Genomic DNA, 144,179 nt, shown 5'->3' with positions numbered 1-144,179 from the left:
AGTGAAGGAAGCTTCTAGCACCCCCTACTGGCCGGCCCATTTGGAGTTATGAAAACCAGTCAGCAAAGGCTCTAGGGTTTTCAATACCAAATCAATGCCAAAGACAATAAACTAAGAAAATAAAGAAAGGCCATTGGAAAGGGGGACCCATTGAAAATTATTTTGAAGACAGATCCAAACCCTAGAACTTCTGAGGAGAATATAAATTTATAAATTGGTCTCCAAACCAGGAATAAGTTTAAAAAATCAATTGGAAATACTGGGAAAAATAATAGAAAATTAACACCTTGCAAGAGAAAATTAAAATCTCAAAACCAAAAAAAAAAAAAAAAAACCAACCAAATCCTTGGAAAATACTAAAGGAAAATAATTCTCTCAAGTCCTCAAATGGACAAATACAAAAAGAAAATATTTCTCTCAAAATTACATTTGGGCAAATGGAAAACTCCTTCAAAAATGGAATTTACCAATTGGAAAAGTCATTGCAAAAGGTAAATGAAGAAAATTCTTCTTTATAATAAGAATGTAGTCTGTGGAAAATAATGACTTCATGAGACAACAAGAATCTGTTAAACAAAACTAAAAAATAAAAAAAATAGAAGAAAATGTAAAAAATCTCAATGGCAAAATCACTGATCTCACAAACAGAACCAGTAGAGACAACTTAAGAATCACTTAGTTTCCTGAAAACATTGAAAGGGAAATAACTTGGACTTAATATTACAAGATTTAGTGGTGGAAAATTGACCTGATATCATGGAAGCAGAGGACAAAATAGTTATTGAAAGGATACCTCAATTCTCATTGGAAAGGGATCCTAAAAGGAAAACACCAAGGAATATCCAAATTCCAGAATTATCAGATAAAAGAGAAAATCCTGCAATATATAATTTAGATACCAATAATATAACTTAGATACCAAGGAACCACAGTAAGCATTACACAGGACCTGACTGCATCAATATTAAGGGATCAAAGGGTCTGGAATGAGATATTCCAAAGAGTAAGAGATCTTAGAATGCAGTCAAGAATCCACCATCCAGAAAAACTGAGCCTTCTCTTCCTGGGGTAAAGAAGGATATTTATCAAAATAGGAGAATTACAAATCTTCCTGATGAAAGGACCAAAGTTAAATAGAAAATTTAGAAATCAAGCAGGAAACTCATGAGACACATGAGAAGGGAAAAAAAGGTAAAGAAAAAACTGCTATACAATAAAATGAAACTGGCTATATCCCCAACTGGGAGAAAAATTTTCATAACTCTCAAGAATTGTGACTCCAATGAACAGAATATATTTAACCAGAAGGGATGGACACTTATGACTTATCCATGGCTCTGATAGAATGATTTAAAAACAATATCTCCTTAAAAAGGAGGGACACTGGGGGCAATTAGGTGGCATAGTGGATAGTATACAAGCCCTGGAGTCAGGGGGGATCTGAGTTCAAATCCAGCCTCAGACACTTAAATCTAATCATAAAATAAAGAAGGAAGACAAAGAAGGTAAATAGAAAGTTGGAAAAACTAGACATGAAAGAATTTTGGAGAAAGTTGAATGGGGATACAAAAGAATATACTTTTCTGTTGTAGATAGCATTTACACAGAAATTGACCATGTACCAATGCATAAAAACCTAATGATCAAATGCATAAAGACAGAAATAGTGAATACATCCATCTCAGATCATAATGCAATAAAAATTACATGTAATAATGGGCTACTGAGAGATAGACCTAAAACTAATTAGAAAGCAAATAACCTTATTTTAATGAATGAGTGGATCAAACATCAAATTATAGAAATGATTACTTATTTCATTCCAGATAATAACAATGATGAGACAACATACCAAAAAACTATGGGATATATCCAAGGCAATTATCAGGAGATGTATTAATCTTAAAATGCTTACATAAATAAGTTGGAGAAAGAAGAAATCAATGTACTAAATGTGCAACTAAAAATATTAGGGGAAAGAGGAGTGGCTAGGCGGCATAATGGATAGAGCACCAGACCTTGAGTCAGGAGTACCTGAGTTCAAATCTGGCCTCAGACACATATTTATTACCTGGCTATGTGGCCTTGGACATGCCACTTAAGCCCATTTGCCTTTCAAAAAAAAACTAAAAAAATTAGAGAAAGAAAAATTTAATAACTCCCAATTATATACAAAATTTGAATTCTAAAAATTAAAATAGAAATTAATCAAATCAAAAGGTACTAATAAATAAAAGCAAGAGTTGGTTTATGAAAAAATAAAATTGGTTAGCCACTGGTTAATTTAATTTAAAAAAGAAAGTAGAAAACCAAATTATAAGTATCAAAAACGAAAAAGGTGAATTTACCACCAATGAGGAGGGAATTAAAGTAATAAAGCAGAATTATTTTGCCCAGTTTTATGCTAATAATCTTCATAATCTAAATGAAATGGATGATTATTTACAAAAGTACAAGTGGTCTAGGTCAAATGAAGAGGAAATTAATACTTAAAAACCCTTATCTCAGAAAAACAAATTCAACCAGCCATTATTAAACTCCATAAGACAAAAGTCTCCAGGGCCATACAGATTAAATAGTGAATTAAGGAACAATTGGTTCCAATTCTATGTAAACTCTATGACAAAAATAGATGAAAATGGAACTCTGCCTAATTCTTTCTACTACACCAATATTTTGCTAAACCAGGAAGAGTCAAAACAGAGAGAGAAAATTATAGACCTTAACTCCTTAATTAATATACATGCAAAAATCTTAAATAAAATCTGTGCAAAGTGATTACAGCAAATAATCACTAGGATAATGTACTATGACCCACCAACATTTATCCCAGGAATGCAGGGTTAATTCAAAATTAGGAAAAAATTTAGTTTAATTAACTCTATCAATAATAAACCTATCAGAAATCATATGATTATATCAGAAGATTCTGAAAAGTTTTTGACAAAATATGCACCCATTCCAACTAAAAACTCTAGAAAGTATAGAAATAAATGGATTGTTCCTTAGAATGATAAACAGTATCTATCTGAAATCATCAAGAAGAATTAAATGCAATGGGGATAAACTAGAGGCATTCCCAATAAGATTGGGTTGAAACAAGGATGCCTATTATCACCACTACTGTTCAATATTGTGTCAGAAATGTTGGATTCAGCAATAAGAGAAGAAAAAAGAAACTGAACGAATATAAATTGGGAAGGAAGAAACAAAACTCTCATTATTTGCAGATGATATGATGGTATACCTAGAGAATCCTAAAAAATCATCTAAAAACGTACTAGAAAAAATTAGCAACTTTAGCATACTCGTAGGAAATAAAATAAATCTTCAAAAATCCTCAGAATTTCTTATAATACTAGCAAGATACAGCAACAAGAATGAGGAAGAGAAATCCCATTCAAAATAACTTCAGACAATATAAAATACTTCAGAGTCTACCTGCCAAGGCAGACTCAAAAACTCTATGAAAACAACTACAAAAAATTTGTCTTACAAATAAAATAAGATTTGAAAAGGTGGGCAAATATCAACTCTTCATAGACAGACTGAGCTAATATAATAAAAATAACAATTTTAACTAAATTAAACTACTTATTTGGTGCTCTACCAATCAAAATTCCAAAAAAAAATTACTTTGATGAGTTAGAAAAAAATTCCAAGTAAATTCATATGGAGTAATAAAAAGTCAAGAATTTCCAGGGATTTAATTTTAAAAAGTGCAAAAGAAGGTGTCTTAGCCCTACCTGATCTAAAATTAAATTATAAAGCATAAATCATCAAAAACTGTCTGGTGTTCGCTAAAAAAATAGAGTGGTGTATCAGTGGAATAAACTAGGTGCAAAAGAGATAGCTGGAATTAATTATAGTAATCTGCTGTTTGATAAACCCAAAGAGTCCCGCAATTGGGATAAAAACTCTCTCTGATAAAAATTGTTGGAAAAATTGGAAGTTATTATGTCAGGAAGTTGTATTAAAACAATACCTTACACCCTACACCAAGATAAGATCAAAATGGATACAGGTTGCAGACATAAAAGACAACATTATAAACACCTCATACCTCTCAGATTGGCCAATATGACCAGAAAGGACAATGATCAATGTTGCAAGGGACTTGGAAAATCTGCATCATTAATAGGTTGTTGGTGGAGCCATGAATTGATCCAACCTTTTTAGAGAGCAATTTGGAATTGTGCCCAAAGGGCAATAAAACTGTGCATACCCTTTGATCCAGCAATCCCACTACTGGGTCTATACCCTGAGGAGATTATGAAAAAGGATAAAAATATCACTTGTACAAAACTATTCATAGCAGCTCTGTTTGTGGTGTGAACAAATTGGAAATTGAGTGAATGCTCATTAATTGGGAACAGCTGAATAAATTATAGTATATGTATGCTATGGAACACTACTGTTCTATAAGAAGCCAGAAGGGATGAGAATTCAGATAAGCCTGAAGAGATTTGCATGAACTGATGCTGAACTAGATGCACAGAAACAGAAAAAACACTGTACACCATGACAGCAACATGGGGCTGATGATCAGTGCTGATGGACTTGCTCATTCCATTAATGCAACAATCAGAGATAATTTTAGGATAAAAGACCAAAGATTATTATCATAAATGTTTTAAAAAATTGTCTTATTATGTAATTTTCCTATCTCTTAGATTTTATTTTCTTTCCCTAATGACATGATTCCTCTCTCAACATATTCAATTTAGATCAAAAGATAGCAGGAAAACAATGTAAAGACTAACAGGCTATCTTCTGTGGAGGGTGGGGGAGATTAGAGAAAAATTGTAAAATTCAAAAATAAATAAATAATTTATAAAAAAGGAAATCACTTAAAAAAGAAAACAATAAAAATAAATTTAAAAGTTGTTTTATGTTTTATGTCATTTTTTTCTCCCTACTATTTTCTTTCTTCCATTTGGATCTGATTCTTCTCTCACATCTTGATTAATATGGATCTATGTTTATTGTGATTTTGAGTTTGGTCTACATCAGACTGTGTTCTGTCAGAGGAAGGCAGGAGGGAAGGGAGGGAAGGAGAAAAATTGTAAAACTCAAAACCTTGAAAAACATGGTAAAACCTACCACTGAATGTAGTTGGTAAAACAAATAATTAAAACACTAAAAAACATATGTAATGCTTCTTATAGATCACAGTGATCCACAGATATCATCTCATCTTTACTCTCTTTCTATTCATTTTATTTCTTTTCTTTTTTCCAGTATTCTTGCACTGAGTTTCATGTAAGAACAAAAAAAAACCTGGGCAATCATATCATATTTATTGGTCCCATGCAATATGTAATTTGAAAATTTATGAAACTCTTCAAATGTACCTGAGAAAATTACAATAAAGTATATTAGAGAAATATTTTTAGCTCTTGAGGTTGACACATATTGTCAGAACTAAATAAATTTTAATGATTGATAGGAGGTTAACAGAGAGTTCTTGCCAGGGGCTAAAGCAACATGTAAACATGTTATGTCTAAGTCAATGCTGTACTAAAAGGGCTAAAAAGGACATCTTTTCTATAGCACATTTCCTCTGCTGAAATTAGAGAAAAACAAGCATCAAATACTGTAGGTTTAGGAGACGTTTGCAGTGCATGCCAAAAATTAACATATAGACTATGCATTCATTATCATGAAGAAAATTAATATTATACTATTATATTAATAACATTTAATTTGCAATTCATTCTTTTTTCCTTTTGTTTTGTTAAGGCTGCACTTCTGAAAAGAACAGTCAAGGTATATACTCCTTAATTAGTATGCCTTGGCTCCGATCCAAATGAGACTTTAGTGTCTTCTTCCTCTATAACTAGGGCAGCTAGGTAGCACAGTATATAGAGCACAGGCCTTGGATTCAGGGGGACAGGATTTTGAATTTGAAATCAAACACTTGACAACAACTGTGTGACCTTGAACAAGTCACTTAGCCCTGATTTCCCTGCATCGAGGGCCTTCAGCAGTAGTCCTGATTCATATCTGGCCACTGCACCCAGAAGACTATAGAAGAGAAAGTCAGACTGGTGAATGAGCACACCCCTAATTCAAATCCAATTCTTGTGTTTGTGATGCATCTCCTCCCTAATGTCGTGGTTCCCTTCAAAAAGTAATGGACACACAATAAATACTGGACAAATTGAATTGGTCAGTGATCCCGAAAGAGATTCCTTTGTCCTCATTCCCTTCATTAGAGTTTACAGAGCCTTAGCTCATAAAGGAGATACAAAAGCAGAGAAAGGCCTATCAGATGCCCAGATCAATCTCTTCTCATTTAATAATTGAAGAATTACAGTTAAAAAAAAGCAGATAATCAAGGTCACCAAGTAATGGAAAAGTCTGGAGTCTTTATCTCAGAACAATTTTCCCCCTAAATTATGCTAATTTGTGGGGTAATATAGTGCCAGAAATACAGATCAGTGATTGATGTATGCATATACATATATGTATATATATAATCTGATGCATATACATATATATAAGTATATATGTTTATTTATATATATATATATATATATATATATATATATATATATGTACACACACACACACCTTAAATTAAAAAAAAACTTATTTCTGAAAGTTAGGGTGTTGGATTGTGGGCAGCTACCCAACATTTGCCTTCAAAACAACTTTAAAAGTAACTCAATATGGAAATGACTCAATTTTAAAAATAGCTCACATGAAAATTTAGAGTGGTAGAGTCGATGTAAAGTCAGGGTGAGATATTTTTTTCTAATCTAAGAAAACTTAAGATATATAGGCAGGAGAAGCCAGCATTACCAGAATGGAGAAGTGTTGTAGGTCTGTCTGGAGATATTATCTAGATATTATCTATCTATATCTATATATCTATATCTATCTATATCTATATCTATCTATATATCTATCTATCTATCTATATATATATATATATATATATATGTCAATGGCAATTTCTGAGATAGAGAAACAGCAATCATAGCAATTGTAGCAGCAGCAAATGTGAGATCTCATAGCCCAGAGACATAACAGGGTTGGATAATCCTTTGTTTTACTTATCAATAAATGTATCAAGAATTTATTTAGTGAGGGATGTTAAAAGATAAAAAATAGTTCCTGCCCTAAAGAAGCGTATGTTCTTTTAACATGATTGCTTAAGTATAATATATACATATATGCTCATTTTCAAAATTTATTTATTTTCATCCATTTGCACATGGATACTTCCAAGTTACAAAATTTCCTTCCAGTCTCCCTTTCCATTCCTCTCCCCTCCATTGGGAACAGTCTGGTTAGCACTTTATATACATATTTTGTAAAACATATTTGAAAATTAGTAATTTTTGGCATGAGGAAATGGGATTAAGAGAAAGATACATAAGAGATAATTTTTTATAAAGTGTTCATAAGATTCCATATGTGTTTTTTTCTGTGTGTTTTGTTTTATTTTGCTTTCTTCCCATTGATTGGGCATAATATAGTTCATAATCGGTCAAAAATGGTTGTCCTAGCTCTCTGTACTGCTGAGAGGGGTTGCTTCCATCAAGGTTGTTCATCTCATAATGTTGATGCTTAAATTGTTCTCTTGGCTCTACAACCTTCGCAGATCCCATAAGTCATTCCATACTTCTCTAGAATCCAATAATGTATTGTTTCTTAAGAAACAAGCATATTCCCTCTTGTTTATATACCATAGCTTGCTTAGACATTCCCCAATTGATAGGCATCCCCTCAATTTCCAATTCTTTGCCATTACAATAAGGGCTGGTATGAATATTATGGAACATGTAGAACTTTTTTCCATTTTTTAAAATTTCTTCTGGATGTAGTCCTAGAATCAGAATTGCTGGGTCAAAGGGTATGAAGAGTTTTATTGCTCTTTGGGCAGAGTTCCATATTGCTCTCCAGAAAGGTTAGATCCATTCACAACTCCACCAGCAATACATTAATGTCCCAATCCTCCCACAACCTCTCCAACATTGATCATCTTCCCATTAATCTAATAGGTGTAAGATGATAACTCATTGTTTTAATTTGCAATTCTCCGATTAATAATGATTAGGAGTATTTTCTCATATGCTTATATATATATATATACTTTTACTTTCTTCATCTCAAAACTCTCTGTTCATATCCTTTGACCATTTATCAATTGGGGAATGACTTGTGACCTTATAAATCTGATACAATTACCTATATATTTTAGAAATGAGACCTTTATCAGAACTCCTAGTTATGAAGATTGTTTCTGAGATTTCTGCTTTTCTTCTAATTTTGGCAACATTGATATTATTAGTGTAAAAATCTTAGTTTAATATAGTCAAAATCATTTATTTTTCTGTTTGTAATGTGCTCTAATTCTTGTTTGGTCATAAATTTATCCCTTTCCCATAGATCAGAAAGATAGAATTTTTTTGGTCTAATAATTTATCTATGGTATTGCTCTTTTTGTCTAAATCCTGAACCCATTTTGAACTTATTTTGGTAAATGGTGTGAAATGTGTACCTATGCCATACTTTTTTCCCAGTTTTCCCAGAAATTTTTGTTAGTGAGTTCTTATCCCAGAGGCTGATTTCTTTGTTTTGTCAAATAATAGATTGCTATAGTCATTTACTCCCTTTTCTGTTGAACCTATACAAATCCACTGATCTATTACTCTATTTTTTAACCAGTACCAGGCAGCTTTAATGACTTCTGCCTTATAGCATAGTTTTAGATCTGGTAGAGCCTAGGCCACCTTTTTTTACAGCTTTTTTTTCATTGGTTCCCTTACTTTTCTTGCCATTTTGTTACTTCAGATGAATTTTGTTACTATTTTTTTCCTAGCTTGGTAAAGTATTTATTTGGTAGTTTGATTGGTATGACACTGAATAAGTAATTTAATTTGGATAGAATTGTCATTTTTATTATATTAGCTCAACCTAACCATGAGCATTTGACATTTTTCCAATTATTTAGATCTGACTTTATTTGGGTGAGAAGAGCTTTATAATTGTATTCATACAATTTCTGGGTTTATCTTGGGAGATAGATTCCCAAGTATCTAATGCTATCTACAGTTATTTTAAATGGATTTCCTCTTTCTATAACATGTTCTTGGGCTTTGTTGTTCATATATAGAAAGGCTGATGATTTATGTGGGGTTTTTATATGCTGTTACTTTGCTGAATTTGTGAATTGTTTCAAGGAGTCTTTTTAGATGATTTTCTCGGCTTGTTTAGGTATACCATTATATCATCTGCAAAGATGTTTTGCTTCTTCATTGCCTATTCTGATTCCTTCAATTTCTTTTTCTTCTCTTATTGTTACTGCTAGCCTTTCTAATGCTATAATGAATAGTAATGGTGATAGTGAACATCCTTCTTTCACCCATAAATTAATATTTGTTGATGGCTTTAGATAGATACTATTTTTTATTTAAAGGAAAACTCAATTTATTCCTATGCTTTCCTAGTGTTTTTAATAGGAATGGATGTTGCATTTTGTCAAAGACTTTTTCAGCATCTATTGAGATATTCTTAGGGTGTCTGTTGTTTTTACTCTTGATATGTTTAATTATGTTGAGTGTTTTCATTATGTTGAATCATCCCTGCCTGTTTGGTATAAATCCTACCTGATCATGATATATTCACCTAGTAATAACTTGCTGTAATCTCATTGTTTAAATTTTATGTAATATTTTTGCATCAACATTCATTAGGGAGATGGGTCAAAAATTGTCTTTGTCTGTTTTGGTTCTTCCTGATTAAGGTATCAGCATCATGTTGGTATCCTAAAAGTAGTTTGGAAGAACAACTTCTCTGATTTTTTAAAATAGTTTATATAGAATAGGAATTAACAGTTCTTTAAATGTTTGGTAGAATTCACTTGTAAATCCATCTGGACCTGGAGACTTTTTCTTAGGGAAATTTTATTGATGGTTTCTTTGATTTCTTTTTCTGAAATAGGGTTACTTAAATAATTTATTTCCTCTTCTGTTAATCTGGTCTGTTTGTATTTTTGTAAATATTCATCCATTTCACTCAAGTTGTCGAATTTATTGGCATACAGTAAGGCAAAGTAGTTCCAAATTCTCTCTTTAATTCCCTCCTCATTGGTAATTAGTTCACCCTTTTCATTTTTGATACTAGTTATTTGGTTATCTTCTCTCTTTTTTTAATTAGCTTTTTTATTATTTTATTTTTATTAACCTTTTCATAAAACCAACTCTTAGATTTATTTATGAGTTCAATGTGATTTTTTTGCTTTCTATTTTAATTTGTGCCTGATTTTCAAAATTTCTAGCTTGGTATTTAATTAGGGTTGTTAATTTGTTCTCTTTCTAGCTTTTTAGTTACATGCCCAATTCATTGATCTTCTCTTTCATTATTTTATTCATACAGGCAGTTATAGATACAAAATTTCTGTTTGCCCTCCAAACTACCTTGGTTGCATCCCCAAAATTATGGTATTATGTCTCAATATTATCATTTTCTTGGATATCATTATTTATTATTTCTGTTATTTTCTGTTTGATCCACCCATTTTTTAAGATAAAGTTATTTAATTTCCAATTTGTTCTTGGTTTATCATTCCCTGGCCCTTTATTACATGTACTTTTTATCGCATTATGATCTACAAAGAGTGTATTTATTATTTCTGCCTTTCTGCATTTGATTTTAAGCTTTTTTGTGCCTTATTACATGGTCAATTTTGGGGAAGGTGTCATGTACTGCTGAGAAAAAGGTAAATTCTTTTCTTTTTGCATTAAGTTTTCAAGATTTCATTTACCTTCTTAACTCACTGAATGAAGTAATTATTTAAAATTAGATTTGAGCAAGTGGAAGCTAATGACTCTAGGAGACAACAAAAAAACAATAAATAAAGTCAAAATGATTTAAAAACAGAATAAATTGTGAACTATCTTACAAGTAAAAATAATTGATTTGGAAAATAAATTGAAGAGCAATAATTTAAATGTTATTGTATTACCTGAAAACCATTATGAAATAAAGATCATAGACATATTATTTCAAGAAATTATAAAGTGAAATTACCTTAAAACATTTCAAATAAAAAAGAAAAAATTGAAATTGATGACAAACACTGATTACTTTCTTTAGAAGATCTCAAATTGAAAATGCCATGAAATTAAAGTAAAATTCCATCGCTCCCATATCAAAGACAAAAATGAATTAAGCAGCTAGAAATAAACAATTTAAATATTATTGAGCCAAAGCCAGGATCATATAAGTTTTAGAGACTTCCAGGCTGAAAATGCAGAAGCCTTAATATTTTTTAAAAGAAGGCAAAAGAGTTAGTAATTCAACCAAGAATTACATTCAAAATATAGTTAAATTAATAATGAAAACCAGTAAAAACTATTCCTTAATTGAAAAATGAACAAAGGATATAAACAGGAAATTTTTAAGGGAAAATAAAAGCTCTCTCTAGCTATATGAAAATATACTCTGACACTATTAGAAAAATTCAAATTAAAACAACTGTGAGCTATGACCTCATACTTATGAAAAATGAGAAATGCTTTTAGATGATGAAGCAAAACTAAGGAGAGAATAAAATGTTGGTGTAGTGAATGTGTCATACTTTCCTGAAAAATAAAAATTGGAACTCTGCCAAAAATCTACTGTGTGTAACCTTTGAACAAGCAATATCACTATGAGATCTGCATGTCAAAAATATCAAAAGGAAAGAGAAAAGGCCTTTATGTACAAAAACATTCATAGCAGTTCTTTTTATGATAGCAATGAAGGGGAAAACAAGGGGATATTCATCAATTGTAGTATGGGTAAATAGTTTTGTCATATGACTGTTATGGAATACTATTGAAATATAGAAAATAATTAGAAGGGTGGTTTCAGAAAAAAAAATTACAAAATCTGTATGAAGTAAAGCAAAGTGAAGTGAAAAGAACTGAAAGATCATTGTAAACAGTGATAGTAATGTTACAATAGTGATCAAATGTGGAAAATTTGAATACCCTGATCAATACAACAATCCCAAATTATTCCAAGGGACTCAGTGTGGAAAAAGCTGTCTATCTCCAGAGAGAGAGAGAGAGAGAGAGAGAGAGAGAGAATTAATGATCTCAGAGTGGAAATTGAATATAATATTTTCACTTCCCCCTCCCCCAACACAAGATCTCAGGAAAATGAAGAAAGGTCAGTGAAAAGAGGGGTCCATAGAAAATTACAATGAAGGAAAAGACCATAACTCATAGAGACCTAGATACTAAGAGATAATATGATTTGGTCTCCAATCCAGAAAGACTTTGTTGGAGAAATAAGGAAGGAGTTTAAAAATAAATTTGAAAATTTGGGAGAGAAAATTAACATATTGCAATAAGAAAACAAATCCTTGGGAAAAAACAATTGGACAAATGCAACAAAAAAGAAAATAATTCTCTCAAAACCTCAATTGGTCAAATGGAAACTCTTTTAAAAATAGAATTGACCAATTGGAAAAGGAGTTGCAAAAGGTAAATAAAGACAATTATTTTCTAAAAAATAAAGAATGGAGTCTGTGGAAAGTAATGACTTCAAGAGAACAAGACTCTGTAAAACAAAACCAAAAGTTCAAAAAATAGAAGTAAATGTAAAATACCTCATTGGCAAAGCCAATGAGAAAAGACAATTTAAGAATCACTAGGCTTCCTCAAATATTGAAGAGAAAAAAATCCTGGAAAAATATTACAATATTTAATGATGTAAAATTGCCCTGTCATCATGAAACCAGAGGGCAATATAGTTTTTGAAAGAATATATTTATCCCCTCCAGAAAGGTATCAGAAAATTAAAATGATAAAGAATATTGTGAGCAAATTCCAGAACTGTCAGATAAAAGAAAAAATCCTTCAAGCAGCCAGAAAGAAACAATTTAGATAACAAGGAGTCATAGTAGTGAATACTGGACCTGGATACATCAACATTAAGGAATCAAAGGTCCAGGAATGCAATATTCCAAAAAGCAAGGGAGGTTGGAATATAGCCAAGAATTGACTATCCAGCAAAAATGAACCTTCTCTTCCCGGGGAAAAGATGGACATTTAATGTTCAACTTTTCCTGATGAAAAAATCAGAGTTTAACCAAAAATTTGATGTCAAACATGAAACCTAAGAGACACATGAAAATGTAAATAAAATGTAAAGAAAAAAATTGCTTTCCAATAAGATGAAAATGGCTATATCCCTACATGGGAGAAAGACTCTAATAACTCTCGAAAATAGTAACGCTAGTAGAGAGTATATACTTAGGTAGAAATGATGACACTCATGACTTTTCTGTGACTCACATAGAATGATTTAAAAACAATACTTCCTTAAAAGGGAGGCAGTAAAGAGACAGGAGGATGGAAGTGATTGAATGGGGTAAATCTCATTACAATAAGAGGTCCAAAAGATATATTGCAACAGAGGCAAAGAAGGAGGAGGTGACAACTGCCTGAATCTTACTCTAATCAGATATGGCTTAAAGTTAACATACTTGCACTCAATTGAGTTAAAAACTTTATCTTGGCTTTAAAGTATTAAAAGGGGAAAAGGGGGAACTTAGAGAATGAAGGGAAAGGAAGAAGGGGAAAAGGGATGGGAGAAAGAAAGGGGAGGGGGTAGAATATAAGAGGGCAAACAAACTGACGGTGGTGTTATTCAGAAACAAAATACTGAGGAATACCTATAAAATGAAAAAGTGGGGAAGTACAAATGGAGGAATGAGCATGGGCAGCAGTAAAGAGTTAGTGATTATAACTTTGCATATGAATGGGGTGAACACTCCCTTAAAATGTAAATGAATAGCAGACTGGATTAAAAACCAGAATCCTCCAATATGCTGCATACAAGAAAATCATTTGACTCAGATAGATACATAAAGAGTAAAGGTAAAAGGTTGGAGCAAAATATATTTTGCTTTGGATGAAGAGAATAAAGCAGGGGTAGCAATGCTTATCTCAGACAAAGCAGCTGTAAAATTAGATAGCATTAAAAGAGATAAGGAAGGATGCTATATCCTCCTAAAAGGTACAATAGAGAACAAAGTAATTTCAAATATGTATGCACCAAATGATATTAGATCCAAATTCTTAGAGGAAAAGTTGAAGTAGTTGGAGAAAGACATAGACAGCAAAACTCTATGCATGGGAGACTTCAAACTCCCACTCTTAGATTTAGATAAACATAACCATAAAATAAACAAAAAGGAAGTTAAGGAAGTAAATAGCTTGTAAGAAAACCTAGATATGATAGACTTATGGAGGAAAATGAATGAGGATAGAAAGGAATATACTATTTTTTCTGCAGTACATGGCACTTACACAAAAACTGACCATGTAGTAGGGCATAAAAACCTAATGGTCAATTGTAGAAAGGTAGAAATAGTGAATATATCTTTCTCATGTCATAATGAAATAAAAGCCATATGCAATATTGGGCCAGAGAGTTATAGACCCAAAAATAATTGTAAACTAATTCACCTCATTTTAAAGCATGAGTGGATCAAACAACAAATTGTAGAAAGAATTAATTATTTTTATTCCTGATAATGATAATAATGAAACTAAAACAAACCATATGGGATACAGCCAAGACAGCTGTCAAGGGACACATTATATGTTTAAATGTTTACATGAATAAATTAGAGAAAGAGGAAATCGATGAACCGAACATGTAACTAAAAAATTTAGAGAAAGAACAAATCAAACACCCCCAATTAAATACAAAATAAGAATTTCTAAAAATCAAAAGAGAAATTAATAAAATCAAAAGCAAGAAACCTATTGAACAAATAAATAAAACCAATAGTTGGTTTTATGAAAAAAATAAAATTGATAAACCTCTAGCTAACTTGATTAAAAAAAAAGAAAGACAAAAAACCAAAGTGCTAGCATCATAAATGAAAAAGGTGAACTCACCACCAATAAGGAGGAAATTAAAGTAATAATTAAGAATTATTTTACCCAACAGTATGCCAATAAATTTGATAATCTAAGTGAAATGGACTAATATTTACAAAAATATAAGATGTCCACTTTAAATGAACAGGAAATTAAATAACTGAATAACCCAATCTCAGAAAACTAAATTCAACAAGCCATTTTTGAACTCCCTAAGAAAAAATCTCAATGGATAGATGGATTCACAAGTGAATTCTATGAACATTTAAGGAACAACTGGCTGCAATTCTATATAAACTTTTTGGAACAATAGGTCAAGACAGAACTCTGTCTAACTCTTTCTATGACACCAATACGGTGCTGATACATATAAACAAGGAAGAGTGAAAACAGAAAAAAATTATAGACCTATGTCCCTGATGAATAGAGAGATACAAAAATCTTTCATAAAATCTTAGTAAAATTATCACAGCAAGTTATCACCAGTGTAATGCACTGACCAAGTAATATTTATCCCAGGAATGCAAGGTTGGTTCAACATTAGGAAAATTAATTAGTATAATTAGTATATATATAATTAGTATAATTAATGGAAAACATATCAGAAATCATATCTATCAATAGATATTGAAAAAAGCTTTTGACAAAATACAGCACCCATTATTACTAAAAATAATAAATTAATTGTTCCTTAGAATAGTAAGTAATGTCTAACTGAAACCACCAACAAGCATTATATGCAATGAGTATAGGCTAGAGACATTCCCAGTGAGATCGGGGCGAAACAAGGATGACCATTTTCACCATTCTTATTCAATGTAGTTTTATAAATGTTATCTTTAGAAGAGAAAAAAAGACATGGAAGGAATCATAATTGGTAATGAGGAACCAAAATTTTCATTCTTTGCAGATGATATTATGGTATTACTTAGAGAACTCAGGAAACAATCTAAAAAACTCTTTGAAACAATAATCTAAATTAAATTAAATTTTCAATGCCATTCCAATCAAACTATCAAATAATTATTGGACTGAGCAAGAAAAAAACAGTAACAAAATTCATCTGGAGCAACAAGGTAACTGATTAAAAAAAATATAAAGGAAGGTGGCCTAGCTCAACTAGATCTAAAACTATACTATAAAATAGTGGTCATCAAAACTGATTGGTACTGGTTAAGAAGTAAAGGTAATGGATCAGTGAAATGGGATAGGTTCAAAAGAACCAGAAATTCTTTTGTAATGACTACATTGGTATACTATTTGACAAAGACAAAAATATTAGTTTGTTGAATAAGAACTGACTATTTGACAAAATTTGTTGGAAAAACTAAAAGATAGTTTGGCAAAATCTAGGCATGGACCTACATCTCATACCCTATACCAAAATAAAGTCAAAATAGTATAGCATTTGTACAAAAGGGTGGCACTATGGATAAATTAATAGGCTAAGAAGTACTCTGTGTATCAGATCTATGGAAAGGGAAGAAATTTATGATCATGAAAGAAATACTTCATAAAGTACTAAATGAATGATATTGACTACCTTATTTTAAGAAGTTTATGTACTAATAAAATCAAAGTTGTCAAAATTAAAATTAAAGCAGAAAGCTGGGAAACAATCTTCACAGCTAGGGGTTCTAATAAAGGTATAATTTCTAAACTATATAGAGAATTGTATCAAATTTATAAGTCATTTCCAATTGATGGATCAGACAGTTTCCAAATGGAGAAATTAAAGCTATATATAATCAAATGAAAAATTGCTCCAAATTATTAAAGATTAGAGAAATGCAAATTAGAACAGCTATAAAGCATCATCTCACATCTATCAAAATGGGTAAGATGACAAAAATGGAAATTGATCAGTGTTGGAGAGATTGTGGGAGGACTGAGACCTTGAAACATTGCTGGTAGAGCTGTGAAATGATTAAAAAAATGGAGAGTAAAAGGAACTATGCCCAAAGAGCAATAAAATTGTCCATATCCTTTGACCAAACAATTACATTTTAGGTCTATATCCAGAAGAATCTATAAAAAAATGGCCAATCTGAGAGATGGGAGGTGATACTTCATTTTTGTTATAATTTGCATTTCTCTAATCAATAATTATTTAGAGCATTTTTTCATATAACTATAGAAAGCTTTGCTTTCCTCATCTGAGATTTGCCTTTAAATATCCTTTGGCCATTTGTAATTTCAGAAATGACTTGTTTATTTCATAAATTTGACTCAGTTTTCTATAAATTTTAGAAATGAGTCTTTTGTGAAAAACACTAGTTGTAAAAAAAAGTTTCACAATTTACTGTACTCCTTTTAATCTTAATCTGATTATAATGCTTTTGTTTGTGCAAAAAACTTTTTAATGGAATTTAATCAGAATTATCCTGTTTGTTTTTTATATCCAGTTTTCTCTATATCTTCCTTGGTCAAAAACTGCTCCCCTTTCCCTAGATCTGACAGGTAAACTCATAACTTTATCTTTTATGTCTAAATCCTGTACCCATTTTGAACTTATTTTGGTATTGTGTGTGATATTGTTCCTTTCTTCCAGTTCTCCTAGCAGTTTTTATTGAACAGTGAGTTCTCATAAATAAATTGGACTCTTCATTTTTATCAAACAGTAGGTTACTATAAACATTTATTGCTATCTCTTTTGCAATTAATCTATTCCACTCATCCACCACTCTTTCTTAGTCAATACTAGACAGTTTTGATAACTGATGCTTTATAATACAATGTTAGATTTGGAATAGCTAGACTGTCTTTTTTGCATTTTTTTAAATTCCCTTGATATTTTTGACTTTTTTTCTCTATTGAATTTAGTTACTACTTTTTAGTATTATATTTTCTACTAGTTTTTATTATTCTATATTCCATATTATTCTAATATAATTCTATTTTAATAAATTTCTAATATAATATATTAGAATTTTATATTGTTCTACTCTATTCTAGCATTAGTATTATATTACTATTTTTTATATTTTAGTTCACTAAAGTAATTTTTTGGAAGTTTGGTAGTTTAATTTAGGTAGAATTGTCATTTTTATTATATTAGTTCAGCCAATTCATTAATAGTGAATATTTGCCCAGCTATTTCAATCTGGTTCTACTTATTTGAAAAGTGTTTTATAATTATTTTCACAGTTTCTCAGTCTGCCTTGGTAGGTAGACAGCCAAGCATTTTATTTTATCTGAAGTTATTTAAAATGGAATTTATCTATCTCTTGCTGCTGAAATTAGTTCTATAAAGAAATACTGAGATTTATGTGAGTTTATTTTATATCCTATGACTCTGCTAAAGTTATGAATTGTTGCCAGTAGTTTTTCTTTTCTTTTTTATTTTTTTTTGTTTTTGCAAATCAATGAGGTTAAGTGATTTGCCCAAGATCACAGTTAGGTAATTATTAAATGTCTGAGACTAGATTTAAATTCAGAGCTTCCTGTCTCCAGGGCTGATAGTCTATCCACTGCTCATCATTTTAAGGAACAATCAATATATTCCTGTTTTCTAGTGTTTTTTTAGTAGAAATAGGTGCTGTATTTTGTCATAAGCCTTTTCCATATCTATTGAGAGAATCATGATTTCTGTTAGTTTTTTTATTGATTTGGTCAATTATGCTGACAGTTACTAATATTTAACCACTTGTCCATTCCTGTCTGGTATAAATCCCCCTTGGTCATAGTATTTTATTCTACTGACAACATGCCATAATCATATTGCTAACATTTTATATAAATTTTTGCATCCATATTCATTAGGAAAATTGGTCTATGATTTTCTTTCTCTGTTTTGACACTTCTTGGTTTAGGTATCAGCACCATAATAGCATCATACAAGGAATTAGGCAGAGTTCCATCTTCACCTGTTTTTACCAATAGTTTAGATAGAATTAAACTAATTATTCCCTGAATGTTTAATAGAATTTACTTGTGAATTCATCTTACCCTGAAGATTTCTGACAGCTTATTGAATTTCTTTTTATGAGTTTTGGTTGTATAAGTATTGAATTTCTTCATCTTTTCATCTGATCAACTTATATTTTTGCAAGTATTAATCCATTTCTCTTAAATTTTTCAAATTTATTGTCATACTTTTGGGCAATATAGTTGTGAATTATTACTTTACTTACATCCTCAATAGTGGTAAATTCACCTTTTTTCATTTTTAATACTAGTAATTTGGCTTTCTTCTTTCTTTTTCTTAATCAAATTAACCAAAGGTTTATCTATTTTACATTTTTTCCATAAAAATCAACTCTTGGTTTTTTTATTATTTCAATAGTTTCCTTGCTTTCAATTTTATTAATTTCACTTTTAATTTTCAGAACTTCTTACTTTTTTATTTGGGAATTTTTAATTTGTTATTTCTCTAACAATTTGCATGCTTAGTTCTTTGATTTTTTCTTTCTCTACTTTGTTCATGTGAGTATTTAGATTCATAGTATGTCCCCTAATAACTTCTTTGAATATTCCATAACTTTTACAATATTGTCTTATTGATGTCATTGTCTTGAATGAAATCATTAATATTTTCTATGCTTTGTTACTTGATCTACTCATTTTTTAAAATTATGTTATTTAGTTTCCAATTAGTTCTAGATCTATCTCTATATTGCATTTTATTGCAAATAATTTTTATTGCACCATGGTCAGAAAAGGATATATTTGCTATTTCTGCCTGTCTGCATTTGATTATGAGGTTTTTATGCCCTAATACATATTCAATTTTTCTGTAGGTGCCCTATACTGTATAAAAAAGGGAAATTCCTTCTTATCCCTCTACGTTTTTCCAGAACTTTATCATATCACAGTTTTCTAACATTTATTCATCTCCTTAACTTCCTTCTTAGTTTTCATGGAGGCTTTGAATTCAGAAAATTTCACCTTGTCATCGTCTAAGTGTATATTTTGATCCTTCATGGGACCTCCATGGGATTCTTTATTAATTTCTATTGTCAGGTTCTTCTGATTTCATTTTAATGTACTTCCAAAGCTTTGGGGTTTTGGGGGGCACCCTTCCCTCCCAGAGACCTTAATTCCTACAAGTGCCTTATAAGAGATCTGACTGCTCTTCTGACCCATGCTTTTGTCTGTGGATGACCACAAACACTACCCTCTGCCCTGAAGCTTTAAGTAGGTTCCCTGATCCTCTATGGTAATATGGGGGCGCAGACTGTAACTTGGATCTATGTATGGGCAAAGCAGCAGAGCCCTGCTCCAGGGATAGCAGGGAGAGCTCTACAGTCTCTACCCGCTTCCTGTCATTTGTGGGCTGAGTGCTCTTAAAGCAGTTCTTGGGTGACTCCACAGTTTCCCAGAGTAGTGTTGTCCCAAAGCCCGCACTGGCTGGAGCTTCAGACACACTATTGTGCAGCAGAATTGTCCCTCAGACCTTCCAAGCAATTCCTGGTGAATCTTGGACCGAGGGGTTGGGAAACTACCCCACTGCCATGGACTCAGGTGCCCCAGGGACCCAGGCACCTCAAGGAGCTTGTTTGCTCTTGCATGGCATGGTTGGGGCTCAGACTGCACTGTGGCTTTTTCCAAACCCTGGTCCATGTGAAACAGTGAAACATCATTCAGTCTTTCTGTGCATTCTGCCCCCTCTAGATTTTGGTTTGGAGCCTTGATTTTATTGTTTTTGAAAGCTTTGGAGGGAAGAGCTAGAAATTCCTGCCTTCACACCACTATCTTGGTCCTTCCTTGATATTCTTGCCCTTTTCATTACTGAATTTTTTTACTATTTCATCTAGCTTTGTAAAATAATTGTTTGGTAGTTTAATTGGGATGATCATGAATAAGTAATTTAATTTGAGTGGAACTGTCAGTTTTATAATATTAGTTCAGCCTAAACATAAGCAAATAATTTAATTTGTGTGAAAATTGCATTGAAATTGTGTTCATAAATTTCTGGGTTTGCCTTGAGTAGATTCTCTAGTATTTGATGTTATCTGTAGTTACATTAAATTGATCTAATCACTTCAGTTTGTCTGGAAGACCAGGACCACAAGGTCCCATGTTTTCAGGGAAGTCCACATGTTTTCAACCAAGTCCCATTCCCCACTCCCATTTCTACAGGAGAAAGTGACTTCCCAGAATAAAACAGGGTAGTAGTCCCCCCACCTACTCCTCCACCCCCCCCAAGCACCCAGGCTCAGGTGTGGGCTACAAATCTTCTCCAGGTTTGATTGAGGATTAAATAGATTGACTATATAATATGAAGGCCCAGCTCACATTGTTCAAAGATAACTGGATCCTGCTGAGCCCTCTCTCTCCAAATCACCCAGAACTAGGAAGTGGGCGACTAATGAAGGTCACAGACACACTAGAGAAAGCCTCTGGTATTCTCAATTTACTGACCTTCTTGATATTACTAAGTCCATTGAGCAAAACCTCTAGGTACCTCAACACCAAAGATCTGTGAACCAGCCCTTCCTCCAACACAAGGTGAAGACAATCCAGCAGAAAGGGGGGTGGGGTGGTCGTTGAAAGTTACCTTGAAGAAAAGGATCTTGACTCAAAGAGAATTAGAACTTCAGAGGAGAATATGAATTGTCTATAGCTCAGAAAGACATCCTAGGAGAGATCAAGAAAGAGTTTTAAAATAAATTTGAAAAACTGGGGAAAGAAACAGAAGAGAAAATTAAGGCTTTGAAAGAGAAAATTACCATCTCCCAACAAGCAAACAAAAATACAATTGGACAAGATCAGGAAGAAAATAATTCTCTCAAAGCTATAATTGGGCATATAGAAAACTCACTGAAAAATAGAACTGATCAATTGCAAAAGTTGAATGAAGAAAATACTTCTCTAACAAAAAAAAAGATTGGACTCTGTGGAAACGCATGACTTGATGAGACAAAAAAGAATCAGTTAAACAAAACCAAAAAAATGAAAAAAAGAAGAAAATGTAAAATACCTCATCATCAAAACTGACTGTAGGAATAGATCTAAGAAAGACAGCTTAGGAATCATTGGGCTTCCTGAAAATATTGAGAAGAGGAAAAGCTTGGGCTCCATACTTCAGGTTACAGTGAAGGAAAATTGTTCTGATATCATGCAATTAGAGGGTAAAATAGTTTATTGAAAGAATATATCAATCCCCTCCTGAAATGGATACCAAAATGAAAACATCAAAGAATATTGTGGTCAAATTCCAAAGCTATCAGATAAAGGAGAAAATCCTACAAGCTGCCAGAAAGAAATAATTAAATACCAAGAAGCCCAAGTAAGGATTACACAGGACCTGGCTATATTAATGTTAAGTAATCAATGGGCCTGGAATTTGATATTCTGAAGAGCAAGGGAATTTGAAATGCAACCAAGAATTCACTATCCAGCCAAACTGAGCCTTCTCTTCCAGGAAGAAAAGATGGACATTTAACAAAATAAGAGATTTCCAAATTTTCCTAATGAAAATACCAGAGCTTAAAAGAAAATTTTGTCTTCAAATGAAAGAATCAAGAGATAGATGAAAAGATTAAAAAAGGAAAAGAAAAAAAAACTGTTACCCAATTATTTGAAACTAGCTATAACCTAACCTGGGAGAAAGATTCTCCTATCTCTTGAGAATTGTAACTCTAAAAGAAAGAGATTATATTTATCCAGAAGTAATAGACACTAATGACTTGTTTATTACTCTGATGGAAATATTTAAAAATAATATTGCTTTAAAGGGGAGGGGATTAAAAAATAAAATAAATAAAAATGGGGTGACATTAAAGAGACAAGAGGATGGAGGAGATTGAATGGGATAAATTGTATCACATGAAGAGGCACAAAGTACCTATTGAAACAAAGGGGAAGAAATATAGAGTTGAGAACTGCCTGAATCTTACTCTCATCAGATTTGAGTCAAAGAAAGATTAACATACAAAAACTTATTTAAGTTTAGACACTTTACCTTTCAAGTATTAAGAGAGAAAAGGGGAGGGGGAGGAAAAGAAAGGGAAGAGGGTTGATATAAGGGGGCAAATACACTGAAGGACGTAGTATTCAGAAACAAAATAATGGGGAATATGGATAAGGTGAAAAGGCGGGAAATAACATGGGAGGGAACATAGGATGGAGGGCAATAAATAGCAATGAGAAATTTGAATTTGAATTGAATGAACTTTCCCATAAAATGTGAGAGAATAGCATAGTGAATTAAAAACCAGAATCCTTTAATATGCTGCTTACAATAAATTCATTTCAACAGATACACACACACACACACACACACACACAGTAAAGGTTAAAGTTGGAGGTTAAAGTTGGGAGAAGAATATATTATGCTTCCGCTGAACCAAAAGAGGCAAGGGTGGCAATCCTTATCTCAAACAAAACAGCTGCAAAATTAGATATTATTAAAAGAGCTAAGGAAGGAAACTGTATCCTCCTAAAAAATACCATAGACAATGAAGAAATTATGTATGCACCAAGTGGTATAGCATCCAAATTTTTTGAAGAGAAGCTGAATGAGTTACAGGAAGACATTGACAGCAAAACTCTACTGGTTGGAGACCTCAACCTCTCTCTCTCAGAATTAGATAAAACTAAAAATCAAATAAAGAAGAAGGAATTGAAGAAGGTAAATAAAATTTTAGAAATCCTAGATATGATTGATCTTTGGAGAAAATTGAATGGGGATAGAAAGGAATATAATTTTTTTTCCCTGCAGTACATGGAACCTACACAAAAATTTACTTTGTACTAGGGCATAAAATCCTCAAAATTAAATGCAGAAAGACAGAAATAGTGAATACTTCCTTCTCAGTTCATAATGCAATAAAAATCACAGGCAATGATGGGCCATGGAGAAATAGACCAAAAACTAACTGGATAGTAAATAACTTCATTGTAAAGAATGAGTGGATCTAAGGAAAAATTATATATAGTTTTAATGATTTCATCCTAGACCATGACAAAAATGAGACAACATACCAAAACATATGGGATACAGCCAAAGCAGTTATTATTGTATATGTTATATCTCTGTATGCATGCATAAATGAAATAAAGCATTAATCAAATAATTAAATTCATACAACTGAAGACATTAGAGAAAGAAAAAATTAGTTACCCTAGTGAAATACCAAATTAGAAATTCTAAAAGTAAAGGTGAAATTAATAAAACATAAAGCAAAAAAATTATTGAAAGAAAGAAATAAATAAAGTCAAGTTGGTTTTATAAAAAAGCAGATAAAATGGAAAAACCTTTGGCTAATTTGATTTAGAAAAGAAAGAAGAAAACCAAATTACTAATATCATAAATGAAAAAGTTGGACTTACCACCAGTGTGAAGAAACTAGTAGCAATATTGCCCAACTGTATGTGAAAAAATTTAATAATCTAAGTGAAATGGATGAATATTTACAAAATTATAAGTTGTTCAGGTGAAATGAAGAGTAAACTAAATGTATAAATAAATATATCTCAGAAAAATAAATTCAAAAAAACTATCAATGAACTCCCTAAGAAAAAATCTCCAAGGCCAGATGGAATCACAAATGAATTCTACCTAAATATTTAAAGAACAATTGGTTTCATTCCTGTACAAACACTTTGGAAAATAGGTGCATATGTAATTCTGCCTAACTCCTTCTATGACAATATGGTGCTGTTACCTAAACCAGGAAAAACCAAGACAGCTAAAGAAAATCATAGACCCATTTCCCTAAATAATGAATATGGTTGCAAAAATCTAAATAAAACCTTAGCAATGAGATCATAGGAAGTTGGATTTATTCCAGGAATGCAGGGTTGGTTCAATATTAGGAAAACTGACAATGTAATTGACTATATCACAAACAAACCTAACAAAATCATATTATTGTTATAATATCAATAGATGCTGAAAAAGCCCTTCACAAAATAAAGAACATATTGCTACTAAAAACACTTTTGTAAGAATAGATTGTTCATTAGAATGATAAGCAGTGTCTATCTAAAACCATCAATAAACACTATATGCAATGGGGATAAGCTAGACAGATTCCCAATAATATCAGGGGTGAAACAAGGTTGCCCATTATCACTACTATTATTCAGTATTGTATTGGAAATATTAACTTTATATGACTATGAATTGCTTTGATTTCCTCATCTGTAAATAGTATTTACATATTCTTTGTCCTTTTGCCAATTGGGGAATGGATTTTTTTTAAAATTTGACTGAGTTTTCTGTATATTTTAGAAATTAGTCCTTTATCAGAAATACTGTAGTCATATGAAAAATTGCCCTAAAGCATTACTTATTAGAGAAATGCAAATTAAAGCTTATCTGAGATACCACCTCACACTTCTGACTGGCCAATATGACCAGAAAGGACAATGATCAATGTTGGAAGGGATGTGGGAAATTTGGGACACTAATACATTTTTGATGGAGATGTGAACTCATCCAAACTTTCTGGAGATAAAATTGGAATTATGCCCAAAGGGCAGCAAAAAATGTGCATACCCGTTAATTCAGCAATACTACTCCTGGGTCTCTACCCTGAAGAGATTATGAAAAAGGGTAAAAACAGAACTTGTTCAAAAATATTCATTGCAATGCTGTTTGTGGTGGCAAAGAATTGGAAATTAAGTAAGTGTCCTTCATTTGGGGAATGGCTTAACAAACTGTGGTATATGTATGTCATGGAACACTATTGTTCTATTAGAAACCAGGGGGATAGAAATTCAAGGACGCCTGGAAGGAATTTCATGAACTGATGCCGAGCAAGATGAACAGAACCAGAACTCAGTGTACACCCTAACAGCAATGTGGGGCTGATGACCAACCTTGATGGACTTACTCATTCCATCAGTGCAACAACTGGGTCAGTTTTGGAGTGTCTGCGATAGAGAATACCATCTGTATCCAGAGAAAGAACCATGAAGTTTGAACAAAGACTATTCTTTTTAATTTAGGAAAAAAAACTTATCTTACTATGTAATCCTGCTATGTCTTATACTTTTGTTTTTCTTCTTTAAGGATATGATTTCCCTCTCATCGCATTCAACTTAGATCAATGTATACCATTGAAACATTGTAAAGACTAACAGATTGCCTTCTGTGGGGGGAAATGGAAGGAAGATTAGGGGAGAAATTGCAAAGTGAAATAAATAAAGTCTTAAAGATTAAAAATTATTAGCTTCAGCATTAAGAGAAGAAAATGAAATTGAAGGAATTAGAATTGGGAAGGAAGAGACAAAACTCTCATTCTTTGCCTATGACATGATGGTAAACCTAGAGAACCGTAAAAACCGTAAAAACATCTAAAAACATCATAAAAACTACTAGAAATAATTAGCAGCTTTAGCAGTCACAGGATTTAAAATAAACACACATAAATCCTTAGCATTTCTATACAATTCTAGGAAAATACAGAAGCAAGAGCTAGAAAGAGAAATCCCATTTAAGATATCTTCAGACATTATGAAATACTTGGGTGTACACCTGCCAAGGCACATTCAGAAACTCTAAGAAAATAACTATAAAATACTTTTCACATAAATATAATCAGATTTAAATAAGTAGGGAAGTATCAATTGCTCATAGTTAGACCAATTTAATATAATAAAAATGGCAATTGTACAAAATTATGAGTTGCCCAGGTTAAATAACCCTATCTCAGAAAAAGAAATTCAATAAACCAAATAAATCAAACTACTTATTTAGTGCCACCCCAATCAAACTTCGAAAAAATTACCTCATTGAAATACAAAAAAAAATGTAACTAAATGAATATGGATAAACAAAGGCAATAATATCAAGGGATTTAATGGAAAAAGTGCAAAAGAAAGTGGCTTAGGGTTATCAGATATAAAATTATATTATAAAGTGTCTGGTACTGGCTAAAAACTACAGTGGTGAATCAGTGGAATAGACTAAGTGCAAAAATGACAGCAACAAATGATTATGGTAATTTCCTGTTTGCTAAGCTCAGAGTCCATCTTCTGGGATAAGAATTCACTCTTTTATAAAAAACATTTGGGAAAATTGGAATATTGTAAGGCAAAAACTTGGATTAGACCAACATCTCACACCCTATACCAAGATAAGATCATAATGGGTGCAGGATTTAGACAGAAAATAAAATATTTTAAGCAATCTAAGACAACAAGGAATACTTTACCTGTCAGATCTAAGGAAAAGGAAACATTTTGTGATCAAAGAAGCGATAGAGAATATCATAAAAAACAAACTAGATAATTTTGATTACGTTAAATTAAAAAAAAACTTTTGCACAAATAATGCCACTATAATCAAGATCAAATGAAATATAGTTAATTGGGAAATATTTTTACAACCAGTGTTTTTGACAAAGGATTCAATTCTCATATATCTAGAGAACTAAGTAAAATTTATAAAAAATAACCCATTCTCCAATTAACAAATGGTCAAAGGATATACAAAGCGAATTAGCAGATGAAGAAATCAAAGCTATCCATAATCATATGAAAAACTGCTCTTAATCATTACTGATTAGAGAAAGGCAAATTAAAGTTTCTCTGAGGTAACAGTTCACACTTTTCAAATAGGCCAATATTACTGGAAAGGACAATGGTCAGTATTGGAAGGGATGTGAGAAACATAGGACAGTAATGCTTTGTTAGTGAAGTAGTAAACCTTTCTAGAGATCAATTTGGAATTATGCCCAAAGCTCTGTTTGTGATGCAGCTCTGTTTGTGATGTCAAAGAATTGGAAATTGAGGGGATGTCCATCAGTTGGGGATTGGCTAAAGAAATTGGGGTAAATGCATATTATGGAACACTACTGTTCTATTAGAAACCAGGAGGGATGGCATTTCAGAGAAGCTTGGAAAATCTTGCTGAATTGATGGTGAGTGAGATGAGCAGAACCAGAGAACAATTTACTGGCAGCATCATGAGGGTGATGATCAACTTTAATGGACCTGCTCATTTCATCAGTAGACTAATCAGTGGCATTTTTAAGGTATTTGCATTGGAGAATACCATCAGTATCCAGAGAAAAATTGTAGAGTTTAAAAAAAGATCAACACTTTTTACCTTCAATTTTTTAAAAGTCTTATATATTATGAAATTTTTTTTTATTTCTAATATTTTGTTTACTCCTTAAGGATATTTTTTTTCCTCTCTATACATTCAATTTTGATCAGTGCATAGCATGGAAACAATATAAAGATTATCAGATTGCCTTCTGTGCGGGGGAAGGAGGAGGAAAGGGAAGGTGGGGAAAACTGTAAAATTTAAAGCCTTATCAAACAATATATGTAGAAACTTACTATTATATATAATTGGAAAACAAATAAAATGTTTAGATTTATATAACTAAAAAAGATAAATTTAATTTATTCCTATACAGTCAAGTTATTTTAATGAATGTTGTATTTCATTCAAGTCTTTTTTGCCCCAGTATTCTTTGTTTTCTTTTTGCCTCTTATAATGACAAATAGGGGTGTAGCAATGTTAAAAATAAAGAAAAATGCATATTTTAATGTGACAAGTACTAATGATATAGCTTTGAACCCTTAAGATATTTGTTACATAGGTTTTACCTTCTTTTTTAGGTTTTTGCAAGGCAAATGGGGTTAAATGGCTTGCCCAAAGACACACAGCTAGGTAATTATTAAGTGCCTGAGGTCAGATTTGAACTCAGGTTCTCCTGACTCCAGGGCTGGTGCTCTATCCACTGAGTCACCTAACTACCCTGTTACATAGGTGTTTGATTGATGAATTACACTTGTAAATGTTCAAACAGTAGCAATTTTCATTTTGTTTTCCTTTTCATATGGAAAGAGTAACTTTATCAATGATAATCAGAACTAATTCAAAAATTTTCCTTTTAGATATTCTGTTTAGACTGTTATACTAGTATGAAATCTGAATAAATTATTATACATTATATAAATTTTAAAGTCACATGCCTTTGTTTATTAATCAAGTAGATTAGTCTCCTGAGGTGTGATGATTCTTGTTGAGTGAACTTGCTTGAATTTAGAATGCTTTAAATGTATCAAAATATAGTTTCTATGCTTTCATCTTAACAAAAATGCTTTTAATTAATTTGGAGAAAGTACTATCATAAAATCCCAGATTTTGTCATTTTTATTTCATTGCATTTTAGTCATTATCACATTTAACTTTTTTAAAGCACAGTTGTCAAAAAGGAAGAAAATTGGGGCAGCTAGGTAGCCAAATGTATAGAGCACCAGCCCTGGAGTGAGGAGAACCTGAGTTCAAATCCAGTCTCAGACACTTAATAATTACCTAGCTGTGGGAGTTTGGGCAATTAACCCATTGCCTTGCCAAAAAAGGAGAAAATTCCTCAAACTTTTTTTTTCATATATTTCAGTATAATATTCTGAAGCTAAAAGCATTATTAAAGATTTTTGTTTAATTGAAAAAACTCAAGGACAAACTCAAAAATTTCTCATATGAACAGGGCAATCTTTGAAGTGACCAAAATTGTTTCTGAAGTTTCCAAGGTTTCTTCAATCAAACTCTAGTCTTTTCATGTCAATTCCTTGCATTTGAATAGAGAAAATAATAGGACATAATATCAGAGTCCTAAAGTCTAAAGTAATGTAAGATATCATGTACTCTAAAAGTGTCATTTTGCAGAAAAGGAATCTAATGCCTCTGTCCTCTTTGTATATTCTGCTCTGTATTGAGTAAGTTTCTCTGAACATGATGCCTATCCAAGACAAACTCATCCCTTTTAAATTCACCTTTGTGTTGTTAACTTTTTCCAATTGCCACCAAAGCCTCAGTCTTCTCTTTCAACTGGAGAGCAAAGTTCAACACTACTCTCAATGTCTTCCTATATAGATGTAAGAATCTGGTTTCTCCATTCACTGAACTTAACATTTACTGATCTGTCTGGTTTCAGCTATATGGAGCAAGATACTTTCTTTTCCCTATCTTAGATTTCTTTTTGTATGGTGTCATCTCATTAGACTTCAACTTGAGATCAAAGTCTATCTTTCTTTTTAAAATGTATCCTAAACACTTTGCACAGTGGTTGGGATATAGCTCATGCTTAAGAAATGTGGATTGTATGGAATTGAGATAGATGGAATTTGAATTAAAACATTCAATTTATTCAAAATTAGTCACTTAAAAATTTGTAGATCTAAAATCTGTTCTATGATTCCCAAACCATTGATTATTTTACTTCATGAAATATCATCACTTTGAATTTGACATAAAACTATTATCATCATAGTGTGGCAAAACAAAAAGAATTTTGGATTTAAAATCAATGAATCTAGGATTTAAATTTTGACTTTATTACTGACTTACTAATCTAACTTGAAGAAGTCTCTGAACTTTCCTTGATCTCAGTACTGTCTTCTATAAAAACTGAATGTATCCAGACAATAATTGTCAAAAACAGAACTTAAAGGCAACTACTACATTCCTGTCCTAACTAGATTAAAATGTAGTTAGGTAACATGTAACAAAATATTTTAAATAGGAAAAAAGATAATGTTGATGTGTGGTTGCTTAAATCAACACATATCTGACAAAGATACTATCATATTGTTTGGTGAACCCCAATTACATTGAAGTTTGTCACCACTGGTCAAGATGATCTTGAAATTTCTTTCTATTGCCCCGAATCTAAACTTTCTGTCACTGAATATGAATAGTTTTTTTCAGCAAGTCCCAGAGAGGTTGCTTCCTTTGCCATTTTAGCAGCAATGGTGATTATTGTTAGATCTTGAATTAATTAATGGATATTGAATGAAATCTATCTAGGTTTAAGAACTGTTTCATGGTTTACCTTTACATCCAAATGTCTACAAGCACCATTGAGAGATTGATGATACAACTGATAGAATATTAGACCTAACGTTAGGAAAATGTGAATTGAAATACAATTAATTCATAGATTCATTTGATTAATATCAGTTTTAGTTTTTGGAACTGGCCTTTTTAACGTTGTACATAAATCTTATTGTCATTTTTATTCTCAAGAAAATTGTAGAGATTTCTACTTCCAGACAGTAAAAGTCCCGGTTTTTTATTAAGCAAATTTTTCTGAGCCAGTCTCTAATAGAGAAGGCCAGAGACAGAGTGCCAGCAATTGGGTAGCATTTTAATTAATTATTTTCATTGAAAAGAACCAATCTGAAAATCATGAAATTTCTCCTTTTTAGGAACTCCATCTTCTTTTTGTGAAGGAAGATAATATATATACAAGATCATGAGGGGCAAGGGAGGGAGAATCATAACACAATCAGTTTTGGAGCTTGGATGACCTTCCCAAGACAAGCCATACTTGCACGACAATACAATATTTACAACAGTTGTTACCATCCAAGTAGATCAACACAAGTGTCCTCAAGTCATGTGGGAAAGGATAAGTTGGATGAATAATCTTGGGGTTATATATTATATATTATTTTTTTGCTTTGATACAGTACAATTTAAACCAGTTCATTTCACTTAGCTAAGGTAAAAGAATGCAGGAATTATTAGTATAAAAAGAAATTACTCTGACTGCTTTGTTTTCAGTTTCCAGTGTGTAAAGGTTCTCTAGAAACTAAAATATTATTATTATTATTATTAGATTTATTATAAGAACCTGCCTATGAAAAGGCTCTCCAGGAAATAAATTATTATTATTAAATCTATTACACATCTAATATCAATCAATATAAAAATCATAATTCCCTTGACAATCTTTTAAAAATATTATGATAATTTCCCTACTCTGCGAGTTAATTGAGAATAACTGAATGCATAGTTTCCATTCACTTAAATAATGTGTAACACTAACAAAAGAACTAAACTCAGAAAAGTTCTCAACCAGCTTTTTTTCTTGTTCCTTTAACACTTGATCCTTCCTCTCATAATAAAAAGTATTTCAAGAAGAAACATAAATTAACTTGGTCACCTGATTAGTGGCTGAAATGCATAATACCCTTCTAGCAACTGACTCCTTGAGAACTCTGATAGAAGTGTTTCAACTCCTGATGCAAGGCACATAATATTAAAACTGAAATTTTCCCCTACCCTTAAACTGTGAGTTTGGAGGGAATTTTATTAATTTCCCCAACAATGTTTCATGTCATGTGTGCATGGGAAGAAAAAATATTCAGATGACATTATTGTTCTGTTTATTTACTTTCTTAATTATTTTCAAATTAATTTAAATTATAGTCACTGAATGTCAGTTGGATATTAAGAATAAGGTAGGCACTACATAAAGGCTCAAATAATATTGTTTATTCCATCTCCCTTTACACTCCCCAATATAAACAATGCATGATTATAGAGTTAAAAGGAAACTTATTATGGAATAATTTATATATTTAAATATTCATATTGGATTCAAAAATATTTGGTGATGTTTTCAGATAATCTTCTAGTACCTACTTTCTAGAATTGAATAAAACTAGACAATCTTATAATTGGTTACCAAATTCAGTGAACATCTCAGTCACTCTACTTTCTATATGTTCCAGGATGCGAATATCTCTCATAAATTTCAGCGTCCAGAACTAAATAAAAGAGTTGTTGTTCAATTCAAATAAGCAACTGATTTACACAAATTATTAGAGTTTGTCTTCTGGATAGGAAACAGAGTAGTGAAGTGGATGGGCATATAGTTCCATATCAGGAATTAGTTATTTCAAATCTTGCTTCAGATACTTACTAGCTGTGTGATGCTGGGCACTATTTATCTCATTTTTCCTTATCCCTAAAATAAGCTGAAGGGAAATGATGGATTACTCCAGGATCTTTGCCAAGAAAACTGCAGTGGTCTCATAGAGAGTCAGACATGTCCAAAATACCCTAGAAACAACAATTTTCTGAATGGCAAAAAATTTCAAGTAGCTTAGCCTCAATAATAAATTTTACTATTTTTAGCCAGAAAGAATGAACTTTCTTGATACCACATCTTATTGTGTATTCTTATGAAACTTTCAGGGCAAAATCCACCTTTTAAAATATCTAAAAAGGCAAATATTCACTCTTCATGTATATATGAAGTTGGATTTATTTATCCAAGTAGAGTAGTGTTGATAAATTCAAGATTAAAGAATCCTTGCAGGGTATATTTTGAGAGGGAAAACTACAAAGTAATCTTTCAACAACATTTTATCTTTTTTGTTAAGCATTCCTTAATTACATTTAATCATGTTAGAGTAGCAGACTTTATGTGGATATTTATTGTACTACATTAGTCATATTCATTGTTGCAACCTGAAGAAATTGTTTTGCATTTTTCTTTCATCTGTTATAGAATTGCTTCTCTTTTGCATTTAATGAAAACTTTATAAACTTATCTTCACATCATTTAATTATTGATGAAAAAAGCAGAAGAGAACAGGACTGATGAAAGAGTACTGTCAAAAAATGTTAGAGAATCTTCTTAAAATAGATATCAAGGTAATATATATTCTACTTTTATAGGAACAAAAATAAATTTTATGATTCTGACATTGACCTCACAATATAAAATGTCTCCCCAGTACATAAAAATAAAAGATTTTGATAAATGAGAGGTGATAAACTATGCAAAATAATTCATATCTTATTCTTTTCCACTTAAAATATGGAATATTATAATTCTGTCATGACTTTTCTAATTTAACACACAGAGGCTTTTAATCTTTACCTTTAGCTGATATTGGATTAAATTTTAGAGTAATGATATAATGAGTTCACACAGAAGTTTTAAAACTGATAAATGATTTTTACACTAGTCAAGTACCCATCACTGTTTAATACCTACTAATGAATTATTCTTTATGTCATTTAAAATTTAGTGTTCAAAGATGAGAAATTACCATCAAAATAAACATCTTTGGAACTGATTCTAGGCTTCCAGGTAGTATAATTTTATACTTAGGGAATACCTTTAAGGACTACAGTTGGAGAAATTTTATATTTTACAGCTAATGAAAATGATACTTAGAAAAGTAAAATAATTCAGATGCTATTTTTTGGACTGCAATTCCATTCCTACCACACGGACTCCAGTTCTGTACTCCAATAAATAATTTCAAGTCTCAATGACCTTTAAGACTTGAGACAATCAACTTAAGAACTGATTCTATAGGACCGAAGAATGCCTGCGCTGTTCACACAAAAGCCTGTTGTGGAATCTGCCTCAGTTTCCACATCTATAAAGCAAATAGGAGAAGAACATCATAAACTACTTCATATCTGTGCCCAGAAAATATCAAATGAGGATCACTAAAGCACATCCAAATGAAAAAGGGTTTACATTTCTCTGTTCCATGATTTTGCTCTCTATAAGAAGTAGTTCATGAGTTTTCATAGCTCTTTGAATCTGAGAATTTATATCTCATATAATCAAAAGGAAATATATAGTAAACAGTAATTTTTTACTTCTATGGTGATGAAACTGATATTTGTTTGAAATGATTAAATAAAGTGAAAGAAGAAAGTTAATATATATTTCCTGTTTAATATCACAAATTTTTTTGTCTATACCATATCAAATAATTTGATATATGGAAAATATTCATTTTTTTTAAATGGTTTTAGTTTGATTCAAAATGGCCTCATGAAGGTAAACATTGAATTGGGTCTTACCATACTGAGATTAGATTTAATATGCATGTAAATCTTTCAGGATTTTCCCCCTTGAAAACTAGTAATTCAATGATTCATTCAGCAAATAATTATTAAAAAACTAACTCTATGGAACGCACACAGACTAAACAAAATATCTGTATTTCTCATGGAGATTGTGCTCTACTGAATAAATGGCAAGGAAATAAGTTTATATAAATCATACATATGTATAGAAAAAAAATTAAACAAAAAATCTATAACAGTCTTTATTACATATTACTCTGGTTAATGTATCATTTAAGTTTGACCCAAGGATTCAATTTGCTAAGGAGAAAGACATAGCGTCATTGTACCTGTTGCAGTCAGGTACCTCAAAAAATAGATCTCAGTCCTTGGTTTTGCTTTGGCTCTTCTTCATTCTAAATAAATAAAGTTTCAGCTCTTGTAAGTTTTCAATTGTCAGGGATTTCAGGGCAGAGACAAGATGGCAGTTGAAGCTAACAGGCTTCAGAGCCATTTTCTACCAAAGATAAATGAAGCCTCTGCACTGGCAGTCAACTCTTTGTCATACCAAGACAAAGAGAAGATTTAAAGAAGTTTTGAATGGTAGACATTGTTGAGGATCTTCAGTGAAGGTCTGTCTCTTTGGGGGAAATGGGGAAGTAAAGGCCAGTAGGTGGGAAAATGGTAAGGCCAGGGGCAGTCTTTTAGCTACAATGCAGTCCAGGTCCTGTTAGCCTGTCAGCAGCAGAGGTCCTGGAAGCTACATAGCAAGTGTTAGGGAGGGTCCCAACCCCCAAAAATGTCTGATACCTGGGAAGCCTAGGCCAAAAGACAGGACTGAGGTAGGAACAAACCATAGTTAAGTCAGAACCTGTACATAAAGGAAGAACCAAACTTCTGAAAAGTCAACATCTTGGCCAATATCAAGTCAGGGATCAGACTGCAGCACCAGCATAAAAAACATGAATCTATACTTCCTATAACATAGGCATAAAACTAAAAAAATAAAGATGAGCAAAAAAAAAAAGCTAAAAGTACAATCACTATTGAAAGCTACTTTACAGAGATGATAACAATGCCATGTCAAGAGAAGCAAACAGTGAAAAATCACTCACATAGTCTCAGAAAAAGACTATAAATTGGATTTAAATCCAAAAGACCATAAAAGAACTTAAAAAAGAATTTAAAACCAAAAGAAGAGAGAAGAAAAATGAAAAAAATGAGTCATGCAGAAAAATTATGAAAAATTGACCAGAGAATTCAACAACTTTAGAAAGGAAAGACAAGGCAATTTAAGAAAATAAATTAGTATTGAAAAAAATAGAAACAAATGAATATAACAGACTAGAAGATTCCATCAAACAAAATAAAATGGCTGAAAAATTGAAGAAAACACAAAGTACCTTTTAGGACAAACAAATGATCTGGAAAATATATCCTGAAGATACAATATACAAATCATCAGACTACTAAAAAGTCTGGATCAAAAAAAGAACTTGGAAAACATTATGCAAGAAAATATTAGGAAAATTTGTCCAAATCTGCTAGAACAAGAAGATAATATAGTCATTGAAAGATTACACAGAACCCCTCCAGAAAGTGACCCCAGGATAAAAACTACGAGAACTGTTTTTGCCAAATTCCAGAACTCTCAAATAAAGGAAAGAATATTGTAAGCAGCAAAAAGAAAACCATTGAAATAAAAAAGAAATACAATCAGTTGCACACAAGACATATTAACCTCAAAATTGAAGGACCAGAAGACCTGGAATACCATATATATCAGAGTGAGTGGAATATTACCTATTAAGAATTAATATTCCTAGTAAAGTTCTCTCAGAGTTAAAACATCATTAAAACAAAGATGGAATATTACTCTTAGACTATTCTTAGAAGAGAGAGAAAGACCTTGCATTCCCAGTCAGACACACTTCTGATTCTGTTAAGAAGGGATATAGTGTAATACTTCCAGAGAAAAGACCTTGAATTTTTAGTTAGCCACCTATTTGATGATAGACTGAGAGAACAGTAAACTGCCTTCTCATATTTGATGATAAGTACTAAGAAGAACTTTCATACTCAGACATTAATTCCTTTAGACAGACAACAAAAGGTCATTAGTAATCTTCTTCTGATACCCTCACCATCTGGATGGTGAGGTAATATTCTATGAAAATTTTATTCTTCTCTTTGTTACTGGGTAGATTTTTTGCATAAAGAATGTAACTCTGAAAACTTTAACCAATCATTTTGGGAGCGGGGCAGGGAATTACACTAGGTCATATAATTTTGCTTGACTGTTATTGTGGGGCAGCTCCTTGATCTAAAATACCTTTGTGAGATTGAGGTGGGGGTGTGCTCTTTTCTCAGAAAAGTCAAAATAAACTTTCTGGTTTTGCTTAGAGGAGTCTCCATATTTTTTAAGTGGATTTTTTTATCCCATTAAAAGAGGGCAAAGGACTTGGGATTACAACTCAGAATTTACTACCCTGCAAAATTCAGGGGAAATGTCAGGGGAAAAGATCAATGTTCATTGAAAAAGAATACTTCCAGAACTTCCTGATGCAAAGACTAGAACTGAACAGAAAATTCAATCTCCAAATACATGACTCAAGAAGACTCAAGAGTTCTATAAAAAGGTAAATGAAAAGGGGAAGGGAAAAAAAACAAAAGCAAAAGAGGTGGTAAAGACAAAAAAAAGAAGATATAACACTTCTAATTCTAAAAAAAATTGTACTTATTTTAGGATACTTAGATGAATATAATTGAAGAGAGTTGACTTGAAGGATATAGTTATAATTGAATCTTTTCTCTTTTGGGCCTCTTCAAAGTCCAAAAAGACATCACTTTGTTTGAGACAAAATTTCCTGATGAATAGCAGGAGTGATAACTCTAAATTTAAGTGTCTCATTATCCTTTGAATCACGTTTATTCTGTTGTGCTGACAGAGCTTTGCCCTTTCTCTGATGAGGGCAACATAAACTGGAAAATCCCAAGTTAGAGTCTCTCAAAATTTATAATCAATTGTAAAGTTCTCAAGGGAGACTTTCAGAGCCTTCCAGTACTTAGAACCCTTTAAGATTCTTGTAGTTAATTAAGTCAGTTGTTGACTTATTCCATTCACATAATAAAAAGTTAAGTCTCCTGGTGGTGGGGGCAGAGTAATGTGTGAGAGAAAAGTAGTCCTGGGGGGAGGGATATCAAGAAATGATTTGGCTTTAGATGATGCTTTATCTCATGAGGAGAAGATTGTATGTCAATGGAAGGTATATAATTGGAATTTGTTGTTAAATGAGACAGTGTTGCTTATCAAGCAATCAATCTGTGATTACACTTTGATAACAATTTGAGTTTATCAAGCAATCAAATAGTCAAATTGTAATAGAGGATACATGGTGGTTAATAGTGATTAATAAAACCAGGTGAAGAGGCACAAAGCTTTATAATTTTAGAAGGAAAGAAGAGAAAGTGTGAATACTGAATAATTTTTTAATAGATTTGGTTCAGAGAATTCCCACTTGGTTTAAATAATCTATCTTGATTTAAAGGGAAGGAGAGAATGGGGGCAGAGAAGGATAAAGGAAGAAGGCACTTATAAAATGGAAGGTGAGATATAAGTGAAAATGAACTGAAAGTTAAATTTTAAAGAAAATTCAAAGGTAAAAGGGAGTAAAATTTTGGTGAGGAGGAAAAAGGAGGAAAGGAAAGGAAAGAGAAAAATATAATGGAGAAAAAATGCCTAGAGGGAAATACAGAATTAGTGATCTTCTTTTAAAAAATATTTATTTATTTGTTTTCATCCCTATGCACATATTTTTAAATTACAAAACTTCCTTCCACCCTCCCTTCCCACCCCACTCCCCTCAGTGGCAAACAGTCAAGTTAATGTTGTATAAACATATTTTTGATAAACATGCTTACAGATTAGCTGTTTACATTATGAGGAATTAGGATTAAGGTAAAGAGATACATAAGGGATAATTTTTATAAACTCTTTTTCAGATTCTGAAGGGTTGTGTGTGTGTGTGTGTGTGTGTGTGTTTGTTTGTTGAGTGTGTTTGTTTTGTTTTGTTTTTCTTCCTCTGGATGGGGATAGCATTGTCCATGGTTGGTTGAATACAGTTGTAGCTCTCTGAACTGCTGAGAGGAGCTGCTTCCATTAAAGTTGTCCATTTCAAATGTTATTCTTAATGTATACATTCTTCTCTTGGTTCTACTCCCTTCACTCTTCAACAGATCCTGTAAGTGATTCCATGCTTCTCTAGAGTCTGACCATTTACAGTTTCTTATAGAATAATAAGATTATATAGTATTCATATACCATAATTTGTTTAGCCATTCCCCAATTGATGGGCATCCCCTCAACTTCCAGTTCTTTGGCATTACACAAAATTAGTCAATTTAACTGTAAATGTGAATGGAATGAGGGGCAGCTAGGTGGTGCAGTGGATAGAGCACTGGCCCTGGAGTCAGGAGTACCTGAGTTCAAATCTGGCCTCAGACACTTAATAATTACCTAGCTATGTGGCCTTGGGGAAGTCACTTAACCCCATTTGCCTTGCAAAAACCTAAAAAAAATGTTAATGGAATGAACTGTCCCAAAAAACAGTAGTGAATAGCAGAATGGATTAAAAGCAAGAATGATATAATATGTTGTTTTCAAGAAACACATTTGGAACACAGAAATACATATAGGGTAATAGTAAAAGGATGGATGGAGCAAAATATAATATGCCTAACCTTAAGTTAAGAAAAAAATATCAGGAGTAGCAATCCTGTTCTCAGATAAAGTAAAAGGAAAAATCAATCCAAGTGAAAAGGAAAGAAACTACATCTTAATAAAAGGCACCATTGGGAATGAAGTTATATCATTACTAAACATGTATGTATGTATATAGCATACAAATTCCTAGAGGAAATGCTGAAATGAATTACAAGGAGACATAAACAGCAAAACTTTAAAAATTGTGATCCTCAATCTCCCTCTCTCAAAACTAGATAAATTTGACCATAAAATGAAAAACAAGAAAGTTAAAAAGGTGAATGAAACTTAGAAAACTTAGCATAAGACATCTAGAGAAAACTTAATGGGGATAGAAATGAATTGACCTATTTCTTTGCAGTATATGACCCCTTTACCAAAATTTACCATATACTAGGGCACAAAAATCTTATAATTAAATGCTGAAATACAGAAATAATAAATACATACTTCTCAGACCATAATACAACAACACTTAGATGTAGTAAGGGGTCATAGAAAGATGAAACAAAAACTAATTGGAAACTAAATAATTTAATTTTAAAGAATGGGTGGATTAAATAGCAAATAATAGAAATAAACAATAATTATATCCAGGCAAATGATACTAATGAGACATCATACCAAAATTTGTGGGATTTAGACAAGGAAGTTTTGAGAAGCTTTAAATCTCTAAATGCCTATACAAATAAAATAGAGAAAGAGATCAATGAATTGGGTATACAACTAAAAAATATAGAAAAAAATTAAATATCAAATAAGAAATTCTGAAAATCAAGGGAGAGATTAATAATATTAAAAGCAAGAAATCTACCAAGAGAACAATGCTCACATTAACAACTACATTGTGAGATGATCAACCCTAATGGAAACAGCTTCTCTCAGCAGTTCAGAGAGCTAAGACAACTGTATTACACTGGTTAGTGACAATGTTATCCCCATCAAGTGGAAGAAAAACAAAGCAAAATAAAACAAAAAAAAATAATAACCAACCCTTCAGAATCTGAAGAACATTCTATGTATCTTATGTATCTCTTTCCCTTCATCGCAATTCCTCATACTGAAAATGACTAATATGGATATATGCTTATCAACAATATGTATGTACAATGTTAACCTGGCTGTTCACTGCTGAGGGAAGGAGAGTGGTAAGAAAGCATAAAAGGACATTTTGTAACTTAAAAATATACATGTACATATGATTGAAAAAGAATACACCTTTTTAGATTTTTGCAAGGCATTGGGGTTAAGTATGCTTGCTCAAGGTCATACAGCTAGGTAATTATGAAGTGCCTGGGGTCAGATTTGAACTCAGGTACTCCTGACTTCAGGGCCTGCAATCTAACCACTGAGCCACCCAACCACCCCAAAAGAATACATTTTTTTTTAAAAAAACAAGAAATCCATTGATCTCATATAATAATACTAAGTGCCTGTTTTATGAAAGAGCAAATAGATAAGCCTTTGGTCAATCTGATTTTAAAAAAAAGAAAGAAAATAATCAAATTACTATTATCAAAAACAAAATGTGTGAACCAAACACAATTGAAGAGGAAATTAAAGAGATAATTCAGAGCTAATTTGGCAGAATTTATGTCAATAAGTTGAAATGGATGCATATTTACAAACATACAAACTTCCCAGATTAACAGAAGAGATAAAATACTTAAATAAGCCCATTTCAGTAAAAGAAATTGAAGATGATACCAATAATCTCCCTAAGAAAATGTGTCTAGGTTCAGATGGATTTACAAATGAATTCTTCCAAAAGTATAAAGAACAATTAATTCCTATTCTACAAAAACTATCTTTAAAAGTAGTAGGAGTTTGACCAAATTCTTTTTATGACATCCACAAGGGGCTGATACCTAAACCAAGAAGAACCAAAATAAAGAAAATTATAGACCAATCTCCCTAATGAATAGTGATGCAAAAATCTTAAATAAAATTTTAGAACTGAAACTACAGCAAGTTGTTATTAGGATGATACACCATGATCAGGTAGGATTTATACCAGGTAGGCAGGGATAGTTCAATATTAGAAAGATACTCAATATAATTGAACATATAAATAGCAAAATCAAAAGAAATCATATGATTATCTCAATAAATACTGAAAATGTATTTGATAAAATACATTCATTTCTATTAAAAACACTAGAGGGGACAACTATGTCTGGCATAGTGGATAGAGCACCGGCCCTGGAGTCAGGATTACCTGAGTACAAATCTGGCCTCAGACACTTAATAATTACCTAGCTGTGTGGCCTTGGGCAAACCACTTAACCCCATTTGACTTGCAAAAACCTAAAAAAAAAAAAAAAACCACTAGAAAGTTTAGGAATAAATCGAGTTTTCCTTATAGTAGTAAATAGTATCTATCTAAAACCATCAAGAAATATTATATGTAATGGGAATAAACTCAGAGCATTTCCAATAAAATCGGGCATGAAACAAGGATGTTGATTATCAACATTACTTTTCAATATAGTATTAGAATTGCTAGTTTTAGCAAATAGAGAAGGAAAAAAATGAAGTAATCAGAATTGGTAAGGCGAAAGCAAAACTTTCATTCATTGCAGATGATATAATGTCATACTTAAGGAATCCAGGAAATCTTCTAAAAATCTCCATGAAACAATTACCAAATTTAGCAAAGTAGCTGGATATAAAATAAAACCACAAATCAATCTATTTATTAACAAAAAAATCCAAGAGCAAGAGATAGAAGGAGAAATTCCATTTATTGTGCTTAAAGAAAACTTTAAATACTTGTGAATCTACCTCCCTAGAGAAACCCAGAAGCTATGTGAACAAAATTGTTAAGCACTTCTCACCCAAATAAAGTCAGGTCTACATAATTGGAAAAATGTCAATTAATCATGGTTACCTCAAGTAATATAATAAAAATGATAATTCTACCCAAATTAAATTACTTATTCAGTGCCATACCAACCAAACTACCAAATAACTATTCTATTGAGATAGAAAAAAATGGTAACAAATTCATCAGGAGCAACAAAAGATCAAGAATAGCAAGGGAATTAATGGAAAAAAATGTAAAGGAAGGTGGCTTAGCTCAACCAGATCTAAAACTATCCTATCAAAACTGCCTGTTACTGGTTATGAAATAGATTAAGGGATCAGTAGATTAGGATAGATTCAAACAAAATCACAATAAATGACTACAACAATCTACTATCTTACAAACCCAAAGACATCAGTTTCTTGGAGAAGAACTCACTCTTGGACAAAAATTGCTTGCAAAATTGTAAAACAGTATTGCAAAAACGAGGCATAGACCTAAATGTCATATGCAATTCCAAAATAAGGTCAACATCGGTACAAGATTTAAGCATGAAGGATGAAACCATCGATCAAGTAATAGATAAAAAAAATACTCTGTCAGATCTATGGTTAGGTGTAAAATTTAAGACAAAACAAGGAAAAGAGTACATCTTAAATTTCAAAATGAATGATTTTGACTATATATAATTAAAATGTTTTTGCACTAATAAAATAAATGCTACCACAATTAGAAAGCAGGAAGTTGGGAAACAATCTTCACAACAATGAGATTTGATAAAGGTCTCATTTCTAAAATATATAGAGAATTGCATCAAATTTTTTAGGTTACAAGTCATTCCCCAATGAATAAATGGTCAAAGGATATGAACATACAATTTTCAAATGAAGAAATTTCCTTTTTTATTATTTTTTCATCCATATGCCCATGTATTATTTTAAGATATAACATTTACTTCTACCCTTCCTTCCCACTCCCCTCCTCTCATCTGTGAACAGTCAGGTTAGCATTGAGCATACATATTTTTTGTTTTTGTGTTTTTTTAGGTTTTTGCAAGGCAAATGGGGTTAAGTGGCTTGCCCAAGGCCATACAGCTAGGTAATTATTAAGTGTCTGAGACCAGATTTGAACTCAGGTACTCCTGACTCCAGGACTGGCGCTTTATCCACTGTACCACCTAGCTGCCCCTGTGCATACATATTTTTGATAAACATGTTTACAGATTAGTCATTTTTGGGTGCGAGAAATTAGGATTAAGGGAAAGCGATACATAATAGATCATGTTTATTGTGTTCATTTGATTCCATAAGATTGTTTTCTGTTTGTTTACTTGTTTTTTGTTTTTCTTTCACTGGATAGGGATAACATTGTCTAATATGGTTGTCCTAACTCTCTGAATTGCTGAGAAAAGTTGCTTCCATCAAGGTTAATCATCTCAAATTGTTGTTGTTAATGCTAAATGAAGAAATTAAAGCTATATCTAATAATGGGGAAAATGCTCCAAATTATTATTGATTAAAGAAATGCCAATTAAAACAACCATGAGGTATCAAATCATACTTATTGGATTGACTACAATGAGAAAAAAGGGAAACTGATAAATGTTGAAGAGTTTGTGGGAGGATTGGGACATTGATGCATTCCTGGTGGAGTCTTTGAACTGATCCAATCATTCTGAAGAGCAAGATGGAACTATACCCAAAGAGCTATAAAACTGTTCATACCCTTTGACCCAGCAATTCCAATTGTAGGTCCATATTTGAAAGAAATCATAAAAAAATGGGAAAAGTCCCACATGTTCCAAATTATTCATAGCTCTTTTTTTTTGTAGCAGCAAAGATTTGAACATTTAGGGGATGCCCAACAGTTGGGGAATATCTAAACAAGTTGTGATACATGCATATTATAGAATAGTATTATTCTACAAGAAGCTGTTAATGGTAGGACACTAGAGATGTACTGAATGAGTTACAGGATCTGATGCTGAGGGAAGGGAGCAGAACCAAGAGAACAATATATACATTTACAACAGAATTGTAAGATGATCAGCCTACATGGAAGTCTTTCCTCCCAGCAGTTAGGAGAGATAGGACAATTGTATTAAACCAGTTATAGACAATGTTATCCCCACCCAGAGGAAAAATCAAAACAAAATAAGAAAAAAAAACCTATCTGATATGTACTTTATAAAATTTATTCCTTTCCCTTAAATCCTAATTCCTTATAATAATTTCTAAACATGTTTATCAAAAAAATATATGTATAATATTAACCTTACTGTTGCTGCTGAGGGAATGGGGGTGGGAAGGGAGGATGGAAAGAAATTTTGTAACTTAAAATATGCATACGCATATGGATGACTGTTAAAACATTCATAACATGGATTTGGAAAACTAAAATATCAATTTAAAAAAGGTAAGGAAAGTATTCCTCTGGATTTTGTAGCATCTGGGTGTTTTGACTAGTTTAGCACTAGTACCTTAGGGTATATGAATTGAATTTTGAATATGAATTGAACTTTGGAAGTCAGTAATCAATATAAATTTGTCAATCACCTACTACATTGTAAGCACTGTACTAGATACTTGGAGATATAAGTATTAAAAAGAAATATAATCCTTTAAGACTTCAAATTGTAATGGAGAAAGATATACAGAAAGGGAAGCTGAGAATGAAAGGGTGTAGTTAAGAGGGGAAGATGAAGAAGAGGAGGAGGAGGACAGGGTATATAATACAGAGGAATTCTAGAGAAGTCAGTCAGAGTAGATTCAAAGTACTGTATTCAAGTGAGAAATTAAATGTCTAAGCTATTTCCTTAATTGACTGTTTGAATCTATGCCTCTACATTTCAATTAGAAAGGGACAGGGTAGTGATGGAATATCATTGTATGATGGAGTTATCTCTATAATTAATTTTCCAAGTAAACTTAGAAAAATCAGAGAAGTCTCAAAGCAGTATAGCAAGTTTAAAAATGGGGAATGATTTTCTTCAAGACCTATTCTATTGGTAGCTGAGATGACCACTCATATGGCATACTTGTAACATCTTGATTTGATATTGGTAAATATCATAAATTTGATAAATCATTTGATTTGATAATGAGTTGTGGATGAATTGAGAAAGAAATTTGAGTTCACTCTGTGAAGTCACTGAACTGTTGTAAAGGAGAATGTTTCTCCTGAAATGTTGGGCAAACGTTCTATGGAGTGTACTAACTATGGATTACTATAGTCTTCCATTACCTTTATGTATATTTTCAGTAACTTCCTCAAGTTTCTTCCTCCCTTGAAATAATACGAACTATGTGAAGGACTATAAGCAAGTTGTTGTTATTGATGTTGTTTTCTCATTTCTACCTTGTTGAAAGGAATTTGGAAAGAATTGATCCTAAGATAAATCATTATCATGCTATATAAATTGTATTAATTTTATTTACATTAATTTTATATTTTATTTCCATTAATATTAACTGGACTCTTGCATAGTTAAAAATTTTAAAGTTTTATAATGATTATATAAAAAGTCTTTCTTCTGTAGTTTCAAATAGATTATTTTCAACATTATTCCAGTTGTATACAACAGGGATGATGAGGATGATGATAATGATGATCATGATGATGTCAACAATGATGATATTTTTGGTGAGAAAGCTTTCATCTATATTTTAATATAGAGTACTTTTTGGCTATTTAATGAGTGATAACTATTGATTAATTATCTGATGTGGGGAGAAAACAGGTACTGGGGGGTATGTCATAGATTTAGTTGGAATACCTAAGTCCCTTCAAGGAGTTATATTTTAAGAGGAAGATATAATTCCAACTGCTAAAGTTATAATACATGCTACTATGTATTATATAGAGTTTTAATTATACAACAAAGTTGTGAGAATTTTTTTGTTTGATTCATTTACTTTTCAGATCTGAAGGAGCAGATCTCTATCAGCATTATTTTTAGGATTTTTTAATTCAATTATTTTATTTTATTTTGCTCTGCATCATAATTCAAAAATAACTGTTAATCATCTTCTATGAATATATAATGTGGTAGTGATCATTATACAAATCTAACCACCCATTCTAGATTATATACACCTAGATCAAGCATCATGTCTAAATTGTATTCTGTCACCTGGATCCTATAAAATGAAAGAAGATTAGTAAATGGTATATGAATGAATGAATAGACAAATAGATGGATGGAAGGATGAATGAGCAATACTATTTAGATTAACATATAGTCAAATACTTAAGTGTTGAATGATAACTTTAAAAGTTAGATAAAGTCTTTCATGACTCCCCTCATCCAATATTATGTCATTAATTTTAGTCTAAAACTTATTTTCAAAGATATTGAAGCTAAAATTTGCGGCTATCCTATCTGACAACAATATGCACATTGTAAAAAATTGATTTCCTGTCTGTTGAAATGTTTACTCTTAAGTACTTAACAAATAAATTCAAGCCTTGGAAATGCCAGCTTCCAAAAAGTCAACTACCTAAATATTCATTCTAATTTCCAATCTCCACATAGGGCCATTTTAATTTTAATGTTGGTTCTCTAAATCCTAAACATAGAATGTCAATTCCAGCAGCCAATGGCACAGACAAAATATCAGGCATTCCCATTTCTCTGGGTTCCTTTATTCTTGTCACTATGCCTAATTGAGTCTCATTTCATATCTCAAACTATTTAATCATCACAAATTAGTCCATCTCCCCCTTATGTATCTGTACATTAAAGGTCACTCCAGGAGAACATAAGCTACTCATTACACAATGGCTATATTTTATTTTGTATTTTTATATCCTTCAACTTGCATAGTGTCTTACACTTAGAGTCTCTTAAATACTTTTTGAATCAGTTTTAAATAGAAATAATTTTGATGACAATATCACTTGTGTAAAGAAAGGATATTGGTACAGATGATAGAATACTGGAATTACTCAGGAATACTTAAATTCAAATCTGACCTCAGTAGTTTTGAGACCTTTGGCAAATCAATTCAGGGTTGTTTGCTTCAATTACTTGTTTGAAAAATTAGGATACTAAAAATAATCCCTATCAGGGTTGTTCTAAGGATAAAATGACTTAATATATATGCAGAATATCATGTAAACATTCAAATTCGATTGAATCAGGTGCTTTTCCATTCTTCTTCTGAATAATGATTATATTAGTGGAGAAGAGGAATGAATAAAAGTGACAAATAGGATTTACCAAGTAACTAGATATGGGGAAGTAATTGATCGATATGAGATAGGGACAAATGAGTGTTAATGCTGACCAATATCTCAAGTCTAAGTGAGAAAATGATGGTACCACCAATACACAAAATGAAATTAGGAGAAGAGAATTTTTAAGAATTTTAAAGATTTTGTTGCTAGGTAATGACTTAGAAATCACATATAAAGTTGTGACTTGAAGCCACAGAAGTAGGCATCATAATCGAGTGAGAGCTTATTTAAAAAAAAACTGGAACACAGTAATAAGATTTTGGCAAATAAATCCTTAGGATGAATAAAGGGATGGCAAGGTACGATGTAGACAGGTATGATTTTCTCACACACTGATTATTGTGTATTAGGTATATTATTATGTGTTTTTTTATTATTTTATTTTTGTTCTAATCAAACAAAAGGAAAGGGAAAAATCTTATATGTATATTTGATGAAAATTTCCTAATTTTACATCTAATTAAAGTATTACTAAGTCAACTATTCTCTAAGAGTAAGCTTTTAAAAAGTCATCCTATCAGCATATTAAAAAAGTTGTTTATGTAGGTCTGTCCAAACTGAAAAGCTTGACAATATTGACTGGGGAGGTAGTCCTTTGGCTGAAGTCGTATGGGAATGGGAATTCCCAACAGAAAAGGAATATAAGGTAGATCTGATCTTTGCAGTTGTTCCTGCATCACAGAGAGTTGCAAATATGCCTTTGAGTGAGAGATCAAGAAAAGGGTGATTGGCCATAGAGAACCAGAGATTCCCTGCAAGTGAGACAGAGCCATCCAGAAGAAAACCTTTAACTTCTTTAGGTCATGTGGGAAAAAAGAGGGGATTATATAACAAGATTTCTAAGGCCATTTCCAAGGCTACACCATGAATATAATGATCATAGAAGAAATAACTAAAACATCTAGGTAAACAAGATTCAGAGGGAAATATATTATAAGCAGATGCCTTATTCTCTTGAATTTAACATATAGAAATAGTGCTACATCTTTTATTCAAACTTCAAAATTGTCTAATAGAAGGACTTTTCAACAGAGTGCTCTTAGTACATACTTGGGGATATTGGGAATACTGACATCTTTTATTGTAGGGAAATATTCAAAATAGTAGCACAAATAACACTCCCACATCCATAATCTGATCTCTTGATTTAGTGTGACCTTATACAATTAGTGAATAAAAATATTGTTCAAACTTCAGGAATTTAGAAATTATATAGAAATTGTGATGTTTCCATTTATAAATTTAAAATGTGAATAATATTTGGAAGTGGAATACATGTCAGAGGCTGTGTATTCCAAAACACTAACTTTATAAATGTTTTTTGAAAGGTTCACAGGAAAAAAAAAACCTGTCCAAATTCAAACAAGAGATAAATTTCATAGCATAGATTTCAACTTACAGTCTCACAACTGGAGTGCTGTCTCTATTCCAGAGTATATAATAAGCAAAAATTATTCTCTTCACAGATGGGGAACTGAATAATATTTCTATTGTTATATAAAATCATCAAGAAAATATTAAATCAGAAGTGAATTTATTTAACTTTGTCATTACTATGTTTAATTCCTAAGAGTAAATCATTCCTTCAAGATTGAAAATTTGCTATTTACAAGTCAAACTTATGGGGTAAATACATTTCAGAGATTTTCATTGTATTCACTGCTTAATGTATATCATTTTAATTACATTATTTAACATTCTGTATAGGAACAAAAGACGAAATTCTGGATTTTTTGTTTGTTAAACCATATTATTAAATAAACTGGCAGTAGTTATGCTTTTTTATCATTTTGCTACTTTTATCTCATAATTTTATTTTACAGTTCCTTGAATTGTGTACTTATTTTGTCTCAATGATGAAATTTTAATCAATAATGTGAAATCAAAACTGCATATCCATTTAGAATTTTTGTAAATATTGACATTAACACATCTTTCCTAAATAATTTATTTTTTATTTTTATTTTTTCCTTTTGAATTAAAGTTATTTATTTATTTATTTATTTATTTGGGATTTTACAGTATTTTCCAGAATCTCGCTTCCCTACCCACAAACTATATAAAAAGCAATGTTAGTTTCTACATTGTTTACATGGTATACAATGATCTAAGTTGAATGTGATCAAAGGAAAAAAACCTTAAGGGAGAAAAATAAAGTATAAAAGATAGCAAAATTATATAATAAAATATTTTTTTTAATTAAAGGTAATAGTCTTTGGTCTTTGTTCAAACTCTACAATTATTTCTCTGGATACAGATGACATTCTCCATTGCAAATACCACAAAATTGTGCCTGATTGTTGCATTGATGGAATGAGCATGTCCATTAAGACTGATCATCACCCTCATGTTGCAGTTAGGGCATACAATGTTCTTCTGGTTCTGCTCATCTCACTCAGCATTAGTTCATGCGAATCCTTCCAGGCATCCTAGAATTTCCATCCCTTCTGGTTTCTAAAAGAACAATAGTGTTTCATGACATACATATTACAGTTTATTAAACCATTCTCCATTTGATGGACATTCAATTTCCAATTCTTTGCGAACAAAAACAGAGCTGCCTAAGAATATTTTTGTACAAGTGATGTTTTTACCCTTTTTCATAAACTCTTCAGGGTATAGACACAGTAATGGTATAGCTAGGGAAAATGGTAGGCAAATTTTTGCTGCCCTTTGGGCATAATTCCAAATTTCTCTTCAGAAAGGTTGAATGAGTTCACAACTCCACCAACAATGTATTAGTGTCCCAGATTTCCTGCATTGATCAATGTCCTCTCTGATCATATTGGTTAGTCTGAGAGGTATGAGGTGGTACTTCAGAAATGATTAAATTGTCATTTCTCTAATAAGTAATGATTTAGAGCAATTTTTCATATGACTATTGATTGTTTTGATTTCTTCATCTGTAAATTGCTTCTACATATCCTTTGAGAATTTCTCAATTAGAGTAAAGCTTGTTTTTTAATAAATTTGACTTAGTTCTCTATATATTTTGTGAATGAGTCCTTTGTCAGAAATACTAGTTGTAAAAATTATTTCCCAATTTACTACATTTCTTTTAATCTTGGTTACATTTGTTTTGCCTCTACAAAAGCTTTTTTAATTTAATGTAATTGAAATTATTTGGTTTGTTTTAATGATATTCTCCATCTCTTCCTTGGTCATAAGCTGCTTCCCTTTCCATAGATATGACAGATAGATTATTCCTTATCCTCCTAATTAGCTTATAATACTGTTTTTTATGTCTTAAATATGTATCCATTTTGATCTTATCTTGGTATAGGGTGTGAGTTGGTGTAATCCAAGTTTCTGCCATACTAACTTCCAATTTTCCCAATAATTTTTATCTAAGAGGCAGTTTTTATATCAATAGCTGGACTCTCTTTATGTTTATCATATAGCAGATTACTATAATCAGTTCCTGCCATTGCACCTAGTCTATTCCACTGATCCACCACTCTATTTCATAACCACAAACAATGTTGATGCACAAATCTTAAATAAAATCTTAGCAAAATATTACAAGTTATCACTAAGATAAAACATGATGATCCAGTAGGATTTATACCAGGAATGCAGGGTTGGCTCAATATTAGGAAAACAGTTAGTGTAATTAATTATATCAATAGCAAAACTATCAGAAATCATATGAATATATCAATAGATGCTGGAAAAAGCTTTTGTCAAAATGTAGCATCAGTTCCTACTACCAATATTGAAGATTAATGCCTTATAATATAATTTTAGATCTGGTAGGGCAAAGCCACCCTCTTTTTCACTTTCTTCATTAAATCCCTGGAAATTCTTGACCTTTTTATTTCTCCATATGAATTTACTACCTATTTTTCTAACTCATTAAAGTAATTTTTTAGAATTTTGATTGATAGGGCACTAAATAAGTAGTTTAATTTTGTTAAAATTGTCATCTTTATTATATTAGCTTGGCCTGTCCTTGAGCAGTTGATATTTCGCAGTTATTTTGTGTTAAAAGTGTTTTGTAATTGTTTTCAAAAAGTTTATGAGTCTGCCTTCACAGGTAGACTCCCAATATTTTATATTGTTTGAAGTTACTTTGAATTGGATTTCACTTTCTAGTTCTTTCTGCTGCATCTCACTAGTCACATAGAAATGTTGAAGATTTATGAGGGTTTATTTTATATTCTATTATTTTGCTAAAGTGGCTAATTATTTCATATTGTTTTTTAGATGATTATTTGGGATTCTTTAGGTATACCATCATGTCATTTGCAAAGAGTAAGAATTTTCTCTCTTTCTTCCTAATTTTAATTCCTTCAATTTCTTTTTCTTCTCTTTTTGTTGTTGCTAAATTTTCTACTACAATATTGAACAATAGTCATGATAATGGGCATCCTTATTTAACCCCTGATCTTTCTGAGATTGCCTTTAGTTTATCACCATTGCATATAATGCTTGTTGATGGTTTCAGATAGATACTGCTTATTATTTCAGGAATAGTTCATTTATTCCTACAGTCTCTCGTGTTTTCAGTAGGAACGGGTGCTATATTTTGTCAAAAGCTTTTTCAGCACCTATTGATATAATCATATGATTTCTGATAGGTTTGTTATTGATATAATTAATTATATTAATAGTTTTCCTAATATTGCACCAGTCTTGCATTCCTGGGATAAATCCTATTTATTCATAATGTATTATCCTAGTGATAGCTTGTAATATTTTATTAAGATTTTATTTAATATTTTTTCATCAACATGTATCAGGGAGATAGGTCTATAGTTTTCTTTCTCTGTTTTAATTTTTCCTGGTTTAGCTATCAGCACCATATTGGTATTGTAGAAAAAGTTAGGCAGAATTCCATCTTCAGCTATTTTTCCAAAGAGGTTATATGTCAAGGACCCAGCTCTGGATGGGCTAGGAGATGCCTGGGGGTCTGAACCCGCCCACATGGGTGCTGGGAACGCCCCAGTAACAGGAGTGGCTCTGCCCATGAGGGAGGAACAGGGGAGGAGTTCAGGGGAGGAGCTCAGGACTATAAAATGAATGGGGCTGGGGAAGAAGAGAGGCATTTTTTGCTGCTATATAAGCAATAAAGACCTGCTTGTTAGACTGCTTTCAGGCGCTCTGTCCAGTTATTGCCCTCCGTCCCCAAGGAGGGTCTATGAGTCCAAAGACAGACAGGTCCCTGACGTCCTGGGAAAGGTATGTATCCAGGTGAAGGCTCGGGATAGGTCCCCAAGCAGTTATATAGAACTGGAACCAATTGTTTCCTTCCTAAATAATTTATATAGAAAAATCTAAATAGAAACTATGAAATATGAGTATAATAAATTATTGCTTTCATTCATTTATTTGAAAGTTCATTGTGAGTTATAGAATTAGTAACATACAAATATAAGATACATCATCATTAAGAGGAAAAAAATCTACTTTAAATGGATTCATTTTGGAAGACTTTCATCTCTCTGAGTTTAACTGTGAGATTCTCAAAAAGAGAACAGTCTTGTAAGATAAAAGTCTGCACCAGTACATCATGACATTTATTTGTTTGTTTGTTTATTTGTTTGTTTGTTTATAGCATTGGGGTTAAGTGACTTGTCCAAGGTCACACAGCTGAGCAATTATTATGTGTCTGAAAATGGATTTGAATTCAGGTACTCTTGACTCTAGGGCTGGTGCAGAAATGTTTCTTTATTTTGAATTTCCCTAAATTTTCATGATGGGTTCATTCTTTTATTTTCTTTTAATAAATATTTTGTGTGTTTTCAAATTGTATACAATAGTAGTTTCTATCTATCTTTTCCTGTAAGGTTTTAAATTATACAATTTTACTCCCACCCTCCCTTCTCTTCCCCCTCTGCTGCACAGAAGACAATCTGATAATCTTTACATTGTTTCCTTTCTACACATTGAATAAAACTGAATGTGTTGAGAGAAAAAAAAACATATCCTTGAGGAAGAAATAAAATATTCAATATAGGAAAATTATGTAGTACATAAGACAACTTTTTCAAAAAATTGAAAGTTACAATCTTTAGTCTTTGTTTAAACTCTGCAATTCTTTTTAAGGATACAGATGGTATTCTCAGTCACTGATATCTAAAATTGTCCCTGATTATTGCCCTGATGGAATGAGCAAATCCATTAAGGATAATCACCAACCCCATGTTGCTGTTATGGTATACAATGTTCTTTTGGTTCTGCTCATCTCTCTCAGCATCAGTTCATGCAAATCTTTCCAGGCTTCTCTGAAATCCCATTACTCCTGATTTCTATTAGAACAAGAGTGCTGCATTACATATTTATGCCATACCATAATTTGTTTAGCCATTCCCCAATTGATGGACAGCCCCTCAATTTCCAATTGTATTCCACCACAAACAAAATTGCTTTGAATATTTTTTGTACAAGTGATGTTTTTGCCCTCATGATCTCTTTCAGGGTATAGAACCAATGGTGATATAGCTGGATCAAAGGGTATGCAGATTTTTATTGTCCTCTGGGCATAATTCCAAATTGCTCTCTAGAAAGGTTGGATGAATTCATAGCTCCACCAACAATATATTAGTGTCCCAGAATTCCCACATCCCTTCCAATATTAATCATTATTCTTTCAGGTCATATTGACCAATTTGAGAGTCATGAGGTGATACCTCACAGATGCTTTAATTTGCAACTTTCTAATCAGTAATTATCTAGAGCAATTTATCATATGATTATAGATAGCTTTGATTTCCACATCTGCAAATTGCATTTGCATAAGCTCTGACCGTTTGTCAATTGGATAATTGCTATTTTTTATAAAATTTATTTAGTTCTCTATTTATTTTAGAAATTAGTCCTTTCTCAGAAATACTAGCTGAGGGCAGTTTGGTGGTACAGTGAATAGAGCACTGGCCCTGGAGACAGGAAGCCTTGAGTTCAAATCTGGCTTCAGATACTTACTAGTTACCTAGATGTGTGACCTTGGGCAAGTCAACTAATCCCAATGCCTTAAATAAGACTGGGGAAATCACTTAACCACATTACCTTGCAAAAACTAAAAAAAAACCCAAAAAAAGAAAAGAAAAAGAAAGACAACTGGAATACCAGTGAAAAAATTTGTTTTCCAATTCACTACATTTCTTTTGACCTTGGTGACATTGGTTTTGTTTGTGCAAAAGATTTTTTTTTAATTTAAAGTAATCAAAATTATCCATTCTTTTATGATGTTCCACATCTCTTCCTTGGTCAGAAACAGTTCCATTTTCCATAGATTTGCCAGATAAACTATTAGTTGTTCTCCTAGTTTGCTTATAATAATGTCTTTTTTGGCTAAATCCTGTACCCATTTTGATCTTGTCTTGGTCTAAGGTGTGAGATGTTGATCTAATCCAAGTTTCTACCATACTATCTTCCAATTTTCCATACAATCCATATCTAAGCATGAGTTCCTATCCCAGAAGCTGAACTCTTCATGTTTATGAAACAGCAGATATTATAATCATTTCCTGCTCTCTCTCTCTTTTACACCTAGTCTCTTCCACTGATGGACCACTCCATTTCTTAGCCAGTATCAGATAGGTTTTTTTTTGTTTTTTTCTTTTTAGTTTTTGCAAGGCAATAGGATTAAGTGGCTTGCCCCAGGCCACACAGCTAGATAATTATTAAGTGTCTGAAGCCAAATTTGAACTCAGGTTCTCCTGACTCCAGGGCTGGTGCTCTATCCACTGTGCCACCTAGCCACACCTATCAGATACTTTTAATGGTTGATTCTCTATAACATAATTTTTTTATCTAATCTGGCCAAGCCACCTTCTTTTTCACTTTTTTTTCATTGAATCCCTTGATATTCTTGACTTTTTTCTTTCTCTATATTTATTTAGTTACAATTTTTTTCTAGTTCATTAAAGTAATTTTTTTGGCATTTTGATTGGTATGAAGTAAATATTAATTTAATTTAGGTAGAATTTTCATATATTATCTTAGGCTATCCATGAGCAGTTGATATTTTCCCAGTTATTTAAATCTGATTTTTTGTATGAGAAATGGTTTATAGTTGTTTTTATAGAGTATCTGAGTCATTATTCCTTTTTCTCATGTTAGCCAATCTGATAGGTATGAGGTTATAACTCATAGTTGTTTTAATTGTGTTTCTCTATTCAATGAGTTGTAATATTTGTACCTATGATTAATTATGGTTTTAACTTCTTCATTTGAAAACTGTCTATTCATATGCTTTGACCATTTATCATTCAGAGAATGACTTGTAACCTTATAAATTTGATATAATTCTCTATATATTTTAGAAATGAGACCTTTATCAAAACTGCTAGTTGTAAAGACTGTTTCCCAGTTTTCTGTTTTCCTTCTAATTCTGGCAGCATTGATTTGGATAGTGCAAAAACTTTTGTGTTAAATATAGTCAAAATCAATCATTTTTCAGTTTATAATGTACTCAACTTCTTGTTAGTTCCCAAATTTGTTGCCTTTCCACAAATGTGATAGCTAGAATATTTCTTGGTCTATTAATTTATCTTTCTTTTCTACCATTATAACTAAGTGCTGTACTCTTTTTGAACATACTTGGGTACTGGATATGAGATGTGGGTCTATATCTAGTTTTTGCCATAATGTATTTTTTGCAGTTTTCACAAGAATTTTTGTCAAATAGTGAGTTCTTATCCCAGAAGCTGATCACTTTGTATTTCTCAAACAGTATATTGCTGTAGTCACTTACTGAGATTTCTTTTGAATATTGCTAAACCACTGATACATTACTCCATTTCTTAATCAGTACCAGGCAATTCTGATGACTGCTGTTTATAGTATAGTTTTAAATCTGGTAGAGATCAACTTTAGATTTTTTTTCATCAGTTCCCTTGTTATTTTTGACCTTTTGTTGCTCCAGATAGATTTTGTTACTATTTTTTCTAGCTCAGTAAAGAAATTATTTCATAGTTTGATTGGAATGGTACTGAACAAGTAATTTAATTTGGGTAGAATTGTCATTTTGATTATATTAGTTCCACCTAACCATGAGAATTTGACATTTTTCCAATTATTTAGATCTGACTTTATTTTGTTGAGAAGTGCTTTATATTTGTGATCGTACATTTGCTGGGTTTGTCTTGGGAGTTAGATTCCAAAGGTTTAGGAAATGTCCTATTAAATTCTAATTTTTTTTAAGAATTGAATTATTGTCATGAATAATTTTAGGTATTATTCTTATTGAAGATCTGGAAAGGAGGAATGGAGAAGAGTTTTAGGAAATGGATTTTATTTAACACTGAAAAGCTGTCTTCACATACTTATATGGAAAACTTAGTTTGTCACTAATTCCCTGATTAAATAAATAAGGCTGATACCAAGAATCAAATTACTGACTTCACTTATTGCTGCTTTTTGAGTATTTTAGAATGTCGTGAAGATCCAATCTTGTAAATGTTTTATCAATTAAAACAGTGTTCTAAGTTAAATGAAAGGCAATTAGGCAATGCAATTGATAGAATACTGCATCTAGAGTCAGAAATACTTGAATTCAAATCTGACCTCAAAAACTGAGTTAAGATTTTCCAGATTCAAAAAAATAGCAAAAATTGATCAGTTAAACAAATTCCTAAAAGTATAAACAATGAATAGAAATTTTCTTTAGCTAAAGAAAAGCAATGGAGACCAAAATTTTCAGGACTTTCAGTTGATTTTTTTTATGTAAAATATGAGGACATTTTTAATGAGTTAAATAGAATTCTTTTAATAGTGCAAGTCAGAAATTTATTTGCAAACATATTAAGAATCAGAAAGCAAGCATTACTATAAGAAAACTATGAAATAATAATCTGCAAAGTTGGTGGGGGAAAATATACATTAATTTCATTAACATTCTTATTTTGAAACCACAGTTTTATTTCACATTCTTGTAAATGGTAGAGATGTCAATGTATAAAAATAAAATAATAGTAATATTATAACTCAATATCTTTATAACTACTTCTATTATTATATCAACTTTAAGCAGGTCATTTGAAAATTATGCTTTACATAGAAGTATGGGGAAAATTTGAAATCTTGGAAGGTTTGAAATTAGATGTCAACTTTGTCATAATGTGACTTTAGATGAAGGTAGAACACTGTGAGAGAATTTTAAAAAAAAATCCAAAGAGGGACAGCTAGGTGGCACACTGGCCCTGGAGTCAGAAGTACCTGAGTTCAAACCTGGCCTCAGACACTTAATAATTACCTAGCTATGTGGTCTTGGGCAAGTCACTTAACTCCATTGCCTTGAAAAAAAACTTAAAAAAAATCCAAAGGTATGTAGCTATGTAAAGAAAATTTTTACAACTTTATGTTTCATTTGAGTAGATTCAGTAGCTGAGAGTCTGCTTTTATAAGAAGAATTTTTAAAGCTTTTAGACATCTTCTAATTTTAAATCTTCCATTAATAAATTGATAGAAAACATTCATTTAATGGTGCATATTTGAAGTAATATTGAGAGAAAAATAAGATATATTAATCCACTCTAAGATTATTATGCTAACAGAGGTATGAAAATTTTGTAATTTTTTGAGGAAATACAGTGAAACATTGAAAATGTAATATATCAGAACACAGGTAATTTTAAATATTAAATAAAATTATGAATTATTCAGAATTTGTGTATTTTACTTTGTCCAGTTAAAAAGAACTTTGTAATGCAAACTGGGGCTAATTCATAAGCTTATAAACCAATTAAATGTATTCATAAATTACTCTAATATAAGGATCTTCATGAAGATTTTTAACTTCAACACCTAATCTAAAAAATGGGGTGAACTTGAATTGCTCTAGAGCTCTCCAGAGATTTATTAATTCTGATAAGATCTAGAGAAATAGAAAGATATAAAAAAGGATAGATTATCAGTCTAACCTAGGGAAAACTGATGAGGTTTTTATTCAAGTGTTGATCATCAGATAATGACAAATGGATAGTGAACTGCAAGTACTCATAGATCGCTTTGACACATGGATAGAGGTTGGAGTGTTTCCGATTCATCACTGCTGCCTTCTTCAGTTTTTGGGTCCCAACCCATACAGTAAGGCCGGGACTCAGCTTAAAGAACAAGCTGCTGGCAATTGATGGCTCCAGCTCAGTGAGCATGCTGCTATCTCTCTCAACACAGACAACTCAGCCCAGTGGGCAAGCCTCTAGAATTCTCTTTTTATATTTTTTTTAGGTTTTTTCCAAGGCACATGGGGTTAAGTGGCTTGCCCAAGGCCACACAGCTAGGTCATTATTAAGTGTCTGAGACCAGATTTGAACCCAGGTACTCCTGACTCAAGGGCTGGTGCTTTATCCACTGAGCCACCTAGCTGCCCCACCTCTAGGATTCTCAATGAGGAAAGTTTGTGAGTGGGCCACTCCCCAACAAGAGAAGCTTGGAACAGTACCCAAATAAAACTCAGAATGGAAAAGAAAAGTCAGAGAAAAGCTGAGATTATAGAAAGTTTTCCAGGAGATAAGTATGGCCAAAATACCAACTCAGAAGAGGATGGAAGAAAAAGTATTGTATGTGACCCCCCCACACACAAAAAAAATTTGGAAGAGCTGGAAAAGGTTAAAAATCAAGCATAAAAATAGAGAAAACAAATGCAAGAGAAATTCAACATCTTGCAAAAATTCTTGAAAGCAAATAAATCCTTTAAAAATACAATTGGGCAACTGAAAAAAAAGTTCCATTGAAAATAACATTGACAGAGATTTTTCATTTCTGGCCAAGATGGTAGAGAAGACAGACAGTGTTAAGTGTTCCTCATTCCCCTCAAAAACAGCATGAAAGAGACCTCTTAAGAGAAATTCAATTGACAAAACCCAAAAAGAGAAGCTAGGAGGAGAACACCTACAAATAAGATCTGTCTCAGGGGACTGAGGGTGAACTGGGAGATGATAGCAGAGGGTCAGTGCAGAGACAGCAGCTGGGGGAACTCAGAGGACTGGCTTCAGCTGCAGAGACTTTAGTGAATGGCTGCTGCAAGAACCAACTTTAGCCACAGAATCTTTGTCTGGGGCCAGGAGAGGTGCTATGGGAGAGAGTGAGTTACAGCACAGAGAGTTTCAGAACAGAATTGGAGAACAACCAGTTGGGCCAGGTACCTGAGCTCCATACTTTCAGCAGAGTACTTTTCCCAGAACAAACAATAAACAACCTCCCAATCCCTCAGGCTCAGGTGAAGGCAACAAAGTTCATTCAATGGAAAGAGAGATTAACTCCCTCCCCCAGGGCTCAGCACATTCTTCAAGATCAACTCAGATCCTGCTGCTGAGGGCCTTAAACACTCCAGGGAAAGAAACCTTTATTCCCTACTGACCAGCCCTTGGAATTACTAAACCAAGGGTGCAAAGTCTCTAGGATCTTCAAAAGCAAACTTCTGAGAGCCAGCCCCCCCAACACAAGATCCTAGAAAGATGAAGAAAGACCAGCGAAAGGAAGGCCCACGAAGAAATACTTGGAAGAAATAGATACTAACCCAGAGAGATCTAGCACTTCTGAGGAGACTATGAATTGGTCTCCAGTCCAGAAAGACTTCCTTGAAGAAATCAGGAAGGAGTTTAAAAATCAATTAGAAAAATTGGGAAAAGAAACTCAAGAGAAAATTAAACATATTGTAAGAGAAAATAAGGCTCTCGCAATAAGGAAACAAGCCCTTGGAAAATACGATTGAACAAATACAAAATGAGAATAACTCTCAGATCTTCAATTGGGCAAATTCAAAAGGAAAATGATTATTTCAAAACTACACTTGGGCAAATGGAAAACTTCAAAAATAGAATTGACCAAATAGAAAAGGAGTTGCAAAAGGTAAATGAAGAAGCTTCTTCTCTAAATAAGAATGGAATCAGTGGAAACTAATGACTTTATGAGACAAGATTCTGTTAAATAAAGCCAAAAGACTGAAAAAATTGAATAAAATGTAAAATACCTCTTCAACAAAACCACTGACCTCAAGTACAGATTAAGACAGGACAACTTGAGAATTATCGGCCTTCCTGAAAACATTGAAGAGACAAAATCTTGGATTTAATATTACAAGAATTTGTGATGGAAAACAGCCCTGGTATCACTGAACCAGAGGACAAAATAGTTATTGAAAGAATACATCGATTGCCTCCAGAAAGAGATACTAAAATTAAAACATGAAGGAATGTTGTGGCCAAATTTCAGAAGTATTATATAAAAGAAAAAATCCTGCAAACAGCCATAAAGAAAACAATTAAAATACCATGGATCCACAGCAAGGATTATGCAGGAGCTGGCCATATCAACATTAAGGGATGGAAGGGAATGGAATGAAGTATTCCAAAGAGCAAGGGAACTTGGAATGCAGCCATGAATCTACTAGCTGGAAAAGTTAAGCCTTACCTTCCAGGGGTAAAAAGGGGACATTTAATTGAAATGGAGACTTACAACATTTCCTGAAGAAAAAACCAGAGCTAAACAGAAAATTTGGACATCAAACAGGAGTCTCAAGAGACACATAAAAAAACGTTAAAGCAAAAAAAAATGCTATCAATAAGGTGAAAGTGGCTATATACCCACTTGGGAGAAATATTCTCATAACTCTTGAGAATTGTAACTATCAGAGAGAATATACTTATCCAGAAGTGATGGACAGTCTCAACTTTTCTGTGACTCAGATAGAATGATTTAAAAACAATACCTGCTTAAAAAGGGGGAGAGTATGGAGACAGGAGGATGGAGGAGACTGAATGGATTAAATCTCATTACATCAAGAGGTAAAAAAGACCTAGGGTTAGGGTTAGAGGGAAAGAAGGGGGAGAGGTGAAAACCATCCGAATCTTGATCTCATCAGACTTGGCTTAAAGTTAACTTACACAAATTCATTTAAGTTAAGAAATTTATCTTACCTTTCAAATATTAAAAGGGGAAAAGGGGAAGGGGGACAATGAGGGGAAGAAAAAAAGAGGAACTAACAGAAGGAAGGGAAGAAGACAAAAAGGGAAAGGGGAAAGAAAGAGGAGGGCATTTGATATAGGAGGGCAAACAAACTGAAGGTGGCAGAATTTGGAACAAAGCCCAGGGAAATATGAATAAAGGGGGAAAAGGGGAAAAATACAAAGGTAAGGAAGATAGCATGGAAGGGAATAAAGAGTTACTAATTATAATTTTGAATGTGAATGGGTTGTACGCTCCCTTAAACCATAAGCGATTAGTAAAATGGATTAAAAACCAGAATCCTACAATATGCTGCTTACAAGAAACTCATTTGAGGAAGAGAAATACACATAGAGTAAAGATAAAAGATTGGAGCAAAATATATTTTGCTTCAGCTGAAGTGAAAAAAAGCAGGGATAGCAATGCTAATCTCAGACAAAGCAGCTGCAAAAATAGATAACAAAAGAAACTAGATCCTCCTAAATGGTAGCATAAACACTTAAGTAATTTCAATACTAAATATGTATGCACCCAATGGTATAGTATCAAAATTCTCAGAGGAGAAATTGAAAGAGCTACAGGAAGAAATATACATGAAAACCCTACTAGTGGGAGACCTCAAAGTTCCTCTCTCAGAGTTAGATAAATCAAAACATAAAAAACCAGGAATGAAATTAAGGAGGTAAATAGATTGTTAGAAAACCAAGATATGATAGACTTATGGAAGAAATGGAAGGGGTTAGAAAGGAACATATAACTTTTTTCCTGCAGTACATGACACTTATACAAAATTTGAGCTTTTATTAGTGCCATGTACTTTGCAGAAAGGCAGAAATAGTGAAAACATCACAAAAATCAGATTTAAATAACTGGGAAAACATCAACTGCTCATGGATAGAGCAAGTGAATATAATAAAAATGACAATTCTGCCAAACTAAACTACTTGTTTAGTGCCCTTCTAATCAAAATTCCAAAAAAAAATAATTTAATTACTTAGAGAAATTTAGAAGTAAATTTATATGGCAAAATAAAAAAGTCAAGAATTTCCAGGAATTGAATGAAAAAAGTGCAAAAGAAGGTGGCTTAGCTTTACCAGATCTAAAAATTATATTATAAATCTTCAGTCACCAAAACTGTCTGGTATTGCTTAAGAAATAGAGTCATGGATCAGTAGGATAGATTAGATGCAATAGCAGGAAATGATTATAGTAATCTGCTGGTTGATAAACCTAAAGAATCCAGCTATTGTGATAAAAGCTCTCTCTTTGATAAAGAATGTTGGGAAAATTGGATGTTATTATGGAAGAAACTTGGATTAGACTAACACCTCACACCTTATACCAAGATAAGATTAAAATAGATACAGGATTTAGACATAAAAAAAATAATATTATAAGCAAACTAGAAGATCAAGGATTAGTTTACCTGTCAGATCTATGGAAAGGGAAGCAGTTTATGACCAAGGAAGAGAAGGAGAACATCAGCAAAAACAAGTTAGATAATTTTGATTACAGTAAATTTAAAAGCTCTTGCACAGACAAAACCACTACAACAAAGATTAAAAGAAATGTTGTAAATTGGGAAACAATTTTTACAAGTAGTATTTCTGTCAAAGGACTCATTTCTAAAATATACAAATATACAAAATATACAAAGAACTGATTCAAATTTTCCAAAGCACAAACTATTCTCCAATTGAAAAATGGCCAAAGGATATGCAAAGACAATTTACAGCTGAGGAAATCAAAATGATCCATGATCGTATGAAATATTGCTCTAAATCATAACTTATTAAGGAAATGCAAATTAAAGTATCTCTGAGAAACCAACACACACCTCTCAGATTGACCAATATGACCAGAAAGGACAATGATCAATGTGGGAAGGGATGTGGGAAATATGGAACACTAATACATTGTTAGTGAACTCACACAGCCTTTCTGGAGAGAAATTTTGGAATTATCCCCAAAGGGCAGCAAAAATGTGCATACCCTTTGATTATTCAAGATTTATACCCTGAAGAGATTATGAAAAAGGGTAAAAGCATCATTTGTACAAAAACATTCATAGCAGCCTTGTTTGTGGGGACAAAGAATTGGAAATTTAGTGAATGCCCTTTAACTGGGGAATGGATTAACAAACTGTGGTATATGTATGTCATCAAACACTATTGTTTTATTAGAAACCAGGAGGGGAGGGAATTCAGGGAAGCCTGGAAGGATTTGCATGAACTGATGCTGAGTGAGATAAGAAGAAACAGAAAAGCATTGTACACCCTAACAGCAGCATGGGGGTGATGATCAAACTTGATGGACTTGCTCATTACATCACTGCAACAATCAGGGACTATTTGGGCTATCTGCAATGGAGAATACCATCTGTATCCAGATAAAGAATTATGGGATCTGAACAATGACCAAAGACTATTACCTTCAATTTAGAAAAAAAAAAACTTATCTTATTATGTAATTTTGCTATCTCTTATACTTTATTTTTCTTCTTTAATGACATGATTTCTCTCTCATCACATTCAACTGAGATCAATGCATACCATAAAAACAATGTAAAGACTAACAGAATGCCTTCTGTGGGAGGGGGAGGGGAGCAAAAATGGGGGAAATATTGCAAAACTCAAAAATAAATAAAATCTATCTAAAAAATAATATTGACAAAATGGAGAAAAAGAGGCAAAAGCTTCCTGAAGAAAAAGAATTTCTTGAAGACTAGGCTGGAAAAATGTGGAGACAAGATTGCTGAAGAATGGCAAGAACTCACCTGAGCTCACCCCGAAATCATTCAAAATAATTTTAAATTATAACTGCAACCCAATTCTAGAATTCCAGAACTCATGAAAAGACTGAGAGAATCAATTTTCCATTCCAAGACACTTGAAAGGTGCATAGGAAGGGTCTTTGGTACTAGGCTTACTAAACCTCACTGGAGCTAACCGGCCCCAGCAATCCAAGAACAGACTATGTGATGAATGGGTCAGGGGAAGTGGTGGTGGTGGTTTCTAGATTTCTCATCCAGGGATTGTCAAGAATAACTTGGAAGATGAATTGGAAAATTCTGTCACTCCAGGGTGAGAGTGGAGCCCAGTCTAACACAGGCTTCAGCATCATAGGCCAGCCTCAGTGGACCAGAAGCAAGTCTCTGGAACCACTTCTGGAGCCTCAACCCCTGAACTGTAGGGGTGTTGGGGAAAATTGAAGAAGTCTTTTTGCTGTCCCAGAGGCAGAACTCTGTTACTCTCTCCTTCTAATGACTGAAGGATAATACAAATCTCAATACACCAAATCCAAGAAAGTAAGATTCAAGCAATTCTTACTTCCTCCCTTCTTTCCTTCTGCTGTAATAGGTATTTTGTGCCTCTTCATGTAATGTAATTTACCACAATCTGCCTCTCCTTTCGTCCCAGACCTGGACAATCCCTTTTTTAATATCCTAATCATTTTAATCATCACATTAAAATCAAATTATGTCCATATCTTCTATGTATACTCCCTCTAATAGAGTTACAGTTCTCAAGAGGTAAGAAAATCATCCTTTCATGTACAAATGAAACCCATTTCATTTTATAGAATACCATTCTTTTTCTTTTACCATATTTAGAGTTAATAAGAGACATCTGTAGTAGGAGAAAAGAAAAGAAAAGGAGAGGAAGAATCGGGTAAATCATTTCACATAAAAGTAAAAAGCTTTTTGAAGTGGAATGGAAGAGGAAAATGGTGAGGGGGAGTAAGAGAGCCCTTATTTTCATTGAAAATGACTCATAGAGGGAATATTATATACAGTCAGTTGGGTATAGAAAGCTATCTTATGCTATAGGAAAGTAGGAGAGACAAGGGATGGGAAAAAGGGGGTAAGGGCTAAGAGGAGGTGAAAGAAGGGAAGGATGATTGTCAGACTATGTGGTCAGATGCAAAATATTTTGATGAAGGACAAGGTGAAATGAAAGAGAGAACAGCAAAAAGATGGTATAGTGGAATCAGATGGACATAAATACAATTAGCAATCAGAACTATAGGGAAACTATTGAAACAATTTTCACTGATAAAGATCTCATTTCTCAAACATAGATAACTGAGTTAAATTTATTTAAAAAATAACAGCCCTTCCCCAATTGATAAATGATCGAGAGATATGACCAGTTTTCAGATGGCATTTTAAGCACAATGTATTTAAATCAATTAAAAATATTCTAACTCATTTTGATATGAGAAAGTCAGAATGATAAAATTCTGAGGTACTAACTTATACCTGTTAATTTGACTAATAGAACTGAAGGAGAAATGACATATCTTGGAACTTATGGGGGAGGAAATAAAATAAAATACAATTTCAAAAGTAAATACTGGAATAAGTTGGGGTTAATAACAATATGAAGGAGAAAAAATTAATCAAACACAACTTTAAAAAATTAAAAATAGAGGAAAATGTAAAATACCTCTTTGGAATAGAAACTGGCATGATAATGGATCCAAGAGAGATCATTTAAGAATTATTGGACTACCTGTATGCCATGATCAGAAAAAGAGATTGATCAAAATCTTTCAAGAAATCATCAAGGAGAATACCAGGACAAAAGATAGGACTGGGTTGGGAATGAACCACTACATAGGCAGCGCCTAGAAATAAAGGAGGAAATACATGTCTGAAAAGGTAGGACCTAGACTACATAGACAATGTCTTAGCCAATAACAGACCAGGGATCAGACCCCCAGTCCCAACATAGAAAGCTTGTATCTATACTCCTTAAACCCCAGGAGCAGAGCTAAAATTAAAACAAAGAAGAGTAGAAAAGCTAAAAGGGAGCTCAATATAGAAAAGTACTTTGCAGATAAAGATGATAACAATGTCATGTTTGATGAAGACATCAATGAAAAGTCACTCACAGTGGAAGTCCCAAAAGAGGCCATGAATTGGACCCAAATACAAAAGCTCATAGAAGAGCTTAAAAAGAATTTAAAAGTCAAAGAAGAAAGGAAGAAAGAAATGAGAGTCATGCAAGAATTTTATGAAAAAATTACCAAAGGAATCTACTCCTTTAAAAGTAAAAATAACCAACTAGAAAAGTAAACACAAAAGTTAATTGAAGGAAATAAAACCCAAAATTGAATTGAACAAATAGATATCAATAAATCTACATAAGTTATGAATCATACCAAAAATCTTTCACTCACAGTGGAAGTCCCAAAAGAGGCCATGAATTGGACCCAAATACAAAAGCTCATAGAAGAGCTTAAAAAGAATTTAAAAATCAAAGAAGAAAGGAAGAAAGAAATGAGAGTCATGCAAGAATTTTATGAAAAAAATTACCAAAGGAATCTACTCCTTTAAAAGTAAAAATAACCAACTAGAAAAGTAAACACAAAAGTTAATTGAAGGAAATAAAACCCAAAATTGAATTGAACAAATAGATATCAATAAATCTATGAGATTATGATTCACTCAAACAAAATAAAATTGAAGAAACTATAATGTTCCTTTGACCTGTAAAGTAGATCCAGGAGACATAAGTTATGAATCATTGGAATACCAAAAATCTTGATCAAAAAGAGATCCTGGAAAACATCATGCAGGAATTATCAGAGAAAACATGCCAACTCTGCTAGAAGAATAAAACAATATAGCCATGGAAAGAATACATAGAACTCCTTCAGAAAGATCCACCAGGATGAAAACTCAAAGGGCTGTTATAACCAAAGTCCAGAACTCTCAAATAAAGGAGAAAATACTACAAGTAGAAAAAATGAAACAATTGAAATACAAAGAACAGGACCTATCAACCTCAATACTGAAGGACTGGATGACCTGGAGTACTATATATCAGAAGGCAACCAAGAATTTACCACCCTATAAAATTTAGTATGTACAGTCAGAGCAAAAGATGGATGTTCGCCTTAACAGAGGACTTCCAAAATTTCTTGCCAAAAAAAGATGAGAACTGAACAGAGAATTCAATCGCCAAATACCTGACTCAAGGAATGCAGAAAAAAAGGTAATGAAAGGAGAAGGAAAAAAACAAAACAAAACAAAATAAATGTTAATCAAGACCATCAACTTGTATAAAATGCTAAAAGGAAGATATAAGACTTATAACTTTTGAGAATTGTACTTCTCTAGGGATAATTAAAAGGTTGGATGGAATTGAAAAGATTGAATTTGGAGGATATGGGTATGCTTGGTTCTTGTCTCTCCATTGAAGAGGTCCAAGAACTATGTCTGAGACAAAAAGCCCAGATGAAAAGCAGGGGTGTTTACTCTAAACATAAGTGTCTAAGTTTCTTTTTATCTACTTTTTTCTGCAGTACCTAGCACTTTCTCTGATGAAGGCATCATAACTTGGGTCGTCCTGAGTCAGTGTCTCCCACAACTGGACAATCACTTATAAAGTTCTCAAGTGAGAACTTCAGAGTGTCCTAGTGTTTGGGATTTTTATCATTGAATAAATCAGGATTGAACTTAATCCATAAACACTCAACATAGTTGAACACATCAAAAGCAAAACCAACAGAAATCATATGAGTATTTCAATAGGTGATGGAACAGCCATTGGTGAAATGCAACATCCAGTAAACATCTAGTAAACAATAGTAAACATCTAGTAAAAACACTAGAAAGTTTAGGAATACATGAATTTTTCCTTAAAATAATAGGGAGGATCTATCTAAAACGATCAACAAATATATGTCATGGGAATAAACTTAGAATATTTCCAATAAAATCAGGGGTGAAACAAGCATACCCGTTATCATCATTACTATTCAACATAGTGTTAGAAATGTTAGCTTCAGCCATAAGAGAAATAAAAGAAATTGAAGGAAAGAGAATTACAGCAATGAAAGAAAACTTACTCTTTGCAGATGATTGGATGGTATACTTAGAGAACCAGAGAAAATCATCTAAAAAAATTTTGAAACAATTATCAAATACAGCAAAGAAATAAAATAAATCTAAATAAATCATTAACATTTCTATATATGAACAACAAAGTCCAAGAGCAAGGGATAGAAAAAGAATTTCCATTTAAAGTAACTGAAGACAATATTAAATACATGAGAATCTGTCTCCGAAGACAAACATAAAACCTATTTTTACATAATTATAAAAACATTTCTCACTTAAAGTCAGATCTAAATAAGTTTTAAAAATTTCAATTGCTAATGCTTAGTTCGAGCTAATATAATCAAAACAACAATTATATCCAAATTAAAATACCTATTCAGGGCCATACCAATCAAACTACCAAATAACTATTTTACCAGGCTAGGAAAAATAGTAACAAGATCCATTGGGTGCAACAAAAAGGTCAAGAAAACCAAGGGAAATGTTGAAAAAAATGTAAAGGATTGTGGCCTATCTCTACTGGATCTAAACTATACTGTCAAGCAATAGGCAACAAAAGTTCCTGGTACTGGTTAAGAAACAGAATAACACATCAATGGATTAGAATAAATTCAAAAGAAACAGAAGTAAGTGACTACAGTAATCAATGGTTTGACAAATCCAAAAACATTAACTTCTCAGATAAGAATTCACCATTTGACAAAAATTGTTTGGAAAACAATATGGCAAAAACTAGACATAGACCCACATTTCACACACTATACCAAAATAAAGTGAAAATGAGTACAGGATTTAGGTATGAAGGTCTAGAGATAGATTAATAGGCCAATAAATATACTACCAATCAGATCTATAGAATGGGTGAAGTTTGTTATCTAACAAGAAATAGAGTACAACATAAACTGCAAAATGAAAGATTTTTTACAATATTAAATTTAAAATGGTTTTCACTAATAAAAACAATGCTGCCAAAATTAGAAGGAAAGGAGAAAGCTGAGAAACAATCATGACAACTAGGTCTGATAAAGTTCTCATTTCTAAAATAGAGAATTGTATCAAATTTATAAGGTTACAAATAATTCTCCAATTAGTAATGATCAAAGGATGTGAATACAGTTTTCAAATGAAGAACTTAAAGTTTTATATGCATGTGTGTATGTGATCACATGAAAAAAATGTTTCAAATCATTATTGATTAGAGAAATAATTAAAACAACCATGAAATATCAACTCACCCCTATAAGATTGGCTGAGATGACAAAAAAAAAGGGAAAATGATCAATATTAACGAGTTTGAGGAAGGTTTGGGATATTAATGCATTGCTGGTGCAGTTGTGAACTAATCCAAAAATTCTGGAGAGCAATATGAAACTATGCCCAAAGAGTAATAAAATTTTTCATGTGCTTTGACCCAACAATTTCAATTCTAGGCCTATATCCAGATGAAATAATAAGAAATGGGAAGTCACACATGTTCAAAAATTTTTCATCATAGCTCTTTTTATAGTGGCAAAGAAATGAATATTGTTGGAATTCCCATCAATTGGGGAATGATTAAACAAGTTATTGTATCTGAATATTTTGGAATACTATTTTTTCTTTTGAAAGATTTTATTTATTTTGAATTTTACAAATTTACCCCTATTCTGGCTTTCCTCCTCCCACCCCCCCCACCCCCACAGAAGGCATTCTGTTAGTCTTTACATTGTTTTTATGGTATGAATTGATCTAAATTGAATGTGATGAGAGAAATCATATCCTTAAGGAAGAAAAATAAAGTAGAAGAGATAGCAAAATTATATAAGATAACATTTTTTTCCTAAATCTAAATAATTTTCTAAATTTGGTCTTTGTTCAAACGCCACAACTCCCTCTCTGGATACAGATGGTATTCTTCATCACAGATAGACACAAATTGACCCTGATTGTTGCACTGGTGAGATGAGCAAGTTCATTAAGGATGACGATCACCCCCCAAGTTGCTGTTAGGATGCACAATGTACTCCTGGTTCTGCCCATTCTGCTCAGCACCAGCTCATGGAAACCCTCTGTGCCTCCCTGAATTCCCTTCCCTCCTGGTTTCTTTTCTTTTTTTTGGTTAATATGACTTTATTTATATATTACTAAAAATACCCTTCTCCACCACAAAAGTATAGAACCACATGAGGAATAAAGTAAATGAAAGAGAAAAACATGTGTTTCAATCTGTGTTCTGATACCATCATCTCTGTTTTGGGGTGGATCACATTCATTATCATAAGTCCATCACAGAAGTTGCTTTCATATTTTTCTAAGTAGCTATTGTTGATTGTAATTCCCTCCATCTATTCCTCCCCACTACCATCTATTGCATTTTCTTTCTCCTTTCACTTTGTCCCTCTTCTAAAATGTACTGTAGGGTAGCTGAGTGGCTCAGTGGAAAGAGAACTGGCCCTGGGGCCAAAGGATCCCAAGCCCACATCCCACCCACTACACCCAACAACCACCCCACCCCATGGTCTTGGACAGGCCACACTATACCAGCACCTTGCAAAAGGTAAAAAAGAAAATGTATAATATCTGACTATTCTCTCCTATGACCTACCCTCTCTTCTATCAGCCACACCCCATCCTTCCCCTTGCCCCCCTTCTCTGCCTTTTACTCTAGATTTCTATACTCTATTGAGTACATGTACTGTTTCCTCTCTGAGTCATTTCTGTTGAAACTGAAGGTTCCCTCATTCCCCCTCACCTTCCCCGCTTCCCTGTCATTGCAAAAAAAATATTTTATATGAAATATCTTAGCTTATTCCACCTCTCCTTTCTCTTAATCCCTGTACATTTCCCTTTTAGCTATTGACTCCATTTTTATAATATATTTTCAAATTCATCTCTCTCCTGTACTTCATATATAAAAGTTCCTTCTATGTGCTCTATTAAATGTGAAGGTCCATATGAGTATTATCAGTATCATTTTTCCATGAAAGCATACATGCAGTTCATCATCATTAAGTCCCTCATAATTTATCCTTCTCCTCCATTCTCTATGCTTCACCTCAGTTCTGCACTTGAAGGTCAAATTTTCACTTCAGTTCTGGTCATTTTAACAGGAACATTTGCAATTCCTTTGTTTCATAGAAAGTCCATCTTTTCCCCTGGAAAAGGACGTTCAGTTTTGCTGGGTAGTTGATTCTCCATTGCATTCCAAGTCCTATTGCCTTCCAGAATATTATATTCCAAGTCCTATGAGCCCTTTATGTAGTTGCTAAGTCCTGTGTGATCCTGACTGCTGCTCCATCATATTTGATTTGCATCTTTCTGGCTGTTTGTAATATTTTCTATTTGACTTGGAAGTTCTGAAACTTGGCTATTCCTGGGGGTTCATTTTTTTGGAACTCTTTCCAGGGGGATATTAGTGGATTCTCACAATTTCTATCTTGCCTTCTGCTTCTGGGAGATCAGGGCAATTATTTTGTAGGAATTCATGAAAAATGATGTCAAGGTTCTTTTCCTGATCATAACTTTCAGGTAGCCCAATAATTTTTAAATTATCTTTTCTGAATCTGTTTTCCAGATCAGTTGTTTATTCAGTAAGATATTTAAAATTTTCTTTTAATTTTTTATTCTTTTGGTGTTGAAGTATTGTGTTTTGATTTCTCATAAAGTCATCAGCTTCCTTTAGCTCCATTCTACATCTGAAGGATTTATTTTCCTCAAAGAGCTTTCTTATCTCTTTTTCCATCTGGCTAATTCTGCTTTTTAAAGCATTCTTCTACTCAATAACCTTTTTGAACTGTTTTTTCCATTTTACTTAAGCTGATTTTTCTTTAGCACTTTTTGGATCTCCTTGACTAAGCTGCTGATTTCATTTTCATGTTTTTCCTGCATCACTCTCATTTCTTTTCCCAATTTTTCTTATATCTCCCTTACTTGATTTTCAAAACCTTCAAAAACGTTTTTCTTGGATTCTTGGAAGCTTGTACTTCTTCATCTTCAGATTGAGTATTTTGATCCTCCTTGGGATCATAGACAAAGTATTTGTCAATGGTCAAGTTCCTTTTTTTTCTTTTTATTCATTTCCCCAGCCTGTGCCAGGTTTTGAGGTGCTTCCTGAGCTTTTGAGTTTTATTGGGACACCTCCACAAGGACCTCTGTGTGTAGGGCTCTCACTAAGCTCCTGGTCTATGAATGACCACAAGTGCACCCCTCTGCCAGGGCATTAAGGGGGTATCCCTGTTCTATGAGGGGGGGGGCCTAGACTGCAATCAGGATCTGAATTTGATCATAGCTTCAGAGTCCTGTTCCAGAGACAGAGGACAGACTTCAAAAGTCTCCCTCCACTTCTTTACCAGCAGTGGGTTGAGCACTCAGGGTGCAGCTGCCTTGAGGCTCCTGCTTGTGGCTCCACAAGCCTGCTTTCATTCCCTGGATCTGGGTATGCTAAGTGCCACAGCCATGCTGAGTGTCACAACTGGCTGAGGGCATGGGCTTTGTGTTCACTCTGGCAGAGGTCTTCCTGCCAATCTTCCAAAATGTGCTTTGTGCTCCCTGGGGTAGAGGTCAGGAAACTGCTGTCAGGAGCCATGGCTCCAAGGAGGCCTGGGGCTGTTCCCAGGAAACTGAAAGGGCTGCCCCTCTAACCCTGTGGAACAATTTTCCCACTATTTTCCAGGTTACCTTGGGCTGGAGCGTTGCTTCCCTGGATCTTTCTGTGGGTTCTGTCTCTCAAAAATTTAGAGTAATAATGTTAAGATTTTTTTAAATATTTTGGAGAGAACACCTAGGAGAGGCTCTTCTCCTGCTGCCATTTTAGAATACTATTGTTCTATAAGAAGTTATAAAAAGGTGGAATCTAGAAAAGCAGGGAATCAATTACAGGAAGTGATGCTGAGAAAAGAGAGTAAAACAAGGAGAACAATATACACACTGACAACAACAGTATGAGATGATCAACCCTGATGGATGTAGCTACTAAGCAATTCAGAGTGCTAGGGACAAACTATTGACAATGCTATCCTCATCCAGAGATGAAAAACAAAACAAAACAAATAAAAATCCTTCAGAATCTGGTGTATACTACATTCATTTTTTAAAAAAAGATCTCATATATTTCTTTCCCTTAATACTAATTTCTTATTATTAAAATAACTAATCTCTAAACATGTTTAATACAGTTGTATACATTCAATATTAAAGTGACTGTTCACTCCTGAGGGGGTGGGGGTAGTGAGGGAAGGTGGAACTTTTTGTAACTTAAAAATATACATATGCACATGGGCAAATGTTAAAAACTTTCATTGCATGTATTTGGTTTAATTTTTATTTTAGGTTTTTCAAGGCAAATGGGGTTAAGTGGCTTGCCCAAGGCCATACAACTAGGTTATTATTAAGAGTCTGAGGCCAGATTTGAACTCAGGTGCTTCTGACTCCAAGGCTGGTAGTCTATCCACTATACCACCTAGCCACCCCCATTGCATGTATTTGGAAAGATAAAATATCAATAAAAAAATCATCAAGGAAATATCCCCTGATATCAAAGAATAAGAAGGGAAAATCTGGCAATTTGGCCATCACCTGCTGAAGGGATTTCCAATTAAAAAACCAAGGGATATTGTAATCAAATTATGACAATCAAAAATGAAAAGGGTAAATACAGTGAATGAATAGATAATTAAAGCAATGTTTTGGAGCTATGTACCCAAGTATATGCCAATGAATTTGATAATCTACAGCAAATGAAAGAATATTTATAAAAATATAACTTGTCCAGATTAATAGGAGCTGAAATTAAATACATAATTGCCCCATTTCAGATAAAAAATGTTAACAAGTCATCAGTGAACAATTCCAATTCTTTACAAACTATTTGAAAACAGTGGTGAGAGAGTTCTGCCACACTCCTTCTATGACACCAATATGATGCCAGTATCTAAAAATAAGTGTCAAAACAGAGAAAGAAAGTTACAGACAATATTCCCTAATAAATATCGATGCAAAATTTTAAAATAAAATATAAATAAAGTGATGACAAGTTATCAATAATATAATACACTATGATCAGGTAGGATTTATACAAAGTATGTAGGGTAGTTTCAATATCAGGAAAACTATCAGCACAATTAACTATGTCAGCGCAGTAACAAAATTTACAGATGTCATATGATCATTTCAATAAATGCAGCAAAATCTCTTGTTAATATATACCCCCCATTTCTCTTAAAAACCCTAGACTGCATAGAAATAGATGGAATGTTCCCCAAAATGATAAGTAGTATCTATCAGAAACCAAAGAAACATTACATGTAATGGGAATATTAGAAGCATCACCAGTAAGATCAATGGTGAAACAAGATTGACCTTCATCACCATTATTATTAAATATTGTATTAAAAATGTTAGCTGTAGCAATAAGAGAAGAAAAAGACATTGAAGGTATCACAGTTGGTAAAGAAGAAACAAAACTCTCACTATTTGCAGATGATATACTGGTAAACCTAGAGAAAATCATTTAAAAAACTACTGGAAACAATTAGTAACTTTAGGAGCCACAGAGTATAAAATAAATCCACATAAATCCTCAGTATTTCTATTTATTATTTTTAGGGTTTTTTTTGCAAGGCAAATGGGGTTAAGTGGCTTGCCCAAGGCCACACAGCTAGGTAATTATTAAGTGTCTGAGACCAGATTTGAACCCAGGTACTCCTGACTTCAGGGTTGGTGCTTTATCCACTACGCCACCTAGCCACCCTTTCTATTTATTATTAACATAATACAACAAAGAGATAGAAAGAGGAATCCTATTTAAATAACTTTTGACAATACAAATTCTCGTCAGTCTACCTGCCAAGGCAGACACATAAACTTCGTGAAAATAACTATAAAACACTTTTCACACATAAAATCCAATCTAAATAACTGGGCAAATGACAAATGTTCAAAGGTAGACCAAGTTAATATAATAAAAATGACAATTCTACCTTAATTGAATTATTTATTTAGTGCTATACCAATTGAACTTCCAAAATTACTTTAGTAAGCTAGAAAAAATAATAAATATAATTATATGGAAGATCAATGGTCAAGAATATCAAATAGACTTCCAGGCCAAGATGGCAGAAAGAAGACAGGTACAGTTTGAAAATCTTCTGATCTTTCCCCATATATGATATGAAATAAACCTCTAAACAGAAATCCAATCAACAAAACCCAGAAAGAAAAGCCAGGAGAAAGAACATCTACCTTAGGATTTGTCTTCCACAATCATGGGTGAGTTCAGGTGCAGAGGGAGGACTCTGCCAGGATCATGGACTAGAGAGAGCCTGGGAGCCTGGCTTAGCTACAGATTAGCCTGATTAGCGGTGGGGCTGGAGTCCCAAAGCCTGAGAGCCTGAGAAACAGATGGGCTTGAAAAGCGGTGGGGCTAGGGCCAGGTCCACCAATGGGGCTTGGGTCAACTAGGGAACAGAGGCATTGGTGTTGGCACTGACACTCGGAAGATTGCTGGCAAGGCAAGAAGGAGAGTTCTGGTACTGGACACCTGCAGACATCATCCCTGGGCTCCTCTGATCCCAGAGGAACTCAGAGTCTACACCTCCATTTCAGCTGAAGCCTCTTCCCAGAACAAAAAATTTACAGACTACCTCTGCCTGAGGTGCAGGTGTGTGAGATGCAGAGCCACCTCAGCTGACTATAGGAAGAGTGATCATCTCACTTCAGCATATAGCCCACTCTTGATCAAAGACAAAAGTATTTACCAGCTTCAATCACTCCCTCCAGGACAAGGGAGAAGGCCTCAAACAAGGTCACAGACACTCTAGAGAAAGCAACCAGCACCCCCTACTAGCCAAACTGAAGATATTACACTCAGTGAGTAAAGCCTCTAGGGATCCCAATATCAAACCTCTATGAACCAATCCCTCCTCAATGTAAGGTCTTAGTAAAGGGAAGAAAGACTAGTGAAGGCTAGAAAAATTCTTAGAAAGAAAAGACCCTAACTCAGTGAGACTTAGAACCACTGGGGAGAATATGATCTGGTCTCCAGCCCAGAAATACTTCCTTGAAGAAATAAGGAAAGAGTTTAAAAATCAATTGGAAAATCTGAGGAAAAAAAAAACCCAGGAGAAGATTAACACCTTGCAACAAGAAAACAAATCATTGGAAAATACAACTGGACAAATACAAAGGGAGAATAAATCTCTCAGTTCCTCAATTGTGCCAATACAAAATGAGAATAATTTTCTCAGATTCTCAATTGGGCAAATGAAAAAAGAAAATAATTCTCTCAAAACCTCAATTTGTCAAATAGAAAACTCTTTCAAAAATAGAATTAACCAAATGGAAATGGAGTTGCAAAAGGTAAATAAATAAAACTCTTCTCTAAAAAAATGAATGGAATCTGTGGAAACTAATTGACTTCATGAGACAACAAGAGTTTGTTAACTAAAACCAAAAACACAGGAAAAAAATAGAAGAAAATGTAAAATACCTCATCAGCAAAACCACTGACCTCGAGAATAGATTGAGAAGGGCTAACCTGAGAATTATAGGTCTTCCTGAAAATGTTGAAGAAAAAAAAGAGCCTAGACTTACTATTACAGGATTTAGTGATGGGAAATTGCCTTGATATCATGGAAACAGAGGGCAAAATAGTTATTGAAAGAATACATCACTCCCCTCTGGAAAGATATCCTAAAATGAAAACACCAAGGAATGTTGTAGACAAATTCCAGAATTCAGATAAAAGAAAATCCTGCAAGAAGCCAGAAAGAAGCAATTTAGATTCCAAAGAGGCACAGTAAGTATTACACAGGACCTGGCTGCATCAACATTAAGGGATCAAGGGGCCTGGAATGAGATATTCCAAAGAACAAGGGAGATTGGAATACAGCCAAGAATCCATTATCCGGCAAATCTGAGGCTTCTGTTTCAGGGGAATGATGAACATTTAACAAAATGGAAGACTTCGAACAATTCCTGATGGAAAAAAAGAGCTAAATAAAAAAATTGGACATCAAACAGGTGGATCAAGAGACACATGAAAAGGTTTAAAAAAGGTAAAGAAAAAAAGCTGCTGTTCAATAAGATGAAACTGGCTATATCCCAGTATGGAGAAAAGAATCTCATAACTCTTAAGAACTGTAACTCTATCAGAGAGAATATATTTAGCCCAAAATGATGGACACTCATAACTTATCCATGAGACTGCTACACAATGGGATGCACCTGGCTATATACCTATGTGGGATAAAGACTCTAATAACTCTCAAGAACTGTAACTTTATTAGAGAGAATATACTTAGCCAAAAATGATGGATGCTCAGAATTTACTATGACTCAGAATGATTAAAAACACTTCCTCCTTAAAAGAGGGGACAGGAAGGAGACAGGTGGAGGGAGGGAATTGAATGGGGTAAATCTCATTACATTAAGAGGTACAAAAGACCTAGGCTAATACAGGGGAAGAAGGGAGGAGATGAGAAACACCTGAATCTTCCTCTCAATTGACATGGCTTAAAGTTAACTTACACACACACACTCAGTTAACTTTAAAAAAATTTACCCTTCAAGTATTGAAAGGGGGGAAAAGGGGAAAATGGGAGTGGGGAATGAAGACAGAGAGGGGGAGAAAAGGGGAAACTAACAGAAGGAAGGGAAGGCAAAAGGGGGAAAAGGGAAAGGGGAAAGAAAAGGATATAGGAGAGCATACACACTGAAGGGAGTAGTATTCAGAAATAAAACACTGGGGAATATGGACTAAGGGGAAAAAGGGGGAAAATACAAACAGAAGGAAGATAGCATGGATGGCAATAAAGACTTAGCAATTATTAATTCTGAATGTGAATGGGATGAACTCTCCCTTAAAACATAAACAAATAGCAATGGATTAAAAATGAGAATCCTACAATATGCTGCTTACAAGAAACTTATTTGAAACAGAGAGATACAAATAGAGTAAAGGTAAAAGGTTGGAGCAAAATATATTTTGCTTCAGTTGAAGTGAAAAAAGCAGGGGTAGCAATCCTTATCTCAGACAAAACAGCTGGAAAAACTGATAGTGTTAAAAGAGATTGGGTGGAAACTATATCCTCCTAAAAAATGTACCAGAGACAATAAAGTGATTTCATTACTGAATATGTATGCACTCAATGGGATAAAATCCAAATTCTTAGAGGAGAAACTGAAAAACCTTCAGGAAGACATAGACAGCAAAACTCTGCTAGTGAGAGACCTCTCAGATATAGATAAATCAAATCATAAAATAAATAAACAAGAAAGAAGTTAAGAAGGTAAATAGACTGTTAGAAAATCTAGATGTGATAGACCTATGGAAGAAATTGAATGGGGATAGAAACTAATATATTTTTTTTCTGAAGTACAAGGTACTTACACAAAAAATGGACCATCTACTAGAGCATAAAAACCTAATAATAAATTGCAGAAAGGCAGAAATAGTGAATACATCTTTCTCAGGTCACAGTGTAATAAAAATGATATGCAATATTGGGCAAGGGAGATGTAAACCCAGAAGTAAGTGGAAACTGAATAAGCTAATTTTAAAGAATGAGTGGATCAAACAAAAAATTATAGAAAGAATTAATTATTTAATCCTAGATAATGCTAGTAATGAAACAACATACCAAAACCTATGGGATTCACTTAAAGTTGCTGACAGAGGATATATTATATCTTTAAATGATTGCAAGAATAAACTAGAGAAAGAAGAAATCAATGAATTGAATATACAACTAAAAGTATTAGAGAAAGACCAAATTAAAAACCCCCAATTAATACCAAATTGGAAATTCTAAAAATTAAAGGAGAAATTAATATAATCAAAATAAAAAAATTGAAATAATAAATAAAACCAAGAGTTGGTTTTATGAAAAAAACCAATAAAATTCATAAACCTCTGATCAATTTGATTTAAAAAAAAGAAAGAAGAATACCAAATTGTTAGTATCATAAATGAAAAGGATGAACTCACAACCAATGAGAAGGAAATTAAAGTAGTAATTAGAAATTATTTTGTTCGACTCTATGCTAATAAATTTGACAATCTAAGTGAAATGGATGAATATTTTCAAAAATATAAATATAAATTTAAATGAAGAGGAGATTAAATATCTATGCAAGCTTAACTCAGAAAAAGAATCTCAAAAAGCCATCATTGAACTCCCGAAGAAAAAATCTCCAGGGCCTGAAGGATTCACAAGTGAATTCTACCAAACATTTAAAGAACAATTGATTCCAATTCCATATAAACTCTTTGGAAAAAAAGGTAAAGACGGAACTCTGCCTAACTCTTTCTATGACACCAATAAGGTGCTAAGAGCTAAAGCAGGAAGAGTTAAAACAGAGAAAGAAAATTATAGACTTATCCCCCTGATGAATATAGATGCAAAAATCTTAAATAAAATCTTAGCAAAACTATTACAACAAGTTATCACCAGGATAATGCATTTTGAACAAGTAGGATTTATCCCAGGAATGCCAGATTGGTTCAATATTAGGAAAATTGTTAATAAAATCAATTATATCAACAACAAACCTATAAGAAATTATATGATCATATCAATAAATGCTGAAAAAGCTTTTGACAAAATACAGCACCCATTCCTACTATAAACACTAGAGAGTATAGGAATAAATTGACTTTTCCTTAGAATAACAAGCAGTATCTATCTGAAACCATCAACAAGTATTATATTCAATGGGGAGGGCCTAGAGGCTTTGACAATAAGATAAGGGGTGAAACAAGGGTGCTCATTATCATCACTATTATTCAGTATTGTATTAAGAAATGTTAGTTTCAGCTATTAGAGAAGAAAACAAAATTGAAGGAATTAGAATTGGGAAGGAAGAGACAAAACTCTCACTCTTTGCAGATAACATGATGGTATACTTAGAGAATCCCAAGAAATCATCCAAAAAACTACTGGAAACAATTAGCGATATTAGCAAAGTTGCAAGATCTAAAATAAACCTTCATAAATCCTCAACTTTTCTATATATTACTAGCAAGATATAGAAGAGCTGGAGAAAGAAATCCCATTTAAAATAACTTCAAACAATATAAAATACCTGGAAGTCTATTTGCCAAGGCAGACTCAGAAACTTTATGAAAACAGTTTAAAAAATCACCTCTCATGCAAATAAAAAGCATCAGTCATCAAAGCATCTGGTACTGGTTAAGAAGCAACATGGGGTCCAGTGGAATAGAGTAGGTGTAATATCAGGAAACGATTATAGTAATCTGCTGTTTGATAAAGCCAAAGAGTCCAGCTATTGCAATAAAAACTCTCTCTTCAATAAAAATCGCTGGGGATATTGGAAGTTAGTATGGAAGAATCTTAGATTAGACCAACACCTCACACCCTATAGCAAGATAAGATCCAAATGAATTCAGGATTTAGACATAAAAAAAATATTATAAGCAAACTAGAAGATCAAGGACTAGTTTCCCTGTCAGAACTATGGAAAGGGAAGCAGTTTATGACTAAGGAAGTGATGGAGAACATCACTATAAACAAACTAGATGATTTTGATTAGATTAAATTAAAAAGCTTTTGCTCAGGCACAACCACTGGAACCAAGATCAAAAGAAATATAGTATACTGGACAACAGTCTTTACAGCTAATGTCTCTGACAAAAGACTCCTTTCTAAAATATACAGAGAACTGGGTCAATTAACAAAAAGCCATTCTCCAACTGACAAATGGTCAAAGGATATGCAAAGGTAAATTATAGATGAGGAGATCAAAGCAATCCATAGTCATATGAAAAATTGCTCTAAATCCTTATGTATTAGAAAAATGCAAATTAAAGCTTCTCTGAGGTACCATCTCCCATATCTCAGACTGGCCAATATGACCAGGAAGGACAATAATCATTGTTGGAAGGGTTGTGGGAAATCTGGGACACTATTATATTTTTGGTGGAGCTGTAAACTCATCCAACTTTTCTGGAGAGTAATTTGGAACTACTCCCAAAGGGCAACAAAAATATGTATATCCTTTGGTCCTGCAATACCACTACTGTGTCTATACCCTGAAAAGATCATGAAAAAGGGTAAAAATATTGCTTGTACAAAATATTCATAGCAGCCCTGTTTGTGGTGGCAAAGAATTAGAAATTATGTAAATGTCCTTCAATTGGGGAATGGCTTATCAAACTGTGTTATATGTATGTCATGGAACACTATTGTTCTATTAGAAACCAGGAAGGATGGGAATTCAGAGAAGCCTGGAGGGATTTGAATGAATTGATGCTGAGTGAGATGAGCACAACTAGAAAAGCATTGTGCACCCTGATAGCAACATGGGGGTGATGATAAACCTTGATGTACTCACTCATTCCATCAGTGCAACAATCAGGGAAAATTTGGGGCTGTTTGCAATGGAGAATACCATCTGTATCCAGAGAAAGAACTGTAGAGCTTGAACAAAAACCAAGGACTGTTACATTTAATTTAGGAAAAAAACTGATATCTTATTGTCTGATATTGCTATCTCTTATACTTTATGTTTCTTCCTTAAGGATATGATTTTTCTCTTAACACCTCAATTTGGATTGATTCATACTATAGATACAATATAAAGACTGGCAAATTGTCTTCTGTGTGGGGTTGGGGAAGGGAAGTAAGTTTAGGGGAAAAATTGTAAAACTCTTAATAAAATCGTTATAATTAAAACAAAAGAATATCAAGGGGATCAATGAAAAAATGCAAAGGAAGGAGGCCTGGAGTTACAAAATAAGGTGGCTTAGCCTTACCACATCTAAAATTATATTATAAAGCATAAGTCATCAAAACTGTAAGAAATAGAGTGGTGGGCCAATGGAATAGATTAGGTAAAAAAAAAGATAAAACAGTGAATGACTGAAGTAAAGATCTCTTTAATAAATCCAGAGATTCTTATTTCTGGGATAAAAATGCACTCTTTCATGAAAAATGCTGGGAAAACTAGAAGATAAGTCATAGACTAACATCTCTCACACTCTATATCAAGATAAGGTCAAGATGAGTGTAGAATTTAGACATAAAGGACAATATTATAAGAATTAGGAATAATTCACCTTAGATCTATGGAAAGTGGGGTAGTTTTTGAACAAAAAAAATAGAGAATATTATAACAAACAGGATAAGTTTGATTACATTAAATTAAAAAACTATTACACCACCAAACTAGTTCAACTAAGATTAAAAGGATTGCAGGAAGCTGGAAAACAATTTTTATAACTAGTATTCCTGACAAGAACTAATTTCTAAAATATATAGAGAACTAAGAAAAATTTATAAAAAGTGATAAATGAAAGGATATGAAAACCTTACAATATTGGGAAAGGACATGCAAATCTCAGACAATGAAATCAAAGCTATCTCCAGTGAAATGAAAAACTGCTCTAAATAATTATTGATTAGAGAAATGTCAATTAAAACATGTCAGATTTACTATATCATACCCCTCAGTTTGGTCAATATGACTAGAAAGGAAAATGATAAATTTTGAAGGAATGTGGGAAAACTGGGCCACTAATACATTGCTGGTGGAGTTGTAACCTAATACAACCTTTTCAGAGAGCAATTTGGAATTATGCAAAAAAGGTAATAAAATTGGGTATGCCTTTAGATCCAACAGTTCCACTGTCTGTATCTTGGAGAGATCATGAAAAAGGGTAAAAATCCCCCATGTAAAAAAAAATATTCACAGCAGTTCTGGTTATAGTGACAAAGAATTAGAAATTGAGAAAATGTCCATAGATTGGGGAATGTCAAAACAAATTGAGATATATAAGTGTGTGTGTGTGTGTGTGTGTGTGTGTGTGTGTGTAGCCTAGAAAGACTTGAATAAATTGATGCTGAGTGTAATGAGCACAACCAGAAAAATATTATAAAGATTAACCACAGCAGGGTGACAACTATGTCCGACTTGATCATTGCAGCATTATATTAATCAAAGACAATTTTAAAAGACTTCTGATAAAAAATATCATCCATACACACAGAAGGAATTGTGGAGGTTAAATGAAGACCAAAATGTCAATTTTTAAAATCGTCTTCTGTATTATGTCATTTCTCCCCTCTAATGCTTTCTCTCTTCCATTTGAATTCTTCACTCACAATATTGATCTCTGTTTAGCATAGTTATAAATATAGAGCTAATATCAGGTTGCTTTCTATCAGGGTGAGGAGGGAGGGAAGAGAGGAATGGAGAAAAATTGTAAAACTCAAAACCTTGCCCAAATAATTGTTGGTAAAAACTACCATTGCATGCATTTGGAAAAACAAATAAATAAATTATTGAAATTTAAAAAATATAAAGTAAAATATAAAGGGTAATAATATAGTTTTATATGTTCATTAGGAATATAATTTTTATAGCTATTTAAAATGTAAATTGATTACCCATTAATCTCTATTTAATTATAAAATTTAGGCAAATCAATTAATTTATCTGATCCTCATTTAACCAATAGATAAAATATGAAGTGTCTGCTAGGTAACCTCTAAGATCTATTTTATCTTGAATGATCCAAATTTAAAAACTTCTTTTAAAAAAATCTTTTGACAAATGATTTATCATCACTAATAACAATGACTGAATTCCTTGTCATTAGAGACAAGTTAAAGTTTTTTAGTTGTTTTCTAAGTTCAAAATAACACTGAAAATTGTATTCAGTTATGCATTGAGGAATATTATAACTTCATGTTTATAGCCATACAAGAATCTACATATAATTTACTGTTAATTTTTCAAAATTTAAAAAGACCTATTTGATGTTCTAAAACTCTTCTGAGTTTTTGTTTAACCATGATGGTATATTTTCTATTTATAAATTCATTGAAGTCTTAATAATTCCTGAACTTGAAATATATCATCAACAGCATGTATAGTCAGAAAAGATGGTGAACCAGGGATTCATCAAGAATAAGATAAAATAGATGTCTTGAATACTACATTGTATCATCAACAAAATATTAGAACATGCCAGCAGATGTACTTCATAAATCATTTATTGAGAAATTAGAAGGCTTGATCAAATTTACACAAAAGTTGGTATTATAAAAGAATGGGGATTTCCAATAGAGGAGAAATAATTAATTCTAATAACAATTCCATATTTATTTTTCAAAAATTATTTTTTTCCTAATAAATCATCACATTTATTTAGAATTTTTAATTTAAAAATCTTTCCTAATAATAGTATAATATATATACTTATATATATTTCATATATATAACATATATATATATTATATTTTATATAAATATAATGTTAAATATACTATACTATCATGTTTGTGTCAGAGATGAAGTGAAGTTTAATTAGGTTAACAGATTATTTAGTAGGTTTTTAGAATTGAAATTTGAACTATACTGATAGAAGCAATAATTGAAATACTCTAAGTAGTAATACTATAATTAGGGTTAGAAAATAAGGATAATCCATAATGGTTTTCTTTCTATATATAAAATATTTTCTTCAGTATGACAGGATGTGATGATGTGGAAGATAGGTTATGTTATAAGTCAGGTTTATACATATATATATATATATATATATATATATATATATGTACATATATATATATATATATATATATCATGCATCTTGTATTTGGAGTGAGAAGGGAAATCAGAAGTTTTATCAATCTTGTTTTATAGTACATTTTACATATGAGGATATTGAAGTACAAAAGTGTTCAATAACTCATCTTTTAGGAAAAGGAGTCATCTGACTGAAAAATTTGATTAATTTTGGTGTTTTATTCCATAATAAAGTTAAATAATAAAAAAATACACTCTGATGTATATCCATGTTGAGAATGTATGAGTTTGTACATGCATATATAAATTGCTCAATAACAAATGAATTGTAATAGTGAAAATCTCTAATATTTTGCCTCAAAATAGACATTACTAATAAATAAATATTGTTTATTTTTGAAGTTTGGAAGATATTTTAGACAAAACCTTCACTAGTAGTAAGAATCTAGGTTAATTAAAGATCTTACTTTACAAGGTTTGATAGAAACAAGTAATATGATCGAATGTCAACAACTTATCTCACATTTATTGAACAATTAATCTCTGTTGAACCTGTGGTAGGTATTTTAGATTTCAATTCAAACTTGTTAAATTAAATATTTATCAAATATTTATTATGAAAAAGACATTGAGTAAACAGACAAAAGCACCAACATAATTCATGCCTGCAAGGAGCTATGATCAGTTTTTTGGACCCATACATATACATCAATAATTATAGTTCAACCTAGAATGACTTTAAAAGTAAAGGTATAATCATAAGCTAAAATAAATTTAAGGAACAAAATTATTCTAACGACAAAGGATCAGCTTTAGCTTCATGGAGGAGATGGAGATTGATATGAACCTTGAAAGAGGAAATAACTTTCGTTTGACATAAATGGTGCTGTAAGACATGCTGGAAATGGATTCCAGACAAAGAAAAATGGCATGTATGAATGTATAGAGGTTAGAAAACGTGGGATAAGATCACAAAATAGTGAATTTTCCATTTTGGTTGGAAGATAGGATATAAGAAGGACACTGCTGTTATAATAATATGGAAAAATAAGTTGGAGTGAGCCTTTTATTACTCTTGAAAGCTTGGTTAGAGATTTCCATATTAAGAAGTCAAAAGACTTTTTTAAGTAGAGAAACGAGATTTTCTGTCTTTTGAATTATATAAATAGTCCTGTTATTTTTGTGTAGTATCACTTACATAAGGAACTGAATTGAGGTAGATGAATACATTAGAAGATTAAAAAATTAGCCTAGTGACTTCTGACCAAGATGGCAGAGAGAAATCAGCCAGTTTTGAACTCTCCTGGTTTTCCTTCAGAACTGACATGAACTATGACTCTTAATAGATTTTAGATTCTCAGAAGCCAGAGAAAAATCCAGGGTAACACTGGGCATCAAGGTCTGTTACAGGGAAGTGTGGTTGAGCCAGGGGTAGAGAGCAGAGAGAACAGTGCAGGGGTGGTAGGGTGAGGTCTGGGAACTCAACTGAGAACAGCAGTGAAAGCTTTGTCTGGTGTGGGAGGCAAGCAGAGGAGAGCTTCTACAAAGCAGCCAGATATCTTTCAGGTCAACTCAGTTGATCTGAAATGCATGGTCATGAGTTCTCAAACTGGTTCCATGTTTCCAGCTGAGTCCCACCCCCAGCCCTAACCCTCCCTTCCCCTGGGAGGGGCAGATTTTCTCCAAAATGAACACAGTAATAGCCCCAAGGCCAGGTAGTGGGCAACAGATTTCCCACCAGCATGGATTGCTAATTAAATTGATTAACTTTATAACCTAAGGGCCCAGCCCAGATTGTGGGAGATCAGCCAGATCCTATATCCCATCCCATCCACCACACCCAGCTCTAAGGAGTGAGCTGCTAATCAACATCACAATCCCAAGAAAACTTCTGGCATCCCTTACTGGCCAGCCCCTGAGGAACCCCATAGAGTTCCTAAATTAAGTGAGCAAGGCCTCTAGGAATCTCAATAGGAAAATCTGTGAACCAACTGCTACCCCAATACAAGACCCTAAATAAAGGGCCCAAAAATAAAGAAAGTGCAAGTGTAAAGAGGGCTTCACTGAATATTACCTTGAAGACAATGATACTAACTCAGAGGGGACTGGAGCTTCAGAGGAGAATATGAAATGATCTCCAGCCCAGAAAGACTTCTTAGAAAAGATCAGAAAGGAATTTGAAAATCAAATGGAAAAACTGGGAAAAGAAATTCAAGAGGAAATAAACTTCTAATAACAAGAAAACAGATCCTTTGAAAATACAATTGGGTGGATAAAGCACCGGCCTTGGAGTCAGGTGTACCTGGGTTCAAATCTAGTCTAAGACATTTAATAATTACTTAGCTGTATGGCCTTGGGCAAGCCACTTAACCCCATTTGCCTTGAAAAAACCTAAAAATAAAAGAAAATACAACTGGACAAGTGAAAAATGAAAAGAATTCTCACAAAAATACAATTGTTTTGACAAAAATTGTTGGGAAAACTGGAAAATAGAATGGCAAAAAACTAGGTATATATCCACATCACACACCCTATGCCAAAATAAATTCAAAATGGGTAGAGGATTTAGACATAAAAGTGATACCTTAGACAAATTAACAGATCAAAAAGTCTTATCTATGGAAAAGGAATGAATTTATGACCAAATAATAATTAGAGCACATTACAAACTACAAAATGAATGATTTTTGACTGGATTAAATTTAAAAAGCTTTGCACTAATAAAATCAAAGTTGTCACAATTAGAATGAAAGAAGAAAGCTGGCTGTCCCTCATCAAATGTTTACAACCAGGAGTTTTGATAAAGATTTCAATTCTAAAGTATATAGAGAATTATATCAAATTTATAAGATTACAAGTCATTCCCTGATTGATAAATGATCAAAGGATATGAATAGATAATTTTCAAATGAACAAATTAAAGCAATACATAATCATATGAAAAATGATCCAAATCACTATTAATTAGTGAAATACAAACTGAACAACAATGAGGTATCATCTCATACCTATTAGATTAGCCAAGATGAGAAAAAGGGAAGATGTTAGATGTTAGAGAGATTGTGGGAGGATTGGGACATTGATGCATTGCTGGTAGAGTTGTGAATGGATTCAACCTTTCTGTAGAGGAGGATAGAACTATGCCCAAAGATCAATAAAACTGTTCATACCCTTTGATTCAGCAATTCCAATTCTAGGACTATATCTACAAGAGATTGTAAAACATGGGAAAAGTCCTACATGTTCCAAATTATTCATAACAGCTCTTTTTGTAGTGGCAAAGAATTAGAAATTGAGGGGATGCCCATCAATTGGTGAATGACTAAACAAGTTATAGTACATTATTACTATGGAATATCATTGTTCGCATGGAATTGACTTAGAGGATTTAATGCTGGGCAAAGCGAGTAGAACCAAGAGAACAATGATAGACATATTATAGACAACATTATGAGATGAAAAACCTAGATAGAAGCAGCTCCTCTTGGCAGTCCAGAGAGTTAGGACAACTGCATTTGATTGATATGAACTATACTATCCCCAACCAGAGGAAGAAAAACAAAACAAAACTCACAGAAAAAACAACAACAACAACCTTTCTGAATCTAATAAGCACCTTATAAAAATTATCTCTTAAGTACCTCTTTCCCTTAATCCTAACTCCTCATGTCAAAAATTATCAATTTGTAAATATGTTTAAAAAATATGTATGTAAAATGCTAACCTGACTTTTCCCTGCTGAGGAGAGGAGGGTGGGAGAGGAGGGTGGAGGGAAATTTTGTAACTTGGAAATGTGCATGTAAAATTGGATGAACATAAATAAATTTAAAAAGAAAGACAACTACCAAAAAACCCCCACACTTGGGTAAATGGAAAAAGACAACTTCTTCAAAAATAGAAATGACCAATTAGAAAGGCAGTTGCAATAAGTAAATGAAGAAAACTCTTCTTGAAAAAGAGATTGGAATATGTGGAAACTAATGATTTCATGAGACACCAAGAATCTATTAAGCAAAATCAAAAAAGAATAGAAGACAATGTAAAAGCCTTCATTGGTAAAATAACCAACTGGGAATTCTGATCCAAGAGAGACAATTTAAGACTCACAGTATTTCCTGAAAAATTTGAAGAAAAATAAATCCAGGGTTCCATACTTCAGCATATAGTGAAGAAGAACTGTCCTGATATCCTGAAATCAGAGAGCAAAATAGTCATTGAAAGAATACATCTATCCCCTCCTGAAAAGGGATCTCATATGGAAAACATCAAGGAATATTATGGTCAAACTCCAGTACTATCAGATCAAGGTGAAATCCTACAATCAAACATAAAGAAATGATCCAATTATCAAGGATCCACAATCAGGATCACACAGGACCTGGTTGCATCAACATTAAAGATCAAAGGGCTTGGGATATGACATTCCAGAGAGTAAGGAAGTACAGATGTCAGACAAGAATTTATTATTCAGCAAAACTGACTCTTCTCTTTCAAGGTAGAATATGGACATTTAACAAAATAGGAGATTTTCAACTATTCCTGATGAAAAGACCTGAGCTAAAAAGATTTGGTCTTCAAAGAGGATGTTTAAGAGATACATGGAAAGGTAAATAGGGGGAAGGGAAAAAAAAAAGCTGTTATCCAAAAAGATGAAACTGGCCGTATTCCCACCTAGGAGGAAGATTCTCATAATTCTTGATACTTGCAACTGCATTAGAGGGAATATACTTGGCCAGAAGGATTGGACATCCATGACAAGTCTATGACTGTGATGGACTGATATAAAAATAATATCTCATTAAAAAGGGGGGGACAATAAAGAGTTTGGAGGAAGGGTGATATTGAATGGGATAAATTACATGAAGAGATGCAAAGTACCTATCTCAATAAAGGGGAAAAAGGGATGTGATGAGAACCACATGAATCTTACTCTCATCAGATTGGTCTTAAAGAGGGATTAACACACCACACATACACACACACACACACACACACACACACACACACACACGTACACATATTCGGTAGAGTTTGGAAATTTATTTTACCTTTCAGGTATTAAGAACGGAAGGAGGGAAGGAAAAGAGGGACTGATGGAAGGAAGATAAAGTAAAAGGGATAAAGGGAAAGGGGAAAAAAAGGGAAGTTGTTATAGATAGGGGCTAAACACACTATAGGAGGTGATACTAAGAAGCAAAATACTGTGAAATCAGGATAAGGTAATAAAAAAAGGAAGAAATACAAATGGAGGGGAAAAGGAATGTAAGAAAATAAAGAGTTAGTAATTATCACTTTGGATGTTAATGGAATGAACTCTCCCATAAAATGGAAAAGGATAGCAAAGTGGATTAAAAACTACAATCCTAAAATATGCTGCTTACATGAAAAGCATTTGAAGCAGAGAGATACATTCAGAGGAAAAGGTAAAAGATTGGAGTTGAATATATTATGCTTCAGCTAAAGTGAAAAAAAAGGTAGCAATCCATATCTTAGACAAAACAGCTGCCAAAATATATCCCATTAAAAGAGATAAGGACAGAAGCTATATCTTCCTAAAAGGTAGCAAAGATAATGAAGTAATTTCAATACTAAAAAGTATGCATTAAAAAATAGTATCCAAATACTTACAAGTTGAATGAATTATAGGAAGGCATAGACAGTAAAACTCTGCCGGTGCAAAGACCTCAACCTTCCTCTCTCCAAATTGGGTAAATATAACTGTAAAATAAACAGAAAGGAAGTTACAGAGCCAAGTAGAATGTTTGAAAACTTAATAGACTTTTGGAGAAAATTGAATGGGGGATAGAAAGGAATATACCTTTTTTTCTGCAGTACATGGCACCTACACCAAAATTTACCATGTACTAGGGCATGAAAACTTCATAAACAAGTGCAGAAAGGCAGAAATATTGAAAGCATCCTTTTCTGACCATGATGCAAGGAAAATTACATACAGTAAAGGGCCGTGGTGAGATAGACCTAAAACTAATTGGAAATGAAATAACCTAACTTTAAAGAATGAGTAGATCATGGGGGCAGCTAGGTGGCACAGTGAGCAGTGAGCACCAGCCCAGGAGTCAGGAGAACCTGAGTTCAAATCTGGCCATGGTCATTAGTCCTATTGCCTTAAATAAATATATTTTTTTTTAAAAAAAAGGAGAACATGAAACAGCAAATTGTAAAAAGCTAAGACAATGATAACAAGACAATATACCAAAACTTATGGGATACAACCAAAGAAGTTGTTAGGTGATATATTTTAACCCTAAATGCTTCTATGAATAAGACAGAAAAAGAAGAAATCAATGAATTGAGCATGCAGCTAAAAAAAGTTAAAGAAATAATTAAAAATCCCAAATTAAATGCCAATTAAATTCTGAAATTCTGAAAATTAAAGGAGAAATTAATGCAATAAAATTCAAGAAAATTATTGAACTAATAAATAAAACCAAGAGTTAGTTTTATGATAAAACTAATAAAATGGATAAACCTTTGGTTAATCTCATTGAGAAAAAGAAAGAAGAAAACCAATACAAATATCAAAAATGGAAAATGTGAATTCATCACCAATTAATATGAAATTAAAATAATAATTCATACCTATTTTGCCCAATGCCAATAAATTTAATAATCTAAATGAAATGGATGAATAATTACAAAAATATAAATTGCCCAAGTTAAAAGAAGAGGAAATTAAGTACCTAAATAATTCTATCTCAGAAAAAGAAATTCAACGAACCTTTAATGAACTCCCTAAGAAAAAAATCTCCAGAGCCAGCTGGATTAACATATGAATTCTATAAAACATTCATGAAACAATTGACTCCAATTATATATAAACTATTTTAAAAATAGGTATAGATGGAACTCTATCTAATTCCTTCTATGACACCAATATGGTCCTGATACCTAAACCAGGAAGAATAAAAACAAAGAAACTTAACAAATTTCCCTAATGAATATGGATCTAAAAATTTTAAATAAAATACTAACAAAGTAATTACAGCAAATTATCATTAGGATTGTACGCTATGACAAAGTAGATTTTATTCCAGGAATGCCAGATTGGTTTAATATTAGGACAATAATATTAGTAAATAATTTCATCTGGCGGAACAAAAAGTCAAGAATATAAAGGGATAATTGAAAAAAATGCAGAAGAAAGCATCTTAGCCAATCAGATCAAAAATTATGTTACAAAGCACCATTTATCAAAACTATCTGGAACTGGCTAAGAAATAGAGTAGTAGATCAGTGGAATAGATTAGGTGCAAAAGAGACAGCAAGAAATGATTTATAGTAATTTACTGCTTAATAAACCCAAAGACTCCATCTTCTGGGATAAGAACTCACTTTTTGATAAACAGCACTGAGAAAACTGGAAGATAATAGGATAGAATTCAGATCAGATCAATATTTCACGCCCTAAAACAAGATAAAGTCAAAATTTATGCAAGATTTAGACATAAAAAAACAACATTATGAACAAATTAGGAGAAAAAGGAATAGTTTCTTTGTCAGATCTATGGAAAGGGGAGTAGTTTATGACCAAAAAGGAGATAGAAAATATTATAAAAAACAAACTAGATAATTTTGATTACATTAAATAAAAAAATCTCTTGCACAAATAAATCACTGTAGCCAAGTTCAAAAGGAATGAAGTAAATCGGGAAACAATTTTTACAACCAGTGTTCCTGATGAAGATCTCATTTCTAAAATACATAAAGAACTGAGTCAATTTCTAAAACATGTCATTCCCCAATTGACAAATGGTTAAAGGATGCGCAAAGGCAATTTTCAGATTAGGAAATCAAATCTATCTATAGTCATATGAAAAATTATTCTAGACCATTATTGATTAGAGAAATGCAAGCTGAAGCATCTCTGAAGTACCACCTCACACCTCTCAGATTGACCAATATGACCAGAAAGGACAATGATCAATGTTGGAGGGGATGTGGGAAATCTGGAACACTATGGTGGAGCTGTGAATTGATTCAACTTTTCTGGAGAGCAAATTGGAATTATACCCAAGGGAAATTAAATGTGCATACCCTTTGATTCAACAATACCACTACTAGGTCTGTCTCCTGGAGAGATCATGTAATGGAGTAAACATCCCACATGTGCAAAACTATTTATAGCTGCTGTGTGGTAACAATGAATTGGAAACTGAGGGTATGTCCATCAATTTGGCAATGGCTGATCAAACTGTGGTATATGTATGTAATAAAACACTATTATTCTGTAAGAAAACATAAGGTACAGGATTTCAGAAAAGCCTGGAAAGATTTGTATAAATTGATGTTTGAGTGAGATGAGCAAACATAGAAGAACATCATACACCTTAACAATGACATGAGCAACAACCAACCATGATGGACTTCTTCACTCCATTAATGCAATATTCAGGGACAATTTTAGGATATCTGTGATAGAGAATGTCATTGTATCCAGAGAAGGAACTGTGCAGTTTGATAAAATTTGTCATATGCATTATGTAATTTTGCTATTTCAATTGTTTTATGTCTTATGAATCTGTTTTTTTCTTTCAATATATTGAACATGGATCCATGTGTATCATAGAAGCAAATGTAAAGTCTATATCAGAGTGCCTTCTGTTGGTGTAGGAGTGAAAGGAAGGAAAGAGGGAGAAAAAAATTATAAAATTCAAAGCTTTGTAAAAAAAATGATTGTTAACAATTACTAATGTATGTAATGTAATTGAAAACAAACAAAATATTTATATAATCATAAATTAATCTAGGTATAACATAATCAGAATTTGAACTATAAAATTAGAGTAGAGGGGCAGCTAGGCCACAGTGAATAGAGTACCAGCCTTGGAGTCAGGAGTACCTGGGCTCAAATCCGACCTCAGACAGTAAATAATTACCTAGTCATGTGGCCTTGGGCAAGCCACTGAACCTCGTTGCCTTGAAAAATCTAAAAAAAATTAGAGTAGAAATAGAAAAAAGAGATATTATATAGATATAATCAACAGAATGATATTGGTAAATTATAATGTGTGGAGAGCAGAAAGAAAGAAGTTCTTTCAAAAATGCATTCCTGATTATAAAACTGGTTATAGGAAAAATCAAGAAAAAAATAGGTTGTTGAGTGATTAAAAATATGTTTTTATGTTTTTTAATTTTAGAAATGTTTTATTTATTTTGAGGTTTACAATTTTCCCCCAATCTTTCTTTGCTCCCCTTCCCATCCCCCCCACAGAAGGCAGTTTGTTAGTCTTTACATCATCATTCCCATAGTATGCTTTCATCTAAGTTGAATGTGATGAGAAAAAAAATCATATCCTTAAGGAAGAAACATACATTATGAGATAAAGCCGAACATTGTACACCCTAACAGCAACATGGGAGTGATAATCAACCTTAATGGACTTGCTCATACTAACAGAGCAACAATCAGGCACAGTTTGGGGATATCTGCGATGGAGAACACCATCTGTATCCTGAGAAAGAATTGTGGAGTTTTAACAAAGACCAAAGACTTTATTTTTTTTTTAAATTGTTATCTTATTATGTAATTATGCTTTATCTCACACTATATGTTGAGTGATTTTTAAGTTGTGTTCAAAATTTTATATAATCATTTGAAATTTTCTTGGAAAAGATATTGGAATGGTTTGGGATTTCCTTCTCCAACTCATTTTACAAATGAAGAAATTAAAGCTAGCAGGGTTAAAGGACTTGCCTGGGATCATGAATTTAAAGTGTCTGAGGCTGGAGTTAAACTCACAAAGATGGTTTTTCTGACTCCAGTCCTGGGACACTATCCACTGAAGCACTAAGCTGCCTTACCTCCAAATAAAAATAAAGAAATTGAAGTATTTTTCATTCACTAGTAACTCTATGGTCAAAGAATATGATCAAATAATTCACCAAAGAATTTCAAACAATTGACAAATTTATGAACTGACCAATAACAAAAAAAAGAAGGCACAACACATGTGGCTTGACTAGAGCCTCAAGAAATTGCCAAATATAGTAATAAATTTGAATAATCAATAGTCCAATATTAGTGCCAACATTAGATGAAGCAACTTGAAATAATATGAATAATGTCAGAATTTTCATATTCCAGGCCAGTGTAAAGAATAAAAGTGTCTATATAAATCAAGATATTTACAGTAGCATTTTTGTGACAGAAAATAAGAAACAAAATAGATGGTCAACCACTGGTGCACAGTTAATTAAAATTATTACATGAATATATAAAGATATTACTGTGTTTAAAGAGAAAAATAATCTTGATGTATATAGAAAATCATGGAAAGACTTAAATGACCTGAGACAAAGGAAAATATTAAAAACCATGAAATATATCCAATGATTACAGTAATGTAAATAAGAAAAAAATATCACAAATTGATTGACCTCACTGGTTAAAATTTTTAAAAGAAGTATCAAAACCCCATAGAATAAATATGAAAATATACTCTTCCTCTGTTCCACTCATATACACAACTCATAATTCTTTCAAATGATAAGTGTTCTGCAGATATGCAATATTACATGTCAGATTTTTTCATTGTTTTGTTTCTTAAAGAATTCTTGTTTTTTATTTCATTTCTTATGATGTTTTTGTTATAATGCAAGGATATTTAGGGGAAAAGTAGAGGATGAAGTATACAAGGGAGAATATAGGTTATATGAATTCATGGTCCATTAAACACTGAATTATCTAAGTCAAGAAAAGCATTAGATATTAGGGAATGATGCTGAGGTCAGCATTATGCATGTTTATGTTTTGGTTTTCATGGGATATCTTAGATGGCAATATTCACAAGGGAACAGAATGAGAACAAGAAGGGATTGTAGGAGAAGAAATATAAATATGCAAGGTCATCTGCATAAGTGTAATATATAGAAACAAGAAAATTGATATGATCTCTAAAGAAGAGCAAATAGAGGGTCAAATCAAAGCCTTGTGGTCCATGTGTTTGTGTTTGTAATATGGTATGGGTGGATAATTCCTCACTGCTGTTAAACAAGAAATAGAAGAAAAATCTCTTTTCACATAAAGTGTTAGGAATTTCACAATTTCCCTAACCTATAAATTCCAATGTTTATTTCTTAAATTCAAAAATTGGACTATGCATTAATTTCTATTATTAATCTTATTTAGTTTGACCTGTCATTTGAATCTGCCTATATATTTTGGACTCAAATTTTCATTTAATTTATTAGACATAGCTTGCAGTTGTATTATCAGCATATTAGATGTTCTTTCTACATCCATTCAAACAAAACACAGTCCAGATCAAATCTCTTAAATCATTAGGAAATTTCTTTCAGGTTGCCTAACTTCAAATTTACATTACTGCCTATGCATCCATCTTTCCAAGGAACACACCAATGATTTGCTAAAATTCTGATATATCAAAGTTACAGAATTCTTGCTGCTAAATGAACCAATCAAAATCTTTTCCCTTTTATAAAAATGTAAATATACCTAAATGGATTTTACTTTTGAGAAGCTATTTCTTGATTTTTAAGGGAAGCATTTTTTTGTTCTATTTCTTTTAAATATAATTTATTTATTTTTCTCTCAGAATTGCATTTATACTTAGGAAAACTAACATTATTAAAAAAATTGTAAATTTCTCATTTTTTGCCTGCTATGGTATTCTTAAGGCATATAATATATTTTTCTTCATTAAATAGCATGGCAGATAGAGTTGTAACACTGATTCAAGCTTAGTCCAGGAAAGAGAAATAAATAAGGCACATTGAATTGTTCAGAAATATAGCAGAAATTATTTCAGCCTGTGCTTGCCCCTTACCCCTACTATTTTCTGTCATAATACATCATTACATAATGATGTTTCCTCTTGTGCAACTCAGCAAATAAACAAACAAACAAAAAAAATGAATGAATGAGTAAATAAATAAATAAATAGGTAGATAGGCAGTTAGGCAGATAAACAAACAAACAAACAAACAAACAAACAAATGAATGAATGAATGAATGAATGAATGAATGAATGAATGAATGGAAAGGATTATACCATGGTGTATGTTGACCTATTAATGGTGTTAGGTGCTCCACTTTTGATTAGTTATAATTTTTGCATATGTTTCTTGCATTATTCACATTTAAACAGTTTCATGACTGTCTATATGAATGCATATACACATTTGTTTACATTTAAAATCATATATATGTGTGTATTTAGATATCTACATAAAATATATATTGTTATCAAAATTAGGAATGCAGAATAATTGTTAGTAAAGGAAAATAATAGTTAGCAAAAACTGTAATGAAGAAATTCTATTTTCTCTTCCAAAACTCAGTCTAGTGACTTTCAAGATTCCTTCATGTTCTAACTCAAATCCTATCTTCCCCAAGATACCTTTTGCTGTTTTTCTCCTGCTCTTTCTTATTTATGCCTTTTTTTTCCTGAGACTGCCTCCAATTTAACCAAATATTCATTTTTCTACATATTTATCTATTTTTCTCTCCAATCAAAATATGAATAATTTAATGTATGTCTCGTAGTTGTCACAATGGTTATAGATAAATGTAAAGAATCATCTAAAAAAAAGAACAGTAAGTGCTTTTTAAAAATAGAAAGGAACTTGACATAATCTAACCCAATCCTTTCATTTTATCAGTAATGAAGCATAGAGTAATTTGGCCAAATAAATGTAAAGCTGTTTCAGTTGATAGTCTTCTTACTAATAGTGATTTAAAGAATATTTTCATATATTCAGCATGAGTTTTCAGGTTTTCTTTTTAGAATTATTCATCTTCTCTATTTTCTAAGAACTTTCCTAAATTATTTTTAATATCAAATAAGCATTCTTTTTTATTCAAAATATGTTTATTGATACTTTTTAATATCACAATTAATCTTGCTTTCCCAATTGAATGTTCCTTTATAATAAAGAAAATCAATAAATGAAATACATTGAATCTAATTATATGTCTGACAATGTATATGATACCCTATCATATTGGTCTATCCTCTTTCTACTGTGAAAAAGTTTTATTCAAAACACAGCTTCATGCTTGTGTTTTTTTCACTGGTCTCATTGAAGCCCTTTCATGTGGAACCATTTGTTTCTAATTTTTTTTCTCTTTGCAACAACTGACATGTATCTTCACATGATTATCTGAGAAATCTATAGATTTCTTATTTTTACTATATAATATTAGTCTATTCTTCTGTGAATACCAGCACATTTGTAGTTTTCTAACCAGTTCTCAGTCTAGAGGTGGCCACTTTCTTTCAAATCCATTGCTATCACAAAGAATAATACAGGGCATTAATATTTTTCCTGCACAGAGTGTCTGATACTTAATTTTCTTTGAATAGTGTATCTTTGTAATCTTTAAGATTACTGTGCCATATGGCAAAAATAATTTAAGCACCTTTTTCACTTAAATTTTAAAATTAAATTCTGGAATGTTTGGATTAATTTATAGTTCCTACAATCAGACATTGGTCTAGTTTTGTACAGCCCCACCAATATGCGCTGTTCTTGATGAGTTACTACAAGTTATTATAGAGAAATGAAAGTCATAAAACTATGGCTATATTATATTTTTTTCCTCTTTGTACACTTTAAATTATGAAGAGATACCAAAGACTCATTTAAAGTTTCATTTTTCTTTTTCATGAGCTGGAACATTCCAAGGGCCTGTGGACTCTTTGAAAAAGATCAGATATCAGTGTTGAAAAAAAGTGAGAAGGGAACAGAACTAAGAGAATAATGTATATATTAACCACAACATTATGAAATGATTAGCCTTGATGGAATCAGCTCCTCTTAGTAGTTCACAGAACTAGGGCAACTGTATTAGACTAACTGTTGGCAATGCTATCCCCATCCAGAGGAAGAAAAACAAAAAAAACAAACAAAAAATACCACTTTAGAATGTAATGAACACATTATAAAAATTATCTCATGTATCTCTTTCTCTTAATCCTAATTCCACATACTTAAAATGACTAATCTGTAAATATGTTATCAAAATATGTATGTACAATGTTTACTTAACTGTTCACCACTGACTGAAGGGGGGGGATGGGATGGTGGTAGGAAATTTTTTAACTTAAAAATATATATGCATATGGATGAATGTTTCATAACATGTATTTGGAAAAATACAATATCAATTTAAAAAGAAGTGAATGTGATATAAAAATAAGAAATTAAATAATAATTGTAAAAGGAAAGAAAAATAAAAAAAGAAAATCAAGAATAATGCAAAAGTTATGAGCCTGGGTAACTAGAAGAATTATGATAATTTTGACTGTAATAGAGACTGTAGGAAAAAGGGAAACTTTTGGGGGGAGGAAAGTAAGTTTAATTTTAGATCTGATGGGATGAGACATCTACAAGACACCTGTTAATAGTTGCTGGAAATGTGAGACTACTGGTTAAATGAAAGATTGGCATAAGTTGGTTACAGAATTATTTTTATAGAATATATGATTGAAGCTATAGGAACTAATGAGATAAATAAGCTAAACCATATGCTGGGAGAAGAGAAGTGCTCAGACTAGAGGCACAAGGGACATTCATAGTTAGGTTAGCAACTGTGATTTGAAGAATGATCCAGAATATCAGAAGAATCAGGAATGAGTAGTGTCACAGTAATAGAGAAACAATAAAATATCAAGCAGAGAGAGGTAAAGGCTGCATAGAGTTCAAAGATGAGCATTAAGGAGAGGATGCAAGATATCTCTTTAATAAATTGCATTTATTAAGGGAATATTTCATCCTAAAAAGGGATGAAAAAAGACAAAAATGCCAGTGGCTTAACACAAAAGAGATTAAGAAGTTGTGGCAAGAACATTCCAAAAAATTTATACAAGAAAATTATCCATAACCAAGATCTCCAGACAGACATCCTAAATAATTAAATTGAGTAGGCCTTAGGAAGCATCACTAACAATAAGACTACTGGAAGTGACAGAATTACTGATTCATTTGAAACACTAAAATAGGGTCCTGTTAGAGTGCTGTACTCAATATGCCAGCAAAATTTGGAAAACCCAATAGAGATCACTGAATTGGAAATGATCAGTTTACATCCTAGTCATAAACAATGGCCAAAGAATAGTCAAACTGGTGAAAAAATTGCACTCATCTCATGCACCAACAAGGCTAGTCTTATGATTCTGCAAACTAGTTTTCAGCAATATGAGAACTGAGGATTATCAGAAGAGTATTTTGATTTTGGAAGAGATGGAAGAACTAGATATCAAATGTCAATACATGCAAGATTAGGGAGAAAGCAGAAGAATTTCAGGAAAAAAATCTACTTTTGCTACATTAACTACTACAAAGTCTTTGGCTATGTGGTTAATAACAAAATGTGTCAAGTCTCAAAAATATGGGAGTAACAGATCATCTTACTTGTCTCCCTGAGGAATCAATATGTGGTAAAAGATGCAACAAGTTAGAAACAAACATGGTACAACTGGTGGACTTAAAATTTGAAAATGAATATGACAAGGTTATGTTGTCTCCATTTATTTATGCAGAGTTCATCATGTGAAATGCCAGGCAGGATCAATCAAAAGCAAAAATTAAGGTAATCAGAAAAAATATCAGTGAACTCAAATACACAGATGACACCACTCTAGTTGGAGAAAGTAAAGAAGTTTTAAAAGTTTCTTGATGAGAGTGAAAGAGGAGAGCATAAAAGCTGGCTTGCACCTTCACATAAACAAAAATAGATCTTGACAACTGACAACTGGTTCCCTCACTTCCTGGAAAATGGAGGGAAAAATTTTGGAAGCAGTATAGATTTTATATTCTTGGGCTCAAAGATCACTGCAGATGGTGACAACAGCCATTAAATAAAAAAAAAAATAAACACTTGATCTTTGGAAGTAAAGCTATGGAAAACGTAAACTTGTAATAAAAAGCAAAGATATTACCTTACAACCAACAGTAATATATAGTTGTGAGAATGAATTATTAGTAAAGTTGAGAATTATTGAACTGACAGTTTGGGATTATGGTGCTGAAGAAAAGTTTTTAACAACAGAAGACCTTGCTTAGCAAAGAGATCTGATCAGTCAATACTAAAAGAAATTCGAACTATTCACTAGAAGGTCAAATACTGAAGTTTAAATATTTTGATCACATAATGAGAAGACAGGATTCATTGAAAAGGATCCTGATGGCAAAAGGAAAAGGATCACAGAGGATGAGATGAATATATGATGCTATGCAAACAATAAACATAAAGGTGGACAGAATTGGGGAAGAACTTGAAAGGCTATGGTCCATTGGATCAGGAAGAGTTGACTACAACTGAGTAACTGAACAAGAACAAATTAGATTTATCAATTAAGAAATCATTGGTCATTTTGGAGAGAGTAGCTTTATTGAATGGTGAGTAGTGAATATAAGTAGGAAAAAAAAGGAAGAAGTTGTATCTATTACACCATCTTTAAATAAAATAAATTTTGGATAATACACAGTAGCAATGAATGGATCAAGTGAGGGATTTTCATGGATATGGGAGACATGGTAATATTTGTAGGAAGTAGGCAACTAAAGAAACCAATAGAATCTATTGGGAAATAGTTGGGGAGAGATTGAAGATTGTTTATGAAATGGAAATATAATAGGAACAATCTGCTAGAGATGAGAGAAAGGAATGGGATCACTTTTTCATATATTTTGTTTTGGAGTTTTGTTATTTGTTAATTTGTTATTTTGTTTTATTTTTTAATAAGATAAAGGAAAAACACTTTGTGAAATGCAGGGATAAAGAAAGAAATAATTCAGAAGGTCTTTTACTGATATCCAAAGAGCAAGAGTTGAAAAAATAAGAAAGCTCTCTCTGCTAATGACTTCAGGAATTTTTTGGCAGTAAATTACAAGGTCTAATTCTGAGTTAAGAGGGGCAACTCCTTGAAGAATGATTAAAAGATATGAAAAAAAGCAATAAGGGAGATACAAGAAGTAATTACTGCTATATTCAGCTATGCTTACAGATTATGTTTTGTTCCATGTTTGTTTTCATTTTGAATGATGTAAAGAATATGAAAATTGTGTGGAAAATGTCATGTAAGGTAATTAAAAGATGGGAAGCAATTCCTGGATTTAAAAGTCAAAGTGATACTTATTTTAATCTAGAGAAATGAAGGCTATTGGGTGATGATAACTATAAGCATTAAACACAGAAATAATTCAAGGGAATAACTATCTATAGTCTATCATTGTAGAGGATAAATATAGAAGAAGAAATTTATGACACATAAGTAAGATTTTCCCAAATATGGGGGACAGGGAGGTGAGCAAATACCAGTATAGGCTTCTAAGATATCTGTTCTGGAAATATGTGATTTATGACTATATCCAAATTTATGCATTTTAATTGTTAACTAGACTACCCATCCTAAGACCAATCAATTCTATTAAAAGAGAAGCAAAAAAAAAGACATTTTAAAATTGTTTTTATTGTAATGACCATTATCTAAATGATCTGTCCTGTTAAGTTAGTCATAACAGTTTGCAAGGACAACCTAAAATGTCTTCTGTCTGAAAACAGGGAATTGTAGTGTATTGTCTTTTGAACTCAAATTAACATTCTTAACTGCTTTTTTGTTTTCTTTCTTTCTTTTCTTGTTACAAAGAGAAGGTAAGGAAGAAGTCTATATTCATTTCTGTGTAAGGATCCCAATATACTTGTAGGAATCACAGGCATGTTATTGACCTAGCAAGAACATTTAATGAATCAAAGAAATAAGCAATATTTCTTTTGTCATTGTTGTTTCTAAGCAACCCATACATTGGATGAAATATTTTCTTCAGGACAGTAAGTCAGCCTACACAAACAGAGCAAGGATGGGCCTGATGGAAGAAAATTAAAGTTGAGGAAAAAATGCAGAAATGTCAAATCATTTATTTTTTAAAAGCTAAAATAATTTCCACTCACAGGTCAAGATAAATTAGGAGAAGAGAGACTTCTAATATTCTTTCACTCTATGATGAGCATGAACATCTCCCTGCCTACAGAGAACATACTAATAATGAATTTTAGCTTGAATCACAAATTTCTTTTTCTTTTCTTTTAGTTAGGGACATACATCATTTAATCAGATGGAAATGGGAAGCAATTTTCCAACATATTTTAATCCATTTCCCAGGCTAATTTAGACACTCCCTAGAAACCATAATATATCAATTCAGGTTTTAATGGAAGCTGACATGACATCATTTAGCACTGTTTCATTTCTTGGCTACTGAATCTGCCAACCCTCCCCAGGGAAATCCTTTAAGAAACCAGTGATTTAGAAGCGGTCTTGACTAAAAGGCCTTTCAAGGTCTTTTTTGAAAATTAAAATTCTATGCAAATATACCTAAATTTATTATTTAAAAATATTTTATGATAATGTGAAAGTTATATAAGAAAAAGGAGAAAATAAATTTCTGGTTTAGTAATAAAAATCATCAACAAAGAGTCTTTGATGAGAAGAGATAAATTGACAGAGGCATTGTGCATAATACAAAACAGCATTAGCTTTGGGGGAGGGAAATTTGGGTTTGAATCAAGGATATTAATTTTATAATTTTTTGATCTTGAGTAAGTAATTTTACTTCTATGAGTATAGTTTTCCTTATCTGAAAAGTAAAGGTGTCAGATTCAATATTCTTCAATGACTCTCCAATATCTAAAAATCATAATAAGATAAAAATAGGTCAACAATGTGTTACATTTAAATATGAATCTATAGGCAGAAGATATTTGACTTTTTACTGTGTTTAGTTATTACAATGATGCTGAGCTTTAAAAAAAAGTCTGCTGTTTATCTAAACTCTGTATCTTTCACCATGAAACAGTTACTTAAGCATATACTCTTGTTTTCTAGCCTGATCTGACCCAGAAAACAAAGTCAGTGGTCTTGTAAAAATAGAATAAAAACAGAAAATCCTATCATAACATTTATTATTATATTTCTGACTTGTATTTGGTATTTACATCCAAAGTCATGTTCTGACCAACAAAATGTAATCAACTTTATGTTTTGTTTTGTTTTTTTCATTCCCCTATTAGCCTATATTTAGGTTCTTGATAACCACCATTTGATCCCCCAAAGATAGAATAAAGGAACTGGTCATATAGAAACCATTTCCTGACAATAAGTAGATACAACAAATTACCTTGGAAGGCAATTTTGCAGAAGAAAATAATCAACCTATTCTTCTTTGTATTCCTTATCTATAATCAGAAACCATCAAGCAAGAAAACCCAGCTAAGAAAAAAAGTTTGTACAGGAACATTTAAATTAATTCAAGTCAATAAAGATTTTAAAATAGTAATTACTGCATGTAAACTCTAGAAATATAAAGTTAAAATAAGAAAAAGAAAATCCTTGCTCTGTTGGAACTTAAAATCAGAGGGAGAAATATGACATATATTGTCCTTGAAATCACCTTTTCCTTTCTCATCTAAGTTAATTCCTTTTGATGATCTTCTTTCTTTCAGAAAGACCTGAAAGCATTAGAATAAATCTTAGATTTCTCTAAAACCTGTCAAATGTCTTCTCTTTTTCTTAATACAAAATAAAATGTTCTCTCTACAGTTTATGACTCTTTTCCTTTCCATTCATAGACAAATAATATTTTAGCTACAGTGTTTTATTTTTCTCTCCTTCCACTCACTTTCCAACTTGTGGAAATGTGGTTTATATTCCTTCTCCATTGCTCAAATAAAACTGTCTTCTCAAAGGTCACCAATAAACTCCAAATCCCTACTTTTTCTCAAGTTCTCTGTAGTATTTAATATTGTTAAACACTGTGTCCCTTCATGATACTTTCACTCCTCTTGAATTTAATGAGACTCATTTTTCTCTTCAAGTTGTGCATTTATCACTTCTGATGAGCACATGATAGCTTCAAAGGGTGAGAAAAAAGTGAGTGTCTTAGACCTGCTTCAGACAAGCATATGTTAGTGATTACAGTGGTAACCACAAACTATTAGCAAATTAATTGAACTTTTTTTTTAGTAAATGGGGAAAAAAGAAAAAAACTATGAAGTTTCTAATTTCATTCCTGCTGCCTATTCCTTACTAAGAAAGACTGGAGGTAAGAAAGAAACAAAAATATAAAATATGATTGAAATATTCATTTGTATTTTATAAATGTAAGATTAGAAGGCAAGAAAGTAAAATATAGATATATCCTTTCATGAGAGCAAATCTTGATTTGTTTATTTATGGTTGTGTGTCAAAATTCAAAGAAGCATGGAGCAGTAACTAAGTAGCTAAACAATTGAGCAGAAGAATGAAGGAAAGAACATTGAGAAACGCCGGCATTTAGCCTATGGAAGGAGATACAGGAAAAGAAACAGAGAGATCCGAGAAATAATTGCAAAATCTAAAGTTGGAAATAAAATATCACTCTATATACAAAGTAAGATATATTCACAATGTACACAGTTTTTGACAAGAATGTAGAGAGGTTTAGGAGGATCACGATTTGATATCCCCTTGTGAGTTTGAAAACAAAAACTGATTTGACTTATGGGTGTGAAAACCATATCAAGTTGTGAAAACACAACCAAGTTGAAAAGAAAGTGGGGAAAGAGAAAATAAAGTTTGAGAGTTAAATATTCTTTGATTATGATGGCAAGGCATGGAGACAGTAGTTTAAGGAAAAGACTTTTTGTTTGTTTAAAATTAAAAATAAATAAATAAATAAATAGTTTGATTCCTGGATCAAGCTTTTGTTCAATTGTGAGTTGTTTTTATCTACAACATATTGCAACTTTGGCCCTATCTATTTTCAGGGCTAGGTTTTGTTTTTACTCTGTTTTGTTTTATTTACTTTTACCTCATAAAGTTTCTATGATAATCTGACTGAGTAGGAGTCTCTCTTGCTTGAAAGTCAACAAATTATGGTTTACCATTCCCATTTTAAGAGTCTAGGGTCTAACTTTCCCACATCACTTAGAATCTCATTAACTTACTCCAATTTGGTTTCTGGCGAGCTGACAAGGATTAGGCTAAAAGTATATCTCAGTTCCAACATCGTATTATGTTCTACTATTTTGACATTAGATTTCTGCTGGCATCATTCTTGCTTTCAAGTGTTTCACTGATGGGTCAGATACAAGGCCTAGCCTGAGAACTCCCAAATCATGGGAGTGAGCTACCAAATTTGAGATTTTAATCCTTGACCCTAGAATAGATGAAAGGACAAGCCAAAACCAAGGTCCACTTCTCAGGATCATGTAAAGGAATAGACAGAAAAGATGGCCCTAAGACCCTCTCAGTTTACAATATCTTTTCAGTCCTTATGAGTAAAGGAGTCCGTCTCAAACTAAAAAGCCAAGAGCCAAAAACAAAGTCAAAAAACAACTTTTGCTGTGTCAGATCACCTGCAAGTCCATTCACGGACAGTCCTCTAGTTTTCCAGAAGTAATTGTTTTAGCTTTTTTCTATGTGAATTACTTAATTTTAGGTTTCCTAGATATTCACCCAACATCCATTATATATAAAATTAAATATGTACAATTACAGAAATCTAATTTTTGAAATATTGCTATTATTCTACATAGAATTGAACAGAAAGAATTCAAATAAAGATGTATATATTGATGTTACAGGATTCATCAGAAGAGGGAAACAATGGTAGCAAAAGCTAAAGTGGAAGAATTAGCTTTGGTTAAAAAAAAGAGAGAATGGGCGGCTAGGTGGCGCAGTGGATAAAGCACTGGCCCTGTAGTTAGGAGTACCTGGGTTCAAATTCGGTCTCAGACACTTAATAATTACCTAGCTGTGTGGCCTTGCGCAAGCCACATAACCCCATTGCCTAGCAAAAACCAAAGAGAGAGAGAGAGAGAGAGAGAGAGAGAGAGAGAGAAAGAGAGAGAGAAAGAGGGAGAGAACCATCTTAGTATGTCATATTCTCCATGAATAACATTATGTATTTGTTTTCTCCTATTTACTAAGAGAAATATATAGCATTTTTTGGAGCTTAACCATATTTTAATCAGTAAAGTGCTAAGCTTCTAATTACCTGGATCTATACTAGAGCTCTAATTCTATACATAATAACTACTTTTATGCAGAAGTCACTTTATGTCCTATGAGGAAGCTGTGGAAACCCAATTACAAAAAAGTCCTTTCCCTATAGACTTCAGAACCCACACAAATAAAATAGTTAGATTTTCTCTGTGTGCCACAAGTTTTTTTTTCAAGTTAGAGTGACAGACAATAGCACAAACTAACATATACATACATACGTACAAATAACTCCTCTCCATATATTTCTGGAAATAGAGGGAGATAAATTCAAAATGAATAGTCTATATAATCTATATTCAGTACTATATGTATATAATATATACACATGCAGTAATTAGTGGTAACTTTTCTCAGTATTAAACTTCCTCTATTTGCTTTGAAATTAGTGTGTTTTAAACTATTATTTTAAAATAGTATCATTGACTGTAAAATTATCTCTGTGCTCCCCCCTGTTGGGGGCGGGGGGAAGAGGCTTGGCGGTCACTTAGCGGGGGAAACATAATCACCTTATAAGGGAATGTTACAGAACTCGGCCCCTCATTGGGTAAGAGTTCATGGGAGGGAGGACAGAAGGGATAAAAGTGTCTGCTGAGAGGTTGGGGGGGAGCGGGATGTGATCACAGAAGAATAAAGACTCATTATCCACCTCAGGCGCTCTGTCTGGTTCTTCCCCCATCAAAGAGTGGGGGCCAGAGGTACCCCGAAGACTCATCACGTGTTGGACTGGTGAGTAAGAGGACGGACTAGCATAAAGAAGCCGGCGTTGTAAATAAAACCCCGGCAAGTGGCGCCCAGAACAGGGACCTGATTTTGCTAGGGAACGTCTGAATCCGCTGGTCGGATTCTCCAGACAGCCTCGGTCGTTTCCGACCGGGAGGAAGGAGAGGGCGTTTACTCTCAGATATTGCCTGAAGGACATAACCCTACTGTGTTGACTATGCTTCCTTTCTCTTCCCTTTCTCCTTCCGCTCTAATCACGCTCCTTGCCGTGCTGGCCTGTCTGATTGTGCCCTGCTGCCTCCTTCTCTTTTGCCGAACGGGAATTTTCCAGTTCTGCCACCTGTTAGGATTGCAGCCTCGGCTAGTAGACAGCATGGGGGGCCGGAATAGTATTCCCGCCTTTCAGCCGGAGGAGAAAGGGGTCGTTGCAGCCCAGCTTTATAAACTCTGCGCTAAGCATGGCTGTAAATTACCTATCAAGATGTGCCGTGCTTTTGTTGAGAATATCTGGAACATCTGCCCTGGGTGCAACATAGTGGGATCCAACCAGGTAAATGGAAGGTGGTAGGGCAGCAGATGGCCTCCTATGATGACACCTGCCCGGGAAAACTGACCCCTGAGGATTTTACAGTGTATAAGATAGTGGATGCAGCCCTGCATCCCCAGAAGGTGACTTTGGCACGACCAATCAGCACTCAGGTGGGTAGCTCGTTGGCGGGATCGGATTCAGAGAGCTCAGAGGAAGAGGGAAGGCCACCCCCTCCCCTGTATCCATGGGAGGAACTTAGAAGAAACAATGGGGGAACAAGGGGCCCCCAGGGAGAAGAAAATGCCGCATGCCCCTCCTTACTGAGACAGAAAGCACTTAGAGATTCAGGGCCGGAAGTTTCCGAGTGCGGGAAGGGAGGGGTGCAAACAGTCCTCAGGGGTGGCAGGAAGAGGAGCGTGAGTAGGTGGGACCGGGAGGCTGCTGACGAGGAGGGAGGAGTCCGCGCTGATTGGACAGCTGCCGCGCCCCAGACTTGGCAGCCCAGCCAGGAAACAGAGGCAAAAAATCCCCCGTGTTCCTTGTCCGCCCTTCAGAGATCCCCTCAAGGGCTCCGCCCATCTGGCCTACTTGCCGCGAGTGCCTCCATAGCAATAGAGAAAGGGGAGGAAGTGGACTGGGATGACTGGGGCCTCTACCCGGTATTTACGGACCCCCTTACCGGAGCCCGAGACTACCGCCCTGTCCCTTTTAAGATGCTTAAGGAACTTAAGGAGGCCGTGACTAAATACGGCCCAAGCTCCCATTATGTAAAAAGACTGATGCAAAACCTCTTTGCTACGCACCCTTGGACCCCTGCTGACTTTGACGAAATTGCAGCCGCGCGTGCCTGGATGCCTCCTCATATTTAGCTTTTAAGGCTCAGGCCCGCAGAGAGGCCTCTAAGCTGGCAAAATCCCGGGGTTATACTCCCCTGGATTTAGCCATTGACCTCCTGTGTGGAACTGGAGCCTATACTGACCCTGCTGTTCAGGCCCGGTATGGCCAGTTTGAGCTAGAGACTGTTAAAGAAACACATGTTGCAGCTTGGGATAAGATTGGAGCCATGAAAGGGGGGAGAGCCACACAGAAGTTGGTTGGGCTGAAGCAGAGAGCAGATCAGACACCCCTCTCATTTGTGAACGAGGTTAAAGAGACAGTGACTCGTATAATGGGAGACACCCCGGGATCTGATCTACTTATGAGACAATTGATTAAAGAGGGACTTCGCCCCAAAGGGATCGCAGCCATTAGCAGCCTTCCCCCCGACGCTTCATTAGAAGAAATTGTTGACAAATTGCTGGACATGCCCAGCGAGGATTCAATTCAAGCCTTAGTGACTGCCATGGAGAACCGGGAGGATAGCCTCCTGACCGCCCTTCGCGGTATGCAGGTGAGACCCACCTGTTTTGGGTGCGGAAAGCCAGGGCACCTCAAAGCACAGTGCGGCCCCCCTCCACTTCAGTTCCGACCTGTTATTCCTGTGGAAAGCCAGGTCACATAGCCAGGTTCTGCCGATCCAAAGGGAAGTCGGGAAAAGGGAAAGGGAGGGGCCCGGCCAAGGGCCCCCCCCCCCCCCCCCCCCCCCCCCGTGCTCGAAGACAGCGGCCCCATCACTGTGACTATCCCTGTGAGGGTTGACTATAGAGAAGGGACACAGCAGAGAGAGAGATCGGGCCTTGGGAAACCTCGATGATTCCCATCGAGCTAACTACTTTCCCAGCGCTCATCACAGGGGCTGAGAGATGTGTGGACTTAGTCACCCATACCCAGGTCATTTTTGGTCCCGGAAGTCCCACATCCGTAAGGGTCACAAACCCCCACCCCTTTCCCACCTTGGTAAAACAGGGCCAAGAGGTGGGAAAGGCGCTGCCCTTGAGGACCCCTCCCGCTCAGGTGAACTGGGTCCACGCGGTCAGCTCTGGGCGACCACTGTTAACCGTCACGGTGGAAAATCAGAAGCTCGAAGGGATAATTGACACTGGAGCCGATTGCTCTGTCATAAATAGGGGACAGTGGAGGCCCGAGTGGCCACTCCTACAGAGCCCTCAAGCAGTGACGGGGGTGGGGGGCAATAGATCTGCCATGAAAGCAGCACACGCCTTACGGTGGTCAGCTTTGGAAGAATCTGGACTCTTCACCCCACTGTGCCTACCCGACCTCCCTTATGCATTATGGGGTAGAGACATCTTGAGCCAGCTTAACCTGACACTTGCCACCCCTGATAGCCTGCGGGGAAATTAATTGGGGCCACTCTAGAGATGAGCTTTTCCCCCAGAATAACATGGATTAATAAGAAACCTATTTGGGTTGAGCAGTGGCCCCTGACAAAAGAAAAGCTCATCGCCCTCACAGACATAGTAATGACCCTCCTGCGCGAGAACAAAGTGGAACCGTCCCTTAGCCCGTATAACTCCCCCGTCTTTGTCATAAAAAAGAAAGGGGGGAGTTGGAGAATGTTGATTGATCTTCGGGCAGTAAATGCCAACATGGTACCCATGGGGACCCTCCAACCTGGTCTCCCTATGCCCACTGCAGTCCCGCAAGGGTGGACTATTATAGTGATTGATGTTAAAGACTGCTTCTATAGCATTCCCCTCCACCCGGAGGACAAAGAAAAATTTGCCTTTTCCCTCCCCGCGATCAATTTCCAAGCCCCCAGTAAACGTTATCAGTTCACTGTCCTACCGCAGGGAATGGCCAATAGCCCCATCCTGTGCCAGCTTTACATGGATACTCTGCTACATCCTATCAGAAAAGAATTCCCGAATTGCATGCTTATACATTACATGGATGATATCTTGATTGCAGCACCTTCTGTGACGGGGGATCGGGCTTGCTTGCAACGCACCACCCATGTCCTCCGCAAGAAGGGGCTTCACATAGCCCCGGAAAAGGTACAGATGGATTTCCCCTATGATTACTTGGGGCATAGGATTTTTCCGGGAAAGATTAGTAGGGCGCTTCCTCCGATCAACGTCGAGGGATACACTACTCTTAATGATTTTCAGAGGCTTGTTGGCGCCATACAGTGGCTGCGTCCCGCTATGCCCCTCCCATCCTCCTTAATGCAACCTCTATATGATGTCCTTAAAGGCGACTCCCATCTGTCATCCCCTAGAAGTTGGACCCCCCAGGCAAGACAGGCGCTCTCGGAAATTTTCCACAGAACCTCTTCCTTCTTGGTTCAATACGACCCGGAGTCGCCTGTCCTCTTCCACACACTGGGGGACAGTTCCCTTGGCTGGGGATGTTTATTCCAGAGACATGGATGCCTTGAATGGCTATACCCCCGGACCACTAAGAGCATCATCCGGGACCGGTGGGAGGCCCTGGCCTTATTTTGCCTTCAGGCCTCAGAGCGATGCCAGCGTCTCTTTGGCCTCTTGCCTGTCCTCAACTTTACCCTCCCAGAGGAGGTGACCCACTCACTAGTTGATAGATCTATCGCTTGGGCCACTGTCCTGACTACCCTCTCTCAGACCAGACTCACGCCACCTCCCGTGGTTAGAGTGTTCGCTGAACTGCACCTTTCCCGCCCGCGCCCTCTAGTGTCCCCAGAACCAGTGACCGGCCCTAATGTCTTCACTGACGCTACCAGGTTGGGCCGTGCTGTGGTCCATGACCCTGCTAGACCCGCCACCTGGATTTTTGATACCCCCTTTGACTCCGCTCAGAAGAATGAACTATATGCTATACTTCAGGCTTTCCGTCTCTACAGAGACACCCCTTTTAATCTTATTACTGACAGTATGTATTGTGCCATGCTAATCCCTCTTTTAGAAGATGCCTTCATTTCCTCGACTTCTTCCATTAGCCCACTCCTTATACAGCTGCAATCCTCCTTCCGTGATAGAAACCACCCCCTGTTTGTTCTTCACGTGAGCTCTCACGTTTCTTCCACCGGCCCCATATTCCAGGGCAATGCGGAGGCAGATAGGGCTCTCTTGTTAAACCTGTCCACACCTGCCCAGCTGGCACATGGTAAGTATCACTTGTCATCCAGGTCGCTCCGGCGCCTATACAGCATTCCCCGGAAGGAGGCTCGCCAAATTGTGCGCTCCTGCACTTCTTGTGCTCCCTTTAGACAAGCCCTCCCCGCGGAGGGGTCTAACCCACGTGGGGACGGCCCCAATGCTCTTTGGCAGATGGACATTACTCACCTGGGTCGTAAGTACATCCATGTCTCGGTGGACACCTTCTCCTCCTTCACCTTCGCCTCTCTACAGCCAGGAGAAGCGGTTAAACACGTTCTCTCACATCTATATGCCCAGATGGCTGTCTTAGGCGTCCCCTCGGCTATCAAAACCGATAATGGGCCCGCCTACACCTCGAGAGCCTTTGCTTCCTTTTGCAAAGAATTTTCCATTTCCCATTCCACCGGGATCCCTTACAATCCCACTGGCCAAGCTTTGGTAGAAAGAGCAAATCGCACACTCAAAACTACGCTCTTTAAACAGAAAGGGGGAGTTGGCAGGTCACTGACCCATTCAGACCTGTCTCAGGTACTATTTACCATGAATTTCCTACAAGTCAGGGATGACGGCACTACAGCCACCCAGAGATTTTTCTCCCCAAAAGGACATGCTAAGAAAGAACCAACGCTCCTGCCCTCTCCCACCAAGGCCCTACCAGGCTCTAAAGTCATGTGGAGAGATGAAGAGGGAGGTTGGCATGGCCCTGTAACGGTAAAGAACAGAAGACAGGGCCACCTGTCATTTCATCCCGAGGATAAGATAGAAGAGCCAGAAAGATGGCTCCCTGTTTACAAGATAAGAGACCTTGATTAATGCCCAACCCTACGGGGTGAGAGGAATTTCTTCCTTTTTCAGGCCTTCTGATCGTCGTAGGGATCCTTGGAGGTGCTCCATCTGAAGGAAATCCGACATGGGGAATACTCCGAGTTATTCCCTCTCCCCTTCCGGAACTCCCCGATCTACCCTCGGCTGCTAGTGACCAATACATCGATGGGGCTCCCTTCTGCATATATGGACCCTGCTGAAGCACCGGTCCAGAACTCCTTCTGCTGGGACCTGAACAACTCCCTATGTTTCGACATCGGGGAAGAAAATCGGTCCTGGAACTTCAACTCCACAGGGCAGAACGATTTTAACTATAGCACTGCCCCGACTGACCCCTGCGTCGGCCTTTTCCCGCAGACGACTGTCAGCCCAGCAGGGACAAAAAAGGGGACCCAGCTCCGAGGCCTTCTGGGTTGGCGACCCCTGGTGAATCAAACTCAACGGGACTTCACGATTCCTCGGTGGGGCCCCTCATGTGTGGCCACAGGGGAAGACATCGAGGATCCCATACCATGGAGGGATTGCCAGATGGCGGGAGGGTACCCCCTTGAGAGTGAACAAGGACGCTGATTCTGGGAATCACCCTACTTGTTGTCTGTTTCTGCCGCCTAGCTAGGCGACAGAGGGGCTATATGCTTCTTACTCAGAAAGCCTTCATGGCCATGGAGACGGGGGAGGATCCCCAAGTCTGGCTAGCTGCCATGCATGACATGTGACACCTAGGGGTAAGACGAGGTAAACCCCAAGACGGGCAACCTCTCCTAACCCAGCCACCTAAGACAGGCCCTGAGGGTGTCGGGCGCCTAGGACGGGCAAGGTCCTGGGTTGAAGGAGATGACCTAAGACAGGGTTCCTCGCCCCCGGCTATCAGAGGCCAGTAGAAATGACACCGCTTAAGGCTAACCTCAGCACCGCTTAAGGTCACACCAAGTGATAACCTTGTAAAACAGAAAGGGGGAGATGTTGGGGGCGGGGGGAAGAGGCTTGGCGGTCGCTTAGCGGGGGAAACATAATCACCTTATAAGGGAATGTTACAGAACTCGGCCCCTCATTGGGTAAGAGTTCATGGGAGGGAGGACAGAAGGGATAAAAGTGTCTGCTGAGAGGTTGGGGGGGGAGCGGGATGTGATCACAGAAGAATATAGACTCATTATCCACCTCAGGCGCTCTGTCTGGTTCTTCCCCCATCAAAGAGTGGGGGCCGGAGGTACCCCGAAGACTCATCACGCGTTGGACTGGTGAGTAAGAGGACGGACTAGCATAAAGAAGCCGGCGTTGTAAATAAAACCCCGGCACCCCCCCACTATAATAAGACATTCCTTAATTGTACAAACCTGGGATTTGGGGAAAATAATATATTAATAAGAATAGTGAAATTGAATAAAAAGCTTCATACCTTAAAGTCTTAGAAGATTCAAACTATAAAGTAATGTGTTATACAGAATTCAGGAAAGTTCACAATTACTGACAGTAATTCCTTAGAATAAATGGAAATAGTACTCAAAATAAAAAAAAGCAGAGAGCTAGATTAATTTAAATAAAAGGTTGAAACTTCATGGTATTGATAAACAAGTAGTATTATCAAGGCTTTAGAGAGTTCTCCAAACTCTTACTGTTAGTGTACCTGAAGAAAATATATTATTTTACAAAAAATTGATCTAAATTTATTTTTGTATTGACTCCCATATTGTATTGCCGTAGAATGGCCTCTTCCTCTGATAAGATCTTGTGACCTCATGACTACATGATCTGCATCACCAAAATTCCCTGAACCTATGCTTCTTTTTAAACTGGGTCACTTTTTGAAATTAATTTGTTTAGGTAGTGCAGCAGATAGAGTCATGGCCCTACACATAAATACTAATCTTTCTGTCCTCAGATACTTACTGTATGTATGACCTTGGACAAATCATTTAATCCTTCTTGCCTCAGTTTCCTCATCTGAAAAAAGAGCTGGAGAAGGAAATGACAAACCATTCCTCTATCTTTGCCAAGAAAACCCCAAAGGAATTAAACCCAACTGAAATGATTAAGGCACAAAAACAACACAGGATAGGTAGCAACCTTATACTCTGTATGTATGAATTAAAAAGTCAGAGTGATCAACTCACTAGGATCAATCAAAATGCCTGCCACATATATTTTGCTTCACAAATGTTGTTAAATTAGATTCAGTTAAGTGAGATCATCCTACAGAAATGATGATTCCATGGCCTGAAATACTGAAATGAATGAGGAACATAGTGAAAGCATCGTATATGAGTTACTATAATCATGATTCAAGAACTGGTCTACTTCCCATGTAGTCTGGATCATTTATGTCAGTAAAACTGACTTCTTAAAGATTATGGCATTGGAAACCAAGAAATTGAAAGACATAGTGGTGATGACAATGTGCATGTCTATCAGCAAACTGCCCACCTTGCTAATTTTGAAGCAAATGCTTAATTACAAATCCAGATAACACTGATTTTTTAAAAGTCCCTAGCACATGGTGAGCATCTAAAAGAGGGTTAGTAACTATGGTGGAAGTAACTTCCTTTAAAAAAAATGGAATTTGAGGTCCCAATTATCTGACCAACTGAAGGAAAAACATACAAGTTTTTGTTTGTATTACATAAAGTTTACTGGGTTAAAAAATAATCTCCTAAAAAAGAAGAAGAAAATAGTGACCTTGCATTTGTGCATCTGTTTGACAGATGAAGTAATGCCAGCCTGTGGAATTTGTGTATTTGAACTAGAAAATTTCAATCTGCCCACTTCATAAAATAGGCAATAATTCTCATTGAAATTACGTATTACATAAAATGTAAGAGAGTATTGTCAAGTTCATGGAATAAGCAATTATCTATTGTCAAAATTAAGCAGTTTCAATGCCTCTGCCTAGCATACATATTTAACAGCTTGAGTAAAAGGGAGTAGAATGATGAAACTTAGGAGAGAGAAGTCATTGACTTCCTTTAAAGTATAAGTTTCTGAAGCTAATTTAATCTCCATGTTGCTATTAAAAATGGTGGAGTCTGAGACAAAAGGATAGCACAGGGGTTTTTTTTTAATTGAAAATGTCTGGTAGACAATTAAGACTTTATCATGCTCTAATTAGAGGTAAGTATTTACCTATTTGGCCTTTATTTTAAAAAGAAAATATTGTCTGAAGCCAATATAATTTCTTGGAAAGGAATACATTTTATTTTAATAATGATAATAATAATATAATTAAAGATCAAATATTATGAATGCTAATTTTTAATTTTCAAAGCTTTATAAGATTAACTCATTTTGAAACCGAAATAGGTACTGAATCTTAGTGTTGTACTCACTCCAGTTGTACGTACACATATACACATCATACACGTGTACACACACACACACACACACACACACACACACTGAAATTCATCAATATAAATTTTTGATTTTTTTTGGATTTTTTTCCTTTTTGAGAAAATATAATTATTAATTATATCAGATTCGCAAGGTGACAAAAAAGAAAAATAATGAAAATTGGAGAGAACGTGGGAAAATTGGGAAATTAATGCATTGTTGGTGAAGTTGTAAATTGATCCAACATTCTGGAGAGCAATTTGAAACTATGCCCAATGAAATATGAGATCTATATCCTACAGAGATCACTAAAAATGGGAAAAGTCTCACATATTCAAAAACATTTATAGCAGTTCCTTTTTGGTATCAAGGAATTGGAAATTGAGAGTATGCCCATCAATTAGGAAATGGCTTAACAAGTTATGCTACTTGAATGTTATGAACTATTAATGTTCTGTGAGAAATCAGTCAGACTTTAGAGAAGCATGGAATGGTTTGTGTGAACTGAAGTTGAATGAAGTGAGCAGAACCCAGAGAACACTGTCTTCATTAACAATAACATTTTGATATAATCAGCTGTGGATGGATGCAGCTCCTCTCAGCAGTCCAGAGATCAAGGACAATTCTAAGGGGATCTGCTGTCAACAATGCCATCCACATCCAGGAAGGGGGAGGGGACTATGGAGAATGAATACAGAGTAAAGCATACTATGATCACATTTTTAAAATTTCTTCTGTTTTTTTTTCTTTCCCTTTATTTCAAATTCCTCTTTCACAACATGGCTGATATGGAAATATATTAAGCATTATTTTACATGTGCAACTTTTACCAAATTGTTTATCACCATGGGGGGGTGTGAGGGAGAAGAGTGGCAAAAAATAGATGAACGTTGCAAATGTATGAATGTTGAAAGATACCTTTGCATGTAACTGGAAAAATAAAATAAAACTTCAATTAAAAAATAAAATATAATTGTTAAATAACAAGTTAGATCTACAATTTTTCTATATTTCTTTACAGAGAAATTAAAATAGAAGATATATTTCAAGAACTCTTGTTTGAATGAAACTGTCTCTAGCAAAAGTAAATTTAAGTACAAATTCTTAATGTGTTATTAATCAAGAATGTACAAAGGAAGATAATTTTTCATAACAATGCTACAAAATTTGTTGCCTTGAATTAATATAGTTGACTCTGATGGCATTACTATATGTGTAACATAGATAATTCTAGGTGGATTCTCCACCGAAGAATTAGACTGCAGAAATCTAGATTGGTTTTTATCAAATTCACCTAAAAAAAGAGCAGAGCATGCAGGTCTTTTTTCAAATCCATGATGATTTTAATAGTGCCCTTTGAAAAAGGACTTGGAGAATATACCTATATGTCTAGATCAAAGTATTAGTAGGGAGAAGTAATCCGTTCTTGCTTTTGGGAAATAAACCAAGCCTAAATTGAAGGAGTTATTATTATATTTAATAATAATCCAAATGATGTTCTCCTAAATAGTTTCAATTACTTCCCCAGATGCTCTATTCACTTTCTACTGGAGAAAAAGCATTTTATTTGAAATAATAAGAAGATTGTTGTATCACAGCATAATAAACTGCTAGGCATAGATGAGAGCTTTAGGAGAATATCTAGCTGCATTTTAATAGATCTATCTTTGTAATTAACCATATTAGAAAGATGAGAATCTATCCTCTTTTAAAATGCTTTCTGAGAAGAAGATTCCATAACCTCCCTCAGGAATCTATTTCAATGTTTACCAATTTTCAATAACAGGAAATTCTTCCTGATAAGTAATGTAAATTCCTCCTGCTGGAGAAAAACAAAAGCTCTTCACCATCCTCAGTGAAAAGGCTTTTTTTACCAACTTACTTTCATTAATCCATATAAATGATAGGATGTTAGTGAATCTATATCAATATAGAAACACAAAAATCCTCTGTATTATAATGTGTATAAAGGAAGGTGTAAATGTATGTATACACTAGATATATATGTGTATATGTGTGTATGTGTGTATGTATGTATAGAGATACAAAATATAGTTTGTATGAAAAGGTATGTATATAGTCTTTGCCATTATTGTTTTGTTTAGGTTGATGTTGACATAATTTATATTTCATGAGCATTTAAGAAGATATGATGATGTTCAGGGACATTTCTGACTTTGAAGTATAGGATCTGCAACTAAAACAAAGTCTACCACTTACTACCTGTATGATTTTAGGCAAGTCACTCAACTTCTTTGGGTCTTTTTTCTCAATTTTCAAAATTAAGTATGTAGATTATAAAATAAGACTTCTAAGTTCTCTACCCATATTGACTCTGATGCTTACAATGTTGAGAGTATTAGCAAATACATAAATATATGTATATATTTATATATATATAAAATGTTTGTGTAGACACATATAGGTATACACAAAATTTGCATATACATATATCTGTTTAGTCCTAGTCTGTCTCCTGGGCTTTAGTTTTCCATCACCTGCTGGATATTTTTACCTTGTTATACCTAAGGCATTTGTTAGAGACAGGACCTGAAAGAGGTAAGTCTCCTAGTAGTCTAGGTTCAATGCTGGAACCAAATGAGTCCCTGGTAGGTATGTCATTCAACAGTTATTAAAATGATTTTTAATTAGTCATTCCAGAAGTATTATTAATAAAGTTAGTCACTATGTCTAATTTGAGTTAACTAAACTTAGTTGTGATATAAACCAACAAAAAACAAAACAAAATAAACAAACAAAAAAAAAAACCCTTACTTTCATTCCTCTGAATCAACCAGGTTTGGGGAATGATTTCAATACCCTTAAAAGGAAAAACAACAACAACAACAACAACATTATTTTGACTTCTCTTGGAGATTAGGTCTTTCCTCAGCAAATCAACATTAAATATTCAATCTAAAAACAGTTATGTTTCTTCAGAATTTCACTTCCTTCCTTGTTCTTCCAATAAACCATGTTTATAATGTCACTGCTCCTTCCTCTAAATCCTTATATCTAGGTATCTGGCAAGTCTTGAAAATTCTTAATCTAATAATCTTCTGTCCCCTCACATAATCATCACCTTTGTTTGTCCCTAAATATCACAATTACAAAAATTTCTAAAGTTTTCAATAATGAAATAGCTTACTATTTCTGTCCTTCACTTGGAAGAAGAACATAACATAAGGGAGATGATGCATGACAAGTACATGAATTGAATTCAAGTGAGAGAGGGGGCTACTTTGCTCAGACACCAGTCTTCTTACTTTCTCCTCCAGAGTCATCTGGGTCCAGTGGCTAGATATGAATCAGTATGATTGCAGAGGACCCTAGATGTGTGGCAATCAGAATTAAGTGACTTGTCCAAAGTCAGAGCTAGTAAATGACAAGTGTCTGAGACTGGATTCAAACTCTTATCCTCCTGACTTCAAGGCCATTATTTTACCTAGCAGCCCTCTGCTAAATGGCTCAGTGGATAGAGCACCAGTCCTGGAGTCAGGAGGATCTGAGTTCAAATCCAATCTCACAAATTTAATAATTTCCTAGTTGTATAAGCTTGGCTTAACCCAATTTCCTTACCAAAAGAATAAATAATGAAATAATATATCATTGAAATAGTAAGATATCTAAAAATACCAGTTTATGAATAACTAATTCTCCACTATGAGGAGATAAAAAGTTTCATCATTTAGGTAAGATTCAAGTTTTTTATTTAAAATTCTATGATTTAAGTTTCTATTTCTGAAAGCATTGACTTATATAAATAAGAAAATTTCAATTTTCCTGTCTCTTCTTAAAGGATAGAAAAATGAGATTTGCATATGTAATATTAATTAAAATTTGAATATTGCATTTAATTATTCTTATATGAAATTGTAACTTTCCCTGTATATAAAACAATTTCTAAATTTTAGGAGGTTACTACTGAGTGCTTGGTTTTTGATCTCCTGAATGACTTTATTTAGAAATGAGATTTCCTTTGGAAAATTTTGCAAAATTTACATGTCTACCATTTCAGTTTTTCCTAGCAAAATGCATGCTTTTTGAATTATAAATATATATGATAGGAAATCTATTTCTTCTAAGTCTCCAAAGAATCTCAATTGATGATATTTTTAACTTCAACTACTAAAGAAAGTATGGTAACTAAGATTTTCTAATGCAAAAAATATAAGGGACTATTTTGAACTTTCATATAGACCATATAAAATAAAGATTTCTTATTTTCTAATAATTACCATAATTCAAATGAATCACATGATTGTAAAATCTATTATCTAGATGAAGATAGCTTACCAATAAAAGCCATAGACTTTCTGCTCAGTGTATCATTGAGATATTCAGAGTAGCTTCAAATTATATATGCATCTATAAATTTTATATAAATATATATATATGTACATACATGTTTTATATGATGGGTTATGTGTGTCACTATACACATGTGTGTGAATATTGTGTGTGTACACATACAAACATGTGTGTGTGTGTCCTAATCAGAGAACTTTTCAATTTAGAGAGCTACTGAAAACTGTTCATTTAAATCTACTGTCACAGTGACATTTGAAATTGGTGGTTGTATTCTTAGATATACTTACATTTAGTGGGGAGCAGCTGCTGGCTACTAAGCCTCCTACAGGGAACAGCAATAAAAAATGCTCCCTACATGAATTGGCTAAATGCTAAAAAACAAAAAAAAACAAAAAAAACACCCCTATTTTTCAAAATGATAGACTGTAACAAAAGAAAATAGAAAGGAAAAGAATGAAATATATGCAAAATTTATCATTTGTCTTCTGCATTAGTGGACCAAGAAAGTTTAACAGATAGAACCTCCCTCCATGCTACCCTGACAAATGAATGATGGAAAGACTAAGTAGTGACATACAAGAATATGGTGCAAGTTTCCTATAACTTGAAATTGTTTAAAACCATTTGGCTCTAATTCAAACTTCACATCTTTCATTCCCAGTACATATATTTTATAGAGGCTTGAATTATCCCTGCCAATCATTCAGTAATGACTTGTAGATATTATCTATTAACATACCAAAAGGTATTTTCATGATGAATAGTTTAAAGGTTTTCTTGATTCATGAAGTCAAAAGTATAACTTATGCATTTTTTAAAATCCTAAGAAAATTTATCAAAAAACATGATACCAAAGAACTTCTACATTCATTACAGAACATCTGTAATGAATAAATTCAGCAAAAGTTTATAGAAAAACATCATTGAAACCTATTAAACCCTTAAGAAAATTATACATGAAATATATAATTTATGTGTCAAAATACAACAGGCAGAGTAACTGTAATAAAGTATATTTAGTATATTTCTCCATGATAAGATTGAGACATACATTTGCAGGTATTATTAAAAATAGATTCTAATATATTATGTCATATCTATTCTGTAAGTAAAGATATTCACTTTTGGATTCTTTTTAATAATTTACATGTTGGGATACTGCCAACTTAAAACTATGATTGAAACAAAAAAAAAGTACTTGTATGTCCCTTACCTCCAAATTCCTAACGATTTACTTACTTCTACAAAATCTTTTAATTCCGGGGTGGCTAGGTAGTGCAGTGGCCCTGGAGTCAGGAGTACTTGAGTTCAAATCAGGCCTCAGACACTCAATAATTTCATAGCTGTGTGACCTTGGGCAAGTCACTTAACCCCATTTGCTGTGCAAAAAACTAAAAAAAAAATCTTTTAATTCCAACCCCCTTATTTCTCTTTTATTTAAACCAGAAAATCCAGTGAGATATATACAATATGTTCAAACAGTTTTTGTATATACTTAACTGAAAAGTCTCTCAATTTTGAGAATTCTTGAGAAATAGTCCATTATAGAATTCTGTTTAAATTAAACTCATGTTTCCTTCAGCATTCCTCTGCTTTTTCCTCTGCTTCTTCACCACTCTTTTTCTTTTATTTTCTTCTGCAAGGAAATAAGGAAAAATGTCATTCTTAAGCACTAAATATATGCCAGGAACTGGACTAAGTGTTTTGCAAAAATTGTTTTATTTGGTCTTCAGAACAACCCCAGGAGGTGGGTTATATTGTCCTTATTTTACAGCTGAGGAAACTGAGATAAATAGAATAAGTGACTTACACAGCTCATCAGTGTACTCAAGGTCCAGTGTTCTATTCAGTGTGCCATATATTTGTCTCTTGTTAAGGAGAAAACCTTGCCAGATACTCTAGTCAGTCTTCCTTACCTTTATGGTCTTTGAAGACAGAAGGATTTTGGGAGAATACTTTTATTTTTCTTTCCCTATTAGAATATAAACAGTGCTTTATAGTACAGTGTGTGGCATTAGAACAAATACATTTTACTTTTCTTGCTCTATCTCCTGATTCTTGTATTTACATTTCAAAGTTCCTTTATGTTTCTAGCATTTTGATCAGGAGTGCTTGCAAAATATACTTTTTAATTTATTTTTATTTTTATTCTTGTGCAATTGATAATTTTTTACACATTACTAAAATATTCTTGTTTAAGAGAAAACTTAATACCCTATCCCACCCCCATAAAATACAGACCTTCATGAGAAATAAAGTAAAAGAAAGAGGGAAAAAAATGTGTTTCAGTCTGTGCTCTGATTCCATCAACTCCATCTTGGGTGGATCACATTCTTTATGATAAGTCCATCACAAAAGTTATTCCATATTTTTCTACTGTTGCTGTTGCTCATTGTAATTCCTGCCATCCATACCTCCCCACTACCATATATTATATTTTCTCTTTCCTTTCACTTTGTTCCTCCTGTAAAGTGTGCTGTAGGATACTTGAGTGGTGCAGCAGACTGATCACCAGCTCTGGAGCCAGGAGGCCCCGAGACCTTATACCACACCTGAGACCCAGCAACCACCTGGTCCCATAGTCCCAGACAGGCCATCCAATCACAGTCCCTTGCAAAAAGTAAAAAAAGAAAATAGGTTATATCTTACTATTCTCTCCTATGATCTACACTCTCCACTATCATCCACATCCCCACTTCCCCCTTTTTCCCTTCTCTCCTTTTTTACTCTAGATGTCTATACCCTATTGAGTGTGTATGCTGTTTCCTCACTAAGCCATTACTGATGAGAGTGAAGGTTCCCTCATTCCCCCTCACCTTCCCCCCTTCTATATCATTGCAAAAACTCATTGCTAAAACAAAACAAAACAAAACATCTTTTATATGAAATATCTTAGCCTATTCCAGCACTCCTTTCTCTTATTCCCAGTACATTTCCCTTTTAGCCATTGACTCCATTTTCACAGTATATTGTATCTTCAAATTCAGCTCTCTCCTGTGCTTCATCTGTAAAAATTCCTACCTGCTCTATTAAATGAGAAGTTTCATATGAGTATTATCAATATCATTTTTCTATGCAGGAATACATACAGTTTATCATCATTCTCTATGCTTCACCTGAGTCCTGTATTTGAAGGTCAAATTTTCTGTTCAGCTCTGGTCAATTCAACAGGAACATTTGAAATTCCACTGGTTCATTAAAAGTCCATCTTTCCCCCTGGAAGAGGATGTTACGTTTTACTGGATAGTTGATCCTCGGTTGCATTCCAAGCTATTTTGCCTTCTGGAATATTATATTCCAAGCCCTATGAGCCATTAATGAAGTTGTTGCTAAATCCTGTGTGATCCTGACTGCTGCTCCATGATATTTGAGTTGTGTCCTTCTGGATGCTTGTAATATTTTCTCTTTGACTTGGGAATTCTGGAACTTGGCTATAATGTTCCTGGAAGTTGTTATTTATTTTGGATCTCTCTTTCCAGGGGAGATTGGTGAATTTTCTCAATTTCTATTTTTGCCCTCTGCTTCTAGGATATCTGGGCAATTTTCCTGTAGAAATACTTTAAAAATGATGTCAAGGCTCTTTTCCTGATCGTAACTTTCAGATAGCCCAATAATTTTTAAATTATCTTTCCTGAACCTGTTTTCCAGATCAATTGTTTTTTCAACAAAATGTTTCACATTTTCTTCTAATTTTTTGTTCTTTTGGTGTTGAAGTATTGTGTTTTCACTTCTCGTAAAGTCATCAGCTTCTTTTTACTCCATTCTAAACCTGAAGGATTTGTTATCCTCAGAGACCTTTATCTCCTTTTGCACCTGGCCAATTCTATTTTTTAAAGTATTCTTCTCCTCAATAACTTTTTGAACTGTTTTATCCATTTGGCCTATGCTGGTTTTTAACATGTTATTTTCATCAGCATTTACATTTACAGATCTCCTTGACTAAACTGCTGACTTCTTTTTTTTTGTTTGTTTGTTTGTTTTGTTTTGTTTTGTTTTTTGCAAGGCAAATGGGGTTAAGTTGGCTTGCCCAAGGCCACACAGCTAGGAAATTATTAAATGTCTGAGACTGGATTTGAACCCAGGTATTGCTGACTCCAGGGCCAGTACTTTATCCACTATGCCACCTAGCTGCCCCCTGACTTCTTTTTCATGTTTTTCCTGCATCTCTCTCATTTCTTTTTCTAATGTTTTTTCTATCTCCCTTACTTGATTTTCAAAATCTTCTTTGAGCTTTGTCATTGACTGATCCCAATTTCCATTTTTCTTGGAGTCTTTAGATCCAGGAGCCTGGACTTCCTCATCTTCAGATTGAGTATTTTGATCCTTCTTGGGATCATAGACAAAGTATTTCTCAATGGTGTTCCTCTTTTTTCTCTGTTTTCTAATTTCTCCAGCTTGTGCCTGGTTTTGGCGTCCTTCCCAAGCTTTTTTTCTTTTAGGTTTTTGCAGAGCAAATGGGGTTAAGTGGCTTGCCCAAGGCCACCCAAGCTAGCTAATTATTAAGTGTCTGAGGTCGCATTTGAACTCAGGTACTCCTGATTCCAGGGCCAGTGCTCTATCCACTGCTCCACCAAGTCACTCCGCTTTCTGAACTTTTGCATATTATTGGGACACTGCCCTCACAAGGATGGCTGACTGTTCTCCTGGTCTGTGAATAACCACAAGTGCACCCCTCTGCCACGGGGCTGAGGTGGGGGGGGGGGTCTGTTCTGTGGGGGGGCCTAAACTGTGATCAGAATTTGAATGTGGTCAGAGCCCCAGAGTCCTGTTCCAGGTACAGAGGAAAGACTCTTACCTTACAGGTCTCAGTCACCTGGAGACTCTTGCTTGCTGGCTTCATGCCTGTTTCTGTTTCCTGAATCTGGGCTGTCGCAGCTGTGTCTCTATGCTGAGTGAGCTGAGGGCCTGGGCTTTGCACTTGCAGAGGTCCCCCACTCTTCCTCCAAGTTGTACCTGGTGCTCCCCAGGTTGAAGGTCATGAAACTGCTTCTTCTGTGGGAAACCTGGCTCTCAGGTGCCCTGGGGGTTTTTCCAGGAGGCTAAAGTTTCTTCTCTCTGGTGAGGCCACTGCTCCAACCCATGGAGTGGAGCCTTTCCACTATTTTCCAGGTTGCCTTGGTCTGGATAATTGCCTCACTGGATCTTTCTGTGGGTTCTGTCTCTCAGAAATTTAGTCAGAATCATAATTTTAAGATTTTTGAAATATTATGGAGAGAACACCCAGGAAAATCTCCTCTCCTGCTATCATCTTGGCTCTGCCCCCAAGGCCCAAAATATTCTTTTTAATTAAAAGTCTATTTTTACCCCTGGAAGTTCATACTCTGTTTTATCATATAGCTTACTCATGGCTTTCTTTCTTTAACTTTTGCCTTTTAGAATATTATATTCCAAGTTTTGCTTTACTTAAAAATGGCAGCTTCAAGCTCTTAGGTGCAATTCATTGTGACTTCTTTTACTCAATCTTTTTTTGAATAATTATAATTTTGGTCTAATTTTTTCTTCTTTCTTTGACTAAGAAGCTCTGAATTTAAACAAAATCTTTTCCTGGAGATTATTATTTTGAGGTTTCTTTCAGGAGGAGTTTGGTGGATTCTTTCTGTTTTCATGTTATCTTATGATTCTACCAAATCTGAATACTATTTTAAAAATAAAACTTTGAAATAATTTAATCTATTTTTGCTACAGAGGTTGTTTATGGTTTTCAGTAGTCTAAAGATTCTTCGATATTGATTTGTTTTCAAGATCAGTTGTTTTTAATAGTATGTACCTTAAATTTCCTTTATATTTTTGCAGTCTTTTGATTTTTTTTTCATTAAGAACTTACATCTGGAGAAAAAGGGAAGATGATTAATGCTGGAGAGGTTCTGGGAGGACTGAGACATTGATACATTAATGGTGGAGTTGTGAACATATCCAACTTTTCTGGAGAGCAATATGGAACTGTGCCCAAAGAACGATAAAGGTGTTCATACTCTTCAGCCTAGCAATTCAAATTCTAGGACTATATCCAGATGAAATTGTAAAAACTGGGAAAAGTCTTACAGGTTCCAAAATATTCATAGTGGTTCTTTTTATAGTGGCAAAGAATTGGAACTTGAATGGATGCCCAGCAATTGGGGAATGGCTAAACAAGTTATGGTACATGAATACTATAGAATATTATCATTCTATAAGAAACAATAAATGGTCAGACTAGAGAAGCACAGAATGACTTACGGGATCTCATGCTGAGTGAAGGGAGTAGAGCAAAGAGAATAATTTATACAACAAAAATGAGATGAACAACCTTGATGGAAGCAACTCCTCTTGGCAGTCCAGAGAGCTAGGACAACCATATTTGACAGATTATGGACTATATTATCCCCAACCAGAGGAAGAAAAGCAAATCAAAACAAAACAAAATACACAGGAAAGAAACAACACCCCTACTGAATCTGATGAACACTGTAAAAATTATCTCTTATGTATTTCTTTCCCTTAATCCTAATTCCTTATTTGTAAATATGTTGAACAAAATGTGTATGTAAAATGCTAACCTGACAGTTCCCAACTGAGGGGAGGGAAGGGGGGAGGGAGGGCAGAGAGAAACTGTAACTTGGAAATATGCATGCACAAATGGCTGAAAATAAATAAATAAATAAAAATATTGGAGAGCAGTACTCACATCTGTCACTCCTAGTTTGAGCCTCTACAACGAAACAATCAACTTTTCAAATAAGAAATGCATTAGTACACTTGAAAATAGCAACTATGTGGAGTATATGATTTAAATTCATTTTAATATTTTAATGTACTATTTTAGCCTTTTAAATCCTATCTTCTCAAAGTATAATCTTAAAGCCATTCACAATTTATGTTTTATTCTCTTAGAACCTTAAAGCTTTATCCTTTTTTTTTGTTTTTTGTTCTGCAAGGCAAGGGGTTAAATGACTTGCCCAAGGTCAAACAGATAGTTAATTGTTAAGTGTCTGTGGCTGCATTTGAACTCAGGTCCTCCTGATTCCAGGACCAGTGCTCTATCCACTGCCACCTAGCCGCCCCCTACAGGAAGTTTTGAACCCAGGTGTGAAACTTTTTTTCAATGTATAAACATTCTAATTATTCTATTTCACATTTATAAATGAACATAAATCCATCTCCATAGAAAAATGAAATTTAAAACATTTAATTAATTGAAAGATTATAAATAGTAAGACAGTTACTCTGTAGCTATTCCCCTGAGACTGAAAACAAGTAGCTCACCAATGGGAAAAATAAGAAAATGTATAATGAGAAATTAAATAGCCAGAGAAGACAGAAATCTAAAGTGGATGAGCTAGTATAAAGATTTAATCTTTAATCTACTCATTTAAAACTACCACTCCTTTTTCATTAGAGGATATCTTGAAGGAGAAAACAATCATTAACATAATAGTTTACAAGAACTTCATCTGCTCTATCTTAGGAAAATGCAATATTTCTCCCTTTTATAATATAATATATTAAAATTACATGCCAAGATGCTTAGACATCAGCAATAATTATAATAGGCAACCTCTTTTTAAATTTTTTTTATTTTTTTTATTTTTTTAGGTAAACTGATTAAGCTTCATTTGACGTTGCTTGGTTTCTCTGAAAATGATATTAAAATAAAAAGTTTAAATGTAGAATCTGTAGCATTATTTAGGTTTGGAAAGCCTTTTGAGATCAGTTTTATTTTTGTGAATGTTGATGTAAATATAGTTGTTACTTTTAAGGGTTAAGGACTATTGTTGAGTTTGTCAAAAATAGTCTTTTAAAGTGAATTCTTTAATTGAGCTTGTTGAAAACTGGAATTAGTTTTGGAGATCCTGGATACAAACTGAGGACATGATTTTGTGTCAAGGAAAGATTTAAGTAGGTGTCTAGTTTGATTTGAAAAACTATCAGAAGATAGTAATATAGTACACACATATTTGTATATGTATACATATATAAACACACATGTACAGCCATAATATCTGTAATTCCTGCAGTTTATAGTATCTGTAGAACCTGTAGATTCATCTATTGTCACTAGGCGAAATCTGAATAAGAAAAAGGAAAAAGAATGGAACAAACCCATGTTCTTAATTTCATTTATTGAATTTATGACTTAATTATAGTTAACATTTGCTCAGTTTAAAAAATAATATGCTTTATTTCCTATTTATTCTTGATCAAACCTTTTAAAGGAACAACAGTAAGTGTATAATTTCCCCCTTTTTTACAGATAAGGAAATGGAAACTCTGACAGTTTAGGTTTACTTTCTCCAAACTGTACATTTTCCAAATGGTAGTATTAGAATTAAGAATTAGAATATCTGATTCCTAGTTCAGTATGCCTGCAGTATCTCAAATATATACATACAAAATATGTCATTTGACAAAAATTCAATAAAAAGACATTTATTTGTCATGATTAAAAGCCTAAATACTAGTTAAATTTACAATATTTTCTAAATACCTCAATGAAGGGTTACACTTCAATCAATAATACATTTTTAGCATACCAAGGACTAATTCACAGAAATAAACTTGCATTGTTCATTTTTCTATAGTTTTTGAAGTCCGATGGTACAGGAATAGCTTGCAGAGTGTATCTATGTTTGTTTTGTAAATGTTTCTTCTAATCACTCACCATCATTACCTTTCTAACAGCACTGTTCAAGCAAACAAAATATGCATTAGAGAGGAAGATAAATGATAAACTTAATTATATAGAGCAACAATTATGTCCTTCTAGCAGGATAAATGCTAAACCTGCCAAGGTCAGTACCTATCTGCACAATAATTTAAACATCATTGAAATTAAATAATATTAAAAAGATCATTTGCTTCTCTCTATGGATTTAAAAATAGGTGGGAAAAAAAGGAATTCTTGGAAGAAAAGTTTGAAACACTTGAATTCCATTATTTATATTATGTCCTCTGGAAGAAAAAGAAAGACAGAAAGGGAAGAGTTTTGTAGCCCATCTTGCCAGTACTAGAGTCATTCCTATCACTCACAGAAATCATGATATCAGGAGGATGATGCTATAACACACAACTAAACTAGATTTGTGAAGGGGTGCTGGCCAAATCACCTCTCACTTTGTTCTTCAGAGTAATCTGATCTTGAAGGAAAATAATAATTTCAACAAGGAGAACTACAGAGCAGTTATATTGCTTCTAATAAGAAAGATCAGAGTATGAATTCACAGAAGGGAGATGACAAAATTGGGGGAGGAACAATGTGAAATGAAATGCAAAACTATTTTGGAGTCATATTGGGAAGTCTTCAATATTAGTTTAATGAGTTTGTTTAGTATTTTATAAACAAAAGAAATATATATATAATTACATATATTTATATCTATCTTCATATATACATATATATACATAGATACATAGATACAGATAGATAGATAGATAGATAGATAGATAGATAGATAGATAGATAGAACGATATAGGTATCAGTAAACTGAATTCTGGGCTTGGAGTCAGGAAAACCTGAGTTCTTATCTTTTATGAGATATTTTGCAACCGTGTGAGCCTCAAAAAGGCACCAAACTTATTGAAGCTTCATTTTCCTTATCTGCAAAATGGAGATAATAATTATACCTACCTCTGCATGGCTATTATGAAGATAAAATGATATACCTAAAACATTTTACAAACTATAATTATAATACTGCTTTCTTAATGAGAAGACTTAGTATTCTGCTTAAAGTCGGTGATTAAGAAATGATTATTAACTGACTGATTAGGAAAATTATATTGACAGCTATATGAAATATGGTTAGGTTAAAGGAGAAACTAGACCAGATAAATCAATAATGAATACATATTAATAGGACATGAAGAGGGTTTAGGGTGGTTTAGGGTGGTGGTAATGTGAATGAGGAGACTAATATGAAGGGTAATATGAAAACAGGAATAATATGATTTGGCAAATGGTTAGAATGAGAGAAAGAAAAAAAGACCCAGAACTTTGAATTCTGAATGCTTGAAAGGAGAGCAGTGTAAGCAGCAATAGTGGATTTGGGGTAAGGACCAGATTTGAGGAGGGTATGATGAATTTTTTTTGAACATGTTGATTTGAAACTCTGTTAAGGAGATTCTGTTGAAGATAATTGACAGACAGTTGGAAATGAATAACTGTAACTCAGTGGAGACATCCAGGCTGGCTATACCATATAGACTTATACTTTCCCCACCCAAAAATAGAAAGTAGAGTCATGAGAATGGATGATATAACAAATAGAGTGTAAAGAGTAAGCAGAGGGGCAGCTAGGTGGCACAGTGGATAAAGTACCAGCCCTGGAGTCAGGAGTACTTGGATTCAAATCCAGTCTCAAACACTTAATAATTACCTAGCTGTGTGGCCTTGGGCAAGCCACTTAACCCCATTTGCCTTGCAAAAAAAAATAATAATAAAAAGAGTAAGCAGAGATATAGGGAGTCTAGAATGACACTGATCATTAAGTTGCAAAAAGAAAATGGTTAATTAGCTGAAGACACTGAAACAAAATTTTGATCTGGGGAAAAGATCATTCAAGATAGTCTGTTTTTGCAGATACTCTTAAGTAGAGTAAGTATCAAGAATGGAAAACATTAGACACTCAATATGGCCCAATCAGAAAGATGAGTCTAAAAATAAGATACTGTAATCTGTATTTAAAACATTGAAGATTACTGTCTAGAGAGATTAAGTTGATCTGGAAAAAATACCTAGTTGCATTCAAATTATAATTCAAGCATATATATACATATATATATATATATATATATATATATATATATTATATGGATATGGATATGTATGCTTGCATACACAGACCTATATGTATGTCTTCTGTGGATAGATGTAGGTTTATGCATTTCTATTTTCAAATATAATTGGATTCAATGATGCCTCCAACTTTAGATTGTATCCACCTGTAGTCTGGATGAGACGATTTCTAGAAATGTATGACATAACAAGCACCCCTCCACAATATTCTCTAACTGTTCCCAGATTATCACATTGACTCTTAAGTCTAACAATGTATTAATAAATTAACAGTATTTCTCTTTCCCTGGCTTGCATTGAAGTAAGGAAAGAAGGAGCCCTTCCACTATATATTTTTAGGGAAAAAAAGGCTCTAGAAGCATCCATGTGAATACTGCCTATGCCTTAAGGATAGAGTACTCTTTAGCAAGCTCCTCATTAAAAATTCAAAACCATTGTCACACAATTTCTCATATTTGTAAGTGTGAGTACATGGGTATGGTTTCTGTGGGGATATTTGTATATACACACTCATATATACACACTTGTATCTATATGCATACATATATCTATGTATGTATATAGGCCTACACACATATGTGTGGGTAGTATACATAGATATGTATAATTTGTGTTGGGGAGTATAAAATTAATTTCAGCCTTCATTGAGTGCTTATGTCCTACACAAATATGTGTGGGTAGTATACATAGATATATATAATTTGTGTTGCGGAGTATAAAATTAATTTCAGCCTTCATTGAGTGCTTATGCTGTCTTTTGGAAGTAAGAATTTGAAACTGTTTTAAACCATGCTATAGCATACCTTAATTTTTTAAAATAATTATTCTAATTTTGGATTTTTGCTTGAATTGATTCAAATATGTGTCACATTTTAAATAAAAATTCATAAATTAAAATAAAATATTAAAATTTCTTCTGTAATTAAGATTTTCTAAGTTGTTTCTCAATATAGCCTTGAGAGTTTTCTCCTACTGACCTACAGGAATGTCAGCTTGTTTTGCTGCTTGGAATTGTAGTCTTGGTTTTCTTTCTTTATTTGAAGGAAATAAGAAGTTGTTTCATGGTGGAAGTCTTTGCCCTTTTATTGTTCAGTTATTTCAATTGTGTTTGATTCTTTGGGTTAAGGAGGTTATCTTGGTAGAGATACTGGAGTGGTGTTCCATTTCCTTCTCCAGTTCATTTTAGATATGAAGAAACTGAAGTAAACAGTGTTAAATGACTTGACTAGGGTCAATCAGGTAATATGTGTGTAGGGTCAGATTTGAACTCAGGAAGATTCCTGATCTGAGGCTGGAAGTCCATCTGCTGAGCCACCAAGCTACCTCTATGGTCTTTGTCAAAATGAGACTCTTTCATAGTTATGAATAACCTTGTTTCCATCAGACCTTTTTTGATTCCCTAGTAGGATTTGTTCAAAAATTTTCTCTTTATGAAGTGAACAATTTATAACAGCAAAAATAAATTTAATATTTTAATCATTTAATATAGCAATCATTAAATCTATTCTGGCACTTTCCTGGAATAATTAGCTTGAGAAAATATTGTTCTGATTTTTAATTGCTTGAAAGACATATTCCGTTTGTAACTGCCTCATAAAGCTATCATTTCATCAATGCATTCACTTTTAAAGTTATTTTCAAAGTCTATTAAGTCATAAATGAACTAACTATTTAAGACCATTATATTTTCCCAAGGTAGAATATTATCAGTGAAATTTTTGTTAGAAAAAGTATGGAGATTGTGATTATTTTTAATTTATGTCTAAATGATTAAGGCAGTGCATACTGTCTTAATATGAAAATATATTAAAAACAACTTGCACACAAAACATATCAGAATTTTCAGAGTTGGAAAAGAAAGTAGCAAAGGGAATGTGTCTGGTCAGAACCTCATCTATTTCAGATGAGATAAATGTGGAAATTTTACTTTGTTAGATAAGATGTACAAGATCAATTTCCCTAGTGGTCTAAATAATTTCATTTCTAATCTACATGTAATTGACATTCAGCAGTTAGAATTTGGTACTAATGCTTATTTAAAGAGGCCATTTTTAATGAAGGCAAAAGGTCATTTTTAGCAATCTTGAATTAGAAGAACAAATGAGAGAATGAATTGATGCCTTGAGTTTTCATGCAAGACCAAATAGTTGCCTTACAATATAAATGCAACTTTTGAACAGAAATGACCCTAATTCATTTTATTGACTATAGAACCAAGAGGGGGGGGGTACAATGAAAGGCTCGTGTTTAATTTAAAGTTGGCAGCAATCCAAGTACCATGTGCACCTTGGGCATTTCCTTTTTCAAAAATCATTTTTTGAAAGATTATCTTTGGAAGTAATATTTTAGAGGTGATAGTTAAATGTCATATCTGTTAATAACTTCTAAAAATGATGTCAAATTATATTGTAAGGGATAATTCATGAAGGTTGAAAATCGCAATAGCCAACATGATTAAATTCTTTTAACACTATCTGCCAGTTTCAAAGGGGAAGCACAAAATTTTTATATTTTTTCCAATTCTTAAGAATTAAATCATATGTTGCTTGAATTGCAGAACTGTGATTGATATGAAATAAAATACAAAAACAATGTGTATATGTCAAATGGTTGAATAAGTTACTACATTTATATTTGTTAAATGGAATTAAATTAAGACAAAATAAGATAAAATATCATGCATTATTTTTTATGGATTTTATGGATTTAGGAAATATGAAAACAATGTCAGAATGTTTCAGGTTAAACAAACAAAAACTGTGATATTCTGTGACATTCTGGAATTTAAAAGTGAAATATCTTACTTTGTTAAATTGCTTGGGAAAATTAATTCCATTCTCTTTCACTTTATTGTTATAGACCAAGTAGAAAAAAGTAACTATACTACAAAAGGCAAAGTAGAAATGTGGCAATGTTCAAATGATTCAAATTAACCTTTTATTCTTATTTTTTGTGAGGCAATGAGGTTAAGTGACTTGCACAAGGTCTCACACAGCTAAGTAATTATTAAATGTCTGAGGCCAGATTTGAATTCAGGTACTTCTGGCTCCAGAGTCGGTCCTCTATCCACTGCACCACCTAGATGCCCACAAATTATCCTTTTGAAAATAAAATATTTATTTTTAATTGAATTCCTATCCCTTCCTCAAACATCAAGAAGGCAAACAAAATATCAATTAAACTTATGAAATTATGCACAACATATTTCGATGTTAAACACATTTAAAAAAGGAAGAAAATTATACTTCACAACCAGAATAATTCAGTTGTTTCTTTGAAAGTGGATAACACTTTTTCATCATGAGTCCTTCAACAATTGTCTTGGATCATGATCTTAATGAAAGTATTCAAGACTTTTACTGTTGATCAGCATTAACTGTAACATGGTTGTTGAAACACAATGTAACATGGCTGCTGGAAACACTGTCTTCCACTTCTTTTCACTTCTCTTTTCATCATTTCATATAACTCTTTCCATTTTTCTCTGACACTATTTATCCTCATCATTTCTCATAGCCCAATAGTACCCCATCACAATTATGTGGCACAATTTGTCCAAATATTCATCAATTTATGAACCTGCCCCCAAATTCCAATTCTTTACCTCCAAAAGAATTGATAAGCACATACATGCATATATATATATATGTTTGTGTGTATGAATGTGAATATATATATACATATTTATGTATATACATACATACACATATAACTTGTATAAATCTGTTTTGCCATTTTCTTTGATCTCTCTTTTGGGTACAGACAGGTTATATTACAAAGTAGTTGTAAGAAAAAAGCTCCCTTGAAAAGTACAATATCATTGGGAAAAAGTATACATAGATATATATATGATCACAGTATAAATTCTCATTAGCTTTTGATCACTTCCATGCCATATTGTTGATTCATATTAAACTTGAAGTCCATTAAAATGTGAAAACCCTGTAGATCTGAACTTCAGTGGGGACTGATCACTTGAAGAATTCAGGTAATTTGTCTAGGTTCAAGAACATAGGCTTCTGTTCTCTCCTGTGTTCAGAGGGCTGACCCTTTCAACTTGAAACAAAAACTTACTTCCACACTAAGCACATATTCATTTGTTTTTTAATCCCTTTTCCTTTTTAAAATATAAATCCAAATCTTGTTTTCTCCCCCCTTTCCATATATTACATATATGTATATATATATATATATATATATATATATGTGTGTGTGTGTGTGTATGTAATATGATATTTATAATCGAGATATATAATTTCTTTATCTTACTGTGATCTGTCTTATCTATCCACTGTTATAAACCAAAGACTTTTGATTTAGACCTATAGAACCAAGTAAAACAATTCATCTTTATTCATAAAGCTTGTATGTGTCTCACACTCTTTATTCCTTCTCTCCTCCCTTCTATTTATCCAAAGTGCATTTAAAAAATACTGACAGGACAACATCATCACCATTCTTCCCCCCCCACTTCTAAGCCATTCTCCAGTTGAGAAATGATCAAAGGATGTGCAATGGCAATTTGCAGATGAGGAAAACAAAGCTATGCATAGTCATATGAAAAATTACTATATATCATTACTGATTAAAGAAATGCATATTAAAGCATCTTTGAGGCACCACATCACACCTCTCAGACAGGCCTATATGAACAGAAAGGGAAATGATCAATGTTAGAAGGGATGTGGGAAATCTGGAACACTAATACACTGAGGTTGGAGCTGTGAACTGATTCAACCATTCTGGAGAGAAATTTGGAATCATGCCCAAAAGGTAATAAAAATGTGCATACCCTTTGGTCCTGCAATACCACTACTGGGTCTATACCTTGAAGAAATTATGGAAAAGTGTAATAACATCATTTGTATAAATCTATTCATAGTAGCCCTATTTGTGGTGGCAAAGAATTGGAAATTGAGTGAATGTCCTTCAATTGGGGAATGGCTTAACAAACTGTGGCATATGAATGTTATGGAACACTATTGTTCTATTAGAAACCAAGAAGGATGGGAATTCAGGGAAGCCTGGCAGGATTTGCATAAACTGATGCTGAGTAAGATCAGCAGAACCAGAAGAGAATTGTATACCCTAACAGAAACATGGGGTGATGATCAACCTTAATGGACTTGCTCAATTCCATCAGCCCAATAATCAGGGACAATTTTAGGGTATCTGTGATGGAGAATACCACTTGTAAACAGAGAAAGAACTGTGGAGTTAAAACAAAGAGAAAAGATTATTATCTTCCTTTTTTTTAAGTTTTCTTATTACTACATAATTTTGCTATTTCTAATTTTATTTCTTTCACAGAAATGTTTTTTTTTTTTCTCTCAACACATGAAGTATCATCAATGCATAACATGGAAATAATGTAAAGATAATCAGATTGTTATCTGGGAGGAGGGGAGGGAAGGGGGGGAACTGTGAAATTCAAGACCTTACCAAAAATGATAGGTAGAAACTTGTGTTGTATATAATTGGAAATCAAATAAAATATTTATATAATTAAAAATAGCTTCCATATAATATGATGATGATGATGTTTGTCCTTTATTCTTGAAGAAGATCATGACATTGGGAGTGATACCAGGAAAAGCATATGAATTAGATTTGAGTGAGGGGGTGCTGGAGTGAGTCACCAGTCTCATTTTCTCCTCCAGAGTCATCTGGATCCAGTGGCCAGCTATGAATACGGATGACTGGAGTTGACTCTGAATGGGAAGAACACCGGGTGAAGTAACTTGACCAAGATCAAACAACTAGTAAGTGGCACATGTCTAAGACTGGATTTGAATTACAGTCCACCTAACTACAAGATTAGAGCTCTATCAACCTTGCCACTTAGCTGTCCCTTACATGACATAGAATTAATAATATCAAAATAGTCCAGTTGTCAACTCTTCAGAGCAAAGTTTATCTATAATATATCTTTCCTTGGACAAAATAGTTATGTTGATGCAGCGTGTTTGAATATACAATTTCTCTGTCACATAATATTGTTGACAAAGATTGGGAAGTATTGACAGTTGTGTTTCCTTGTTTAATTTTTTTTTACTCTCATGTCTTGCATGTCTTGCATTTCTACATTAGTAACCATAGTATACACTCTCTAAGGTTTTGATGACACATTTGATGCCACATTTCTACTGGTCAACAACCTGGGGAAAAAAATCAAGTCATTTCTAATATCATCTAAGAGTTTGAATTATTTATTATATGATTTGATAGAGCTTAACATATTTATTATATGCTATCATTAGAATAGCATAAAATGTGCATGAGTCAAAAACAGTTCTAGACCTTGCTGGTGAGCAAATAAATTTTGCAAAGTTCCAAAATATCTTAGATTCAGATATTATAAGTAGATGCATACTGCACACATGAATATGTGTGCAAATATACACATATAATACACAAACACATGTAACAAATAAGTAGCTGATCAAAAAGTTTTGCAAAGAAGATAATTTTGCAAATATCATAAAATAAAGGAGTATTCACACTACATTATATTTGGATGAGCAGCATAAATTAATGTACTTATGAATATTTTCACAACTTCTTTAATTTATAAAGATCAGCAAAGCACCCCCTCCTAAATATAATAGAAAACAGAAATTTTTGACAACCTGAGAATATTTTGCCTAAAATAAATCATTTTCAATATAAATCCAGAACAAATGCAACTCCTGCTCTAAATATGATTCAGAAATATGGAGTTAGAAAATTTTGTATTAAAATTTGACTAAGAATTTGTAGTCAGTTAAGATAAGAAACTGTAATAAATGTTTGATTTGGTCATATATTTTAACAGAAAAAGTGAAACAACAGCTATATTTAGAGAAAAAAGGAAAAAATAATATTAGTCACATGCCAAGTCTTTTTTGTTGTTGTTCAAAAATGGACAATATTTGTCTAAAACTTAATTGGGTAATTTCTATTTTCAGTTGTAGATAGGAAAAACTGATGCTTTCAAGAAATGAAATCAACTATTTAAAAAGATAGAAAATAGACCTCCATGGGGGATCTTAAAGCAAATTTTACATGTTCAGTTTTCAGAGATTTTAGATCAGGGATTATTGACATGTTATGGATTAAATTAAATGGACCTCTTGATTTATATCCATGTTGCAGTCTTTGTGATTCTACTTTCAGAAATTTTCATCTGCCATACTCCTAAGGCTATCCTTTTAATATTTGTAGAAATCTACAAAGGGGGGGCAGCTAGGTGGCACAGTGGATAAAGCACTGGCCCTGGAGTCAGGAGTACCTGGGTTCAAATTCGACCTTAGACACTTAATAATTACCTAGCCGTGTGGCCTTGGGCAAGCCACTTAACCCTGTTTGTCTTGAAAAAAAAACCTAATAAAAAAAAAGAAAGAAATCTACAAAGGACACCTCCCAAATGGTGTCCATACAAGAACATACAACAATGATAATAACTTCTCACTTGGCATACAAGGTCGTGTCAAGAAGCTTTGAGAAAACTGGTTTAAATAGATCTATGGAGGAAATTGAATGGGGATAGAAAGGAATATACTTTTTCTTCTGCAGAACATGGCACTTACACAAAAATTGATCATGTACCAGGACAGAAAAACCTAATAATCAATTTCAGAAAGGCAGAAATATTGAATACAGGTTTCTCAGATCATAATACAAGAAAAATCACATGCAATATTGGATCAGGAAGACAGAGATCTAAAACTAATTGGGAACCAAATAACCTCATTTTAAAGAATGAATGGATCAAACAACAAATTATAGAAAGAATTATTTCATCCCAGATAATGACAATAATGAAACAGCATACCAAAGTTTATGGGATACAGTTAAGGTAGCTGTCAGGGGATATACTATGTCTTTAAATGCTTATATGAATAAATTAGAGAAAGAAGAAATCAATGAACTAAACATGCAACTAAAAAAGAGAAAGAAAAAATTAAAAACACTCATACCAAAAAATAAATTCTAAGAATTAATGGAGAAATTAATAAAATTGAAAGCAAGAAAATTATTGAACTAATAAATAAGACCAAGAGTTGGTTTTATGAAAAAGGTAATAAAATTGATAAATACAGCTCCCTCTGGTTAATTTGATTAAATAAAAAGAAAGAAGAAAATCGAATTGCTAGTATCATAAATGAAAAGGGGGAACTCACCACCAATGAGAAGGAAATTAAAGTAATAATTCAGAATTATGTTGCCTAATTCTATGCCAATAAATTTAATAATCTAAGTGATATGGATGAATATTTACAAAAATATAAGCTTCCCAGGTTAAATGAAGAGGAAATTAAATACCTAAATAACCTATTCCAGAAAAAGAAATTCAACAAACCTTATTGAACTCCCTAAAGAAAAATCTCCAGGGCCATATGGATTCACAAGTGAATTCTATCTAACATTTAAGGAACCATTGGTTCCAATTCTATATAAACTCTTTGGAAAAATGGTTGAAGACAGAACTCTTCCTGACTCTTTCTATGACACCAATATGGTGGTAATATCTAAACCAGGAAGATTTAAAACAAAGAAAGGAAGTTATAGACCTATCTCCCTGATGAATACTGATGCAAAAATCTTAAATAAAGTCTTATCAGAATGATTATAGCAAGTTATCACAAGGATAATACATTATGACCAAGTAGGATTTATCCCAGAAATGCAGGGTTAGTTCAATATTAGCAAAACTATTAGTATAATTAATTATATCAATAACAAACCTATCAGAAATCAAATGATTATATCATTAGATGCTGAAACAGCTTTTGAAAAACACAGTTCCCATTCCTACTCAAACCACCAGAGAGCACAGGAATAAATGGATTGTTCATTAGAATAATAAGCAGTGTCTATCTGAAACCAACAACAAGCATTATGTGCAATGGGGATAGGCCAGAGGCATTTGCAATAAGATCAAGGGTGAAACAAGCATGTCAATTATCACTACTACTATTCAGTATTGTATTAGAAATGATAACTTCAGCAATAAGAAAAGAAACAAAGAAATTAAAGGAATTAGAATTGGGAAGGAAGTGAAAAAGTTCTCACTCTTTGCAGATGACATGATGGTAGACCTAGACAATCTCCAAAACATCATATAAAAAAGCTACTTGAAATAATTAGCAATTTTAGCAAAGTTGCAGGATATAAAATAAACCCTCATAAATCCTCAACATTTCTATATATGACTAGCAAGATGCAGCAGAAAGAGCTAGAAAGAGAAAGCCCATTCAAAATAACTTCAGACAATATAAAATACTTGGGAGTCTACCTGCAAAGGCAGACTCAGAAACTTCTTGACAACAGTTCCAAAACACTTCTCACACAAATAAAATCAGATTTAAATAAGTGGACATATATTAACTGCTTATGGATAGGCCAAGCTAATATAACAAATGACAATTCTAACAAAATTGAATTGCTTATGTGGTGTCCTGCCAATCAAAATTCCAAAAAAGTACTTTAATGAGATAGAAAAAAAATCTAAGTAAATACACACAGAGAAATAAAAAGTCGAGAATTTCCAGGGATTTAATAAAATAAAGTTCAAAAGAAGGTGGCTTAACCCTACGAAATCTAAAATTATATTATAAACCATCAGTCATCAAAACTGTCTGGTTGTGACTAGGAGATAGAGTGGTGGATCAGTGGAATACACTAGATGCAATAGCAGGAAATCATTATAGTAATCTGCCGTTTGATAAACCCAAAGAGTTCAGTTATTGGGATAAAAATTCTGTTTTGGATAAAAACTGTCAGGAAAATTGGAAGTTAGTACAGCAGAACCTTGGATTAGACCATTACCTCATACCCTATACTAAGATAAGATCAAAATGGATACAGGATTTAGGCATAAAAAAACAATATTAAAGGAAACTAGAAGATCAAGGAATAGCTTACCTGTCAGATCTATGTAAAGGGAAGAAGTTCATGACCAAGAAAGAGATGGAGAACATCATTAAAAACAAACTAAATAATTTTGATTACATTAAATAAAAAAGATTTTACACAGAAAAACCACTGAAACTAAAATCAAAAGAAATGCAATTAATTGAGAAACAATTTTTACAACTAGTATTTCTGACAAAGGACTCATTTCTGAAATATACCGAGAACTGAGTCAAATTTTCAAAAAAACAAGCCATTCCCCAATTGACAGATGGACAAAGGATATACAAAGGCAATTTACAGATGAGGAAATCAATGAAATCCATAGTCATATGAAAAATTGCTCCAAATCATTATTTATTAGAAAAATGTAAATTAAAGCATCTCTGAGGTACCACATCACACCTCTCAGATTGATTAAAATGACCAGAAAGGACAATGACCAAAGTTGTAAGAGATGTGGGAAGTCTGGGACACTACTACGTTATTGGTGGAGCTGTGAGCTCATGGAATCTTTCTGGAAAGGAATTTGCAATTACCCCCTAAGGGCAATAAAAATGTGCATACCCTTTGATCCTGCAATACTACTACCAGGTCTATACCCTGCAGAAATTATGCAAAAGGGTAAAAATGTCATCTGTATAAATCTATTCATAACAGCCTGGTTTATGGTGGCAAAGAATTGAAAATTCAGTGAACATCCACCAATTGGGGAATAGCTTAATTAACTGTGGTATATGTATGTGATGGAACATTATGGTTCTTTTAGAAACCGGGGAGGGGGGGGGGGGGGGGATTCAGGGAAGCCTGGGAGGATTTGCATGAACTGATACTAAGTGAGATGAGCAGATCCAGAAGAACATTGTTTACCCTAACAGCAACATGGGGTTTATAATCAATCTTTAAATTTTTTAAAAATTTCTTTATTCATTCTTATTTTGTACAAATAATATTTTTATAGATTACTAAAATATTATTGTTTAACAGTAAACATAATACCCCCTCACCCCAAGAAAATATAGACCTGCATAAGTGATAAAGGGGAGAGAAAAAATTAAAATTAAAAAAAAATAATAATAACTGTAGGTATGGCCAGGTGGTGCAGTGGACAGAGTACCAGCCCTGGAGCCAGGAGCACCCAATCCCAAATCAGACACCCAAAAATCACTCAGTTTTGTGACCCCATGAAAGCCACCCCAACCCCATTGCCCTACAAAAAAAAAAACAAAATAAAATAGAATAGTAATAATAATAATAGGGGCATCTGGGTGGCAGACAGATCACTGGCCCTTGAGCCAGGAGCACCCAGGTCCAAATCTGGCCTCAGACACCCAACAATCACCGAGCTGTGCAGCCCCAGGCAGGCCACCCAGTCCCGTGTGCCCTGCAACACTCCCTGGAAACAATAATAATAAAAAATGTGCTTCAGTCTGTGTTCCAGCACCACTAGCTCTGTCACAGGTAGATCACGTTCTTTAGGATAAATCCATCACAAAAGTTACTTTCATATTTTTCCACCATTGCCATTGCTGATCTCAACTCCCTCCATTCAGACTTCTCTACTACCATGAACTATATTTTTCTCTCTCCTTTCACTCTGTCTCTGCTGTAGGGTAATTGAGTGGTTCAGCAGACATATCCCCAGCCCTGGGGCCATGAGGCCCTGAAGCCACAAACCACCCCTCACCCAGCATCCACCCGGCCCTATGGTCCTGACAGGCCATCCAATCCCAGCCCCTTTCAAGAAGTAAAAAAAGAAAATGTGTTATACTGACCATTCTCCTGCCATGGTCCATCCTCTCCTCCATCACTCACATACCTCCCCCTTCCCCCTGGCCCCCTTCACTCCTTCTGACTACAGATGTCTATAACCCATTGAGTATATTTGCTGTTTCCTCTCCTAGCCACCTCTGATGAGGGCAAAGATTCACTCATTCCCCCTCACCTTCCCCCCCTTCCATAACATTGCAATAGCTCATTGTAATAAAGAAAAATCTTATTATATGAAATATGTTAGCCTATTCCTCCTCTTTTTTCTTTCTCCCATTACATTTCCCTTTAATCTATTGACTCCATTTCTATACCACAATATATCTTCAAATTCAGTTTTCTCCTGTGCTTCATCTATAAAGGCTCCTTTTACCTGCTCTATTAAATGAGAAGGTTCATATGCGTATTATCAGTATCATTTTTTTCTATACAGGAATACATGTAGTTCATCATCATTAAATCCCTCATATTTTCCTCTTTTCCTCCACCCTCTATGCTTTGCATGAGTCCTGTATTTGAAGATCAAACCTTCTGTTCAGCTCTGGCCATTCCAATAGGAACATTTGAAATTTCCCTGGTTCATTGAAAATCCATCTTTTTCCTTGGAAGAGGATGTTCAGTTTTGCTGGGTAGTTGATTCTCAGTTGCATTCTAAGCTCTTTTGCCTTCCAAAATATTATATTCCAAATCCTACAAGGTTTTAATGTAGTTGCTGATAAGTCCTGTGTGATCCTGATTGCAGCTCCATGATATGGATATTTGATTTGGGAGATCTGGAACTTGGCTATAATATTCCTGGGGGTTGTTTTCTTTGGATTTCTTTTTCAGGGAGATCAGTGGATTCTCTCCATTTTTATTTTGCCCTATGCTTCTAGGATATCAGGGCAATTTTCCCGTAATAATTCTCTGAAAATGATGTCAAGGCTCTTTTCCTGGTCATGACCTTTAGGTATTGCAATAATTTTTAAATTATCTTTCCTAAATCTGTTTTCCATATCAATTGTTTTTTCAATAAGATGTTTCACATTTTCTTCTAATTTTTCATTCTTTTGGTTTTGAAGTATTGAGTCCTGATTTCTCATAAAATCAGCAATCTCCCTGAGTTCTATTCTTTGTCTGAAGGATTTGTTTTCCTCAGAGATCTTTCTTACCTCCTTTTCCATCTGGCCAATTCTGATTTTTAAAGCATTCTTCTCCTCAATAACTTTTTGAACTGTTTTATCCATTTGGCCTATGCTGGTTTTGAACATGTCATTTTTCTTCAGCATTTTTTTTTGGATCTCCTTGACTAACCTGCTGACTTCATTTTCATGTTTTTCCTGCATCTCTCTCATTTCTTTTCCCAATTTTTCCTCTGTCTCCCTCACTTGATTTTCAAAGTCTTTTTTTGAGCTCTGTCATGGCCTGAGCCCAATTTCTGTTTTTTCTTGGAGTCTTTAGATGAAGGAACTTGTACCTTCTCATCTTCAGATTGAATGTTTTGATCCTTCTTGGGGTCACAGACAAAGTATTTCTCAATGGTGTTCCTCTTTTTTCTCTGCTTAGTCAT

General features: G+C 33.6%; 1 long non-coding RNA gene across 1 annotated transcript; it reads right to left on the bottom strand.

The window, feature by feature from the left end:
• Positions 1-49,469: 49,469 nt before the first annotated feature.
• Positions 49,470-90,179, bottom strand: LOC141516356 (uncharacterized). The gene is made up of 3 exons (XR_012476666.1): positions 90,112-90,179; positions 88,591-88,672; positions 49,470-49,670 (listed from the first exon to the last, which is right to left on the bottom strand). It is a non-coding gene; the product is annotated as an uncharacterized LOC141516356 (long non-coding RNA).
• Between the last annotated feature and the right edge of the window lie 54,000 nt (positions 90,180-144,179).

Source organism: Macrotis lagotis, chromosome 3 (genome assembly GCF_037893015.1).
Source record: "Macrotis lagotis isolate mMagLag1 chromosome 3, bilby.v1.9.chrom.fasta, whole genome shotgun sequence".
NCBI lineage: Eukaryota > Metazoa > Chordata > Mammalia > Peramelemorphia > Peramelidae > Macrotis > Macrotis lagotis.
The sequence above is the reverse complement of the archived record's forward strand: the minus strand, read 5'-3'. Positions and strand labels throughout refer to the sequence as shown.